General features: G+C 37.6%; 3 protein-coding genes across 13 annotated transcripts in view; all 3 read left to right on the top strand.

The window, feature by feature from the left end:
* The window catches only part of kcnip2 (Kv channel interacting protein 2), a 26,772-nt gene extending 13,724 nt beyond the window's left edge, over positions 1–13,048 (top strand). For 2 of the 6 annotated variants that reach the window (XM_073937601.1, XM_073937600.1), the window contains 4 exons: positions 1,294–1,401; positions 4,126–4,230; positions 5,608–5,670; positions 7,821–9,169. In XM_073937601.1, coding sequence (XP_073793702.1) covers positions 1,294–1,401; positions 4,126–4,230; positions 5,608–5,670; positions 7,821–7,868 — 324 coding nt within the window. In that variant the 3' untranslated portion in view covers positions 7,869–9,169. Of the gene's footprint in view, positions 1–1,293; positions 1,402–4,125; positions 4,231–5,607; positions 5,671–7,820 lie in introns of all 6 variants that reach the window. The other 4 variants (XM_003201139.7, XM_073937598.1, XM_068216488.2 and 1 more) reach the window with 4 other exon arrangements.
* Positions 13,049–14,237: 1,189 nt separating this feature from the next.
* On the top strand, positions 14,238–34,172 carry arhgap19 (Rho GTPase activating protein 19). Of its 3 annotated transcripts, none has more exons than XR_011008304.2 (12): positions 14,238–14,306; positions 17,437–17,702; positions 22,319–22,399; positions 22,775–22,984; positions 25,868–26,094; positions 26,179–26,265; positions 28,296–28,361; positions 28,444–28,620; positions 30,693–30,791; positions 31,328–31,453; positions 32,478–33,010; positions 33,098–34,172. XR_011008304.2 is itself a non-coding variant. In XM_003201138.7 (11 exons), exons 1-10 carry the CDS (start codon positions 14,263–14,265, stop codon positions 31,433–31,435), a joined length of 1,365 nt encoding a protein of 454 aa, XP_003201186.1. In that variant the 5' UTR covers positions 14,238–14,262; the 3' UTR covers positions 31,436–31,453; positions 32,478–34,172. The 3 variants fall into 3 exon arrangements, 1 of the variants encoding a protein (XP_003201186.1); XR_011008305.2 differs by having other exon boundaries at positions 32,478–33,366; positions 33,581–34,172; XM_003201138.7 differs by having other exon boundaries at positions 32,478–34,172.
* A 13,655-nt stretch (positions 34,173–47,827) lies between these two features.
* slit1b (slit homolog 1b (Drosophila)) lies at positions 47,828–142,545 on the top strand. Of its 4 annotated transcripts, none has more exons than XM_009296502.5 (37): positions 47,828–48,138; positions 65,708–65,779; positions 66,071–66,142; positions 68,362–68,433; positions 78,680–78,751; positions 79,671–79,742; positions 79,897–79,968; positions 81,487–81,650; positions 82,291–82,435; positions 86,625–86,696; positions 88,040–88,111; positions 96,794–96,865; positions 97,017–97,160; positions 97,245–97,408; positions 99,761–99,784; positions 99,883–100,027; positions 101,649–101,723; positions 101,814–101,957; positions 104,393–104,536; positions 104,923–105,089; positions 107,344–107,482; positions 107,560–107,628; positions 108,802–108,873; positions 113,223–113,294; positions 113,394–113,465; positions 115,319–115,482; positions 118,285–118,409; positions 118,670–118,764; positions 119,306–119,445; positions 119,553–119,649; positions 124,778–124,915; positions 125,876–126,098; positions 130,983–131,113; positions 134,447–134,601; positions 136,494–136,800; positions 137,994–138,193; positions 141,851–142,545. In XM_009296502.5, the coding sequence occupies exons 1-37, from the start codon at positions 47,951–47,953 to the stop codon at positions 142,093–142,095; spliced, it is 4,596 nt and encodes a 1,531-aa protein (XP_009294777.1). In that variant the 5' UTR covers positions 47,828–47,950; the 3' UTR covers positions 142,096–142,545.
* The last annotated feature ends 1,634 nt before the right edge of the window (positions 142,546–144,179 follow it).

The following is a 144,179-nucleotide window of genomic DNA, read 5'->3' as shown; positions in this document are numbered from 1 at the left end:
ATTTGGGTTTATATTGGTACCTAAAATGTTTAAGAGGAACACTTTTGTACTTTTGAGGTACTAATATGTACCCTTGAGGTATTAGAAAGGACGCCTACCTTTTTTTTTCTGAGAGTGTATAAACATATGCTTCATAGGTTCAATTTCACTCTACTAAAGTGTATGTGACAAATAAAGGCCTGATTTGGTTTGGTTTGATTACTATAAAGCGTTTTTCGGGCAGCCGTTGCAATCGGATCCTATACCAAAGTTGGTTTTCAAGGGGTTTCACAGAACACACCAAAATGCTGAGGACCCGATAAATAACAAAATGGGAGGGTGGCGGGAGATGGGTCTGAAATACGGGAGATTAGCTTTGCGCTAAGGAGGGGTTTGGGAACAAATGAAGCACTTAACAAATCATATGGGAGTCGCTGGGATAATTAGGTAAAAATAAATGCAGATTATAAGACAATGAAAGTGTTTTTTGACCTTGCAAGCATATAGGCTTGTACACACTGGGACGACTTTCCTTTGCGTTTATCGTTAGTGTTTTATGAGACGTTTTTCTGGATTCAAACCCAATCAATTTTTAACTGGCGTCGAGCAAAAGAGTATGCAAAAATCACTCCTTGATGTTAAATGGCGCTAAACAACTTTAAGCTTCTGACAGCCCGCTTATAACACAGAAGAAGAGGATGAAGGGAAGTTCACACGCTTGTTGTTAAAGTTACTGGTGACTCGAACACGCATGGATGGTTCAAGCACCAGCTCCAGCTGTATCGATGAAGAATTGATTATTGTTCACAAGAGCAATAAGCAGCTTCACGTTCATATCACCTCTGGGCATCCTCTTCAATGTGCGCTCACATTGACAGTTTTGTGCTTGAGCGCCTCCTAGTGCTGTTTACTTTAGCAGCTCCGTGCACGTGAACAAAAGTGCCAATCTTATTGGCGGAGAAGGTTTTGACGTGGCGCATCAAAACAAAAAAAAGAGCATGAGGCGTTTCTTTAAAAATGACGTTTCTACACCTGCTGTTTTGCGCATTGTTGTGCATGATCACATTGGCGCCCTTTATTTAGTCACAAGGCGTTAGGCGGTCTTTGGAAAACACGAGCAAAAAGCTTCTCTGTGTGCACGGGCCTTTTCAGCCGGTTGTTGGAGACCCTTAAAACCAAAATAGGACCCTTTTGCATGTATAATGAAGGCTCTTTAATGTAGTTTCCTATATTTGAATTCAAAATCATAAGCGTCATTTAATGAATATGTTTACATCACAGACTCACCAGTCTCTCATTTCTGTTTGGCCTTAGGACTTTGTGGTGGGCCTGTCGATCATTTTGCGCGGCACAGTCACCGACAGACTATCCTGGGCCTTCAGTTTGTACGATCTCAATAAAGACGGCTGCATCACTAAAGAGGTAAAGGTGTTTACGCCAACACTAATGCTATTAGCTGCAGTGTAATGCCAATGCACCGAATGCGGTGAAAGTGTCCAAGGTCGCTCTGGCCGCCCTGGTGACAACGCTGTCTGCCTTCAGCTCCGGCAGCGAGAGCGTCAAAATTCGCTACATTGATCTCGTATTTAAAGGGGCCGTTGCAGCAAATCAGATCAGCTACATTCCTGCATAAAACATGCTGGCTAGCGTGAAAATGTTGCGCATTTAACAATGGAAGATTGAGCTGCATGTGGTGTGGCTTTGCTCCACTTAATTATCCACTGTGTCCATATGGCTGAAATATCCTGAAGCAGAAATACTGTTTTGTACTGTCGCGTGAGATTCCTTTTTTAAGATCTTAAAAAAGGAATCTCACGCGAATTTCTGCACATTCCTGTAAGAAAACATTGTAATTACTTGAAAATCTGGCGACCCCAATAATCAAGCCCTTGGGAAAAACTGTGGTCGGAACCAAAATTCACAGGTCTGTGTTCTCTGAACTGCTCTCAAGCGGTGGACTTCAGCTGCCTCCGAAACCGCCTACTACTTAGTAGGTACTGCATTTGAATTTAAACGTACTACTTGGCCGTTAGAAAAGTACGTTCTATACAGTGGCTGTTTCTCACTTCCAAGAACGTAGACAACGGACTTGCATTCTTGTGGAGACCGGTATTGCCAGGTGTCCATGGAACGAACTCAGGAGACCGCGAGGGCAGAGAACGTGTCCTTTGAGAAATGGGATGCTGTGTTCTTCCTGATGGTCACATGACCTTCACGTGTTTTAAATGGAAATTATTTAAATATTACAGCATTCATACAACGATTTGTTGTTTTCCCCCCTCTTCAAAATATATACTTTGCATAAAAACATTAGAAATAACGTATACTCTGCACAATATAAATAAACAAATTTTAATACGAATTTCAGCAAACAAACACCCTTAATGTGTTTATTCCTTTATTAAGATATTCATGTTAATGTTTACTTTCACCTTTTCATTTAGGGAAACTCCTGAGATAAATAAGTGATATCTCTGAACTTTAATAATAAATCTAAATAAAATGCTGCGCTTCCCACTTCCAGTCGCAATGACTTCTGGGACTTCCAGAGCGAGTTCGGTGCCTGTCGGAAGTCTGCATTGTGGCATCCTCGATATCAAGATCACATCCGGGAAGTTTCACGTGTCCTCCGTACTTGCGGTCTTGAGTATTGGAACTGAACTTAAGGCTGATTTATACTTCTGCGTCAAACGCCGGCGTATGCTACGGCGCTGACGCATAGCCCTTCGCTGTGGCCGTCGCAGTCACTGACGTGCACCTCTCAAAAAATGTAACTACGCATCGCAACAACGTGTATTGTAAGCTCTGTGATTGGTCGGCTTGGTAGCGCTGACGAGTCTGGGCGGGACCGAGAGCCGCGCGAATGATTGTTTACAAGTGTGGAGTCCCGTGAAGGAGCTCCGGATGGAAAGTTTTGTTTTGTGTTTACCTCATAGTTAAAGTTGTTGCACGTCCGCCGGTTCCTGCCTCAAAATGAGCAAGTTTGAGCCACTTGTACAACCAGGAAGTGTTCATGTAAAGCAAAAAAGCAGCGAAGAAACTCGACACAGAGGAACATTTACACCTCACTGTCAACTAGCGTTTCACAAGTGTTAATGCAGACCAACAGAGACAGCGCGCAGAAGTATAAATGCACAGCTACGCGCGTTGCATGCGCCGTGAGTTACGCCGGTCACCTGACGCAGAAGTATAAACCAGGCTTTAGGCAGCTGATGATGACGTTGCACGAAAACACGAGGACGGAAGACCGCTGAAGAACGCATATTGAGAAACAGCCAGTATGAATGTGAAAAGCATGAATGGAATTCGCACGTACTACATCCGCCATTTTGTCATGGTCATGTTACCTACTTGTGTCAGTTGCGTCGCATTCATGAATTTGCTCGCGGGGCATCAAGGGATAGCGCAGCATGCATGGGATGCGCACTCCAGAATCTCGCCGGAAGTAGTAAGTCATGCGGGTACTTCTCGCATACTGATTTTCGAATTCTATGAATTCGGACATACTACTTGTCTCGCATACTGATTTTAGTGTACTATATAGTATGGAAGTATGCAGTTTAGGACGCAGCCTCCTTTCTGACTGCATTGAAAATGCATGACTTTCGGCTACTTTGACGCTCTCGCCGCTTTCGGTGTTAACATACGGTAAGAAATATTTGTAAAGTAGCCGTTTTCCACATTTTGTAATTCATATTTTTTTAATTTCCTTGTTTATTTCTGCTTTTAAATTGCATCATGGGAGCATGATCTTTCCTCCAGCTACTTTTAAGCTTGAAAAGTTCAAAATAGTGACCTTTATAAACATTGGTAATAGTGTGCTGTGCTATATTGTCTGGGTTGGTGTTGTATATTACACTACAATAAACTGCAGCACCTTATTCTGCAGACTTATGTCTCTACATATTATTTATTATATATTATATTACTTATAAAACATCAAAAATAGTCACTTTAAATGATAGAGTTGAATTTTCAACTTAAAAAGTGGACAGAGCAGAGATCAACATCTCATATTGCAATTCACAATCATAAATAAACACTTGTGAATCACAAGATACGGAAACTGTTCATTAACAGATATTGTTTACAGTGTGTGTCTGCGCCATTGCGGATGTGCTCATGCTGTTATTCTGTCTGTTTTAGGAGATGAATGATATTATGAAATCCATTTATGATATGATGGGGAAGAATACGTGTCCGTGCATAAACGACAGCGCGCCCAGAGAACACGTGGAGAGCTTCTTTCAGGTATTTTGCGAATCATTTCTTTAACGCAAGAGAGTTGAAGCTGGAAATGCTGAGAGATGATCAGACAAAATGTTTTAGATTTTTATACATTTTTAATTGCAATTGATTATTGATTATTTCTATTATGATTGTTTTGTTTGTTATATTTATTCCAAAATAATATAATCACAAATTTTTGTTTGGATTAATTTACTTTATTCCAAAAAATTAAATTGGTGTACATATTAATAGTAGTAGCAGTAATAATACTAATCATCATTATTATTACTATCATCACTATTATTATTATTATTATCACCATTATTATTATTATTATTATCATCAAAATTTATTATTATTATTATTATTATTATTATTATCACCATTATTAGTATTAATATTAATACAATTACTATCATCATTATTATTATTGTTATTATTATTATTATTATTAATATTATTATTGTTATTATTATTGGTATTCTTCTTCTTCTTCTTATTATTATTATTAATATTATTGTTATTATTATAGTTATTGTTATTATTATTATTATTATTATTGTTGTTGTTGTTATTAATATTATTGTTATTATTATTATTCATTTTGTTATTATTATTGGTATTAATATTGATATCGAGCCTCGGCTCATTCAGTTGGTGTTTCTGTGGGAAGTTTGCATGTTCTCCCTGCGTATGGGTTTTCACCGGGTGCTCCGGTTTTCCCCACAGACCAAAGACATGCGGTACAGATGAATTGGGTAGGCTAAATTGTCCGTTTTGTATGAGTGTGTATGGATGTTTCCCAGAGATGGGTTGCAGCTGGAAGGGCATCCGCTGCGTAAAACATGTGCTGGATAAGTAAGTTGGTGGTTCATTTCGCTGTGGCGACACCAGATTAATAAAACTAAGCCGAAAAGAAAATGAATGAATGAATTATTATTATTATTATTATTATTATTATTATTATTATGAGTGTTAATGTAACTACAAAAGGTATATATTTAATTTTATTAATAATTGTATTATTATTATTATTATTTTTAGTAGCTATTAATATTATTAATATTTTAAATGCTTGACATTATGCAATAGGGATTAATTCTTATTTTAATGTTAACTGTATAATAATACTAATACTAATTAAAATAAATAATTATATTAAATAATGTTAAATAATCACATTTCTAGAAAATGTATTCACGAATGAGAGCTAATATATAACTACAAATTGTATATTCTCTTAATTTATATATTTTTAAAATCTTTATTATTATTTTAATCATATTAAAATATATTATTATGATTATGATAATGGTTATTATAAACGCTCACCACACATCTTTGTTGGTGAATTTCAAGGGAATGATTTATGGATTGTTGTGTTTTTCCTGTTTGCAGAAAATGGATCGCAACAATGACGGCGTGATCACGATGGAGGAGTTTCTGGAGTCCTGTCAAAAGGTACAAGCACGACAGCAAAAGCTAATTATGACTCCTACATATTTTATGCTTATTAAATAAAAATGCTGTGACCTCTTTTTAGACTGTAACCTGAGACTTTATTATAGGATGATAACGATGCTTAAGGCATAACTTACATTTAAAAGAAAAACTACTAATTTGAAATGAGCTGAAACAACACTTTGGGCTGTATTTGAATGATCTAGACGCAAAGTCTAAAGCGTATGATGCAAACACATTAAGGGCGTATCTGTCTCTTTTGCTATTTTAAGGACGGAAAAATATGCTCTGTGCCCCGGTGCATGGTCTAACAGGGCTGTGCTTATTCTCTTAATGAGTGTTACGACTTTCAAGTTTGGCTCTAGGGGTTAAAAGAGGTAACATTTGATATGATTAAATTTTGTGGTGAGTTGGTGGCAAAATAGCAAAACGACGACCAAAATACTGAAAAAATAAGTGAATTCACTTACAAAAGTGAGAAGTTAAACAGCAAAAATATATACAGGATCTCACAAATAAATAAATCAAAGTATATTATGGATGGAGGGGCGAAGCAGTGGCGTAGTAGCTAGTGCTGTCGCCTCACAGCAAGAAGGTTGCTGGGGCATTGGTTCGAGCCTCGGCTCAGTTGGCGTTTTTGTGTGGAGTTTGCATGTTCTCTCTGCCTTCGCGCGGGTTTCCTCCGGGTGCTCCGGTTTCCCCCACAGTCCAAAGACATGCGGTACAGGTGAATTGGGTAGGCTAAATTGTCCATAGTGTATGAGTGTGTGTGTGAATGTGTGTGTGGGTGTTTCCCAGAGATAGGTTGCGGCTGGAAGGGCATCCGCTGCGTAAAAACTTGCTGGATAAGTTGGCGGTTCATTCCGCTGTGGCGACCCCGGATTAATAAAGGGATTAAGCCGACAAGAAAATGAATGAATGAATATTATGGATGGAGGAAACAAGAATTAAGTGGCGGCAAATTAATGAAAGCAACATATCAAAACCCCTAAATCTAGCTGAATTTTTCCCTTGAAACTATCTAATAGAAAATAAACAATCAAAACAACTTCAGCGCTTTCACGCTAAAACTAAAACTGCTCTTCTAACCAAAAAGACAGAGAAAACTTACAGAGGGTGGCGCTCATTTCCAAACTAGTGTGTTCAGACAGTGGAGTTATCTGCGCGATGCGAGGTGTGTGTCACGTGATATTTAAACTCCTTGATTCCCAGGGGAGTTCTGACATCAGAGATCAGGGGATCCTCACAGACAAAACAGCAACAGCGACTAACAGCAAGAACAAAAACACAATCAAAACTCTAAATTCACATCAACATCATAGAGCAGGGGTGGCCGACCCTGTTCCTGGAAAGCCACCTTCCTGCAGATTTCAATTGCTATGCATATCAAACACACCTGAACCAATTAATTACGACCTGAACACCACGCGATAATCTCCCGGTAATCGCGTGTCTCCCTCACGGTCCTCAAATACGTTGCGCACTCGTGCAGATTTCAATTGCTACCCATATCAAACACACCTGAACCAATTAATTACGACCTGAACACCACGTGATAATCTCCCGGTAATCGCGTGTCTCCCTCACGGTCCTCAAATACGTTGCGCACCCTTCTCACCCCTCCCCACCGCATCCCTCCATGTTCTTCAGACATGTTGCGCGCACCCTGTCAAACACCACCAAACCACCACCCCCCGACAGCTAAACCGTGAAACTCTGACCAGTGTGAGGAGAGTTTACTCACACATGACTTTGCAGAAACTTTGCAGTGTGAAAGCGAACCGCACCAAGAACAAAGAGCAACACTGTAACAATTTTAATCCCTGTTTCGGAGCAAATGAATCGATTCACAGGTGTGAAAGCACCCATATCCAGGCCTGTACTGTATCGACGTCAATGCGATCCAACAAAAGATCCGAACCCAACTCGATTCATTTATTCAACTCTGAGTCAAATATTTCGCTACAGAATCAATAGTTTTAAACACGCTGCACTTTTAGATTTAAACCTCATCTAGCTGGATGTTTTCATCCGCTGTGTTACACACTGCATGGAAGCTTATTTTCAAAAACCCATAATAGGGGCTCTTTAAGTGAATAAATGAGAGCTGCTGTTTAATATCTTTTGTGTTTTATTAATTTTGTGCGCAGGACGAGGCCATCATGGAGTCCATGCAAATGCTGGATCATGTCATCTAGCTCTACATAATGATCTTTCTGCAACACAAATGGATGGGCAGCTTCGGTTTTTGATGACTTTGTCTGTCTTATGCCTACAAAACAAACTAATAATCAAAGTCAGTGAACTCCTGAACTGCGGAAATGTGAGCATGCCACGTCATTTTATATTCAACAGGGTGAAGGTATGTCTGGATGACCATGGATGGTTAATGCAACGATGAGATATTTTCAGACATTTCTAGGGTTTATGATCATACACTCACTAAAAACAAGCAAAACATTGAATCACCTTAAAAACCTTGTTACGCCTGAATGAAGTAAGTTATTTCAACTTAATTAATGACTGAAAACAGTGGCAAATTAAGTTGATTGAATGTTTTTTTCGTTGCAAAAACAGAATTTACTTTTGGTAAATCTAAATATAGCTTTGCATCTAAAATAATGAAAGGGATTGTTCACCCAAATGAAGATATTCTGAAGAATGTTGGAAAAAAACAAAAATATTATGGGAAGCAATGGGTGTTTTTTTCTCCAACATTCAACAAAATATCTTCCTTTGTGTTCAACAGAAGAAAGAAACTCAAGCCGGTTCGAAACAAGTAGAGGATGAGTGAATGATGACAGAATTTTCATTTTTGGGTGAACTGTCTCTTCAAATGTTGATTATTAAACTGCAGAAAGGTGATTTAAATATGAAGTCTGCATGAACGGAGTGTCTGGAATTAAGTTTAGTTTTACTACACACAGATTTATTGCCTATTTTAGAGTCACTTCATCTGATTTTACCGTTTTATTCTGATAAACTATCATCATATCAGGAAAATAAGGCAAAGCAGTAAGGAGTGCTGTCGCCTCACAGCAAGAAGGTGGCTGGTTCAAGCCTCGGCTGGGTCAGTTGATGTTTCTGTGTAGAGTTTGCATGTTCTCCCTGCATTCCTGTGGGTTTTCTCCGAGTGCTCCGTTTTCCCCCACAGTCCAAAGACATGCGGTACAGATGAATTGGGTTGGCTAAATTGTCTGTATTGTATGAGTGTGTGTGGATGTTTCCCAGAGATGGGTTGCGGCTCAAAGGGCATCCACTGCTTAAAACATATACTGGATAAGCTGGCGGTTCATTCTGCTGTGGCGACCCCGGATTAATAAAGGGACTAACCTGAAAAAAAAAATAAAAAGAAGAAATATCAGTAAAACACAGAAACCTAAGTGTCTTCACGAATACCTGTCAAAATAAAAGTCTGGTTTGATTACTTACTATTTTACTACTCAATACTATTGTACAGCAGAGAGGGCTGATCAATGATTAAACGTATAATTGACCCAGTTGTTTTTCCATGTATTAGTTTCAACAGAAATTCAACTGAATTGCTGAAAACATCATTTGTTTATTTAACTAGATTCATAAATAATAATTTTTTGTAATGAATAAATAATAAATAAATAATTGTGAGTAATAATCTTTAAAAAATATATTGAATAAGTTTCATGTTTTTAAGTAATTAGAGATGATGAATGATTGCTTAAATTTATTTTAACCAATAAACATTTAAAGATAAAAAAAATGCAATTTGGAAAATTAGTAAAACAGAATTTGGAAAATATTTATTTCATAGGGCCTTACATAAATGGGAACCTTTCAGTTTTTGTCAGTGAATTTTAAATATATTATATTATGTTATGTTATATTATGTTATGTTAAACAAAGAGCATAGAATCACCAAGAGGCGACACTCTAGTGCGATTTGTGAAACAGCCACTAGATGGCGCGGCGGCCATTTTGGAATGAAAATTCCAATCCTCTTGTTAAGTGTGACATCACGTGAAGCGGCTTCCGGGTCCAAGCGCTCTATTCAACTGTATAGGAAGACTCATGAAATGGTAATAATAAACGTTTACAAAGCGATTTAATACTTTCGAAAATCACGTTCGCAATATTTATATCCATGCCTAACATCCAATGGCCAGAAAGTGATTCATATTTTTTTTAGAAATTGGTAAAATTTTGGTATTTGTTATGCAGCAAGCCCAGAGATTGTTGTGTACACTATGACTTTATATAAAATTCACTTTAATGTGTGATATGAATAAAAAGTGATCATAAACGAATAATTTCTCCACTCAAATGAGTGGCGGCTTGGACCCGGAAACAGTATACACACGTCACAAACACGTCAACACTTAACAAGCAGATAGAACAACAGCATATTATAAGTATGTAAAATAAACTATTAAAAGTGCTGATGATTGTGATAGTAAGTGTTGTATTGGCGTTTTTCAGGTTGCATTTCAGCTTTAATGCGCTTATAAAATAAATAAATAAATAAAAAACAAAGCAGCTGCTTGCCATCGCCACAGCAAAAAGATCCAATGGACAGCCGACCGCTTTCACTCCAAAATGGCGGAATCCGGGGCTGTTGCTGGGCGCCGCTGTTGCAATGGAACGTTCTATTGAGTGTCGCCTCTAGATCATTCTAAGCTCTTTGTGTTAAATGTGAAACGAAAGTTGCTTTTATTTTGGTATGAAATGTTTCTCCAACTGAAATGGAATATTGAGCAGGGGGGGGCTGGGCTTTCTTTTTGGGCTCCTCCTTTGTTTTTTTACTCACAACAAACTGTCGGAGGGGCGTGACTAAGGATACTTCGCTTAGTCAGACGTATAATCACATCGATGAAGGACTGCCATTCCAGAGCGTAAGAAAATGAACAGATTTAATGAAAGATTGACAAAACTGTTTTTTCACTGTGCCCAGCAGACACACAACATCATTAATATTAGGTTAGATTTAGGTCGCCAGCATGACAATGTCATTTTGACGTCCAATTACAATGTAAAATGATGATAGTGATATTTGATTGTTTTTAGGTTGCGCTGGAAAGTGACTAAAATCGAACGTTAAGCCAACATCTTGAACCAACGTCATATTGACATCAAATACTGACATTTATTCGTCAGGTATAGCAGCCAAAATTCAACTTCTGATAGATGTCATAGTGGTAACGTCCACACAACATCAAGCTGTAACATTATTAGACATTGATATTTAGTTGATTTTAGGTTACGTTGGAAAGTGACCACAATCTAACATCGAGCCAACATCTTAAACCAACGTCATACTGACGTCAAGTACTGACATTTATTCGTCAGGTATGGCAACCAAAATCCAACATCTGATAAACGTTATAAAGGTAACGTCCACACAACGTCAAGCTGTAACATCATTAGACGTTGATATTTGGTTGATTTTAGGTTGTGTTAAAAGTGACCAAAATCCAACATCAAGCTAACATCTTAAACCAACATCATTTTGACATAAAATACTGACATTTATTCGTCAGGTATGGCAACCACATACATCTGATAAGCGTCATAGTGGTAACATCCACACAACGTCAAGCTGTAACATCATTAGACGTTGATATTTGGTTGTTTTTAGGTTGTATTGGAAAGTGACTAGAATCGAACATTGAGCCAACATCTTAAACCAACGTCATATTGACGTCAAATACTGACATTTATTCATCAGGTATGACAACCAAAATATGTTTGATAAGTGTCATAGTGGTAACATCCATACAACGTTGAGCTGTAACATCATTAGACGTTGATATTTGGTTGTTTTTAGGTTGTGTTGGAAAGTGACCAAAATCCAACATCGAGCCAACATCTTAAACCAACGTCATATTGTCATCAAATACTGACATTTATTCATCAGGTTTGGCAACCAAAATCCAACATCTGATAAACGCTATAAAGGTAACGTCCACACAACGTCAAGCTGTAACATCATTAGACGTTGATATTTAGTTGATTTTAGGTTACGTTGGAAAGTGACCACAATCTAACATCGAGCCAACATCTTAAACCAACGTCATACTGACGTCAAGTACTGACATTTATTCGTCAGGTATGGCAACCAAAATCCAACGTCTGATAGACGTTATAGTGGTAACGTCCACAAAACGTCAATTTGTAACATCATTAGACGTTGATATTTGGTTGAATTTAGGTTGTGTTAAAAGTGACTTAAATCCAACATCAAGCTAACATCTTAAACCAACATCATTTTGACATCAAGTACTGATATTTTTTGTCAGGTATGGCAACCACATACGTCTGATAAGCGTCATAGTGGTAACGTCCACACAACGTCAAGCTGTAACATCATTAGACGTTGATATTAGGTTGATTTTAGGTTGTATTGGAAAGTGACTAGAATCGAACATTGAGCCAACATCTTAAACCAACGTCATATTGACGTCAAATACTGACATTTATTCATCAGGTATGACAACCAAAATATGTTTGATAAGTGTCATAGTGGTAACATCCACACAACGTTGAGCTGTAACATCATTAGACGTTGATATTTGGTTGTTTTTAGGTTGTGTTATAAAGTGACCAAAATCCAACATCAAGCCAACATCTTAAACCAACGTCATATTGTCATCAAATACTGACATTTATTCATCAGGTATGGCAACCAAAATCCAACATCTGATAAACGTTATAAAGGTAACGTCCACACAACGTCAAGCTGTAACATCATTAGACGTTGATATTTAGTTGGTTTTAGGTTGCATTGGAAAGTGACAAAAACGTAGCGTCTGTCTGATGTTGGACATTGGCCTGACGTTGGGTTCTGACGTCAAGCCGATTTTCATTACCGAACAAAATGCATTGTCCTATTACGTTGGGTTACAACACCAATCTGACTGACATCATGTTAGTGTCCTAATGGGTGAATTCATTTGCACTGATTAATTGTTCACCTTAAGAATATCAATGTGCACCAAGCTACATTGTACATTTTGACTTCATGAATACTTTAACCATCAAAAAGGATGTTAATATTTCCATTATGTTGTAATAATACATCGGTTAACATTAACGTACATTCATAAACATTTTACAAATAATATCACAACAGGAATGATTATAGTGGATTTGACACATTTCGAACTATGCAATAATTTTCGCATATTTCCATTTATGCATTAACAGTTATGTTTCACAATTGCACCTTTTTAAATACGTTTTATTTTATTTTTGTTCATGCAATCATCATTTGTAGCTACAGTTTTAAATGAATAATTCTTATTTCTCGTGAATTGTCTATACAGTATATGTTTACTTTTGGATCGAATGATGTTCAATGTTATGTTGATGTAATATTAACAAATAAATTATTGATTGCTATGCACGATGTTGTCGACTGTCCTTCTATCCTTTTGAGGAATGTAAACAATAACAATGGTCCTAATTTAGTTCCTGATTTACATTTTTAATTTTCACAGCTTCTGAGAATCCAAAAAAGTCCACATATTGATAAAGAATGTGACGATAGCTGTTTTAATGTGAAGATATGATTGAATGAATAACTTGTTACAGTTATGAAATAGTATGACAAAAAGCAGGAAAAGTTCATGGGCCAATGGTCAATAATCTATAAATATAGAATGAAATCCCAATTACAATGGTGAAGTCTAGAAGGGATTCAGCTATGGGTACGTACGTACAATATAATAGCATCATTTTTGTGACACTGTACAACAATAATTACTGTTTTTATATTACTATGAGGGTGGGGGTAGGGGTGAACGTTAATAAAAGGCAATTTAATGGGTTATTTAATAAATAATATGAAAAATACTCTGTATAATTACTGTTTTAAATCATCGTGAGGGTTGGAATAGGGGTAGACGTTAATAAATACAATTTAATGGGTTATTTAATAAATAATATGAATAATACTCTTTATAATTACTTTTTTTTTACATTACTGTGAGGGTTGGGTTAGGGGTAGACGTTAATAAATACAAATAAATGGGTTATTTATTAAATAATATGAATAATACTGTTTAATTTCTGTTTTTACATTACTGTGAGGGTTGGGGTAGGGGTAGACGTTAATAAAATGCAATTTAAAGGGGTATTTAATAAATAATATGAATAATTAACTGCATAAATGCTGTTTTTATATTACTGTGATGGTTGGAGTAAATACATTTTCTTGTATTTAGTAAAATACAATTAATGGACAACTTAAGACAACAAGAAGATACTCACTTCACTGACGTTTCAATTTTACTGCATTATTGATCATTTTAATATTTATTTTGATTGCTTTATCAAATTCTAATTTGTCGGGCGAGCATTAACATTTTGGAATTATATAAAACGTAAACATAAACGTACTTGATGTTACTACTGCAGCAGCCGTGCAAAGCAGCAGTAAATAAATGCACGGCTGATCCCAGAACTGCATCCTCTTGCGCTGAAACATTTGAATAGACCAATCAGCGCTCGGGAATCTTCCCTGGCTCCGAGACTCCGCCCATTTTTATCTCTTTGTCCAATCATGATTAAGCAGCGGTTAACGCCTCGGCAGCGGTGGATTCAAACGGAAGATGAAAGATGGCCACGGAGAAAGACACCGATGTAAATAAACGAGACAGAAGGTAACGAAGATTTATTTGCTAAATCCATAGATTAACATATATAGTCTAAAACATAGTTAAACATATCTATTTTGATTATATAGGAATAAATGAACGAACTGTAGCCGAAGTGCTTCGTTGAATGGCGCTGTGGTGTTTAGTACAGAGTGTTCCCCGCATATTTTAACATTAAACACAATAAAATAACCGGTTTCTGTCCAATAACGATTGTTTTACGGTAGTTTTGTTTTGTTTTAAAGTCGTAACTTTGAATGTACATGTACACAAAGCAGCTTAACTTTACCGTAGTGACACTATGGTAACGTTATTTCTACTTTGAAATAGAGAGTAAATATTGTAAATTCTGTGGTTAAATGAATGTGACCCATAAAACACTGTTTATTATTATATATCATAACCTATAAATGTATAACCTATACATCTATAGGTTATGATAATTAATAATAAACAGTGTTTCATCAATGTTTGTTTAAGTGCCATCAGAACAATGAGTTGATCGTAAATCTCATTATAGAGGTAAAGTTGGTTTACATTCATTCAGTGACAACTTGTGACACACTCCTATTGTTTACCATGGTATATTTGGTCTGAAATCACATGCAAGTATGACTCTAAAACAACATTGGCACTATTTTTTTGACTGCAAAATGTACTTTTAATAGTCATTGGCTGCTAATATGATTTCACTATTTAATATTTGCAAAGTTTATTTTTTAAAGCTATATTATTGAGGAGAAAGTCTGAATTTGTGCATATAAACAAACTACTTAATATTTATACTTCCATCGTGGAGATTTTGTTGACTTTTTTAACGTTACCTCATTATTTTTGTTTTGTACTTGATCAGAAACAATAATTACAATAACAAATAAAAATAAACAGAATACAATAATAAACTGCATGTTTAGCTTACTGTTTTGTTTTTAAAAGATTTAAAATCATGAATGCTGATTTATTATTCATTTATATTTTAAAGAAAGATTTAGGTATCATATCCTTTTATTTTTGCCTAACCAATTTATAATACACACACACACACACAATTTTTATTTTAGTATTTTATTTTTTGTTGTTGTTTATTTACCCTGTTTTATATTTTTATTAGTTATTGTCATTTTTATTGTCTTTAATATAGTTTCTGCACATTTGGATTCTGTTTGACTTTTTAGATTGAACTAAATAAAATAAAAAAAATGTTTTTAAAATTGATTTATAATTTCTAACCTTGAAAAGTGTTGTTTAGTTTACAGATGTTATAAATATTATTCATAAATATCATTAGAATTAGTTTTTATAGTTGCTTCAAAGCACAATTTAGAACCTGAAGTAATTTTGACTATTTTTAGTTCAATTGCTTTGTGTTTTAAAAGACTTCTTGACTTGCATGTCCTGGCATTTTCAAATGTCTGTAATTTGCATGATATTCCTACAATAATTCCTCATTAAAATATCAAATGTTTTTTTTTTTTTTTTTGCACCTGAATGCTTTAAACTCTCTTGAAACGCCTTTAAAACACATGCCAATGATAAACTTTTATTCTGTTATGGTTATACTTTACATTGTCTCCACAAATCCCATGTATTCTCAACTGTTGTGCTGATCAACTCAACATTGCATATCCTGTGATGTGACTATTGCTGACACGCGCGTTGCAATATCGATGCTGAAGCAATATATTGTGCAGCCCTAATGTAATTCCTGAAATGAAATAAAGTAAAAACATTATATATGCTTTATTAGTCAAAATGTGAAGTGGATCTGAAACCTTTCATCACAGTTGCCCCAAAACTATTGAACAACCACCATTTTTTGTCTTTGGACAATTTTGATGGTATTTTATTCAGATACACTCCATAGTAAAAGACTTGATCATCACAGATGATTTAAATTAATGAAATCTTTCCAAATAAAGCTATTTACATCATCTGGTAAGGTTATATTCATACTACAATATATATAACACAATAATATATATCACAGCAAATATCCAAATTTCGGATTTGCGGTTTCGTCTAGCCATATTGATGGAATGGAATATCAAAGAATGTTAAAAGGTCATTTTCTGACATGACAGGTTAGGAAATAAAAATAAAACTTGGCCAAAATGACAAAACAAGTAATAATCAATAAGTCGTACAAAAGCTACGCTAAAATTTATAGCAAATTTTACACTGAAATGAAAACGGTTAAAAAAAAAACTATAACTTTTCATTTAATTTTTCACATTTGTATTTTATATATATATATATATATATATATATATATATATATATATATATATATATATATATATATATATATATTTATTTATATATATATATATATATATATATATATATATATATATTTATTTATTTATTTATTTATTTAATTCATTTTAAATATTTTTTTATTATTATTTACTTTTTAATATTAGTGGAATAGTGGAACAAATAAAGAATTAAATTATATTGTGAATTTGTATAATCCATATTTTCTATAATAATAATAATAATAATATTTAGAATTGTATGAAATTTGCATTCTTTTAATTTTAATACCTAGATGTTTTTATTTTTTGCGTATTCCCCAATAATATCAAAATTAATATTCATTTTGAAATGAATAATGCTAAGCACAGAATTATGTCTAAATAAAATTTTTACAATTTATTTATTTAAATATGTGAGAGATTTAATCTAATAATTGCTTTTTTATGCCAATATGTGAACAGCCAGCCCATCTCACAAGGAAACATGGATGTTTTACTGTTTGTCAGTTTAGTGGCTAATTATAATTATTTCATATCCTACCAGTTTAGTTGTACAGAAATGTACGATTTTTAAAAGAAGGTGTGGCATCAAACCCTACTCTTAAATCCAACCGTGTTTGGAGGATGAGCAAATTTTTCTAAATTCCACAAATGAGATCATACAAATTAAAACAAATGAGCTACTAAATCAAAAAGTTACGAATTGGCGTGAGGTTGGAACAGCCTTCAATCGTATTGTGAGCATACATTATACACTTCTTGCTGCAGTTTTTTAAACGGGCACCGGTGTCGCTAATAACTAGCTTTCTGAATTCCTAATATAAACAAAATGCCTGTAAATTGTCTGTAACTGAGTATTAATGTTGTTTTTTTTGTAGGGGCACTGTGTGTAATGTTGTGATCAATCAAGAGTCCGAAACAGGCAGTAGTGGCGAGGGTCGGCCGCCCATTATCTTCAACCCCGATTTTTTTGTGGAGAAGATGCGTCATGAGCGTCCCGAAGCCTTCACCGAGCTGGTGCTGAGTAACATCACCCGGCTCATCGACCTCCCAGGGGCCGAATTCTCACAGCTACTAGGCGACGAGGAACCCAAGACTCCCAACGCTGGCTTTTTCCGCTCCTTCAACTTCCTGAAACGTAAAGGTGAGAAGAATTTTGAAGATGGTTTTTAATAGCTATGTTTCCATCCACGCGTGTTTACATTAAGTGTGGGTGATTAATAGAAATAAAATGGCAAATTAAGCAAAGCTATGATTGTCATGCACATCTTGTCTGAGAAGAACGGTTCAGTGATCAGCTGTAAGTCTCCTCCGAAGGCTAGAGGGTGCTCTCAGGGAAACTCCAAATACATTATAAGAAACCTAGGAAATCCACATAGGCTGCGTCCAAAATTGCAGACTTCCATACTATATAGTACACTAAAAACAATATGCGTGCAGAGTAGAATGTCTGAATTCATAGAATTCGAAAATCAGTATGCTATAAGCACCTGGATGACTTACTACTTCCAGTGAGATTCTGAAGTGTGCATCCATGATGCCCCGAGAATGAATTGATAAATGGAAGCGATCTGCAGAGGGAGAGATCTGCAGAGTGGATGGCAACATCAACAGCCTGAGGTATCAAGACGTTTGTGCTGCCCATTACATTACAAACTACAGGAGAGGGCAAATTCTCCAGCAGGATAGCGCTCCTGCTCATACTTCAGCCTCCACATCAAAGCTACTGAAAGCAAAGAAGGTCAAGGTGCTCCAGGATTGGCCAGCCCAGTCACCAGACATGAACATTATTGAGGATGTCTGGGGTAAGATGAAGGAGGAGGCATTGAAGATGAATCTAAAGGATCTTGATGAACTCTGGGAGTCCTGCAGGAACGCTTTCTTTGCCATTCCAGATGACTTTATTAATCAGTGATTTGAGTCATGTCAGAGATGTATGGATGCAGTCATCTAAGCTCATGATGGAGTCAGACACAATATTCAGTCTGTTTCCACTGCAGCATGACTTTATCTATACTGGACATTATTTCTGTTCAGTGACAAGACTTTAGTCTAAACAAAGTCAGACCTTACTGTTCTAATGAAATCATTCAAAACCAAGACATGATCATATTTTATTGGGTTCAATTAAGCGTAATCTAGAGGCCTTTGCCTTTCATATAAACAACGTCTAATTGATCATAAAATAACCAGCTTTGGATAGAAAACCTAAATATCGACTGTCATCCTTTTTGGTTGTCTTTTTTTCTGCTAAGCTCTACATATTTACAACCGCCCTGCTGTCTGTGTGCCTCTGAGCCTATTATAAAGGCAGCGGTGATCATTCTGCAGGGAGATTTCAGACTCTATTGACAGAAACTATTGAATAAGCTTCATCGTGAGAATTACATCATCTGTTTTTGGGAAGGTCTGGGAAGTTACTGATTGCTGTTCAAGTTAGTTTTTCGCCGTGGGCTCCTGCAATTGACTGCTCCGCTCTAGATTTATTGCGGTTAATAGTAATGGGCCAAGTAAAAGGCAAGGGTGCGCTGGTTACTTAATGTGGCCGACAGTGTTTGGTTTCCAATTCGAATGAAGACACAATCTAAATTAGAGTTAATTCAAGTTGAAAATACATTTTTCATTGAATTCTTAATGTCCCTTCTGATATGCTGATGATTCAGTAATGTATTTAATTATATCATAAATTTAGTTTTTAAAAATGCTAAGTTGGGCAACGCCGTGGCGCAGTAGGTAGTGCTGTCGCCTCACAGCAAGAAGGTCGCTGGGTTGCTGGTTCGAACCTCTGCTCAGTTGGCGTTTTTGTGTGGAGTTTGCATGTTCTCCCTGCCTTCGCGTGGGTTTCCTCCGGGTGCTCCGGTTTCCCCCACAGTCCAAAGACATGCGGTACAGGTGAATTGGGTAGGCTAGAGTGTGTGTGTGAGTGTGAGTGAGTGAGTGATTCCCAGACATGGGTTGCGGCTGTAAGGGCATCATAAAAACGTGCTGGATAAGTTGGTGATTCATTCTGCTGTGGAAACCCGGGATTAATAAAGAGACTAAGCCAACAACAAAATTAATGAATGAAAATGCTAAGTTGGTATTTAATATTATTTATGAATCAGAATATAGTTCTGTATTTATGCATGTATGTATGTATGTATATATATATATATATATATATATATATATATATATATATATATATATGTATGTATGTATGTATGTATGTGTGTGTGTTTATGCATTTAATGCATTTTAATAAATGTATATTACATTTTTAATTCATTATTCTTTTTTTAATAAAAGGTGTACTTAAAGTTCTTTTTCATTCGTTCGTTCATTCATCCATTCATCCATTTATTTTCTTTTCGGCTTAGGGGGTACTTACATTATGCTATCCAAACCGTGCCCAGGCCCGTTTCCCGGATCGTTTGATAAGTGTGAGTGCTCTGAATCAGGCTCAGGCACGGTTCATTTTTCCGTCCCTGGCCCAGTTGGAAGACGTGTGTCAGAGGGCGGTTCACTTGGGCTTTGGCGCGTACGCTTGTGTGTGAGTGTAAAACGCACCTGAGCCCAAAACTGAAGACGAGACGTGACTTAGGGGGATTGTTTGATATGGATTTATTAATCATTCTTACTGTTCAATGAACACAAACTGTTGTACTTTATAAATGAGGCAAACACCGCACTGCACGACAGCTGCACCTTCAGCAAAACCTCCTAATCCCTGCAGCATGAGAAATTTATGATTGTTTGTGAGCGTCAAAAGTGGCGGATCTGTTCGGCGAAATATTTGACTGCGTGTCACTGTATCTGAAAACACTAAAACGATAAAACCATATCAAGAAATCTCCACTATGCTAAGTGAGAGCGCTTAGACTGAACAGCGCATCATCAATAATGTAAGCGTGCCCAGGCCTAAATGCGAGTGCGGGCCGTCAGGGGAAACGGAAGGGCGGACAAGCGTGCTTCGGCTTCTTTCAAGGCAACTGTACATATGTGTTAGTATGCCCTTAGTCCATTATTATTCTGGGGTTGGCCACAGCGGAATGAACCGCCAACTTTTCCAGCATATGTTTTACACAGCGGATGCCCTTCCAACTGCAACTCATCACTGGGAAACATCCATAGACACTCATTCACACACATGCACTGTCCTATTGAATTTATCCAGTTCACCTACAGCTCATCTGTATTTGGACTTTTGGGGGAAACCTGAACACCCGGAGGAAACGCACGCCAACATGGGGAGAACATGCAAACTCCACACAGAAATGCCAACTAACCTAGTTGAGGCTAGAACCAGTGATCTTGTTACTGTGTGGCAATCGTGCTACCCACTGCGCCACCATGATGCCTGTTCTTTTTCATTTTAAGCAAAAACAACAATACATACAGCGGGGATAATAGGTATTGAACACGTCATGTTTTTTCCTGTGAATAATATTTCTAAAGGAGCTGTTGACATGGAATTGAAGCAGATTTTGGAAAAAAAACAAACAAACAAATCTGAAAAATTAGCTACGTGTAATAACTATGGAACGATACAAGGAGAAAGTACTGAACTACTGAAATGTATTTAATTAAAGGTACTTTGCTGGGGTGTGTTTTGGATCATTGTCTTGCTGAAATGTCCACCCTGGTTTCATCTTCATCCTCCTGCTAATGAAGATGTTGGACTGAAGCAGCTGATATTCATTTACACTCAGGAAGGGCAGCGGGTTGCTGAAGAACTACTGAGATATTCGGTTGCTGTCTGGGCTTTCACTGCTCAACCACACCTCCCTTTCTTCATGTGTTCAATACTTTTTACCGGCATCATTTCTTTTTATTACACATATTTTCATTTGTAAATTAATTAGATTTGTTTTCTTTGCATATATGGATTTTTTGGTTGCTATCAACATCTGGGGAAAATTTCAAGTCAACAGCACCTTTGGAAATATGTTTTCTGAGAAAGAACATGGCCAATACTTATTTTCTTTGCTGTATATTGAAGTTTGGGTCCCACTTTATATTAAGTGACCTTAACTAATATGTACTTACATAGGATTTAATAGTTTGTTACAATGTACTTATTGTGTAAATACATGTATTCTTATGGTTGATTGAATACATGTATGTAATAACTTTTGTAATTACATTTGTAAATTCACTGTTGACCATCCCTTACACCTCAACACACCTTTACACCTACCCAAACCACCAAACCTGTCCATAACCCAACCTCTATCTCAAGTCAAAAGCACCACAAGTGTTCTGAAATACATTTTAAACACAGTAAGTACATTGTATTAATTTTTTTTATGTAAGTGCATTGTAGTTAGGGACACTTAATATAAAGTGGGACTGAAGTTTTTTTTTTTCATTGCACATTTATTTACTTGTTTGTCCTACTCTGCTGAGCTTCTCTAATTGTGCTTAAGACAAAACTTGTTTAAACTACTTAAAAAAATGTTTCTATTCTAGTAAGTTCAAGGTGTTTTTCTTCACACCAATTGTGATGAGTTTTTGCACCTGAATAGAAACATTCTGATGTCAAATTTGGTGTGTATTTAGCCAAAATAAAAACAGAGGATTTTATACAGCAAATATTGCCTTCCAGTTTCCTGTTCATGGTTAAAATGTAGAACAATAGTATATGTGCACATTTAAAACAAATCTATCCCTATTAAATGATTCTTTGGCAAGCAGAATAAAACATAAGCATTTAATGTATTAGAGAAAAGATGCATTCTTTTGGAAGAGGCGGTGACTGTTTGTCGTATTTATTTTCAGACAAAGGTGTTGTGTTCGGCATGCCCCTCACAGAAGAAGGAATAGCCCAGATATATCAGCTCATCGCTTACCTCAGCAAAAGTAAGTGCATGATATTAATAAAGTTGATGGCTTTATTATACAGTTCACCCAAAAAATGTACATTCTGTCCTCATTTACTCCTCCATTTGTTCAAAACTCCTTTGAGTTTTCTTATGTTGAACACAAAAGATGTAAAAAAAAATTGTGGGTTGCTGTTTCCCCTACCTTATGAGTTGTTGAACTCTTCCAAATATCTTCTTCTGTGTTTAATAGAAGAAAGAAAATTCAAACAGGTTAAAAATTAGTCAAGAATAAGTAAATGAATGGGTGAACTATTGCTTAAAATACACTAAAACATTGGAAGATTGACAAGTATTTGAATCTTTATGGTAAGGACACTGTTAAGAGGTGCTTGAACAGGTTGTTTTCCTGTAGATCTCCATGTGCAGGGTCTGTTTCGAGTTCCTGGGAACAGTCTGAGGCAGCAGACGCTGAGGGAGCAGCTCAACAGTGGAGCCGATATTGATTTCGCCGCTGGTGACTTTCATCCCAATGACGTGGCCACGCTCCTCAAGAGTTTCTTGGGAGAATTGCCGGAGCCCCTGCTGACCCACCGCCACCTGCACGCCCACCTGAAGATCACAGGTTCATCATCCACACTTCATGCTGTGCCTTCTACATCATTAGCTGCATTTCTGTTCCTCTTGCATTAGATAAAACTTACAGTGATCTCTGCTGAGACCATGTTCACATGTACATGGGTGTTAAAAAAAAGAAAGATAATCTCCATCAGGCCCGTATTGGCTAATCGGGAGAACCGGGAAAGTTCCCGGTGGGCCGGTCCGTTTTTTGGCCGCGAGGGCCAGTGTCCCTAGCTGCTTGCACTCTCAGCAGTTGCACTTTTTTAATTTATTTGTTTATTTGACCATAACCTCACTCTTTTTAATCATTATTTTGCCGCAGCTCCGCTCTTTTTATTTATTTTCTCGCAGCCCCGTGAGCTAAATGCAGCCCGCAGGTTAATGATGATCATCATTAACCTGCGGGCTGCACCCCATTCCACCCCAAACAGCGGCACCTTAGTGAATATTAATGAATATTACACCTGCTTAATGAAAATCAGATGATTTACTACATTAATAAATCTAACTTTTAATCTTAACATAACTTGATCAGAAATCTAAAATGGGGAAAAAAGAGCAGGGTAAAAACGGAGTAGACATCAATAGGAGCAGATAACATTCAGTGTTTAACAGTGCCATCGTGGTCTAGTGGTTAGCACGTTACGCATTGACGCAGCCGACCCGAGTTCGAACCTCACCAGAGTAAAATATGTTTTTTTTTCAGTGTTAAGACATAAAATACTGTTTGGGTTACTTATGTAGGAATACATTTTTTTTTTGTGTGACGACTGTTACAAAGGATTGGATATCTATATAGAATTAATGTTCTCATATTTATGAAAAACATTTGAAATTCTAAAGCAGCTGTGTCCTTGAAAAAGACATGTTAGTGTCATTTGAAACTGAATTGGAAATGACGTAATTTTAATATTGTCAGTCGTCGACTGAGGTTGACCGGTCTAAGGCTTGAAACTCCAGAGCTAAAAAGGAGTCCTACTCCGGCCCTGATCTCCATCCACATGAAAATGCAGAAATTCATTGTGATGCATTCACTGGGGGGTAATATGGTATACAGTGGGGTCTTCAAATAGCAAAGGGATCAGTTTTGATACCATTATACTGAAAACAATGCACTTATATAAGAGACAAGGATCAAATAGAATTTATTTAATACCTAAAAATGGGTAGCCGTGGTTGTCATCAAAGAATAACGCGGAGGAGAAGGATAGAGCTAGGGAAAGATGGCGAGTCATGCACCAAGTGACCTGGTCTTGAAAAAAGAACACAACTTCTGCAGTTTGGCAGTGTTTCGGGTTTTGGCCGAATGAGAAGGGAGAGGCGGCAAATACGGCAACTTGCAAATTGTGCAACAAAAAGGTGACCGCGAGAGATGGAAATGCCTCAAACCTAAGGTAGGGCTGCTCTATTTTGGAAAAAATCATAATCACGATTATTTGGGTCATAATTGTAATCACGATTATTCAAAACGATTATCAGTTGAAGTCAAAATTATTAGCGCTCCTGAAAATTTTGTTTTTTTAAATAACTATTTCCCAAATTATGTTAAACAGAGCAAGGAATTTTAACAGTATTTCCTCTAATATTTTTTTTCTTCTGGACAAAGTCTAATTTGTTTTATTTTAGCTAGAATAAAAGCAGGTTTAAATATTTTGAAACCCATTTAAAGGTCAATATTATTAGCCCCCTTAAGCAGTATATTTTTAGATAGTCTTCAGAAGAAACTACTGTTATACAATGACTTATCTAATTACTCTAATTAAGCCTTTAAATTGCACTTTAATCTGAATGCTTGTATTTTGAAAAACATCTAGTAAAATGTTATGTACTGTCATCATAGCAAATCACAAACCAGTAGTTAGACATAATATATCAAAATTAGTATGTTCAGAAATAAGTTTTTTAAAAAAACTTCTTTCCATTAAACAGAAATTGGAGGAAAAGGGTTGCTAATGTTCTGGAGGGCTAATAATTCTGACTTCAACTGTGTGTATATATACAGTTATTTTCCACCCTGCAAAGGAAAGAGAAACAATTACAATAGAATAAAAGTATAAAACAAACTGTGATTTAAGCATCTTCACCCTAAGAAAAACACTTAAGCTACAAAAATCCTTCAGTCAAGAGCAGTAAGGAATTTTCTCGTCGTTTGATTAATGATAAAACAGGCGGCAGCATTTCGCACTGTCGCTTTAATGGTTTCTCTTTCACGTGTCTTTTGATTCTCAACTCGTTTGTTTATTACGCAAATGAGGGTTAATATGAATAATCACTAATCACCGCGTTTTGACACCTATTTGACCATTAAAGCACTCTTGTTAAGATTACTTTAGATGTCCGAGCTCCTCTGCTCGTCTCAGTGTGCGAATGAGACCGGTCTTTCGCGCTTTTGATATATGATGCAATAATCGTTTATCTCGATTAATGGTTTTTCATAATCGTTAGAAGCCATAATCGAAATCGGATTTTCGATTAATTGCACGGCCCTAACCTAAGGTTGCATATTCGAAACCACCATCCACTAACTGCTGCAAGAATCACTGCGTTCACACAAAAGTTAAAAATGAAACAATGTTTACACCCTGACACAGTTTTTAATCTGAAGTAAAAACTGCATTTTTCTAAGGAAATGTTATATCGTAAGAAATAATGTTACTCGACAACAATATCGCCTATTTTTTCCAGCTTTAATGTGGACCTTTTTGAATTCTCTGAAGCTATGGAAATTACAAATGTAAAACCGGAAATATGTTAGGACCATTGTTGTTGTTGTTTACATCCCTCAAAAAAGTGTAAAAATCCCTTTTTTACACAAAGTGTAACCCCCAATAATACCCACCTCAATCTGGAATAATCTCGGAAACGGGTCTTTATTAACTCTCCACAGAACTGACCACGTTTGACGATGAAGGCAACAAGACGAGTTTTCCGGATAAGGAGCGTCAGATCGAGGCTCTGCAGCTCCTCCTCCTGCTTCTTCCCACCGCCAACCGAACACTCCTCAAGCTGCTGCTGGACCTGCTCTACCACACCGCCAAACAGCAGGACAAAAACAAGATGTCTGCTCACAACCTGGCGCTCATGTTCGGCCCACACGTCATCTGGCCCAAGAATGTACGCCGCCGGCTTTCTTTTGAAGTCATTCATGCTCAAGCATGTTTTTTTTTTTTTCATGTTGTTCTCTGTGTCTTTCTTCAGATGAATGCCAGTGACCTTCAGGAGAACCTGAAGAAGCTCAACAGCGGGATGGCGTTTCTCATCAAACACTCACAGAAGATCTTTAGGGTAACCTTTTCTCACTGCAGCCTATTTATGTGCATATAATGATGAGATGGAAAGCAATTGAAATTTTACAGAAAGCTACAGTTTTTATTTCTATATGTGTTTATTTATTTGTAAATTTATAAGCGCCTTGTCACCCTGCAAAGCAAACTCATTTCGCCCACTTATAAGATCTTTTCTTTTTGGTCATGACTAGGGCCAGACGGAATCTGCGGACGTTTTTTGCTATTTCTGCGAATAATTTAGGTAAAAATCTGCGCATTTCTGCGGAATTATTTTTGGAGTATCATAACTAAAAACTTAATATATGAAATAAAAATAATATCTTTTTAAATGTACTATAATATTTAAAACGCAATTAGATTCACTTTATTTGGTAAATAAAGCAAGTTTGTCATATAATATCTCTATTAAAAGACAGAAAATATTAATGTACAAACTGCATTGTACATAAATCAGATGAACACAATAGTCATTAATATTCCTGAAATTAATAAAAAAACTGAATAAATATAGATTTACACACATTTACTCAAGTGAATAAACAGAATTAATCTTTCCACAGTTAAAAATCTGTGGAAAATCTGCGAAATTCTGCGCGCGCAGATTCTGGGTGGGCCTAGTCATGACCTACTTCATGACCATAGGTGAGAGCAGGAACGTAGATTGATAGATAAATAAAGAGCTTTGCCTTTCGGCTCAGCTCCTTCCTTTCCACAACAGACCGGCACGTCAATCACATTACTGCTGCCACTGCAATGATCCATCTGAAGCCTGGTTTATACTTCTGCGTCAAGTGACCGGCGTAACCCACGGCGCATGCAACGCGCGTAGCTGTGCATTTATACTTCTGCGCGCTGTCTCTGTTGGTCTGCATTACACTTCCGAAACGCTAGTTGGCAGTGAGGTGTAAATGTTCCTCTGTGTCGAGTTTCTTCGCTGCTGTTTTTCTTTTCCTGAACACTTCCCGGATGTACAAGTGGCTCAAACTCGCTAATTTTGAGGCAGGAACCGGCGGACGTGCAACAACTTTAACTATGAGGTAAACACAAAACAAAACTTTCCATCCGGAGCTCCTTCACGGGACTCCACACTTGTAAACAATCACTCCATTGGGCTCACGCCATTTGCACGGCTCTTGGTCCCGCCCAGACTCGTCAGCGCTACCAAGCCGAACAATCACAGAGCTTGCGCTATGCGTCGTTGCGACGTGTAGTTACATTTTTTGAGCATATACGAAGAAGTATAAACCTTAAGGTGGCGGTTCATGAAGGATTTTAAAATTATTGTTGTTATTGTTATTATTATTATTATTATTGTTGTTGTTTTAATTTCAGCCTTGGATTAAAAAATGTTATGTATTTTTATTTTGTTTGATTTTGAACTTAATATTAATTAGATTGTTTTTTTTTTGCCATTTAAAAAAATATATAGATTTTCTTTCATTTTAATTTAACTTTTAAACTTTTTAAGGTTTAGTGCCAGTAGTTATTCAACATAAATGTATTTGTTACTTGTGCAAAGACCATCGTTGTTTTGCTTAATCGTCTTTGTGATGTCTTGATAATGGTTCAGCCCTAATTTTATGTAAATAGTTATTTGTTTGCCTTTACTTTTATTCAATTTTTTTTGCTTTAGTTATTTTATTACTTTGACATAAACTCATTGATTTAAATAAAAAGAAACATGATTTATTTTATGCAATTTTTGTAATTTGTATAATTTTAATTTATTATAATTCTATTAAATTATATAATATTCTATTAAAATTTGTCTTTTCAATATTTATTTAGTTATTTTTTTTATTAATTGAAACAAATTAAATAAAAATTAGCTACCCAGGATAAAATTTCTATTGATAGTTGATCTATATTTAATAATATAATATTTAAATGAGTTTATAGGATTTAACTTTTTTTGTGTCAGCTAACCGTAGCAGCACTGCAGTTATTCATTTATTTATTGTTCAAAGTAAATCTTTACCTCTGTAAATATCAAAGTCAAATCTTTTTTATTGTTGTCTTGTTATAAAGGCTCCAGCGTATCTGAGAGAACATGCCAGACTCCAGTTCGCAAACACCAAAATCCTTCAATCCAAGGTTTGTGCTGTTTCCGTTGGTTCTGCATTCAGCTTATACTCCTATATCAGCACACGTCAATGCTCTGCTGTTGCTGTTGTAGGATGATCTGGAGCTGTTGTCGGTCAGCGGCTCTCCGTTCATCAGCGCATGTAAGAGGAGCGGAGAGAGAGTTCGCTTAGACTCAGATAATCACACAGAAGAGGCGCTGAAAGAGCTTTACAGGCACGTCACTGACAACATGCCCAACTCCGCCAAGAAGAAGAAGCTCATCAGACAGGTCTGCTTATTTCTTTTATTCTGTTTCTTTTATTCCAAACAAAGTGCATCTAATTGGATTTGCAATTTAAACGTTAACAAAAGGTATTACTTTTTTTCACGTATTAAGGTTTTAGTTCTGATACTCCCAAAATTAATTTCGCCAATTTTTACCAAAATTCCATCAGAGATGAGACCTTTTATCCACGTTTACATTTTAAATAAGTGGCAAGAGGAGTGGGATGCATTGAAAAATAACAAATGACATGAAATCCAACCTGAAATCTCACACAGAATTTTAAGACTTGATTTGATATATATATATATATATATATTATGATCAGATATTTTGTTGAAATATTTTTGTTTTTGATTATTAAATCTATTTGCCTCAGTAATGTTGGTAAATTAAAATAAAGTGGTTAAATAACAAAAAATTCCAAAATTCCTAAAACTGTTAAAAAATATTCAGTAGTTGATATCGAATGATGCACCCTAGTTTTAGGGTGCTTTCACACCTACACAATTGTCTCGGAACGTGTCTCGTTTGCCCAGTTAGCGCGGTTCGATTGGCATATGTGAACAGGGCAATCGCGCTCTGTTCCGCGCCAAAGTAATCGCTCCGAGACCGCTTGAATAAGGTGGTCTCGGCTCGATTGAAACGAACCCTGGAGCGGTTCGATTGCAATGAGAAAGCGATCCGATCCGAGCGCGGTTATATCACAGTGTTTATGGATATGTAATAGGCTTACGGCTATATGAAGAGAGAATTATGAGTAGGGCGGGAAGTTTCGCGAGTCTCCGGATGCCCGCAAACGAGTGATGATCTCCCGGTAATCTCGCGTCTCTCTCCCAGTCCTCAAATAGGCATCGTCGCGCACCCTTCTCACCCCTCCCCACCGTGTCTCTCCTCAGACACGTCACGCGCTCGCACCCTGTCAATCACCACCAAACCAACACCTCTCCTGACAGCTGAGCGGGACGCTGCAAAATAAACCCTGACACTCTGACCAATGTGAGGAGAGTTTACTCGCACGTGACTTGTTTTAGCTCTTTTGGTCCGATTAGAAACTTTGCAGTGTGAAAGCGAACCGCTCCAAGAGCAAAGAGCAACAATAGCCCCTTTCACACATACAGACCTTTCCGGAAAATTACCGGCAATTTTCCGGAAAGGTTGTATGTGTGAACAGGTCCTTTTTGAAAATACCGGTAAATTCGTTCTGGCTATTTTCCGGAAAGAGAAGTTGTAACATTACCGGCAATTTGCCGGAATGCTGCGCTGTGTGAACGCAGAAGGAATATTTCCGGAATAAGCGCGTGCACGTCTAGAACGTGCTGACGTGAGCCGTCTGCTTTAGCCAATCACAACAGTCAGACGCATTTACGTCCGCGCGGTTTGTGAGAATAAAAGCCTTTGAATATTTTTCCAGACGCATTTAGCTGCTAGAAGTTAGTCAGATCACGTTTATATGTTCTTCTTAATGCCAACTGTGCAAATAATCATCGATAAGATGCTTATGATAAGCCGTTGTTTGTTTACCTTCAAGCTTTGCGTGTGCCCATGAAACAGCCTGTGAGCGCCAGCACACACACATATTATGATCTCGACATGCGAAAGTGATCCTGCGAAAGTTGTTCACAATATTGATCATCAAAAGAGTTTGTAATTTAGTCAAATGTTTACAAATACAAGCGCAGCCGTTTCAAGCCATTTGTGGTGAATGATGTCAGAATTTACCGGTATTTTGGAATGGATGTGTGAATGCTCTTTTCCGGAAAATTTCCGTAACGTCCTCGCCTGTGTGAACAGTGCTTTTTTGAATATACCGGTAAAGTCGTTCCGTAAATTTTCCGGATATTTACCGGTATCACTGTGTGAAAGGGGCTATTGTCACAATTTTAATCTCTGATTCGGAACAACTGAATCCATTCACAGGTGTGAAAGCACCCTTAATGTACCTACATATTACTTAATATTTTCAGCAGCTGCTCATCCAATTAGTGTACATTTCCCCTGTAGTTATGCATTTTGAAGTGTCTTTAATTCTGTTGGAGTTGACTTGTAATCCTGCTGTTTGTGTTCCTGATTTCCAGCTTGGCAAGCCGTCCACCCCTGGGACGCCTGTCAATGAGAACCTGACGCCTAGCAGTAAGAAGCACGGCCGCTCTCGCTCCTTCGGTGGTCTCATCAAGGTCAGAGCACTTTCTCTTTCTCTCTCTCTCTCTTAATTAATCAACAGATGAGCTTCACAAATCAGTTATTAAACGTGACCATGGTGTGTCTTCCCAATGAGCCGACCCATCCTGTAGGCCAGTCGCATCAATCTTTGATTTTCACTGTAATCAGGGTGTCCTGGATTGGCAGTTTTATTCAATACATGCATAACGTTTTAGTTTAACCCTTATGCACTGTAGGTAATGTTTTCATCCACCCTGGTGATTTTTGAGTCTTAATTTGGCCACAAATCTCTCACCTAGCAGAATGATTTTTGGTGAATAATCTCATTTTGACACACATTTTGAGAAAATGCTGAAAATCGATACACTCTGGGCAAATATTCTGTTAAACATCACTTGGGAAATATCTGAAAAAGAGCTGAAATATTAGGGGGAGGCTCATAATTTTCTCTATGTGAAAAGCGTCAGATGATGTTGCGTGTAAATGTAATAATGATTTAATGTTTGGTTATAAGTCAGTAATCGGGTGACTGGTGTGTTTTTACTGTCAGAGGAAGGTTTTGGGAGGTCAGCCGGCAGACAGGAGAGGGCGACACGTGTCTCCTCAGAGCGCTGCAGGTTTGGGGAAAGAAAACATCAGCTCTGAAATGGCCAACTGAACTCCACACTGCCATCAGGTGAGCAGGGGCTGCACAACAGCCAACCACACACTTCATTTCTTCATTTTTTTGTCAGCTTTATTATTTGGTTTAGGTGTGTTGTGTTTTTTTTATTATGTATTTATGGTTATTACCATCATTATTGTTTTATATTTATTTTTTCTGCTACTTCGTTGTGGTTTTTGTTCTGCTTTTTTTTTTGGTTTTGTTGTGTTGTTTTTTTAATTAAGCTTTTTTATGAATTTGTATCATTGTTTTTGTTATTATTTTTTTATTATTATATTTTTACAAATTGTGTATGATATGCTTAGAGTTTGTTGTGATATTTGGTTTTGATGTTTTAGTTTAATTTATTTGTTTGGTTTTGAATTCTACTCTTGTTATGTGTTATGTTTTTTACGTTCTTGTGCGTGTTTTATGGTTTTTGTTTTGTTGTGTGTGTGTGTGTGTGTGTGTCATAGACTGTAAAATATAGATGTGTGTGTATAACCAAAAACCATTTAGTTTGTCTGATTTTGATTTCCATGTTTCGTTTGATTTTATTGTGTTCTGTTCTTTGATGTTTTGTTGTCATTTATGTTTTGTTTGATTTGTTTTATTTTTTTATTTGTTTTTTTTTTTTAGCAATTTTAGGCTGGGGGGTTAGACCTTTTTGATTTAACTACCTTTTGTGTTTTATATTATGTTTTTTTGTGCTTGATTTAGGTTTTGTAAATTTGTTTTGTTTTTTCGTGTGTGTGTGTGTTATTTTTTGTAGTTTGTTTTTAATGATCAATTTTGTGTGTGGGGTTTGGTTTTGTTGCGTTTCATTTGATTTAGATGTGCTTGTTTGCTTTTGTTTTAAACTGATTGATTTGACAATATTTTGTTGCTTTTTGTTTTATTTGTTCGTTTTGGTTTGGTTTATTTTATGTGTTTGTTTTCATCTATTCAAAAGTGTATTTATTTATTTGTTTAACTCTTAAATCACGAACAAATGTTTATTATTTAAACACAATTACAAACTCACTGACAAACACTTCAAAATCTGCTTCTTTTCCAGTCTCTCTGTCAATATTGTGAATTCTGCCCGGATACAGCAGCCCACCGCAGACAACCGGAGGAGACAGGATGCATCGTTTTAATATTTAACTTATTTCCCTAAATTCTGCATAGTTTTAATGTACTAAGGGTTGAAGCTAATTTTCATTTAATATGTGAATATTTCTTTTTTTTTTATTGACTGTATAGTTTTAAACTGTTACATCAGGTGCTCATGGGTGGTAAACCACTAGTCAGCTACACTGGGCTTTAAAACTAACCCATGAAAACACGACCGCAGTGTGTAAATGTGTAAATATATATATATATATTTGTGTGTGTGAGTGTGTGTGCTGATATCTGGGCCATGTGTTAACTCCAATTAAGCCACTTTATGCTTTAGTACAATTTAAAGCTGTGTTTCTCAACCACGTTCCCTGAGGACCACCAGCACTGCATGCTTTGGCTGTCTCCTTTGTCAGGTCTTCCAGTCTCTGCTAACAGGCTAATGGTCTCTTTGGGTAAGGAAACATAAAAAAATCTACAGAGCTGATGGTCCTCCAGGAATGTGGTTGAGAAACACTGCTTTAAAGAAAGCATTTGTACAATTTAAAGCAGTGTTTCTAAACCACGTTCCTGGAGGACCACCAGCACTGCATGCATCGGCTGTCTCCTTTGTCTGAAACGCCCATTACAGGTCTTTCAGTCTCTGCTAATGAGCTGATGATCTCTTTGGTTGAGCAAACAGGTGAAATCAGCAGAGCTGGGGATCTTCCAGAAACATGGTTGAGAAGCACAGATTTAAAGAAAGCATTTGTACAGTTTAAAGCAGTGTTTCTCAACCACGTTCCTGGAGGACCACCAGCACTGCATGCATTAGCTGTCTCTTGTGTCTGAAACACCCGTTACAGGTCTTTCAGTCTCAGCTAATGAGCTGATGATCTCTTTGGTTGAGCAAACATGTAAAATCAGCAGAATTGGGGATCTTCCAGAAACATGGTTGAGAAGCACCGATTTAAAGAAAGCATTTGTACAGTTTAAAGCAGTGTTTCTCAACCACGTTCCTGGAGGACCACCAGCACTGCATGCATTAGCTGTCTCTTGTGTGTGAAACACCCGTTACAGGTCTTTCAGTCTCTGCTAATGAGCTGATGAACTGAATCAGGTGTGTTTGATTAAGGAGACATGGAAAACGTGCAGTGCTGATTGCGTGGTTGGGAAATACTGCTTCAAAGAAAGCATTTACTCCGGAAAGTGTGTGTGTTACTGTTATTTACAGCAGGTGAATTTAGAAAGGCCGTTTGTTTACATTTATATAGATATTGTCTTAATAACACTGTGAACTTGAGGAATACGGCATTTGGGATTAAAACGGGACGTTGATTTTTATACTTATTATCTTTTTGGTCAAGTTTTTCTTGCAAATAGTCCACAAGTTCAGGAATTTTCCAGTATTTTGTGTGAAAATGCATGATAGTGAATGATCATTTTTGATTCATTCATATCTCGCATGTTGAAAAGGGCTTAAATCCGCCATGTGTGTTTGTCGAACGCTGTTACGTTTTATTTCCAGGGTTTGGGATGTGTGTCGAGGGCCTCTGTGAAGTTTTTTGAAGGTCTCGTGTATGTTACAGGTGTGCCGGAGGGGAATTATGGGAAGGATTTTGGTGTGTTTGTGGATAAATGAGTGGGCATTAAAGCATTTGGAACACGGAAAGATCAAATGTTTGATTATTTTTGTCAACAAAACGTTGGGATTTTTAGTTTTTATTCTCATTTAATTTCATTTTCTGCATTTTTTTATTAATAATTTTATGATGAATTGGTTTTAATTGTCATTTTGTGGTGAATATGGCTGACTTTAGCTCATGTTGTAAGGCTGAAATGTGGGAAATGACTGGAAATGTGTGTTTACAGCAGCAGATGAACGCAGCAGGAGCCTGTTTGTGTATGGCAGAAGCTAGTTTCATTGGTGGGACACATCTGACTGTGATACAACGCTCTTCTGCTGATGGGAGAAGAGCTGAGGGTCTTACTTTTAGATATGGGGGCTGTTATATTGGTGCTGTGTGATTGTAAATATTGAGAGAGGAGAGATTGGAGTGTGTGTGAGTGACTAATGTGTATAAGTGTATAGCGTGTGTGATAGTGTTTAGTGATTGTGTGTGTGTGTTAGAGAGAGAGAGAGTGAGAGTGTGTGTGTGTGTGTGTGTATGTGTGTTTGTCTATGATTTAGTGTTTGGTTGAAATTGTGTGTATGACTTTTGTGTGTGTACGTGTGAGCATATTGTGTTTGTGTGTTTTGTGTGTGTGTGTGTGCGCACGCACGCCGTGTGTGCATGTGTGAGAGAGCATGTATTGTGAGTGCGTTTGTATGTGTGAGCATATACAGTAAGTGTGAGCATGTGTATATATATATTGTGTGTGTAAGTGTGAGAATGTATAACGTGTGTGTGAGCATATACAGCGTTTGTGTTTGCAAGTGTGAAAATATAGTTTGTATAGTTAGTTTGTGTCTGTTAGAAAGTGTGAATAGTGTGTGTGTGTGTGTGTGTGTGTGAGAGAGAGAGAGAGAGAGAATGTAGTGTGTATGTGAGACTGTATATAGTGTGTGTGTGTGTGTGTGTGTGTGTGTGTGTGTGAGAGAGAGAGAATGTAGTGTGTATGTGAGAATGTATATAGTGTGTGTGTGTGTGTGTGTGTGTGTGTGTGTGTGTGTGTGTGTGTGTGTGTGTGTGTGTGTGTGTGAGAGAGAGAGAGAATGTAGTGTGTATGTGAGAATGTATATAGTGTTATAGTGTGTGTGTGTGTGTGTGTGTGTGTGTGTGAGAGAGAGAGAGAGAGAGAGAGAGAGAAAGAATGTAGTGTGTATGTGAGAATGTATATAGTGTGTGTGTGTGTGTGTGTGAGAGATAGAGAGAGCATATACAGTGTTTGTGTGTAGTGTGTGTGAGAATCTACTGTATATTGTATATGTGAGAATGTATAATGTGTGTGTGTGTGAGTGAGAGAGAATGTATTGTGTGTGTGCGTGTGTGCAAATGGTATTGTATAGAATTAGTGAATTACTTTAGCATCTATTAGAAACTCTGATTTCGGCATTTATTTGTACGTGTTTCAGTTTATACAGGTCCCTCAACCTTGTTTTAAAAGTTACAACCTGTAGGGCTTGTAAAATTCATTTTCACTTGATCTGTGAAGCGTCTGTACGTGTGTGTGTGTGTGTGTGTGTGTGTGTGTGTGTGTGTGTGTGTGTGTGTGTGTGTGTGTGTGTGTGTGAGTGTGAGTGTGATCTGCTGTAATACTACAGGCACTTCTTTAAATGTCATTTTGTATTAAAAACTTTTACCAGCACAATTGTCTCTCATTAATTCATCTGTAGCGTAAAGTGTATAGTGTGTGTATGTGGGACAATGTATAGTGTGTGAGAAAGTATAGTGTGTTTTCTGATGGATATTTTTGTCTAAATCCATTTCATTCGCCTCTAAATTACTTCAGTCAACTTAAGTGTAGTAAATGACCTTGTAAACCATTATTAATAATGAATGAAGGAAAAACATTGGGTTACAAGCAACATAAAGCTCTATTTGTACAAGTAAAAACAACTGAAACCGGAAGTCTGGCGCATTAAAGGTAAACATATGTATATGCCGTGTTATTTTGATATTTGTAGTGTAATATTTCACTCGTGTGTCCACTAGAGGTCACTGCAACACATGTAATAATACTCAGACTTGACCAGAACTAACTTTGTTTGAATATTTCGCTGCTGACTGGAGTTTGATTTGGCGCGTTTTTTTCAGTATCTCAAAAAAAAAAAAAAAACAGACAAAAAAAACTGTTTAACGGTGATTTGTCAGCTTCATGAACGCTAAGTTAACCAATTCGTCTGCAAACATTGGGAAGTTTTCAGTTTGTGGTGAAATATTAAAACTCATTATTTCGATATTAATTTTTATTCTCAGTTTTATTTTAAATTTTGCCGTTTTGTATAAACGTCAGCTGTTATTTGTGAAGGACCATTTCCGGCTCTTGCTCGACCCGTTTGTTTAAACGTAAGCTTCAAAAGTTTACTAGTAATTCACTATATGTTAATTTGTAATTGAATACATACATGGTTTGTTTTTATTTTCGACAAACTGCAAAACTTTACATGATGATAAAGCTAGTAAAATATTTTCCTCTGGTTTTTATTCAAATTTTGCTGTAAAATTACTTCATTTATAATCGTGTATAGCAATAATAATTTTGTGTTATTACGTAAAGTAAACATAACTTTCTGATAGCAAATAGGGTTGGGCGATATGGGCAAAAAATCCCCGGTATTTTTAGGAGGAAAGACGGTATGCAATATATATCCGATATTTTCCCCATAATTGACAGTTAAAGCCTTTATTAAAACTTTATTAAACATTTTTTTTTTAGCTGAATATAATTCAAACACAGGGGTCTCTGTTTACTAATAAACAGCTGCACAAAAAAATAACATCTGCACAATTTTTTTAAGAAATAAAGTACAGTACAGGTTTTTCTCCTGCTTAAAACTGTTGCACAACATTTCAAATAATAAAAAAAAACACTTTGATAAATAAATGCTGCTTAACACTATAGACAGCACTACTCTGCTGTTGTGCATAACAAAGTAAACAGAACCATGTAGGAAACAGCTACATTGTCAGAGCAAAAAAGCAACACACTTAAATAGTAACGCAACAAAAAGTATTGTAGGATAGAAAAGAACTACATTGAATGTAAATATGAAACGCACTGTATTTTATGTCACAATTACAGTGTTATAAGTAATCCTGTATACCACAGTTGTTTGATTTATAAACAACAATTAAATCAGCTGTATGTTTTTGAGTTACACATTTACATGTACAAACTGTGCACAATTATGAAACAGTGCACATATCCAAGATATCTACAGATAAGTCTTTTACTCTATCTAAAAAATCCCACACTTTTTCTTTTATTTTGACTAAACTTGTTTTTGCTAAATTTTAAATACGGAGATGTAAACGAATGGACTGCAGATATGAGAAGTAACGAAAGTGTTTCAGCGTACTGTGGAGAAATGCTGGTTAAGTGTTACCCCGTATGTCTTACATCACCCAACCAACCCGCTCTGAGTTGTTATCGAGCCAGCGACCTGCCGCATGGGAGTCGGCTGCTCTACCAAGGAGGCTAAAGACCATGACCTCTAGTATGTGTCGCTAGAGCACCTTTAGAGGTCAGAGGAGTGAGGTTTACCTGCACAGCACCTACTAGCTGGCCTCCGTTACACTCACCCCCCTAAACCTCACTCCCATCCGGGTCGCGGCACCAATGTAAACCCACTGGTCCTACGTCACCCAACCCGCTCTGAGCTGGTATCGAACCAGCGACCTTCTGCATGGGAGTTGGTTGCTCTACCAAGGAGGCTAAAGACCATGACCTCTAGTATGTGTCGCTAGAGCACCTTTAGAGGTCAGAGGAGAGAGGTTTACCTGCACAGCACCTACTAGCTGGCCTCCATTACACTCACCCCCCTAAACCTCACTCCCATCCGGGTCGCGGCACCAATGTAAACCCACTGGTCCCACGTCACCCAACCTGCTCCGAGCTGGTATCGAACCAGTGACCTTCTGCATGGGAGTCGGCTGCTCTACCAAGGAGGCTAAAGACCATGACCTCTAGTATGTGTCGCTAGAGCACCTTTAGAGGTCAGAGGAGTGAGGTTTACCTGCACAGCACCTACTGGCTGGCCTCCATTACATAAGCATATAAATGTAAACAGTCATTATAACAGAGCAGAACGCAAAGCTAAATGTGTTATAACGTAAATGTAAAGAAAAGACCATCATGTAATAAATACTGAACTTATAATCAGTGAATATGAGGTGGTTTCACTTTCGAAATACAGTATAAATTCCTCCCATTTTGGCGTTTTTAATTCTTTTGTCAGGTGTTTCTCAATTTGACAAGGCTACTATGTTCGTTCTTGCTGTCAATTGTGTGCACGCAAGAGGGAGTCAGATCTGTCCGGGGAGTCAGATGGATTTCTCACCACACCTGCACTGCATGTTCCTCCATGTCGCGTCAGTGATGGGTCGTTCTTGAACGATTCGTTAATTTTGAACAAATCTTTTGTATGACTCATGGAGTGAATTATTCATTTGTGCAAGTGGAGCTTGTGTGCTACCTACCTTGGAATGGTCTGTTTCGCGCAGAATTTGCACTTGTGGCCTCAAACCATAAAGATAAAAATGATATAGCATAATTAAGCATTCGCTTTGGGGAATTATATCGATATATCCCCAGAACTCGATAAAGCGCAGTCCTAATAGCAAAAACGTAACTTTACTTGAGACATGACTTTTAGAACAGCATATTCAGTGCCGTGAAAAGCTGGTGTAATGTCTCGGTTGTGTTTTTAAAAATGTCGATTCCTTTGTTTTCATTCTCTTGCTTGTCCACAAAGTGAGTGACGTGTTTTTGTAAACCAATAGCGTTCATCTGCGCATCTAGCTCTGCCTTTTGGTACTCTTTTGTCGTGCTACGTACCTTTTGTAAAGGGTACCCAAAGAGGGGTATGGTTTGCTTTTGCCAGTGGAAGCAGGCATAACAGCCGAACTGTACCGTACCCCTCAATGGAAACGGGCCAATTTACTCACTTGAGAGGAGCTTTCCTTGATGAGTCTGGGGCTGTTTCCCACAGTATCCCCCTGTCGAGTCTGCACCATGCCATCTCCTTATTTGCCCTGCATGGCTGTAGGCCACCCCAGTGATTCCCACCCTTTCTGGCAACCAGAAATAGATGCGTTTCAGTTTTGTTTGTTGTTCACCCACTGCATAGTTTTAGGCCATTTCAGGTTAACACAACATAACCCACAGATCACCTAAGAGGAGGAATCAATCATGTCATGGAGTTTTCCTAGTTCGTGTTAAAAGTCTTGACTCTGCCACAGGTGTCATTTCTGTGTTTGATTGGTGGATCTGACTGGTGTTTCCTGAAGAGTACCATGTTCTGCAAGCAGTCATTCTAGAGCAGTTCCTCTCTCTCACCTCATTGACCTTCTGACTGCAGTATTGATCGACTTCCTTGTTTTGGCCCTTCATGTGGGAGATTTTATACCTTTCTGCACCTAATCTCTAAAATCGGTCTGAATCGCTACCCGTGGGCACAATTGTTCTGTCCATCTTCCCCTGTTTTTCTGGGTGTTTTTTTTGTAAAGAAAGCTGATTCTTTGCATCCCTGCATTGATTATCAAGGCCTAAACAACATCACTATTAAAGTCTGCATGAATTGTACAATGTTTATTTTGATAGCTCAAACTTTTGTTCTTCAGGTGAATAATTAATCAGTGCAAGTTAATCCACTGATTTATTTATTTTTTGATTGGGTAAACTCCCACATATCAACATTTCTCTGGCCCAGCTCTGGCCCACACAATCAGGTTTTGCTTGGCCCACATGCCACAGTGAATTACGGTACATGACTGGACCAAATCGGGCTTCGACACAAGGGCCAAACACGGACCATATCTGAGCCAAGTCTCAGCCAAGTTAATAACTCATACACTGGGCCTGAACTGGGCGGTATAGGTTGGTGTGTCATGATTGCAATGAAATTGATAAACCCATGAAGCGTTGCGCTTTGGGCACTCTATGGGCGTTCTTTTTTCTCAAAGTGACCTGATTGGTAGAATTTTTTTCTTTACTCAAAAATTATTTTAATGTATTTTAAATGTGGGTCAAGACCAGGGCCGGAGCAAGCTGAACTACCGTTCTAGGCAAAGGACGATCATGCCGCCCTCAACCCGAAAGTGAAAATGGAAATGACCGGTTATCAAATTGAAGAAACATAACTGAGGACGCAGGTGTTGAGGGAGGTGTCGCGGTTGCCGCCCTCTCTATTCTGCTGCCCTTGGCGTGGATATAACTAAGGCGGCGGGGGGTGAGGGAGGTGTCGCCGACATAACTGAGGATGCGCGTGTTGAGGGAGGTGTCGCGGTTGCCACTCTCTCTATTCTGCCCCCCTAGGCGGTCGTCTAGGTTGCCTTTATGGCCTCACCGGCCCTGGTCAAGACCAGCCAAACTAACATGTCCCACATATAATTTTTTAAAATCTGGTCCAAATACAAAGTTTTACATCTGGCCCAAATCTTGTGTGCCGCCTTAAAGAGGGTGCCACCTCAGCCAAACCCTGGCCATGTTTGGCCCACATGCTGTATACCAGTGCCGGATGAATGCCTGCTGTGCCAGCTGTATGCCAAATCTGGGCCAGAATTCTTTGCTACTAGTTTTTTGATCAAATGCTTACCATGATTGGAGTGGTGGTCCTTCTGTTGACCTCAACAATTAACCGTGCACCTTTTACTGTTAGTTTGATATGAGGAAACGATCATGGGAATGTTGCACTAAAAGAAAGCCTCGCCCCCTACTCAATATTTTCAGTTGGAAGTACATCAACATAGGTCTCAGAAACTTCTGGTTGATGTGGACTTTAAGAACCAGCACACCATGCCACTGATGTTGTCAGCTTTTGAAATCTTGCAGTGAGCAAAGATCTTTAGTAAACTAGGTCTGCACAAGCGTATGGTGCAAATCAGAAAGGGAGTTAAATGAAAGACAGCATTTGACAGCCACTTAGGTCACTTTCACTATCAGGATTTACCGTTTGGGCTGTTTAACGCCCCTGCTCTTTACCAGGCTCCCATTAACGAGATCATGAGAGACATGCTCAAATGATTCCACTTCTTTTACCTGGATGACATCCTGTTTTCTCGTACTTTCTCCAGGTACACATTTAACGTGTGCACCATGTACTTCTGTGTCTATTGGAGAATCGTCTTATGACAAAATGAGAAGTGCCTTTAGTGCCAAGTCTGTAACTTTAGTGAGTTTGATTTTGTTGGCAAAAGGATATAGAAGTGTGCACCCTGCCAAGGTACAGACTTACTCAACACACGGCTTTAGTCAGATTTAGTCAGATTGCCACACCTCTGGCTTTAATTTTGCAGCTGTGGAATTAGATTTTTATTGACCACAGACTTTCTTCCCTATTGTCGGTTGGTTTGGGGTAAGCGCCCAATAAGTTCTCTCGATACCAAGATCAGGATTTGGAAGGATCCCCATCTCATCTTGTACAAACTTCCATGTCATTGATGCCCCCCTCAGGATATTGTAGATGCTTATATTCTACCTCAGGGGTGGCCAACCCTGTTCCTGGAGAGCCACCTTCCTGCAGATTTCAGTTGCAACCCATATCAAACACACCTGCCTATCACATGGTGTTCAGGTCCTAATTAATTGGTTCAGGTGTGTTTAATCAGGGTTGCAACTGAAATCTGCAGGAAGGTGGCTCTCCAGGAACAGGGTCGGCCACCCCTGATATACCTCTATGATCTTCCTTCTTGGTCGAGAAGTTTAATTTCTTGCTGATTCATCACTTTTATCATGTTGCTCATCACCTGTTCTACATTTGCACATGGTCTTCTACTTTTCTAATTTAAGTTTCCACCTCCACTTTATTTTGATTAACACTGGTAAGCTCAGTGATAATCTAATTTAGTTGTTTTGTGTTTTTGCAAAAGTCCCGTATGTCCTCCAGAATTTTGCCGCATCATTCAAGTAAGAAATAATGTTAGCATTAGCTTTGCCATTTTGTGCTTGCATGAGAGAACTTTTGTTTTGTTCATTTATAGTTTCCCCAGAAGTGTATTTCTTTTTTTGGTTTTTGTCTCTTCGACCAAAACAAGTCAGCAAAAAATAATGTATTTGATGTTTCAAAGGGGCATATAAGCCGTTTTCTCCGTGGAGCCACCGTTTAAGCTGCCGGTCAGAGAGATGACATCACCCAAACCTCCAGCACTCACCTCTGTTCAAGTCTCGTTTTGTTTAGTCTGAGTCTGCTCAAGCCATTTTTGTTCGACTGAAGAATTTATTTTCTTCTGCCTCTATTCTGATCTCACTAGACCCTACGACACAGTTTATTGTGGAATAAGGTTCGGCCTTGCACATTCTTGTCTGGCCTTTCGTTTGGCCTTCAGCAAGTGGCCCAAGTGGCAACCATTGATTTATTGTCTGGTATAGGCACAGAAATCTCAGATATGTCCTTTCTGCTATAAAATTAAATTCTAGAAAGGCACGTTAGGCTTTTTTCTTCAGTTGCTTTGAGTTTGCTATTTCTTACAGGCCCATTGTTCAGTCGATTTGTCCTTCTATGTCAGATTATCAGAGAAGAGTATAGATGGAGTGGGTGGGACTTGAGCTCCAAGTGGGGTGTACAAACCTCCCGGAGTTTTCCTTTATTAAATGTCTTGAAGTCCAACCTATCATGTTTTATCAATGTCTACACCTACCCTAACCCTAAACCCTACCTCAAAGTAACCTCATGTGTTTTATGAATGACATCAACCCTAAATCCTACTTGTAGTCCCTCCCACTTGGAGGTCTTGGGAGCAATAGCTACTTGGAATTTCTTACCTTCCATTTAAAGTGTAGGTAGCAAATTTGATTATTATTTGATTAAATAATTTACCTGTCAGATATTATTACCAGTGTAACATTTGATGTGGAGTGGCGAGGTTTGAGGCTGTAATATAACCCTAATTTAATCCCAATCCCTAACCCCAACCTCTGAATCATTCGAATACAGTGTTGGCGTATCATCTGATAATTGTAAGTAATAAGTCCAAAAGGCAGCTGACTGTGTAAAGCCACATAAAACAACACAGAAGTACGATGAATATGGCGAGATCAGAGGCTAATCTGCCGGAGTCAGCTAAAGGTGACGTGACGGCGACTAGCGAGACCTAGCTGTCCCTCAAGTGGCCACGTCCTTAATTATGCAAACTTCATATAGCCTAATATAAAGGAAACGGATGAGTTATAAAAAAATTCACCCCTATCACAGTTGTTGAAGGGTAATATTAGCTGTATGAACCAAAATCGTTCTTTGTACCAGGCTGTAAACATCTTTTTTTCTGCTGTAAAGTTCTAACAGTGGGCTCAATTGAAATTTGCTCTATCATGGAGCCAGAACTAGCGTAATTTCCATGAATTGCTGTTTCAGTTACTTCCGTATTGGCTTTCCGAGGGAGAGCGGGAGGTTGCTGCTTGGTTAACCGACAAGGAGACACACCTGAGCTGTGTTTCTGCAGAATTCCCTCATGGAAAGAACAGCCATTGTAGCTGCCGTCAGAAGCAATTCTTATATATTACACTCTGTAAACTTTACATTAAAAAGGTCAATAATAGTTAAAATGTTCAAATTAATCATTGGAATAAATAAGTAATGTATATTTGTTGTTCATGCATGTGAATTCATTTAAAGTTATTTAACTAAAACTATAAGGGGGAGGGGGGAACCTTTTCTTGTTATGTTAAGCTTGGGAATTATTTCATTGTTGCAATCAAGATATTCTACTATGCACTACAAGTGGTACAGTCACAAGGTGCTGTGCTAAAACACGTTTTTAAGGATTAAGAAGTGCAAAGAAGTTTGTTTGAGAGAAACTGCAACCCTTCAAGTTTATTTGTCTTGAGTTAGAGAGGCCAATGAGGTGTGTGTCGTATGGTGTTAACGTACGTGAACATGTATGAGTATGTGTCCGTATGTTAATGTATAATTAGCCAATTAAGTGTATTTCTTTACATGTTGAATGTGCACTTTAGCTTTTGGTTGTATGCAGGGGCGGACTGGGACTAAAAATCAGCCCTGGCACTATAGCCACACCAGCCCACAAAGAGCTCTAAAATCAGATGCTGCCAAATGCAAAAAATTAACTGAAATAATCTCGACTGGTTTTAATTCGGCTGCTGCATCAGAGGACAGTAGCGCGGTAGAGGAGGTAAGAAGAAAACAGAAAATAGACTTCTAAGTCATTATACTAAGATATACTAAGAAATTTGAATACCATTCTGACAGTTTTTGACAGTACCCTATACTGTTTAACAGTTGTAAGCTTAGCGTAGAACTCCCGTGCATTTTAAAATGTCATTATCAGCAGATAACTTGGGATTTAGCGTATACAGACTGCTGTACCCTACTGTACTAGCAATATAGTCTAACATGCAAAAGAACCTATAGCTACCTGTATAGTAGTACTATAGGTATTTAAATACATAGCTAGTCTTTAAACATTAAATACATGCATAGGTTACAGTATGTATTTAAACCTTAGGTAGAGGTGCAGAGAATGACAATGTGTTGTTTTTGTTCCAGTCACATACATTAAATGTTTAAATATCTATTAAATATGGTACTGCTTATATTATTTCACCATCTGTACACCGATATAAGTAGGGAATGTGCGCGTATGTGGGTGGGGCTGTGTCTGTGTGGTAATGTGGGCTGGTGTGGCTACAGTGCCAGGGCTGAATTTTTGTCCCAGTCCGCCCCTGAAAAGTAACATACATGTATAATAAAAAAAACAAAAAACAAAACAGTACACACAGATAATAGTAGTAGTAGCAAAACAAAAAAGATATTCACTAGTGGGTCGCGACTCAGCTTGTTATAGCCTCCCCCCAAAATACAACACTGTGTATGGAAACAGGGCCGGAGTGGGACTCCTTTTCAGCCCTGGAGTTTCAAGCCTCAGACCGGCCCACCTCAGTTCACGACTGACTTTATTAAAATAAGGTCATTTCCAAATCAGTTTCTAATGACACTATCACGTATTTTTTTGAGAAAACAGCTGCTTTAGAACTTCAAATGTTCAACAACCCTAACAGTATTATATGTCTTAACAATAAAAATGAAAAAAAATAAATAAAATACTCAGACGAGGATCAAACCCAGGTCCGCAATGTCATAGCCTAACGCGCTAACCACTGGACCACAACAACTGTGCGTTATAAGTGGCTCGTCTTAGTTATATCATCGTTAACCAGGCTGTGAGAAAATAGATAAAAAGAGCAGAGCTTTGATAAAATAATTAATAAGAAGACTGTGGTCAAGTAAAAAAAATAATTAATGTAAAAAGTGTGACTGCTGAGAGCAACAGATTCTGGAGCTAGGGACAACGGCCCTCGCGGCCAAAAAACGCACCGGCCCACCGGGAATTCTCCCGGTCCTCCCGATTAGCCAATCCGGGCCTGTATGGAAAGCATCGTCAATGCACCGTGATGCACTGAGATATCGAATTGAACCGAACTGATGGCGTGATAATCGTAACCGAACCGAACCGTGAGACCAGTATAGGTTCACATCTCTAAAGGAAACCCACATCAACATGGGGAGAGCATGCAAACTCCACACAGAAATAACAACTGACCCAGCCGGAACTCGAACCAGCGACCTTCTTGCTGTGAAGTGATCGTGCTACTCACTGCGCCATCGTGAAGCCCTTTTCAGATGAACAAATAATTGTAAAAAAATAATATATATAATGAAATATAATATATAAAAATTTAATATATATAATATATAGTATTTTATTACATAATAGAGCATATTAAAGTATGAATTACTCGTGCAGTTTGTTGTTATTAAATATCTATTATTGTCCACAGTACTACTATAGTCATATAAATGAACAATAACTGTTCTCTGAGAACACACACGCATGCACGCACGCACGCACACACACACACACACACTTACTCAACTATTAATACTGTGCAGTGTGAGTGATGGTGTTTGTTCCTCCATCAGACCTCAGGCAGCAGAGACTGTAATTACCCAGACAAGAGCACACGAGCCTGGGCATCAGCATCACTCTGCCAGCAGGAGACCACCATATGTGTGTGTGTGTGTGTGTGTGTGTGTGTGTGTGTGCGTATTTGTGTGTATGCATGTTTGTGTCTCTCTGTGTGTGTCTATGTGCATATTTCTCTCTCTACTCGTTCTATATCTTGGTGGGTATTTGTGTGTGTGTGTGTGTGTGTGTGTGTGTGTGTGTTTTTCTTTCTGTGAGTGTGTGTGTGAGTGAGTGAGTTGTGTGTATTTGTCTCTGTGTGTTTGTGAGTGTGTGTGTGTGTGTGTGTGTGTGTGTGCGCGTTTACTCTTCCAGGAGTGTGTGTGTTGTGTTTGTGTGCATGTGTGTGTGAGTGAGTTGTAAGTGTGTTTGTGTCTCTGTGTGTTTTTCTCTTCCTGTGTGTGTGTGTGTGTGTAAGTGAGTTGTTAGTGTGTATTTGTTTCCGTTGTTTGTATATGTGAGTGTGTGTCTGTGTGTGTTTCTCTTTCTGTGAATGTGTGTGAGTTGTGTGCATTTGTCCCTGTGTATTTGTGAGTGTGTGTGTGTGTGTTTTTTACTCTTCCTCTGAGTGTGTGTGTTGTGTCTGTGTGCATGTGTGTGTGAGTAAGTTGTAAGTGTCTTTGTGTCTCTGTGTGTTTTTCTCTTCCTGTGTGTGTGTGTGTGTGTGTGAGTGAGTTGTTAGTGTGTATTTGTTTCTGTGTGTGTATATGTGAGTGTGTGTCTGTGTGTGTTTCTCTTTCTGTGAATGTGTGTGGTGTGTGTGAGTTGTGTGCATTTGTCTCTGTGTATGTGTGTGTGTGTGTGTGTGTGTGTGTGTGAGAGTGAGTGATTTGAAAGTGTGTGTTTGTTCCTCTTTCTGTGAGTGTTTATGGTGTTTCTGTATGCATGTGTGTGTGTGTGTGTGTGTGTGTGTGAGTGAGTTGTGTGTATTTGTTTCTGTGTGTGTGTGTGTGTGTGTGTGTGTGTGTGTGTGTGTATGTGTGAGTGAGTTGCGTGTATTTGTTTCTGTATGTCTGTGTGTGTGTGTGTGTATGTGTGAGTGAGTTGTGTGTATTTGTTTCTGTGTGTCTGTGTGTGTGTGTGTGTGTGTGTGTGTGTGTATGTGTGAGTGAGTTGTGTGTATTTGTTTCTGTATGTCTGTGTGTGTGTGTGTGTGTGTGAGTGAGTTGTGTGTATTTGTTTCTGTGTGTGTGTGTATGTGTGAGTGAGTTGTGTGTATTTCTTTCTGTGTGTCTGTGTGTGTGTGTGTGTGTCTGTGTGTGTGTGTGTGTGTGTGTGTGAGTGATTTGAAAGTGTGTGTTTGTTCCTCTTTCTGTGAGTGTTTGTGGTTTGTCTGTATGCATGTGTGTGTGTGTGTGTGTGTGTGTGTGAGTTGTGTGTATTTGTCTCTGTGTGTGTATACAGTAGATGAGTGTGTATGTGTATCTGCATGTGTGTTCTCTGTGTGTGTGCTTTTCTTTCTCTGTGTGTGTGTCCCCTCTCTCTGTGTGTGCGTGTGTGCGTGTGTGTGTGTGTGTGTGTGTGTGTGTGCTGAGGGGAGGAGTCAGATCAGTGATGTTCAGATGTAGTGATGGATGATTTTCCCTCTCTGTGAATGAGAGAGAGAGAGAGCACACGTGTGGGAGATCCAGCCTCCCTCTCTCTCTCTCTCTCTCTCCTACACACATACACACAGCTTTACCCTGGAGAAGGGGAACCACGGCACAAAGAGCACACAAACACACACACACAGGACAGAGATCTCCTGCGTCCTCTCCTGTCCTGCAGTTTATGTGTGTCCCGCAGTGTCCGCTGTGGGCTTTTGGAGATGCCGGACACCGAGCGCTCGCGTCCCAGCTCTGGACTGTGGATTTGGGCTCTGCTGCTGTCTCTGTTCCTCTCGGGACGCTCTGGAGCCTGTCCTCCTCACTGCTCCTGCACCGGATCCACTGTGGACTGCCATGGACTTGCCTTTAAAAGCGTCCCGCGAAACATCCCCAAAACCACGGAGCGCCTGTGAGTACCGCAAGGAGCGTTTGTGTCCTTATACGTCACTCCATGTGCGTGTGTTTGTGAATGGAGAAGGCTGCGTGTTTTGGCTTTAAAGGGATAGTTCACTCAGAAATGTAAATGTAAAGCGCAAAAGAAGATATTTCAAAGAATGTTGGAAACCGTGTTTCGGGTTTAAAGGGATAGTTCACCCAAAAATGTTCATTCGGTCATTTTTTATTCACCGTTTCAGACCTTTAAGAGTTTTTTTCCTCTGTTGAAGGTGAAAGAAGATATTTCAAAGAATGTTGGAAACCGGTAACCATTGGCTTCCATTGTTTTTGTATTTTTGCTTTACTATGGAAGTCAATGGTTACAGGTTTTTGGCTTACGACAAAAGAAAATATTTTGAAGAATTTTGGAAACTGTTAACAATTTCCATCGTGTTTGTATTTTTGTTTTACTCTGGAAGTCAATGGTTACAGGTTTTCTGCTTGCTTTTAAAAATATCTTCTTTTGCGTTCGAAGGCTGCATTATTTTGGGATTAAAGGGATATGTCACTTATTAATTCTGTCATTATTTACTCACGGTTTACTAGCTTTAGGCTTTTATGAGTTTTTTTTCTGTTGAAGGCAAAAGAAGATATTTTGAAGAATGTTGGAAACCTGTAACCATTGACTTCCATTGTATTTGTATTTTTGCTTCACTCTGAAAGTCAATGGTTGCATGTTTTTGGCTTAGAACAAAAAAAGATATTTCAAAGAATGTTGAAAACCGGTAACTATTGATTTTCATTGTATTTGTATTTTTGTTTTACTGTGGAAGTCAATGGTTACAGTTTTTCTGCTTGCTTTTAAAAATATCTTATTTTGCGTTTGAAGGCTGTGTTTTGGGTTTAAAGGGATAGTTCACTCATAAGTTCTGTCATTATTTCCTAACTGTTTATTTGCTTTAGACTTTTATGATTATTTTTCTGTTGAAGGCAGAAGAAGATACTTTGAAGAATGTTAAAAAACCTGTAACCATTGACTTCCATTGTATTTGTATTTTTATTTTACTATGGAAGTCAATGGTTACAGGTTTTGCTTCAAAATATCTTCTATTGCATTTGAAGGCTGTGTGTTTTGGCTTTAAAGGCATAGGTCACTCATAAATTCTGTCATTATTCACTCACGGTTTACTCTTTTCAGACCTTTATGAGTTTCTTTCATCTGTTGAAGGCAAGAAAAGATATTTCAAAGAATGTTGGAAACCGGTAACCATTGACTTACATAGTATTTGTTTTCACTACTATGGAAGCCAATAGTTACAAGTTTTTTGGCTTTCTTCAAAATATCTTCTATTGTGTTTTTAAGACTGTGTTTTGGCTTTAAAGGGATGGTTCACTCATAAATTCTGTCATTATTTATTAAAATAAAAAAATTCAAAGGGGGCTAATAATTCTGACTTCAACTGTATTTTAATGTTGTGTATTATTTAGCTTTAAAAGCTTGTGCTTTAGGTGTTTGAGAGTCTAAAATACACAAAAGTTGTGTCCAACAAGTTAAGGAAGTAGGAAATACTATTGAAAACATGTAAAAACATTTAAGCGCTATTATAAAATTAACTGAAAAGGGATGTATATGTACAATAAATCAGTATCTTATTGACTGTCAGCCAGTGGGAAAGTTATTTTAGTGATATTGATTTAATAATTGTTGTATTTAGATCATGTTGCAGCCATGTTTCAGTTAGTTGTTTTAATAACACTGTTAAACATTAGCTTTAATGAAATAAAATCAATAGCCATGATTAGTACTGTAGCTTGTAGTTTTGCGAAGCCCAAGTTCCCTTGTTTATTTCATTTTTCAATTCATTCATTCATCTTGCTTCGATGTAATCCTTTTTTTTCCATCATGGGTGCCACAGCGGAATGAACCGCCAGCTTATCCAGCATTTGCTTTACACAGTGGATGCCCTTCAATTTATTGTTTTAAATATATAATAAATTGCGTCATGGTGGCGCAGTGGGTAACACGATCGCCTCACAGCAAGAAGCTTGCTGGTTCGAGTCCCTTGATGGATAGATGGAACAAATGATGGATGGATGGAACAAATGACGGATGCATTGATGGAAGGATAGATGGATGGATAAAACAATGGATGGATGGAAGAAATGATGGATGGATATTTAGAACAATGATGTATGGAAGAAATGATGGATGGATGGATAAATAGACGGTTGAATGAATGAATGAAACAATTGACGGATGGATGGATGGAAGGATAAATAGATGGTTGGATGGATGGAACAAACAACGGATGGATGGATGGGTGGATGGATGGATAGAATGATGGATGGATGGAACAAATGACGGGTTGATGGATAAATAGATGGTTGGATTGAACAAATGATGGATGGATGGATGGATGGATGGAACAAATGATAGAAAGATGGATGGATGGAGCATATGATGGATGAATGGATAGAACAAATATATGGATGAAATAAATGACAGATAGATGGATTAATGGATAGAATAAATGGATGGAACAAATAACAAACAGATGGATGGATGGAACAAATGAGATGGTTAGATGGATGGAACATTTGATTGATTAATGGATGGATGATAGAATGATAAATGGATTGATTAATGGATGCTAGAATGGATATTTGATGGATAGATAGAACAAATAAATGGATGAAACAAATGACGAATAGATGCATTGATGGATAGAAAGAAAAATTATTTATGGAGAGATAGATAGAAAGAAGTATATTTTCGGTTTTCTTCTTACCTCCTCTACCGCGCTACTGTCCTCCAATGCAGCGGCCGAATTTAAACTTTTCGAGAATATTTCAGTTAACTCTATGCATTTGGCAGCATCTGATTTTACAGCCTTTTTTTGCTTTCTCTGAGGTTTTCAGCACCTTTCCCTTTTTCACGGTCGATCTCTGACAATTAGCTTGTGTTGCACTTACACTGTTTGCTTGACATTCTAGCCAGATTTTGATTATGTACACGTAACCTCTGATTGGGTCGGCCCCTCTCGAAACCAGCCGGCCATCACGATTGGGCCAAATGCTGAACGTTTACTATTATTATTATTATTATTAGCATCATCATCATAATATTTACATCTTGCACGGGATAAAAGCTGCCTGCATGTAAAAACAATACATATAAAAAATAATAACAAATAAAAAAAAAACTGACCGGCCCACATTTAAAAAAAATGGTGCACAAAAGTTGCCAGGATAGCCAGATGGATGAATGGTTGGATGATAGATAAAATGATAGATGGATTGATTAATGGATGGAAGGATGGATGGATGGATGGATAGATAGAACAAATGAATGGATGAAATCAATGGCGAATGGATGGATTGATTTATAGAAAGATAGATAGATGAATGGATGGATACAACAAATGGATGGAACAACTGACGGACAGATGGATGGATGAAACAAATGTCAGATGGTTGGATGGATGGAACATATAATGGATGGATGGATAGAATGATAGATGGAGTGATTAATGAATGGATGGAAGGATGGATGAATTGATGGATGGATGATAGATAGCACAAATGGATGGATGAAACAAATGAATAGATGGATTGATGAATAGAAAAATAGATAGATGAATGGATGGATAGAACAAACGGATGGAACGAATGACGAACAGACTGATGGATGGAACAAATGATGGATGAATGGATGGATTGTAGATAGAATGATAAATGGATTGATTAATGGATGGATGGATAGATAGAAATAAATTAATGGATGAAACAAATGACAAATGGATGGTTTGATGGATAGAAAGATAGATGGATGAATGGATGGATACAACAAATGGATGAAACAAATGACGGATGGATGGATTGATGGATAGAAAGATAGATGGATGAATGGATGGATACAACAAATGGATGAAACAAATGACGGATGGATAGATGGAACGCATGATGTTTGGATGGATGGATAGATAGTAGAATGATAGATGGATTGATTGATGAATGGAAGGATGGATGGATGGATAGATAGAACAAATGAATGGATGAAATCAATGGCGAATGGATGGATTAATTTATAGAAAGATAGATAGATGAATGGATGGATACAACAAATGGATGGAACAACTGACGGACAGATGGATGGATGAAACAAATGTCAGATGGTTGGATGGATGGAACATATAATGGATGGATGGATAGAATGATAGATGGAGTGATTAATGAATGGATGGAAGGATGGATGAATTGATGGATGGATGATAGATAGCACAAATGGATGGATGAAACAAATGAATAGATGGATTGATGAATAGAAAAATAGATAGATGAATGGATGGATAGAACAAACGGATGGAACGAATGACGAACAGACTGATGGATGGAACAAATGATGGATGAATGGATGGATTGTAGATAGAATGATAAATGGATTGATTAATGGATAGAAGAATGGATGGATAGATAGAACAAATGAATGGATGAAACAAATGACGAATGGATGGATTGATGGATAGAAAGATAGATGGATGAATGGATGGATACAACAAATGGATGAAACAAATGACGGATGGATGGATTGATGGATAGAAAGATAGATGGATGAATGGATGGATACAACAAATGGATGAAACAAATGACGGATGGATAGATGGAACGCATGATGTTTGGATGGATGGATAGATAGTAGAATGATAGATGGATTGATTGATGAATGGATGGATCCATAGAACAAATGGAAGGATGGAAGAATAGAACAAACGAAACAAATGATGGATGGATGGATAGACGGATGGAACAAATGACAGATGGTTGGATGGATTGATGGATGGATAGAATGGTAGATGGATGGATTGATCAATGAATGGATGGAAGAATGGATTGATGGATGGATGATAGATAGAACAAATGGATGGATGAAACAAATGAATAGATGGATTGATGAATAGAAAAATAGATAGATGAATGGATGGATAGAACAAACAGATGGAACGAATGACGAACAGACTGATGGATGGAACAAATGATGGATGAATGGATGGATTATAGATAGAATGATAAATGGATTGATTAATGGATGGAAGGATGGATGGATGGATAGATAGAATAAATGAATGGATGAAACAAATGACGAATGGATGGATTGATGGATAGAAAGATAGATAGATGAATGGATGGATACAACAAATGGATAAAACAAATGAAATGGATGGAATGCATGATGAATGGATGGATAGATAGAATGATAGATGGATTGATTAATTGATGAATGGATGGATGCATAGAACAAATGGAAGGATAAAAAAAATAGAACAAATGGATGGATGAAACAAATGATGGACGGATGGATAGACGGATGGAACAAATGACAGATGGTTGGATGAATAAATGGATGGAAAGAATGGTAGATGGATGGATGGATAGAGCAAATGGATAGATGGAAGGATAGAACATTGATGGATGACACAAATAACGGGTGGTGGATGGATGGATTGAATAATAGGTGGTTGGTTGGATAGGTAGAACAAATTTATGGATGGAACAAATGACCGATAGATGGAAGGATGGATGTATGAAAGAAATAGATGGATTGATGGATGGATGGATAGAACAAATGGATCGATGGAAGAATAGAACACATGGTTGGATGAGACAAATAATAGGTGGATGGATGGATTGAATGATAGGTGGATGGTTGGATAGGTAGAACAAATGGATGGATGGAAAAATGATGGATGGATGGATGGATGGATCAAATGGATGGATAAAACAATAACAGATGGATTGATAAATATATGGATGGATGGAACAAATGATGGATGGATGGATTGATGGATGGATAGATGGATACATATATGGATGGATGGATAAATATATGGATGGATAGCACAAATGAAGGATGGATGGATGGGTAAATATATGGATGGGTAAATGTATGGATGGATGGATGGGTAAATATATGGATGGATAGTACAAATGATGCATGGATGGATGGATAAATAAATGGATGGATAGCACAAATGATGGATGAATGAATGGATGGATAAATATATGGATGGATGGAACAAATGATGGATGGATATATGGATAAATATATGGAAGGATAGCACAAATGATGGATGGGTGGATGGATAAATATATGAATGGATGAAACAAATGATGAATGGATGGATGGATGGATAAATATATGGATGGATGAAACAAATAATGGATGGATGGATGGATGGATGGATGGATGGATAAATATATGGATGGATGAAACAAATAATGGATGGATGGATGGATAAATATATGGATAGATGAAACAAATGACAAGTGGAAAGATAGAAACAGACAGAACAAATGGCTTTTGGATGGATAGATAGACAACAGACAGACAGACAGACAGACAGACAGACAGACAGATCCTGCACAGTAGTGGTGTTGTTGTTTGTAGCGCCTCCAGCATGGTTGTGTTGATACTCGTGTGTGTGTGTGTGTGTGTGTGTGTGTGTCAGAGGTTTACAGGATCTGCTATCAGAGCGTTCAGTGTGTGTCCATCAGACTCCAGAGATCAGTCAGATGTAACTGATACTGCAGGACATTATGTTCATTGATTTACAGGATGTAATTCCGGTTATGGCTTCCTCACGTCAGCTTGCTTTCAGAGGCGCATCTTATGTTTACTCTCTAAGATTGTTTGTCATGTCGCAGTGCCTCATATCGCTGATCGTACACTTGAAGGAACGATCCACTCAAAGATTTAATGAAAGTTCTGTCACGTCAGTTCAGACCTGCATGACTTGCTTTTAGTCTGCACAAATATTTGACCAATCTCTGAGCGGTTCCCACAGATACAATTGAGGGGGGTCCAAAAGCCTTCTCACTCCAGAAAGTTGGTTGAAAAGTCCTAACTACTTGCACTGTCTATGATGAATAAATATTTGTAAATATAGATATGTTTCACTCATCAGAACATGAGTCACTTGGCATGTATGAATAAGCTATATCACTTGAAACATCCGCGAATAAAGCAGCGTTTCCATCCAATTAGTTAAAAAAAATTAAAAATTAAAAATCCAAAAAAAAAAATTACACCTATTACACTATTACACCTATATAAACCTATTACACTGGCACCAAATATAAAATAGAGAAACAGAATTTGCTGTGGTAGACGAAGTCACTGTGGTAACGGTAATAATAATAATAATATAAACATCACAATAATAATAATATAATTTAATATAATAATATAATAATAATTATAATTTAATAATAATAATAAAAACGTAGCAATAGTAATAATACTACTACTACTACTAATAATAATAATACTAATATAATAATAATAATAATAATTAAAAAAAATATAATAATATAATAATAATAATAGTAATAATAATAATAAAAATAATATAATAATAATATAAAAACATAACAATAGTAATAATAATAATATTATTAATAATAATAATAATTTAATAATAACAATATAAAAACATAATAATAATAATAATCATAATAAATAATAATAATAATAATAATAATAATAATTATATAATAATAATAATCATAATAACAACAATAATGCTAATAATATAATAATACTGAACCACTGTGATGACAGACTTTGGCTGAGGGATTTTAGAAAGCCCAAACCAACATTTCAGAAGTTTTACAATGTGGTCGCTCTGCTGATTTGTCAATTAGTTCTGTACCATTGGGCCAATTTTTATCACGTGACTTTTTTGATGCGAATGCTGGAGTTTATTTGTTTCCAATATAGTTTATGCTTATTTTTTCTTATCAGATCAAATGTTTGTCCTACTCAATTTTCAAAATTTGCCAATTCAGCTAAAAATTTTTAAATGCGATATTTCAAAATGCGCATAAAAATAGGTTAATGGAAATATAGCTATTAATCTCAAACTCGGTTCCCTGAGATGAAGTCAGATTATTGTTGTCATATCTGACGAACAAATGTCAGTATTTAACATTAATATGACGTTGGTTTAAGATGTTGGCTCAACGTTGGATTTTGGTCACTTTTTCCAACACAACCTAAAAACAACCAAATATCAACATCTAATGACAACCCAAGCTCATTATGGAAACGTAGCCCCGCGGACGTTTCTGGAGACCGCGATTAGTTTTTTTCGAGCGACCGCTGCGGGGCGGTGTGGCGCCGCTCCACCCCTCCTCTTTGCGATCGCCGGCCGACGGCTCGCCTCCAAGAGGAGGGCTTTCCCGATGCAACCAGTTTGTCCGCTTAGCTCACAGCGTTGCGTTGGCGGAGGCCCCGGAGGAGGAGGAGCCGGCCGCGGGGAAGATGACCGGGATCGAGTCCGGGGAACAGTGGTTCCGGAAATCAGGTAAAACAAAAAACAGAATCCGAAAAATAAGGGCGAGAACGCGGCGGGATCCGAAAACGTGGTCGAAATCGAAGACGAGGGCTTTTGCTTTTTTTTTTTTTTCTGGACGGCTTTTGTGAACCGTCGCTCGGGTTTAGGGAAGGAGGAGGAGGAGGGCGGCCGAGTCGGCCGATCCGGCGGCTTTTCGTGCAGAACGGCGCGGGCGCGAACGGCATGGGCGCGAACGGCGCACGCTCACGAGAGGCGCCCGAGACGCGAAAAAGCGCGCACAGCGGCCTCTAGCGATCCGCGAAAACAAAAACCGCTCGAATACGTACCTCCCGGGACGTAAATCGCGGTCCGCAGAAATATCCGCGGGGCTACATTTTCCACAATGAGCCCGGGTTGTCTAATGATGTTACAGCTTGCCGTTGTGTAAATGTGACCACTATGACGTCTATCAGACGTTGCATTTTGGTTGCCAAACCTGACGAATAAATGTCAGTATTTGATGTCAAAATGACGTTAGTTTAAATTGTTGGCTCAACATTGGAGTTTGGTCACTTTCCAACACAACATAAAATCAACCAAATATCAACCTCTAATGATGTTTTGACATACTGTACTATAGATATTATAACAGAAAGCATGGTCCGCTTTCGGTTCCTTGCTTCGATGTGTCAAAGCAGCCAATGTTTGTAGGTACTGCCAGTCATTGTTCAAGATTTACATACGTTATTCTGTCAAGTATCACAAGCAATGAATCAAAATTCAACTGATTTCCTGAAATAAACTTTGCACTTGGTGATAATTGAACTCTCTGAACTCTCCATTCTCACTTTCTCTTTATTTTTTTACTTTGGAGAAGAGAGATTAGAGCAAAGTATCACGGTTTGAACTGACTCTGAAATGCTTTTCGTAATGGATTAAATAATACACATCGGACTCAGTGTGCAAGTTTTGTTTACGTGACGAATATTTTGCATATGAATACGAAAAAAAAAAACATTTGCGAACATTTCGGACTTCCATGTGTCTTATTGCATTGTGAAAACTAAGTCACTAAGCGGACAGCCAAAGTTCATCAAAGTTTTCCAGGCAAAATGATAATCTAAAGATCCCAAGATGCCACCTTTTTAACTAAGCAGCTTTCTTTTGAACCTCTTGAGAAACATTTTCACCCTCACACCAAATTTCCAATTGCATTGATTCCTATTGTAAACACTGGATTTCACCTATTAATACTCACCAAACAATAGTAAACGCTATACCGACCCTCAAGGCGTAGACACTTGCTTCAATGGAAATAATGTTTCAGGACCAGCAATCGATTGGAAAAAGCGTGAGCTGAAATAAACAATGAAAAGGCATTTAGATGGGGTTCAACCCTGTTGAGCAATTAGCAGTGAAAGCAATATTGATAACAACCAGCGGCTCTGTAGTGAGGAGCACAATCCCTAGGCGATCCGCAGCAAAGAGAGTCATTTATCAAGGAGACTGCACCGGCCAAATAATATCCCCCTCCGTCCCATGAGCCTTGCCCCTGCAGCGGGAGAGAATGGAGCGTTATTTGAGTTGACTGGGGGGAGGCGGAGGGTCGGGACGGAGGGCAAAAGGCTGCCGAGGACTGCAACGCTACTCAAACGGCTCCGCATGATATCGCTGGCCAATAATAGAGTTCAGAACAGACGGGCTATTTGTGCACAGCCTGTTTTTGGCTTTGCAGCGAAATTAATTGGTGGTGAACGTAAACTGATTGATTGGACCATCGTGTTGTATATCTAGGTCATATTTCGGATGTTCTGTGAAAGGGAGCCGTGTAAACCTAGCTGTTCCTCAGAGATCGAATCAGGAGCGATTGGTAGGGGGCAAATATTGAAGGTCTAGGAATAGAGTTGCTGGTAACAGGGTTGACAATTTAGCTTTGGATCTAGATGTTAGCTTCAATGAAAATGAACTAAATGCAATATTAAACGTTAAATAAATGATTCTGGTTAATCTAGAATCAAAAGGGATTGGTGAGGGGCAAATAGTGAAGATCCATTAGGACTTGTTTCAGAATGAGGAATAGGGTTGCAGGTTACAAAAGATGTATCTAGATTTGGAACCGGATGTTGGTTTGTAGAAAAATATATCAAATAAATCGATTAAGTGTTTAATCAAACTAGAATTAGAGATTTAGTAGTGATTGGTGGGGGGCAAGTATTAAAGGTCCATTGGTACCCCCTGGACAGATAAGACAGTCGAAAAAAATGTGCTTAAAGGGGCTAGTAATTTTGACCTTAAAAAGGTGTTTAAAAAATTAATAACTGTTTTTATTACAGCCGAAATAAAACAAAAAAGACTTTCTCCAGAAGTAAAAACATTATCAGACATGCTGTGTAAATTTCATTGCTCTAGTAAACATCATTTGGGAAATATTTAAAAAAGAATAAAGTATTCAAAAAGGGGTTAATAATTCTGATTATATATATATATATATATATATATATATATATATATATATATATATATATATATATATATATATATATATATATATATATATATTCATTTATTGCTGTCAATCGATTACATTTTTCTAAAATCAAATAATCACACTTTTTTTGCAATTAATCATAATTAATCACATTTGAAGGACTGAAACTTGCAATTTTGGCTATTCAAATGTAAAATTAATGTAAACGCAAGACAACAACTATTTAAATTAAAAATAAAATTGTTTATTCGAATTTTTGTTTAACTTGTAACACATATTTCTTCATGTAAACAACAAACCCACAATAAACCATCAAGTTCCTGGCTTGACAGCCATATTTATTACAGAAATAAAAACACAGGCATGTCAGTGTCATCTGAATTTCAAAACAACCAATGCCAATAAAGAAAAAAAAAAAGATTTCCTTGTTGGATTCTAAGTGGACTGCAAAAAAAAAAAAAAAAGCTAAAATACAGGCATTGCAGATTTGGAAAATGGAAAATAATAATAATAATAATAATAATAATAATAATAATATTAATAAAGTATTGAATAAAAACAATTGTACTCATTGTAAAGTTGTATTGCTGTAAGTTGAGAACATTAATTTTAAAGCATAAACAATTTTGCTTAGTCCTCCTTTACATTCAGCCAGTTGCTAAAACCATCCAGTCTGTTGACATTATCGGGGGACAATGTGGACCTTTTCTTTTGAACGATGTGAGCTGAGAGTGAGAACAGACTCTTCAGGATCACTTAATCAGCATATGGATTTCTGTGTCTAAATTTGTTTCCACTGGTGCTGTGACAAAGACATAAAAAGCATCAAGGGGTATATCAAGGCACGCACAGGTAGTTGAGTCACACCAAAGAATAATTCTTACATTGACTTTGGTCACACCATCTCTAAACATTTAAACAACTTTAAGGGATAGAGACGACGACGTTTAGGCATTTTTTGTTGTTGCTAGGAGGCGTGCACGCATGCATGCACTCACACACACACACACACACACACACACACACACACACACACACACACACACACACACACACACACGTTTAAGGGGAAAACACATCAAACGTAATGAAACATTTGAGAGTGCATGCTGAAAGGCAGAGGAATGGGCTATCTTTGACAGTTCGTGACATTATCTGGCACTTTCTAACTACATTTACATGGACATCAATACATGTAATTTTAATATGATTACGATAATTCTCTTGTTAAGAGCCTACCGACGATTTTTAATTACCTTAAAGGATCACGCGAGTCCAGAAATGCACAGGTTCGCCATGCGGTATCAAATTCCTTTAAAACAAAACTCGAAATATTTAAAATGAAACATACGAAATTAGAATAAACTGGAAGAAACGCTGGATAGCCTGGTGATGCGACATTAATTGTTTTATACTGAAAATTTCCTTCAAAAAGTGCTTCCTTGGTCTTATCCATATTTCTTTGCATGTTGAACCCACGTCGGCAACATCAGGAAAAAAACTGCAACTGCGTTAATTTAATGGGTCAAATTTTTTTTACGCGTTACATATTTCAAATAAATCACACTATTTTTGACAGCACTAATATATATAATATTTCCCAAATTATTTTGAACAGAGCAAGGAAATTTTCACAGTATGTTTGATAATATTTTTTCTTCTGGAGAAAGTCTTATTTGTTTTAATTTGGCTAGAATGAAAGCAAATATTAATTTTTTAAACACCATTTTAGAGACAAAACTATTAGCCCCTTTAAGCAATACTTTTTCTTGATAGTCTGCAGAACAAACCATCATTATACAATAACTTGCCAAATTTCCCTAACCTGCCTAGTTAACCTAATTAACCTAGTTAAGCCTTTAAATGTCACTTTAAGCTATATTGAAGTGTCTTGTTAAATATTTAGTCAAATATTATTTACTGTCATCATGACAAAGATAAAATAAATCAGTAATTAGAGATGAGTTATTAAAACTATTATGTCTTGAAATGTGGTAAAAAATATCTCTTTAAATTGGGGAAAAAATTAAACAGGGGGCTAATAATTCAACTGTATATATACATGCATACACATATATATTTTGCCATTATTGATTTATAATCTTGTCTGGAACCAAATTTAAATTTCTTCAAAAATAATAAGTTTATTTATTTTTGGTTATTCATTGGACTGTAACATGAGTAACAGTTGGCCTGTTTAATACTTGCCCCCTACCAATCACTACACAATCTCTGATTCTAGTGTGATTGAACATGTAATCAATTTATTTGATATATTTTAGAAACCAACATCCGGTTCCAAATCTAGATACATCTACTTGACTACACATACAGCGTCATCCCTGTAACCTGCAACCCAATTCCTCATTCTGAAACAAGTACCAATGGATCTTCACTATTTGCCCCTCACCAATCACTTCTGATTCTAGATGAACCAGAATCATTTATTTAACATTTAATATTGCATTTGGTCCATTTTTGTAGAAGCTAACATCTAGATCCAAAGCTAAATTGTCAACCCTGTTTCCAGCAACTCTACTCCGTCTTACTTTTTAATTTTTCTACCAAAACGATACATTTTTGACAGCTTTTTTTGCTCTCTTATATTTTCTTTCTGCTTATTACAGTCAATGTTTATAGTATGCAGTGTGATCAGGGTTTTAAGGGAAGGGTTAATAAATATAAAATAATTCAATCTCTGTATAAATGATGGCATTTGTACTTGGCATAAAACAAAGAGGGGAAAAATACATTCAAAGTTTGCCTGCATTCTCCACCAAGTATTCCATCTGACCGTATTATTTAACAATAGTCCAAATCACACATTATTAAATTTGGCATTCAGTGTTCATTAGATCTTCATCACACTCAGAACAAATGTTGCTCGGGTCATCAAAGTCAATACACAGTTGTTATCATTGAAAACACTTCCAACTGATTTGACATTGAAGACCCAACGTTTGCCTTTTGCCCTGGTGGAAACGAGTTGTAAATCATTAAAGCTGTTCAACCTTTGCACATGTAAAAGTGCTAATAATATCAAAATGGTTCACATGCATATTTCAAATGAGTGTCCCTGAGAAAATAAGTCGAGAAAACCACCCCAAAGGTTACTAGTTAATTAAATATGAAAAAGTTAATGATTAAATAAATGCAATTATTCATTCTCTCAAGATTACCAACTCTTCAAAATAAAGCCTTGTACATGCATGGATTATATGTAGGCTGTGTATTGCCACATGAATCTGTGACGCGCTATTAGCTGCTTATTTCCATCTCTCAAAGAAACCGTAGGAGATGAAGAGATCAAGCTGCTTTTGTGTCCAATTTTCCATGGTAATGGTCCCAGTGTCGTCGCAGATGCTGGACTAATTAAAGGATTAAAAGAGGCACCTCATCCACCACCCTGATTGGTCACACCTGGGCTCTTTTCCACAGTAGTGCCATTGCAGCCCATGTCCCAGGCGACACTAGTCTACATGTGTGCGTGAATGTGTATTTCCACTACAAATTTACACGCGCTAATAATGAAGAGAGCATCCTTTAGATGCACAATTATTTATTAATAATATTTTTCTACCCCTACCCCTTACAACCAAGGGTGATGTAACGAAGAGTCTGATACAGAGGGATTTATTTGCAGTATGTTTATTAAACAGAGTTTAGTAAAGAGCACACAGATGTTACTAGTGTGCGAACTCACATCAAACACAGTTGTATTAAGTCAATAGGCTGGCGGCAGGCAAACACAGGGTGATAAAGCAGGCATGGGTCAGAGGCAGGCGGCTAGGATCACGGTCGGTATTCAGGCTGGGTTAAAGACAGGCGGCAGGCAAGGCAAGGCAAGGCAAATATACAGTCAAGGTTAGCATCGGGGAAAGCAGGCAAGGAGTAGAAACGCTCAGTAGTGTTTGCAGGGGCAGAACAAGACTTCGCAATGATGTGTGTGTGTGTGAGCTGCTTATACGTGAGTGTGTGGTGATCAAGGGAATGTGCTGCAGGTGTGTGTCAAGCAGTGTCTGAGCATGACGTAATGTCAGTAGTCCGGTGATGATGGCCTCTGCTGGCCAGTGAGGGGAATGACTGGGACCGAGTCTGTGAAGGGGAAGGGCTTTAAAATTTACCCCCAAGAATTGGGACAGCACTTCAGCACGTGCACACGTTATCACAATCTCCTGCTTCATATGAGATCACAGATCGCGACTGCTGTAGTTATTCCAGTTGCGCTATTCTTTGGTATTGATCTTCAGGAAATCACTGAAGGCATATATCATGTTATTATAACGATCTAATGTGGCAATAAGTTCGTAACTATACTGTGCATTTACACTGTGGCCATATTCATCAATGTAAACACATCAAAAACAGCATTAACATTATTGCAGACACTGAACCACTTAAACTCTGCGGACCCGGTACCGGGTCCGTGACGTCATCGACTTTCGCTTTCAGATTTAAAGGGCTAGCGTTGCACCAGACCCCCGTAAGTGGTTTCGTTTAAAAGTGTAGAATCTATATTTTATGCACATATGCATCACTTTGGTTTTTATTCCACTGTATAAAAGTTATGTACACTTAAATACACAGTATTTTGGATACCCGAGATAGGTATTTTACATTGGTTCATATTCATATTTTTTTATATGACACATGTACAAGTTATAGCTCAAATGAAAGCTCTTGCCGGTGCTCATACAGTTCTAGCATTCTTTTTACTGAATTATATTCAAATGCCAAACAGTTGTTGAATGAATTGTGGTGTTTTCATGGCGCAGAAATGTAAACAATACATTCATGATCAATAAGCAGCCCCAGATAGCACAGACAGCTGTCATTTCCTACCTTATGCTGTGCCCATCAGGGCTATTCTCCTCTGTTTTTGAGGTGATGTGCATAAGTAATCCTTTTATATGTGATGTGGTCCAAACACAGTGAATTATGTTTGATCAAACAAAAGAATAGTGAAATATGAAAACAAGGATCAGTCTCTGTGGCTTGTACAGCACCTCTCATCAGTTGGAATACAATAACTTTTGCATAGATTATGGTGGAGACATTTTTCTTTTTTCCTATGATTAGACTAAAAGCTAAACCACACAGACCCTAAAATATACACTCTCAAACTTGAGTTTATTAAAAAAATACAAAAATTGCCTCTTTTTTTAGGTGTTTATTATAACACAGACGACATATACAGTTATTTTAAACACTTTCAATAGTGTTTTATGAAAATTCAAAGGGTTTTCCTTAAAATGATACCAAATTTTTGCATTTACACCTCTGCATGTGGATTTGGGAAGCTTTTAAATTTGGGTAGGCAAAATCCAGGCGGAAATCCCTAAATAGCAGCAGAGTTTAAGTGGTTAAAGCTCATCCCCAGCCACTAAACATTACTGACAGGGTATTCGAGTGTCATCGAGTGTTAGAATGTTGTGGGACTGCTGTCTAGAGTTATGATTAGGGATTATAGATAATTATTAAGCAGTTTTTATTTTAGCTGGGACACCCCTACCCCTACGCACAAAACGAGGGGTAGGGGTAAGGGGTAGAATTGGGATTGGGTCTATAGTGTTCATGGATTTGATTTCCAATTCTTAGGTTTTCTATATATACGGCCTGTGCATTGGTGCCAAAAAGTGTATAGGCAGACTAAATTAATCTCATGCTGTTCAGGGACAGACTATTAAGATATTAGTGAGCTTTCTTTGACGTCTTTACCTTGTCTTGTTGCTGATACTTCCCCCATAGCAAAAGTTTGCATGTTCTCCCTGCCTTCGCGTGGGTTTCCTCCGGGTGCTCCGGTTTCCCCCACAGTCCAAAGACATGCGGTACAGGTGAAGTGGGTAGGCTAAATTGACCGTAGTGTATGGGTGTGGGTGTGAATGTGAGTGTGGATGTTTCCCAGAGATGGGTTGTGGCTGGAAGGGCATCCACTGCGTAAAAACTTGCTGGATAAGTTGGTGGTTCATTCCGCTGTGGCGACCCCGGATTAAGAAAGGGACTAAGCCGACAAGAAAATGAATGAATGAATGAAAAAAATGTTGAATACTTCAGTATACTTCCACTTAGGTATGGTGCTTAAAGATCACTTCAACTTCTACTCAAGTCACTTTTTTGATAGAGCACTTGTACTTTTACTTAAGTCTGGGTCTCTAGTACTTCATACATCTCTGGACATTTTAAGGTCAATATTATTAGCCCCTTTAAGCAATATTAGTTTTGGATTGTCTCCAGAACAAACCACTGTTATACAATGGCTTGCCTAATTAACCTACCTTTACCCTAATTAACCTAGTTAAACCTTTAAATGTCACTTTAAGCTGTATACTAGAATCTTGAAGAATATCTAGTCTAATATTATGTGCTGTCATTATGGGAAAGATAAAATAAATCAGTTATTAGAGTTATTAAAACTATTATGTTCAGAAATGTGTTGAAAAAGAATATTTTAAACAGAAATTGTAGGAAAAATAAACAGGGGGGGGCGAATAATTCCAATAATATCTGAATGCAGCCTTTATGATGCAAGCTGAGATTGCATCACTCGGCGATGCAGCGTCAGACACAATGCACTCAATGGAGTGAGTGACATCACTGTGATGGGTGGGGCTAGAGGTGGGGTTAGGTGAGCAGATTGGATGCAGCTCAGATTGCACTGCACTAAGTCTGCATCCAGACCCGTCTCAATAATTCTGACTTCTACTGCATATATCAGAGATATATTATAGAGATGTCGCGATTAATGTCTTGCTTATGATTGATCTTTCTTATTATTTTTGAAGGGACTTGAATGCAAACAACCTCACGCACATTGGCAAGGATGACTTCGCTGGCCTGAAGCACCTCCGAATTTTGTATGTATTTCTATTTTTAATCTTAATACTCCTCAGTATTGTTTTATTTTATGCTGTATAGACGTTCAGAAATTTAATAGAACCCATAAAGAAAGCCAGGAGGCAGACTAAAGGCAGCCAAGAGCACATTTAACATTCAAACAATGAGCAAGTAAATAGATGTTTTTTTTTATATATATATATATTTGTACAGTGGGTGAATCTGTGAATCTGTTTGTAATCTCTGTTCTGAATATTGCTTTATTTATAGTAATAGTAGAATAGTTTAAATTATTGTATCAATCTACACAGGCACCTCATGGACAACCAGATCGTCTCCATTGACAGGGGAGCCTTCAGTGATCTGAAGGAGCTGGACAGACTGTGAGTTCTTTATTTTTTCTTCATTCCTCAAGCTTTACCATGATCATTTTAGCATTTCACCCGCAGGTTCTGTTTAAGTTGTCTAATATTAGGACTCCCAGAGCCCCTAATGCAATATTAATGATGGTCATTTTTAAAATTAACTCCCGTTTTACATTTAACAGGATTTTAATTTGCTCCTCTAAGTGATAATTAAAACATAAAATCCAGTGCTGAGGTATTACTGAAAATTAAACTCATACCTTTTAAAAATATGACTTGAATCCAGTCTGTTGAGGCTATATAATTCAGTTCCCATCATGCATTTCAACTTAAACTTCAAACATAAAGAGAGTGAAATAATGTCTAAACTAAGCGAGTTTGGGGTCATATATTCAACATTTTAACTTTGAATAAACATTAAAGGGATAGTTGATCTAAAAATGAAGATTCTGTCATCATTTCCTCACACTTGTGTCAAACCTGTTTGTGTTTCTTTCTTTTGTGGAACACAATATGAGATATTTTGAAGAATGTTGGAAACTGGTAACCATTGACTTCCATAGTATTTGTTCTTCCGACTATGGATGTCAATGGTTACAGGTTTCCAAAATTCTTCAAAATATCTTCTTAAAAAAAAAAAAAAAAAAAACTCAAAAGTTTCCAACAAGTTACACTGTAAAGAAATTACTGTAAACTTTACAGCAACTTACTGGCCATTTTGGCAACAAAAAGTCTTGCTTGCAACCAAAAATGCCGGTAAGTAACTGTAAGTTTTACAGTAAATTGTACCTATTAATTTACAATGTGGTTGTAAATTTACAGTTTTGTTGGCAACCAAAATGGTCAGTAAATTACTGTAAATCTTACAGTAAATTGTAATTATTAGATTACAGTGCGCTTCTAAATTTACAGTCTTACTGACAACCAAAATGGACAGTAAATTACTGTAAATTGTACAATAAATTGTACGTATTATTTTACAGTGAGCTTGTAAATTTACAGTCTTACTGGCAACCAAAAAGGACAGTAAATTACTGTAAATTGTACAGTCAATTATAATTACTAACTTACATTGCGTTTTTAAATTTACAGACTTATTGGCAACCAAAATGGACAGTAAAATACTGTAAATTGTACAGTCAATTATAATTACTAACTTACATTGCGCTTGTAAATTTACAGACTTACTGGCAACCAAAATGGACAGTAAAATACTGTAAATTGTACAGTAAATTGTACCTATTAATTTACAATGTGCTTGTAAATTTGCAGTTTTCTTGGCAACCAAAATGGTCAGTAAATTACTGTAAATCTTACAGTAAATTGTAATTATTAGATTACAGTGCGCGTCTAAATTTACAGTCTTACTGACAACCAAAATGGACAGTAAATTACTGTAAATTGTACCATAAATTGTACCTATTAATTTACAATGTGCTTGTAAATTTACAGTTTTGTTGGCAACCAAAATGGACAGTAAAATACTGTAAATTGTACAGTAAATTGTATCTATTATTTTACAATGAGCTTGTAAATTTACAGTCTTACTGGCAACCAAAATGGTCAGTAAATTACTGTAAATTGAACAGTAAATTATATTAATTTACAGTATGCTTGTAAATTTACAGTCTTACTAGAAACCAAAATGAACAGTAAATTACTGTAAATTGTACAGTAAATTGTACCTATTATTTTACAGTGAGCTTGTAAATTTACAGTCTTACTGGCAAATAAAACGGCCAGCAAGTTGCTGTAAATTGTACAGTAAATTGTACTTATTCATTTAGTAAATTCATGGTCTTACAGGCAACCAAAATAGCCAGTAAATTGTAATCATTAACTTTGTAAATTTACAGTTTTGCTGGCAACCATAATGGACAGTTGCTGTAAATATTACAGTAAATTGTAATTATCAATTTATAGTGCGTCTAAATAGTCTTACTGTCAACCAAAATGACCAGTAAGTTACTTTAAATACACACCAAACTCTGTAGTACTCTGTAGCTAAATAGTAAGTAAATTTTCATTTTCAAGTGAACCATCCCTTTAAGCCATTTTAATATTTCCCAATAACAGGTACCAGAGTTGCTAAATAAATTGAGCACTAGTTTGCGCGACTAAATATACACTAGCACAAATTCATCTCCATAATGGCGTCAATATGTTTTCTCGGTTTGGAAGTAATCTTCAAATTGGTTTTCCTGAATTGTGAGCCGTATGTCCCGGTTTTTCCTCAGGCGTCTCAACAGAAACCGTCTCCAGCAACTCCCAGAGCTCCTGTTCCTGAAAAACCCTGCTCTGTCCAGACTGTGAGTGACTGTTTCATTACATGCATTTATCAGGAAATACTTGCTATGATAGAAACACCCAATCAAACAAAAGACAAAGACAAAAAACAAAAAAACAAAAAACAGCACAACAATATTAGCATCCAGCTAATTTGCCAAACTTCTATAAATGAATTCACAAAAAAAAAGCACATTTTGCAGGGAATAACCCCTTATTAAAAGCTTAGGTTAGTTATAGCTATAATTAGGAGCAGTTGCTCTGATTTACACAATGTAGGTATGTGCTCTCTCTTTAAAATGCTGTGTTTATTAGCAGCTTTTAGCCTATCTAGCATGCTAATGTAAGGTAATTTAGAAAAAAAAAAACGTATGACTGAAATAGTTTACTTTAAATTGACATACTACTGTGTAAGTGTACGTCTATAATGATTTCAGATTCTTTAACTGCAGTATCTACATGCGGTTTCATAATTAAGTCAAATTTTTTTTAAAATAGGAACGTAAATATGACAAAAACATTAGCAATAACACTTAAGCTAGTCTCTACCCTGATAGCACACATACATTTTTGTTTGATTTGTGTATTTACACCTGAAAGACTTTTTTTAGAGCGCCTTTTCTTTCAATAGATCTTCAATACGTCTATTTGACGTCTCCTGATGAATGTTAAATAGATTAATAGAATACCTTTTCTTCAGTTCTCAAGATAAAATGTTCTTAAATACATACAGACTATATACTTTAAAGATTACTTGATGTAACTTGTGCTTTTATTCAAAACTCCTTCATTCATTCATTTTCTTTTCGGCTTAATCCCTTTATTAATCTGGAATCGATACAGCGGAGTGATCCGCCATTTATTCAGAACTCTGTCATTAAAGTTTTCGATTCAGAGAAATAATAAAAGGTTTATCTTGGAGATGCAAAATATACCCCCAATTTTAGAATCACCCATATCGCTTACTGGTTTGGCATCATGCATAGTTGGCAAAGGAATTATCATGTTTTATTTTGTGTTATGCTATTTCTCTGCATGTGCTATAATTAGCTTAGCATCAGCGCGTAGGTTTATTAGCAGTGGTTAGGAAGAAATAGTATTTTGAAAAAAGAGAAACAGAGGGTAAAAAGTCTGTTCTAATGAATTATTTTGTGTAAAATGTGCTTATTATTCTGGGTTTATAAGCATATCGCTTTTTATCATGCTAATTTTCAGACTGGACTAGCATAATCCTAAAATAGACAGCTTATTGCTACCAACTGCATTCATTTATATGCATCTTTATAAGTAAATATTGTCAATACTCCTTTTGTGTGTTGAATGTTAAGTGTAGAATTTTTACCAGAGTACTGTATTTCTCAAATAGTTCAGGCAATTGTTCTTTCTTATCTAGATTACTGTCCAATGGTATGGTCGAGTGCATCAAGTAAAGACTTAGATAAATTACAGTTAGTCCAGAATAGAGCAGCACGACTCATTTTACACTGCAATAGAAGAGTTAATATTATGAAAATGCATAAAACTTTAGGTTGGTTATTGGTGAAGGATAGGGTAATTGTTTCTCTGCTGTGTTTTATAAGAAATATTTCTGTGTCAAAAGTTCCAAGTGTATTGTACTGTCAACTTTTATATAGTAATGTTAGTCATCATTTTAACACCAGGGCATGCATTAAAAGGAATTTTTTTGCTTCCCATTTCAAAAACTAATGCAAAGCAACATACTGTAATGTATAGAGGGATGAAAATATGGAATGAATTGCCATCAGACATTACATGTTTTTTAACAAGTAAAATGAGGTTTAAAAAAAAATTTAAAAAATATTTAATAGAACAATATTAAGTGGATTGTTGATTTGGATGTTATGTATGAATTCTGTATATTAATGTTTTTATTGGTCTTTGTTGTTACGTATTAATGTAATTTTGTGTTATGTTCGATGGACCCCAGGAAGAATAGTTACTACCTTGGTAGTGTCTAATGGGGATCCTGATAAATAAATAAATAAATATCAATGAATTTTCACTTTGAACCACCAAAAAAAATAAATATATATATATATTTTTGGAAGGATTTCATCATTTGTGATTGATTGGGAGGATTTTGTAAGGAATCATGCATAAAATATAAGACTGTAGAGTAAAGAAACTAATAATAATATAAACAAATCATCACTGGGAGTGCTGGAATTATTGGGTTTTTTGGGAGATTAGCAGTATTTATGCACAAATTAAATAAAAAAAATTACTTTTTTTTTTTTACTAATTTATTTATGTCAAGTTAATCAACAATTTATTTACACTTGCATAACAGTATGAAAATGCTCAAGAGTAAACAGTCGGCAGCAAATTCTTTCTCATAAACTCATTTTCCCCCTGTTCACTGTTTCTTCTTAGTCTTTGAGCTCTGACGAATGAGTTTCACCTTCGCTAACATTTAATGTCTCTCAGCAAACAGACCTACAGACACAAAACGAGCAGTTTAAGATAGACGACGGGTTACAAAACCTCCTGTTGGGTTAGTTTGACTTCCCTTTTTGAAGCTTCAAAATAAAAGTCAGACAGAAGAAAGTCATATACACCAAGGATGTTTTGAGGGAGAGTAAATGATGGGGTAATTTAAATTTGGGGAACTATTCCTTTAACATTAACATATTAAAAAGAAACAACAGATCTAGCCAGATTTATTATTTATTTAAAACCAGATCAGCCATAAGTAGCCAAGTCAGCCAAGTAGAGCTTAACTCAGGAGTGTTTGAATTGAAGCTGAATTGATTCTCTGATGTAAAAAAAACATTTAATATCCCTCAGCAAACAGTCCGACAGACACAAAAAGAGCAGTGTAAGAAAGACGACAGGTTACAGAGGCGAAACCAGCATGCTCTATCTCAGATCCCACGTTTTTTTTCCTCAACTCAGGGTCTCTTTTCTTCAAGTTGTCTTTGAAGGGTTTTCAAATAAAGGGTCTGGAGTGTAATATTTGCAGGGTTTGAGCGCTGTGTTTGCTTCACCTCTGGATGTTGGCCCGCTTTAAAACTGAACTTCTTTGGCAAACATTTGTGATTAAAGACAGTTTCCAGGATACCCCGAGCTCATTTCTACAGAGGTCAGGAGGTTTCGTTGGTTTTCTTTTTGCTGGATACAATTGCGAAGCTCAAAAAATGATACAAAACTGTCTGTCTTACATGTAAATAGTAATAGTAAATAGCACTGCAAAATAAATTCATTTCTTACGTAAAGTTTTATGTCTTGTTTCTAGTCAGGGATGATTTTAGGATTTTCATTTTCAGGGGTTTTTTCATTTTCAGGGGTTCAGCTCCTTATGAAGTAAAAAAAAAAAAAAAAAAAATTATATATATAAATATATATATATATATATATATATATATAAAAAAAAAAAAAATATATATATATATATATATATATATATATATATATATATATATATATATATATATATATATATATATATATATATATATATATATACCCGGTTTATTTTTTTCCCCTATTTCTGTTTAACGGAGAGAAGTTTTTTTAACACATTTCTAAACATAATAGTTTGAATAACTCATTTCTAATAACTGATTTATGTTATCTTCGCCATGAAGACTGTAAATAATATTTGACTTGATATTTTTCTAGACACTGAGCATTTTCTTCGAAGTTTGACGTAATCTAAACCGAAACAATTAGAGGGCAGGGCATAATGTAGCTCCTCCCCCTTTAAAAAAACAGCCAATGGGGTTTTGTTTTATTACAGCTCTGCCAGTGAGAGTGTTTGAGTTCAAGTGCATCAAATGAAAAGCAAATAAGAAGCGTCCTTAAGGGGGCGGGGATTGTCAGACACTAGAGAGCATTGATTGGTCAGAAGATTTGAATAATAATATTAATAATAATAATAATAAATAATAAATAATAATAATAATAAAAAAATAATATTAATAAAAACAGTAATAATAATAATAATAATAATAATAATAATAATAATAATAATTGTTGACGTGGATAAAACAGTCAATCCATTTGGGCGGAAGCGATGAACTACAAACTTTACATGTTTATATCCGTTTTACATCTTCTAAACATGAATTTTGTCAGTGTTTTCGTGTGGACTAGCTTATAGATATCTTAAAAATGCACAATACAGATGCTAACATCTAAAAACTTCATTTTAATTTCATGAGACCTTTAAACATGACTTATATATTTCAATTTTCCCTGAATGAATGGTTTTAATGGTTAAACTTTAAGTAGAGTCCATGTAAAAATACATTGAGCAGCTGTTAAGACAACGCGGTATAATCAGGTAAAATATGCAGTTTAGTGGGTTTTTGCCTAGCAATTCACACTACACAATTCTTGACTCTAGAAGACTGGGGAATAATTAGTAATTTCTGTAATCGCTATTGTTTCATAACACACACACACTTGCTCACACCTACACACTTAGCTAAGTTCACACCTGGTTAGCGCAAATGAAACATCTCTGCTACGCAAAGCGACAGAGTTGAAGACAGAAATCTACATACAAATTGGAAATCAATCATAATTAGCGATCACCCCGGCTATTTCCGCTCTTAATTAACTGCGGTAATTAATTGTGCGTGGAGAACGCCAGCATGGCGCCAATTAGCATTTAAAAGCTAACGTCTAACAAACCTTTGAGTATCTCTGACTATTACCTGTTTTAATGAACTACGTCTTGCTCGGTTTAATTGCACGGCACAAAATTCAGGCACGAAGAAAATAAACGTGTCTGCCATGACCCACATTATCATAAAGCAATATTCCTGAGGTCTACAATCCCGGGTGTCTCTCTGAGGGGAAAAAAAAAAAGATATTATGAATTTCATTTATAAGCGCAGACGTGTTTCCCTGAAGGCATGTGTGTGTGTGTGGGCTGATGGGGGTTTTCGCAGGCAGATTGACTGAACGCGTCGCGTCCATATGGCAACTCGCTAATGAGGAAACATGTGAAACGGCATGAACAAACACGCAAATAACAAGCAAACACAGCTGTCCGTAACTATTTGTTCGCACCCATTATAAGCCTCTTTCTGCACTCCCACACATTCCTGCGTTGTTGGCTTGTTGACCCAACGCTGCCCTGAATGGATGACTTTACCTACTGTATACTGATTCAGCGTGTTGGCGTGGGTTTCCTCCGGCTGCTCCGGTTTCCCCCACAATCCAAAGACATGCGCTATGAGTAAATTGGGTGAGCAAAATTGGACTTAGTGTATGTGTGTGTGTGTGAATAGGAGAGTGTATTGGTGTTTCCGAGTACTGGGTTGCGACTGGATAGGCATCTGCTGTGTAAAACATATCTCGGAATAGTTGGTGGTTCATTCCACTGTGGCGGTCTCTGATAAATAAGCCAAAGAAAAATGAATGAATGAATGAAGGATCACTGATTCAGTGTTTAAAACTACACTGTTAACAACTATTAGTTGAATCTACAGTAACTTACCGTCAACAGTTCGCCAGTAACTTACTGTAAATCAATTACAGCAAAAATACTGTATTCACATTCACAGCGCCATTAACCTAGCTGCATATGTATTTACAGTATTGTACACTTTTACTATAAAATATACCACCATTTTCACAATGAGACTTTAAAATACAGTAACATACCGCATAGCTGTCCTACAGTAAAATACAGATGTAAATGCGAATATGTAAATGTTATTTTTAATGCACCATTTGTCTTACTGCATGTGTATGTACAGAATTGTATATGTTTACTGTAGAATATACAGCCATTTTAGCAATGCAGCTTTACGGTAACATTTGCTACAACTGTCCTACAGTAAAATACAGATGCTATTCGGAAAACGTTATTGTTACATCACCATTTAACTTGCTGCATACAGTATGTATTTACAGAAGTGTAAATCTTTACTGTAAAATTTTCACAATGCAACCTTAAAATACGGTAACATACCGCATAACTTACAGTAAGACAAGATGTAAATGTGAAAATAAAAATGTTACTGTAAAAAAATCTTGCTGTATATGTGTATATGCTTGGCCCGCGGGCCAAAGTTGGCAGATGATAACCTTTGATTTGGCACGCCAACCAATCAGAGAAGAGAAGGACAAATGATGGGGAAGGTTAGGGTGAGTCCCTGAAACAGAGATGGTCATTTGTAGTATTACATAACTTTTAATTTGTTTGTTTAATTGCTGAGCTACAAAAAAAACCCAAAAAGCTTGTTATAAATGAGAGTACATTATAAAATGTAATATATAAATATTGATATGATTAAATTATTTGTCATATATTTCTTGATATAATTAAATTAGGAAATTACCATGGCAACTTCATGTAATGCAATTTGGTATATTTAGCTTTGGCCCACCACCCTCAGTCCTGTTTGTGTTTTTGCCCTTCCCAAGAAGAAGTTTGGGCACCCCTGATTTACTGTATAATATGTTTTTACTGTAAAATATACAGTAATTTTCACAGTGCAGCTTTAAAATACAGTAACAGACCACATAACTGTGGCTTAACTCTTGAATAGTAAATGTTTGAGCTGAAGCTGAATCGAATCTCTGAATCTCTTCTTTTTTCTCTTCAGTTTCCTCTGTCGACCCCTAACCAGCGTTCAGACAGTGAAATCTGCTTGCTCTTTGAAGCAGAAATTATTCATTATATTTACATGAGTGACAAACGAGGTCAGTGAACCCTAGAATGCAAATGTAACCCATAAACCCCTATACAGAGTCTATATCTGGGTCAAAATGACTAAATTAGGTAAAAAAATGGTCAAGAATCACCACCAATTAGGTGCATTTGTTCAAATAAGGCATGCGGGACGTTAGTCTGATAAATGATAGCTGCTGCTGCTAGTTCAGACAAAAACATTATTAGTCTGTCTATCTATCTATCTATCTATCTATCTATCTATCTATCTATCTATCTATCTATCTATCTATCTATCTATCCATCCATCCATCCATCCATCCATCCATCCATCCATCCATCCATCCATCCATCCATCCATCCATCCATCCATCCATCCATCCATCCATCCATCTATCTATCTATACATCATTCTATCTATCTATCTATCTATCTATCTATCTATCTATCTATCTATCTATCTATCTATCTATCTATCTATCTCTATCTATCTATCTATCTATCTATCTATCTATCTATCTATCTATCTATCTATCTATCTATCTGTCTATCACCTACCTACCTACCTACCTACCTACCTGTGTGTCTGTCTGTCTGTCTGTCTTTCTGTCCGTCCGCCCGCCCATCCATCCATCCATCCATCCATCCATCCATCCATCCATCCATCCATCCATCCATCCATCTATCACCTACCTACCTACCTACCTGTGTGTCTGTGTGTCTGTCTGTCTGTCTGTCTTTCTGTCCGTCCGCCCGCCCATCCATCCATCCATCCATCAATCCATCCATCACCTACCTACCTACCTAACTGTCTGTCTGTCTGTCTGTCTGTCTGTCTGTCTGTCTGTCTGTCTGTCTTTCTGTCCGTCCGTCCACCCGCCCATCCATCCATCCATCCATCCATCCATCCATCCATCCATCCATCCATCCATCCATCCATCCATCCATCCATCTATCACCTACCTACCTACCTACCTACCTACCTACCTATCTATCTATCTATCTATCTATCTATCTATCTATCTATCTATCTATCTATCTATCTATCTATCTATCTATCTATCTATCTATCTATCTATCAATTTTAGCCGTTGTAGCTAACTGTGGCTTTGTAAATAAGCCACAGTTAGCTACAACGGCTAAAATTGATTGTATTGTGTATTTTATTGTGGTGTTGATCAGTGAGCACCCACCGAGTTAAATATATCAAATAAACAAAAATAAAATAATAAATCCAGTAAAATTCTGAGATTTTGAGTGCATATTCTCTTAATGCAGTTTCTCAGTACTGTGTGTCTGTATTATTGGCTTTTACAGGAAATAGCGGCAGAGCAAGCTAATGTCATGCCGTTAGCTTTTAGCGTTTCACTGCATTGTACTCTTTAAACTAAGAAAATGAGCTTTAATTTGCAGAGCTCTTTGTGCGTCCAGGAAACACTTTGATCAGATGTTGACTGGAGCTTGAACCGATTGCGGGAACTTAACTACAGTTTGCAATTTCAGTAAAAAAACACATGCATTAGGAAAAGGTCAGCGCTGGCTTTCACATGTGGAGGGGGAAACACAGATGTAATGACATTTAGGAATCCAGATGTTCTTTTGTTAACTGGCTGTTTTGCTTGACGAGATATGAAACATTTGACTGCCGTTTCGAGGCTCGGTTTATTTCTCAACACATCAGAAATTTGCTTTTATTTTTGTGTGTAAAAGTCATCACAGATCCACTGTTACTCAGGAATGTCCTAAACTGTGCTCAGATTCAACAAAATGTATCTTATACAGTATGAGCTGTTAATGAAAAGTGAAGAGACATAATGGTTTTTGAAAAAAAGCTAGAAAAAAGCGTTACATATGGAGTACCAGTAGAGAAAAGCTTCCCTCCTGAATCCAATTAGAAATGTCTGAGTTCTCATTTATCTAAAGTGTGGATTGATTGGTTGGTTGGTTAACTGATTGACCGACTAACTGGCTGATTGATTGGTTGCCTGATTAATTGGTTGGTGCTTGGTTGGTTGGTTGGTTGGTAGATTGATTGGTTCATCTGTTGACTGAATGACTGACCAACTGGCTGATTGATTGGTTACCTGATTTATTGATTAATAAATTGGTTGGTTGGTTGATTGGTTAATTGATTGATTGATTGATTGATTGGTGCTTGGTTGGCTAGTTAATTGGTTGGTTGATTGATTGATTGATTGGCTGATTGGTTGGTTGATTGGTTGATAGGTTGACTGATTGACTGATTAACTGGCTGATTCATTTTTTGCCTGATTGATTGCTTAATTAATTGATTGGTTGATTGAATAATTGATTAGCTGACTAGTTGGTTGGTTAATTGGTTGATTGGTTAATTGGTTGACTGGCTTGTTAGTTAATTAGTTGATTGGTTGGTTAATTAATTGATTGATTAGTTGATTTGTTGATTAGTCGTTCGGTTAATTGGTTGATTGGTTAATTGTTTGACTGGCTTGTTGATTGATTGATTGATTGATTGATTGATTGATTGATTGATTGATTGATTGATTGATTGATTGATTGATTGATTGATTGATTGATTGATATTGATTGATGCTCGGTTGGTTGTTTGGTTGGTTGACTAATTAACTGACTGGCTGATTGATTGTTTCCCTTATTTATTGATTAATAAATTGATTAGCAAGTTGGTTGGTTGATGGGTTGACTAGTTGGATAGTTGATTGGTTGACTGGTTGGTTGGATGGTTGATTGATTGGTGCTTGGTTAGTTGGTAGATTAGTTGGTTGGTTGATTGATGGACTGATTAACTGGATGATTGATTGGTTGCCTAATTGATTGATTGATTTATTTAATCCAATCCAATCTAATCTAATCTAATATGACTGATTGATCAAATATCTGCAAAGAGCACATCTCTGTCACTAACATCTGAGACATAAATGTGAACACAATTGTCTTTTTTACCTTTAAGATTTTTTTAACATTGTTAATTTTTATTTTCATTAATAAATATAAATTAAATACATACATACATAATAATATCTATTAAAAACAAATTAATTGATTGATTGGTTGTTTAATATTTAATTATATAAGCTCAGATTATAAGTATAACAGGACCACCTCAAATAAAACAGGTAAGGGCTAACAATGTTGTTAATAATAGAGTTAATAAATGCGGTTTCTTTCAATATACTGTAATAGTGCAAATGCTAGGTTCAAAATAATCAACATAAATGATAAAAAGGGTCAATCTGGCCTGTATATTTGAGTGTAATACATGCGTAAGACATTCCAGGGGAAATAACTATAACTAAAACTGATCTCATGCCAACCTTTAAGTAAATGAGAGATTTTATTGCTAATCTAATTAATTTAAATAATTACTTAAGAAAAATCTTTACTGCAAAGTTTTGAATATTGTACAGAATCAAGGCATCAAAAAAGACAAAAATAATTGTTTAGTTCTATACTCTTTCTGGGTGTTTACTTGTATTTATCTGAAGTAATTATTTGAGACATAATTAAGATTCGTCCACTAGTCTATAAGACATTGGGATGTTTGATTGGGAATGATGTTTTACATTTTGATGGGTTGTGCATGGATTGAACTCTCTTAATAAACCTATAAACTCTTTAATCAGGGATTTGAGTGAAAATAACATCCAGATGATCCCAAGAAGAGCATTCAGAGGAGCTACAGACATCAAAAACCTGTGAGTTACACTTTCATTTCATTAAACATTTAATTTTTCATTTTAAATTGACCAATTGGATTGAAATGGGTTTAAAATGGGTGAATTGGATTAAAAAATAAGCGAATGTGGCCTTGTAAAATTGTATATTATAACATGGCTCAGTGGGTAGCACGATCGCCTCACAGCAAGGTCACTGATTTGAGCCTCAGCTGGGTCAGTTGACATTTCTAATTTCAAGTTCTAATATTCAAATTAGGCCTAATTTTAATAGATATATGCCAATTATATGCATTAAAAGCACAAAAAAAAACGTTTTTATTTTAAATGAATTTTGACAGTAAAAGTGGGAATCTCTTTTTATCAGCCTATAATAATCAGAAAATATACAGCTAGAAAATAAATCTATTTTTTTGTAGAATAAAATGTAGATAATCAGCCAAATTGTGTATTGTTAAATTGCAAATCCTTTAGTAAAACCCTTCAGAATACAGATATGAATAAATATGTGCAGTTTGGTGCTGGAATGGGGATTTATATAAATCTAATTTAGATCAAATGTGCTCTAAAATACACACACAAATTAATCAAATGTGACAAGAGGAAGACCTTCGTGGTTAGCACTGTCACTTCACAGCAAGAAGGTCGCTGGTTCACGGCTGGGTGAGTTTGCATGTTCTCCCTGTGTTGGCGTGGGTTTCCTTCGGGTGCTCCGGTTTTAAGTGTGATCCAACGAACTAACAAAGGCGCTAAAGGGCAATTTATAAACTAAATTGGCCATAGAGTATGAGTGTGTGTGAATTTGAGAGTGTATGGGTGTTTCTCAATACTGGGTTGCAGCTGGAAAGGCATCCACTGCGTAAAACATGTCGTAATAGTTGGAAATGATTGAATGAATCAATGAATGAATGAATGATCCAAGCATTGTGTCCGATCTCAGACAGCTGGATAAAAACCACATCAGCTGCATTGAAGACGGAGCGTTTCGAGCCATGAGGGTCCTGGAGGTCCTGTATGTACTCACTGTTTCTGTGTTCATGCATGTAAATTAGTAATTTATTAAAATATGCATTATTTATTGCTCGTACAGTACACTTGCAGTGTATATGGATTTTATTGGCCTATATACAACATGATTTTTTTTTTCTGCTGGTTCTTCTCCACAGCACTCTGAACAACAACAACATCAGTGCAATCCCCATTTCCAGTTTTAACCACATGCCCAAATTACGAACATTGTAAGTCCTGATCCATTTTTTGTTACATTTCTTCTAGTGATGCGCTGATCTTCATTTTCATGATGATTCTGATTGCTGATTTTTTTTTAGTAACAAATGGACAGATTTATTTTGTTCGTTTTTAATACTACTACTATTACTACTACTACTACTACTACTAATAATAATAATAATGATAATGATAATAATAATAATAGTAATAATAATAATAATAAGATAATAATAATAATAATAATAATAATAATAATAATGAAAATAATAAGATAATAATAAGATAATAATAATAATAATAATAATAATAAGATAATAATATTAATATTAATAATAATAATAATGATAATAATAATATTAATTATAATAATAATAATGATAATAATAAGATAATAATAATAAGATAATAATAATAATAATAATAATGATGATGATAATAATAATAATTATGATAATGATGATAATAATACTTTTAATAATAATAATAATAATGATAATGATAATAATGATAATAATAATATTAAGATAATAATAATAATAATAATAGTGATAATAATAATGATAAAATAATAATAATAAAATAATGATAATAATAATTTTAATAATGATAATGATAATGGTAATAATAATAATAATAATAATAATAATAATAAAATTTATAATAATAATAATAATTATTATAATAATAATAATGATAATGATATTATTAATAATAATAACAATTATAATAATAATTATAATAATAATAATAATGATAATGATGATGATAATAATAATAATATAAAAATAAAAAATAAAAATTAGTCAGTTAGTTTGTGAAATACGCACGGTAAATGGGAGAAAAAAAACTCTGCATTTCTGTGTAACTTAGATGCACTTGGTTGGTAGCGCCATAAAGCCGTGTGTGTGTGTATAGACTATCCCGTCACAAAATATGGCAAAAATCATACACAACCAGGCCCGGATTGGCTAATCGGGATGACTGGGAGAATTCCCGGTGCGCCAGTCCTTTTTCCTGGCTGCGAGGGCCAGAGTCCCTAACTGCTTGCACTCTCAGCAGTCACACTTTTTTCATTTATTTATTTATTTGACAATAGCCTCACTCTTTTTATTCATTATTTTGCCGCAGCTCTGCACTATTTATTTTAAATTAAATTAAATTAAATTAAATTAAATTAAATTAAATTAAATTAAATTAAAATAAATTAAATTAAATTAAATTAAATTAAATTAAATTAAATTAAATTAAATTAAATTAAATTAAATTAAATTAAATTAAATTAAATTTAATTGAAGTGAATTGAGTTGAGTTAAGTTGAATTGAATTTTAGTGTTTCGTGACCCTTTAAGTGTAAGTGAAATGTTAAGTACAGTGAGGATTTTCATTGTGCTACAAGTCCTTGAATTTGCTGTTCATAAAAACGTGGGAGCCCTGTTTATTGTAAAGTTTTGTTTGTTTCATTGAGGATTGCATCAGAATCCTGGAGTGTTTGTGGAGTTTTCATGTGTGTGTGTGTGTGTTGTCAGCCGTCTGCACTGGAACTCTCTGCGCTGTGACTGTCACCTGTCGTGGCTCTCTCAGTGGCTCCGGCAGAGGCCAGCGCTCGGTCTTTACACCCAGTGCAGTTCTCCAGCGCACCTGCACGGACTTAACCTGGCAGAGCTGCAGAAGAAGGACTTCACCTGCGCTGGTACACCTGCGCACTTTTCACTTTTTATTTGTACATTTACTTTACTTTTCCTAATTAAAAAAATACTTTTAAAATGGAAAACGGTTCATTTAAAACATTTGTCCTTGTGCTTAAGCTAGAATGATATACAACCGACATACAATTGAATTATTAGCCCTCCTGAATTATTTTTCCCTCTATATACCCCCCCCCCCCAATATATAAGTAATATAAGATGTTTGTTATGATCACTAGCAGTGTAACCCTTGTAGGTTGCTAGAGAGCAGTCCCTGTCATTCAACTGAACTACAAATCCCATCATACACTGCACTCACACATCAGTTCCAGATCACCTGTTTATTACACACACACAGCTGAAGCTCGTGAAGACTCTGATTATTAATACAGCACACACAGAGACATCTGCAGTGATCTTCACAAAGCATTTCCCTGTTGTTCCTAGCCATGTTTTTGACCTTGGTTTGTCTGTTCACTGTTTATGTTGCTTTGCTGCCTGCCTCGACCTCTTTGCCTGTGACTTCCATTTCTCTTTTGGATTACCTTCATGTTACCACTTGCACCTGTTTTGACCTTTGCCTGCCTGACTCTGGCATTTGAATCCAACCACACCTCATTACAATGTTGTATTTTCCTCCCTGAGGTGCTCTGGACTCCAGTCCTCAGCCGTGTGGTCTTGCGTCCGGCTCTTGTCCGCCCATGTGCTCCTGCACCAACAATATTGTGGACTGTCGAGGAAAAGGTCTGACGGCAATTCCAGCAAACATGCCCGAGAGTATGACTGAGATGTGAGTGTTTGTATATATTCATATTAGTGTATAACTATATATATGTTTATATATACAGTTAAAGTCAGAATTATTAGCTCCCTTCAAAATTTGTTCTCCTTTTTAAAATATTTTCCAAATGATGTTTAACAGAGCAAGGAAATTTTCACAGATTGTCTGATAATATTTTTTCTTATGGAAAAAGTCTTGTTTGTTTTATTTCGGCTAGAATAAAAGCAGTTATTAATTTTTTAACACCATTTTAAAGACAAAATTTAAGATATATTTTTTCTCAATAATCTACAGAAAAAAATATTATTATATAATAACTTGCCTAATTTTTTGTTAATTTAACTCTAATTAACCTATTTTAACTATATAACCTAGTTAAAGGTGCAGTAGGTAATTCTCTTTAGAAACATTTATTGCTGTGATAGTAAGGATTAAAGTAAATGTAATTATTGGGGATGTAACAGTTCACAAAAATCACGGTTCAGTTTGATGCGACACAGTGGTGTCACGCTTTAGTATGTTTTCGATACGGCAAAAAAAGAAAAAAAGACAGAGGATTTCTCTGATTTTAATTTACCGGCCCTATTATTAGTTAACAATAAAACCAACCCAGGCTCATTGTGGAAACGTAGCCCCGCAGTTGTTTCTGGAGACTGCGAAATACGTCCCGGGAGGTACGTATTTGTGCAGTATTTGTTTTCGCGAATCCGCGAGAGGCCGCTGTGCCTCGCTTTTTTGCGTCGTTCCCGCCCGCGATGTTCTCACGCGAAAAGCCGCCGGAGGCCGCTGTCGAGCGACCGTCTGTCCGGCTGACCCAGCCGCCCTCCTCCTCCTTCCCTAAACCCAAGTGACAATTTATAAAAGCCGTCTAGAAAAGAAAAGCAAAAGCCCTCTTCCGATTTTGACAGAGTTTGCGGATTTGCCGCATTCGCGCCCAGTTATGAACTCGTTCGCTTTAAATTTTTTGGATTGTGTTTTTCATCTTACCTGATTTCTGGAACCGCTCTTCCCCGGACCCGAACGTCGCCGTGGTTGGCTCCTCCTCCGGGCCTCCGCTCCGCCGATGTAACACCATGAGCTAAGCGGGCAAACTGGTTGCATCGGCAAAGCCCTCCACACAGAGGTGAGTGAGCCGTTGCAGCCGGCAAGCGCGAAGAAGAGGAGCGGCGTCACACCGCCCCGCAGTGTTCGCTCGAAAAAACCAAATGCGGCCATATGTACCTCCGGCCACGTAAATCACGGTCTCTAGAAACGTCAGTGTGGCTAGGTTTTCAAAATGAGCTTGGGTTGAATAATACTGCTGTGTTCTCACGGGTGGTGTCTGATATTGCACAGATGATATTGACATATAGGTTATTATTTGCATACGTCATCTTGATAGCAGTAACAGTCTTTTCATGAGCTGCAATATTAGTTTCATCTAAGTGAATGCATCCTCTTTAGCGATGGTGAACGCGGTATCAATCACACCATTGATAGCATCATGACGATTAAATGAAGGATTAAATATTGTTAGAACATCTCCTGCTTAAAATGTGTAGATTCAGTGACAAACACTGTTACCTGAAAACTCCATCCCACCAGCTTTACAGTGAATGGCTTTAGTCATTTTCACAGGGGGCTTTAAACACTGGAAGTCTTTTAACCACTCTTGGAAAAGCGTAAATGCTGGATTGACATTCATTACATGATCATTAATCAGATGTGCCATTATTTGTAACTTTAGGTGGTTTCTAAAACTAAATTTGTCAGTGTTGTTTTTATTCTCTTGTATCCAGACCTTTAAGTTTTCACGGCTGTAGCTCCCTGTCATTGGAACTGAGTGATTGACAGCTGATATTAACCAATCTATTCGCGTTCTGTTCTAGCGCAGTGGGCCAATAAGAAGAGCTTGAAGATGGGGGAAGCATTGCGGGCTTTGTTTACTGCAAGTTGACATGTCAAATGTTTTAACCCATTCCTGATGCACTGCGTTTGGCATTTTTAGGTTAATATGTGAATGCCTCCTAATTCCGTGCACGTGGTGAACATTTTGCTGTGAAAACTGGTCGCACAATATCAATTTTATGCACTCCCCAAATATATTTTGACATCGCATAGATAATATTTCGGGCGCATATGCAACCAAAACAGTCGCAATTTCGAGCCCTGTCTCATATTTACAGCTATAAATGTACCCAAACCAAAGTGTTTCCAAATGCCAGATCCACTGTTGGTTATAGGAGGATTACATTAACGTTATCGAGAGCTAAGGCAGCCTGTGCCTGACTGGAGTAGTGTTTGAAGGTGGGCGGGGAAGCTTGTCACGTCATTTGAGATGCCTTGTTGAACGTTGTTGCAATGAAAACATTATATTTTGTATACTTATTCTCTTTTATCTTCTTAGATATTAGTCTGAATCGTTCGGTTTGTTATGTGCACCGAACCAAAAGTCTCGTACCGAACGGTTCAATACGAATACGTGTATCGTTACACCCTTAGTATTTATATGTATTTTTATTTTCTTGGTAGAGAATAGGACTAAAAAATGTTCATCCAATTAAAAATTTCTGGCTAAAAATTACAATAGGTAGTCAAAACTGTCCGTCAACAAATGTAGATTTGTACAAACCTGAATCAGTGTTGGAGTTGCTTTTGCATGCTGTAGGGATGAAACCATGTTTGCAGTGTTTATTTTAACACACAAAGCGTTATTTTACGAATAGGCTACATGTGTTTTTCAGCCACTGAAAACGTCAGAAGATGTGACCATTTTCATAATTTACTGTTTACAACATCGATAGGGTGATTTAATCAAAATGTAGTCAGTTAAACAGACCTAAGCATTCATTTAGTTGTTCATGCGTAAAACGAGATGAAAAGCTTCCTCTGCAAGTGACGTCATTTACAAGCACCACCTGTGGCCACTTGCATGAAAGTCCTTCTGTAATTTACCTTAATGGTGTCCCTGAGATGGAAAAATCTCTGAGGTAACGGATTTCATCAAGATCGTTGCAACAAACTTCTTATGTGTTTTGGTGTTTCGAGCAGTGGCGTAGCGGACGGGCCCGCAGGGCACGCACCGCGGGGGGGCCCCGCATGATTAGGGGGCCCCACGTCGTCGTGATTTTCAATAATTTAAAATCCACCGGCGAACGCAATAATCAAACTCTTGGGAACAACTGTGGTTGGAACCAAAGTTCACACGTCTGTGTTCTCTGAACACCTCTCAAGCGGTGGACTACTTCATTCTGATTGCTTGCCGACAATGTTGCCAACTTAGCGAATTTGTCACTAAATTTAGCAACTTTTCAGACCCCCTTAGCGACAAATCTAGCGACTTTTTTTGTGTGTTATTGGAGATTTTTTTTAGACTGTCATTTGTCCATACTGTACCGTCCCTACTCTTCTCAACGAGCTGCGTGTGATGCCGCCGGCCCCTCCCCCGCCTCACAGCACTGACAGGCGGTCCAGTCAGTCCTCATACAGCAGCCTCTCCCACCTGCAGCCCGAGAGCAGATCACCCCTCTGCGTACCGACGACAAATAATTTAGCACAGGCAGTGTGAAGGTATTTCCCTTGTACAGTCAAACCGATCTACTTCTACTTTATTTGAACAATTTAATTGGACCGTTTATTCTTTTCTTGTTCACAATCACAGATATTAGTGACAGTTTCTGAACTTGTCTGAGTTTATTACATATGAGAGATTACTGCACATTCACTACACATCTATAATAACATACTGTATTCAAACAGCAATACATTTAGTTAAATAAACATGCTTATATAAAGTGTAGTGCAATTATAAATACCCCTTTATTAACCATAGGCTGTTAAACAGAAACGGTAGAACGTGATGACGCCAGTCATATGCAAATTGACGTATGACATATCTCCCCCCCCCCCCCCCTTTATCAGGGGGCCCGTCAGCGATCCCTGCAGGGGGGCCTCTGCATTTTGCGCTACGCCACTGGTTTCGAGACACTTTAAGCTGAATGCTAGTGTCTTGCAAAATAGTCAAATATTATCCAATTTCACAGGAGGGCGAAAAACTCTGACTTCAACTGTACATAAGTATTGTAAATAAATCGATTGAGTGCTGGGCTCAAAAATCTGCAGACATCTGTGTTTTTAACCATGTGCCTCTAGTAATAAAGCAATAATATAGACTCTACTAGCAGCTCTGCTAAACTACAAATGTTTCTCTGTTTTCCAGACGACTGGAGCAGAACGGCATCAAATCTGTACCTCCGGGAGCGTTTTCCTCTTACAAGAGACTGCGGAGAATGTGAGTGAGGATAGCAAAACACAATCACCAAATAGCACCACACATAACTGTAGGTTTAAAGGGACAGTTCACCCAAAACTGAATATGTATAGCTCATTTTATAACAATCAGGGCACTCAAGAAGTCTTTTTACCTCATTAGAGCATTAAAGAAGAGGATCACACCTTATTCTAATGTACAATTAACCATTAAAATAAACTTTTAGCTAAATAAACCGCTATTTTGCTGCTTATTTATACACTCAAAGATAATTATGTTACTGCTTGTTCAAACTTCTTATTTAAAATGAGCTGAAACAACACAATTCTTGAGGTTTTTTTTTTTTTTTTGTAAAGGTAACACTTTAAAGTCAGGTGTGTGTGAAGCGAAAGTTGCTGATACTTTTATTATGGTGGCTTGAGAAAGTCAACATACTTTTATACTGCATAAACTTATAATTCTTACGTCTTCTTCCTCTTAGACTATTTTAAGAACGCATCTCCTCCTAGACCGTTCACACTACAACCATCAAACCAAACCTCTAGACTATACTGAATTAAGTTACTATATCGTTTCCAACTGATCTGACTTACAGTTTCCTCAAAACTAAGCCGGAAAGTTCAGAAAAGTCTCATTGACTTAACATTGGACCAAATTTTGTGGCCTCATAACTTTGAGCCAGACTGTCATACAGACTTAAAGTTGGGCTTATTTCTCTCAGACTATCAATCTGCCAATCACTGATGACCTTTAAACTTACTAGCCACACCCTAGCAACCACTTACAGCACCCTAGCAACTGTCCCATACACTTCCATTGTAAAAAAACTGCCGTTGACTTTACATTGAATACCAATCCATACTAACAATACACTGATCCACACTAGGAACATGCTAATGACATACAAACATACTTATCTTACTAGCAGCATGCTAATTCATACTAGAAACATACTAATTCAAACTAAATTCAAGCTAAGAGCATGCTAGTTTATACTAGAAACATGCTAGCAACATGCTAATTCATGCTAGAACCATACTAATGACATGCTAGTTGGGTGTTAGGGTGTCAGCAAAATAATTAAAATCAAGTGTGCTAGCAAAATAAACATGGTAAACTTTGATTTCACAAGGACTTTAATGTTCTAATTAAAAACTATGTCTTCATCTACGTCGCCTACGTCTCCAGTGGCCTGTAAATTAACTGAACATTTAAATGTTTGGGTGAACTATATCTTTAAGCAGTAGCTGGCGATCATTTATTCAGAATCTACTCTATTTGTTATGAACCAGATGTTTGTTTTCTCTTCTAATAAGGATCATTGTGTTTTTCATTTGTTCATAATTGTGTGTTTTTCTCCTCAGCGATTTGAGTAATAACCAGATATCAGAAATAGCTCCTGATGCCTTTCACGGTCTGCGCTCTCTCAACTCACTGTAAGTGTGCCGTTATCGTTTATTCACATTGCTTAAGGAGGCTAAAAGTGGCGGATCTGTTCGGCGAAATATCTAACCCGCATCTCTTAGGACTGTTTGGCGAAATATTTGACGGCATATCAAACGACTGAAACGATTTAACTAGAGAAATCTCCACCGTGCTGCTGAGTGAGAGCGCTTCTCACTGAACAGCGCAGCAGCGATGACGTAAGCGTGCCGAAGCCCATTTGTGGTGTGAGCGCGGGCCGTCGGGGGAGACGGGAGGGGGCACAAGCGTGCTTTGGCCCGGTTCGAGGCAACTGTACCTAGTGTGAGTACGGCCTTAAAGGGAATGGGAGATGAGACTCGGATTGGTTTATTCTCAAAACACACCTATAACTCATTAAAAAAATAAGCTCAACCCTGTTAGACCATGCTCAGCCACTCTGCTTCTCAGCTTTGGAATTCACTTCCTACTGATCTCCATAACTTAGACTCTCTTTTACAATTTAAATCCAAACTCAAAACACATCTGTTCAGAACAGCTTATTCTCTTTAACCTGACCGCATCTTTAAAGTTTGTATTGTATTCTATTGGCTTTTATTGTGTTTTTATTTGAACTGATTGTTCTAGCTGTCCTGTACCTTGCGTGTCATGAAAGGTGCCTTTAAATAAAATACATTATTATTATTATTATTACTATTATTACTATTATTATTACTATTATTACTATTATTATTACTATTATTATTATTACTATTATTATTATTATTATTACTATTATTATTATTATTACTATTATTATTATTATTATTACTATTATTATTATTATTATTATTACTATTATTATTATTATTATTGTTATTATTATTATAATTATTATTATTATTATTATTATTGTTATTATTATTATTATTATTATTAAATAATAAGAAAAAATATTATAGGAAATACTGTGAAAAATTCCTGAATCTGTTCAACATCATTTGAGAAATATTTGAGAAAAAAGATATTCACAGGAGGCCTGTGACATTTAGATTTCAATTGTAGATATTGTGTTGTGTGTCAGAAAGCCGCACATGGACATTGTGAGGAAATGACCCATGAAAAAAAACCTCAAGCCAATGTGTGTGTCTTCATGAAATGTGGTAAAAGTCATAAAGCGCACAGACATTAGCAATGAAATGATCCTGCCGCAGAGATGTGGACATTACTGATGATGTTTCATAAACTACACTGACCTGCAGCCGTTTGCAGCACAGCGGGAGCAGGAAACACTGATTGTCCTGCAGCGGGACGCTTAATGTGCTACATTTGTTACACAGTGTCTCATAAAACTGCAGTCATCTAAACAAATATATACATTTTTGTTTAGGCAAGACATTGCAGGTCAGTGGGGGGGGGGGGGGGGGTGGGGGGGGGCGGGGGGGGAAGAGTCAATTATTTATTGAATATACACATTTTTTGACAGTGAATATATGAATAAATGAGTGAAGATATACATTTTAAAATTACAGGTTTTCTAAAATGTTGCTTGAATATGCAAATGAGGCATTATTTATTGAATATAACATTTTTGACAATGTATATATGAATACGTGAGTGAATATATACATTTTAAAATGACAGGTTTTCTAAAATGTTGCTTGAATATGCAAATGAGGCATTCTTTAATCAATATATACATTTAAATACAATTAATTTATGAATGAATAGGTAAATTTGGAAATTCGTGAATATGTCAAATGTTCTTCTTTTTTTCCAAAATGTTCCTTAAATATGCAAATGAGGCATTATTTAATGAATATATGCATTTATTGTCAATAATTATATAAATTTTTCGATTCCACATTTTCCCTTTTTTCTAAAATGTTGCTTACATGTGTAAATGAGGCATTTTTAATTATTAATATATGCATTTATATTTAATGAATAAATGTATACTTGAATGAATAAATACATTTTAAAATCACAGGTTTTCTAAATTGTTTCCTAAATATGCAAATAAAGGCATTATTTAATGAGCATATACATTTATATACATTGAATATATGAATGAATATTTAAATGTTTTAATTCCACATTGTTTCTTATTTTTTATAAATGTTCCTCGAATATGCAAATGAGCCATTCTTTAATGAATATATACATATATGAACAATTAATTTATAAATGAATATGTAAATTTGTGAATATGTCAAATGTTCTTCTTTTTTTCTAAAATGTTCCTTAAATTTGGAAATGTGGCCAACACATTTTCTAAAATGTTGTTTACATATGCAAATGAGGCATTCTTTAATGGATATGTGAATTTATATATAATGAATATATGAATATTTGAATGAGTATATACATTTTAAAATGACAGGTTTTCTAAATCGTTTCCTAAATATGCAAATGAGGCATTATTTAATGAGCAAATACATTTATATACATTGAATATATGAATGAATATTTAAATGTTTTAAATCCACATTGTTTCTTATTTTTTATAAATGTTCCTCGAATATGCAAATGAGCCATTTTTAATGAATATATACATTTATGTACAATTAATTCATAAATGAATATGTAAATTTGTGAATAAGACAAATGTTCTACTTTTTTTCTAAAATGTTCCTTAAATATGGAAATGTGGCCAACACATTTTCTAAAATGTTGCTTACATATGCAAATGAGGCATTGTTTAATCCATATATGCATTTATTGACAATGAATATACAAATGAATATATACATTTTTAAACTCCACACACTCCACATATATATTTACTCCATATATATATGTATGTATATATATATATATATATATATATATATATATATATATATATATATATATATATATATATATATATATGCAACTGAGGCATTTTTTAATGAATATATGCATATACTTGAATGAATATATACATTCTAAAATGACAGGTTTAAAAAAAATTTCTGAATATGCAAATGAGGCATTATTTAATGAACATGTACATTTATATACATTAAATATTTGAATGAATATATAAATGTTTTAAGTCCACATTGTTTCTTATTTTGTATAAATATGCTTGAATGTGCAAATTATGCATTCCTTTATGAGTATATACATTTTAAATGTATCTTTTTTATTCTTGTTTTCTAAAATGTTGCTTAATTATGCAAACGTCATAATTTAACGAATATGTAAGTTTATGTACAATAAATATATGAATACATAAGTGAATATATACATTTTAAGATGACAGGTTTTCTAAAATGTTGCTTAAATATGCAAATTAGGCCTTCTTTAATAAATATATACGTTTATGTACAATGGATTTATGAGTGAATATATGCATTTTAAACTTCCACCTTTTTGGATTAGTAGTTTTCCAAAAGCGTTGCCTAAATATGCAAACGAGGCATTCTTTAATGATTATATACAATGGATTGATAACAAAGAATTTCTGAATGAATATGTACATTTTTAAAGTCAACATTTTTTAAATGTTGCTTAAATATGCAAATGAGGCATTATTCAATAAATATATGCATTTATTGACAATAAATATTTGAATGAATATATACATTTTTTTAATTCCACACTTTCCCCTCTTTTTTCTAAAATGTGGCTCACATATGCAAATGAGGCATTAATCTTGAAGAGATGCATTTATGTACAATAAAAATATGAATACATGAATTAATGTATACTTTTTAAAATGACCGGTTTTCTAAAATGTTACTTGAATATGCAAATGAGGCATTCTCTAACGAATATATACATTTATGTACAATGAATACATAAATATAAACTAACATTTAAATATAGTTTTTTTCTAAAATGTTGCTTAAATATGCAAATAAGGCTTTCTTCAATTAATATAGTCTAATTTGCATACATTTCTAGCACAAAAAAATTGAAATCTTGTTTTAGATTGTGTAGAAGTTTTGTGAAATAGATTTTTTTAACCAACATATTTCGCCGAACAGATCAACCACTTTTGGCGCTCATAAACAATCATAAAGCCCTCGTGCTGCAGGAATGAGGTTTGCTGAAGGTGCAGCTGTCGTGCAGTGAGGGGTTTACGTCTTTAATAAACTACGGCAGTTTGCGTTCACTGAACAGTAAGAATGATTAATAAATCCATATGAAACAACCCCTTAAAAGTCACGTCTCGCTTTCAGTTTCGGGCTTTGGCGCATTTTGCATTCACACTACAAGCGTACCACGCCAAAGCCCAAGTGAACCGCGCTCTGGCACACCTCTTACACCTCCAACCGGGCCAGGGCCGGCCTTGTGAACCGTGCTTGAGCCCAATTCAGTGCACTCACACTTCTCAAACGATCCGGGAAACGGGCCTGGGCAAGGTACGGATGGCATAGTGTGAGTAGGCCCTAGCTCTGCCTTTTAGTACCCTTTCTCATGTTTGGTACCCTTTTGAAAGGGTGCCGAAAAAGTGGTACGGTACGGTATGGTACACCTTTTGACAGTGGAAGCGTTCATAAAAGCGTACCGACAATATAAACACTCAGGGCTCTATTTTGACGGTCCATGCGCAGAGCGCAAAACGCAGGGCGCAAACGCTTTCAGGGCGTGTCAGGACGCGTTTTTGCTAATTTAAGGACGAGAAATCTGCCTTGCGCCAAGGCGCATGTTCTAAAAGGGTTGAGTTTATTTTCTTAATGAGTTATAGGTGTGTTTTCAGAATAAACCAATTAGAGTCTCATCTCCCATTCCCTTTAAGAGCCAGCTGCGTCGCGCCAAGAGCGCATTCGCTATTTACAGGACGCAAAGTAAGTCTAAGTGGAAAAACTGAGCATTTCACAAGCAAACAGTTAACAGTTTTTTAACAGAAAACTGTTAAACAGAGCATCAACTGCGTGAGAATGAGAGATAATGGATCTACTTTCACTTTCGCTCTTGGATAGGGAAACCTTTACGCACAGACATCAATTAGTCTATAAATAAATACTTTTTTTTAGCGCAAATATTCGTTTCAAAACTATTTCTAAATTCAGTTCTAATTTCCAGCAAACGAATAAATGAACAATATTAACAAAGTGTGCTCAAAAACCTGAGTTATATCCTAATACACCTGCCATGCCCCATATGGTCTAAAACCTGACAGGTGGGCAAATCTAAGCTTGTTTTTAATAAAACAAATATAAATATGGATATAATAAATAATACTGCTAATAATAATAACATTTAACAAAAGCAAATTGTTATGAATGAACTGAAAAAGCCTCCCGAGATGAAGAAGACATGAAAGCAGTGGTTTTTCATATTTATGTAGGCTAGAAAATAATATGTTTTGTAATATTTTAATCCTTTATATCCTATATCTATTCTTATTATATACTATATCCTTAATATTTAAATTTTTTTCATATGTAAAGATATTTGCCTATTGCTCTCTTGTGTGTATTAAGCAGTGTGTAAGCGAGGCGCAACTCTGCGCCGGAGTTTAGACCGGGTTTGTTTTGGTCTAATAAAAAATCAATTATAGATTCTCAAAATAGCAACGCACCAGCGGTCCGACTCAGAACGCCTTCCTTTTTAGACCAGAACGCCTATGGGCGCACAAATGAGCGCTAATGCATTTGCTATTTAAACAGCGTAGCGCAACGCCTCAAAACGTCTCTTGCGCCAAGCTGAAACTACCAAAAGACTACTGCGTCACGCCTTGCGCCACACTGCGCCGGGTGTATGATAGGGCCCTCAAAGTGTATTTTTTAGGTTTTCTTATACATTTGAGCTAAGAATCTCTTTATGGACAGCCAATAGTACCAAATATACAGATGGTATATTGTAATAATAAAAAAAACAATAAATATGCTACATTAGGTTTGTGTATGAGTTTCAAATTAAATGTATACTCACAAACACTAATAGCTGTTATTATTAAATGAACTGGTTCAGTTCTTCTTACATTATTGTTTTGAAAATGACCCATTTATTATAAATCTGTAATAAACAAAATGGATGAAACAACAGGCTTCACGCGGCGCGCATTTTGCAGCACTTATGTATGAAATCATTTAATCTGCATATGATTTGCTGCATATCCCTGGCATGTTCCTGCGAGGCAGTTTATTCCTTTTTGCTACTGAATTATGCATCATGTAGCAGGAAGAGCTTTGTAAACATCTGTTATGTGGAGATCCCAGCAGGCGTCTGATGTGGAAGTGTGCGCTTTGTGTAAATATGCCTCCGGCGCTAGTCGTCGTTAGCATAAATGCCGATATGATATGAGTGAGCGTGTGGACACACGTGATTCAGCTCAGCGGGACAGAGCTTTTGTCCCAGATGTCCTCGACTTTTATTAAGGATGAATGCTTTGTTTTGATAATATAGAGTTAAATATACACTCACCGGCCACTTTAATAGGTACACCTGTCCAACTGCACGTCAACGCAAATGTTTGATCAGCCATGGCAGTAACTTAATGCATTCAGGCATGCACACATGATCAAGACAATCTGCTGCAGTTGAAAGCGAGCATCAGAATGGGGAAGAAAGGGGATTTAAGTGACTTTGAATGTGGCATGGTTGTTGGCTGAGCTGAGTATTTCAGAAACTGCTGATCTACTGGGATTTTCACGCACAACCATCTTAAGGGTTTACAGAGAATGGTCCGACAAAGAGGAAATATCCAGTGAGTGGCAGTTCTGTGGGCGCAAATACCTTGTTGATGCCAGAGGTCAGAGGAGAATGGCCAGACTGGTTCCAGCTGATAGAAAGGTAACAGGAACTCAAATAAGCACTCGCTACAATCGAGGTCTGCAGAAGAGCATCTCTGAACACACAACATGTCCAACCCTGAGGTGGATGGGCTACAGCAGCAGAAGACCACACCGGGTGCCGCTCCTGTTAGCTAAGAACAGAAAACTGAGGCTACGATTCACACAGGCTCCAAACCTGGACAGTAGAAGATGAGCCAACCAAAAGCACAGAGCACCAAGGCACAGATTTCCACTGGTCTAATGTCCATTCCTTGTGTTTTTTTTTTAACCCAAACGAGTCTTTTCTGCTTGTTGGCACACATGTGAAGTGAAAGGTATTTCAGGTGACTACCCCTTGAAGCTCTTTAAGAGAATGTCAAGAGTGTGCAAAGCAGAAATCAAAGCAAATGGTGGCTACTTTGAAGAAGCTAGAATATGACATAATTTCAGTTATTTCACACTTTTTTTGTCACGTATATAATTCCACATGTTAATTGATAGTTTTGATGCCTTTAGTGTGAATCTACAATTTTCATTGTCAAAATAAAGAAAAGTCTTTGAATAAGGAGTGTCCAAACTTCTTTTGGTCTGTACTGTATATATATATATATATATATATATATATATATATATATATATATATATATATATATATATATATATATATATATGACTGTTCAATGAAACATACAGACTGTGGAATGTATTTTTAACAGAAATATTCTGTAAACTGAATTTATGAAATTTATGAATGTAAAAAGTTAAAAACAGTAGATTACTGGCAACCACAGCTGCTGTTTTTTTCCCATAAATTTAACAGATATTTTACACTATAAGAGTTTGCTAATTAACACTCTCTAAGTGTTGATAATGTTCAAAAGTGTTATTTTAACACTTATTTTTAACCACTATTTATAATGGTCCCATATATACTTTAAGTGTTAATTTGTTAATTTTATCTAAAAAATTTTCTTTTTTTTTGTGATTTCCTACATTCTTTGGGTTAAAAAAAGTCTACAATTTAGAGTTTTTACATTTTGTTTTTATTTTTAATTTAGCATGTCCACTGTAGTGGACCACAGGACCATTTTAGTTCAAAACGGCCACCCTTCAGACAACAAAACTGTACAGGATATGGCTGTAAAGGGATAATAATCCAATATTAATGTAACAAAAACTAAACAAAAGCCAATTTTCCTTTTGTTTTATAATTCCTAAAACAATTTAGTCTGAAAGAGAGCCGAACTCAAAAAAACTCAACAAAAACAAAAAAAAAGATGATGTTAATCCAAAACAAATTTACCATAGAAGCGATTTAAAACTGATTTTCATTCTCTAATTCTCTCTAAATCAGAGTCTCCCTCAACTATCTTATAAAGAATCCTACAACATGCAGTCATTAATTACATCAAGATGGTCCTGGTGTCCACTATAGTGGACATTTCAAAAATGATGATGTTTTGAAACACAAACAAGTTAACAGCTTTCAAAGCTAAATGTATTGTTCTTGACACTTTAATAAACAAATATATATGTAATAATAACAGTAAAAAAAAACATTTAAAAAGCTCAATTTTACATGCCTCACTCCTTCCAATAAACTGCGCTTTTTTGTATGTCGGCCATTTTGGATACAGTGTAAGAAGTGTTTCCTAGCATGCCAGCCAATCAAATGACAAATCACTAGAAAGCCCAGGATGTCCTCTGAACAGTACAACAGGACTTGACAGAGTAGCTCAAAAAATTCAAAGAAAATTGATGAAAACGTAATGTCAACTACAAAGGACACAAGTCAATGGGTGGGGTCTTAGGAGGATATATATATATATAGTTAAACTTAATGGGCTCTGTGTGGAAGTGTTGCGTTTTGAGGCATTAGCATTAAAAAAATGATCTACTGTAAAAGCTTGTGTCTGAAGGGTCAATTTTGAACAAGGCCTGGAGACTTGGTATGAATTAAAACAATTTATCAGCGCCAATATACATCTGTGTTTCCCTTCACAGGGTTCTTTATGGAAATAAGATTACAGATCTGCCGCGGGGTGTTTTTGACGGACTGAGTGCATTAGAGTTACTGTAAGTACTGATGTAGATCACCTCCGATGCTAATGTCAATGCTAAATTACCACCCACACATGAAAAATGTCACCGCGGCATTGCTTAATGGTCTGTGCGTCATCCAGACAGTCATTGGAATGTCTGAAGTGTCTGTGTTTTTCTTTTTCAGACTACTAAACGCCAATAAAATCCACTGTGTCCGTGTCAACGTCTTCCAGGACCTGGAGAACTTATCTCTATTGTCCCTCTATGACAATAAGATCCAGACTCTTGCGAAAGGCACATTCGCGCCGCTGAAATCCATCCAGACTCTGTAAGAGATTTTATATAATGCACACTGATAAGGGCACTAACTGGGAAATTGAGACTTTTCATTGTTGGCTTTTTTCGTTTCTAGTCATTTGGCCCAGAATCCGTTCGTCTGTGATTGTGGTTTGAAGTGGCTGGCAGATTTTCTGAGGTCAAACCCGATTGAGACCAGCGGCGCGCGGTGCTCCAGTCCTCGACGGCTCGCTAACAAGCGCATCAGTCAGATCAAGAGCAAGAAGTTCCGCTGTTCGGGTAATTAAGTACACAAACACACTTGCATTTGAATAAATAATTTGCATTTATCTACACATTAGGGATAATAAACGGGACCAACAATCTCACAGAAATGTGTAACTTTTTTTTGTATTTGTATTTATTTGTACAATCTCATTTGTATATTGTAGTATGTTGCTCTCATATGGTAAGGGGTGGGGTTTGGGGACACGCCTCCTTTTAAAATCTAAATTTATTATTCATACAGTTTCATCAAGACTCTACAGTAAAATAACACAGTAAAATAGTATAAATTTAGTTAGGGTTAGGGCTAGGGTTAGGCCACTTTTCTGACAATACTACATTTTTTCTTGTTTCCTCAAGAGATTGGGCTGGATTGTATGGGGCCTGATCAGTCAGAAAAATAATATATTTATAAAATAAAACTCACACACAGTTCACATTTCAAAATTTGTATTCTTATATTCAAAACACAACTCATAAATACGCAAATGCAATTCGTAAATTCAAAACAAAATTCATAAATGCACTAAAAACAATTCATAAATACACAAATCCAATTCATAACTTCAAAACACGATTTGTCAATACGCAAATCCAATTTGAAAATTCAAAACACAATTTAAAAATATGCAAAACATAATTCGAAAATTCCAAACACAATTTATGAATATGCAAAACACAATTTGTAAATTCAAAACACAATTTATAAATATGCAAAACACAATTTGTAAATTCAAAACACAATTTATAAATATGCAAAACACAATTTGTAAATTCAAAACAAAGTTTAAAAATATGCAAAACATAATTCGAAAATTCCAAACACAATTTATAAATATGCAAAACATAATTTGAAAATTCAAAACACAATTTATTATTATGCAAAACACAATTTGAAAATTCCAAACACAATTTAAAAATATGCAAAACATAATTTGAAAATTCCAAACACAATTTAAAAATATGCAAAACATAATTTGAAAATTCAAAACACAATTTAAAAATATGCAAAACATAATTTGAAAATTCCAAACACAATTTAAAAATATGCAAAACATAATTTGAAAATTCCAAACACAATTTAAAAATATGCAAAACATAATTTGAAAATTCAAAACACAATTTAAAAATATGCAAAACATAATTCGAAAATTCCAAACACAATTTATAAATATGCAAAACACAATTTGAAAATTCCAAACACAATTTATAAATATGCAAAACACAATTTGTAAATTCAAAACACAATTTATGAATATGGAAAACACAATTTGTAAATTCCAAACAAAATTTTAAAATATGCAAAACATAATTCGAAAATTCAAAACACAATTTATAAATTCGAAACAATTTATAAATACACAAATCCAATTCATAACTTCTAAACACTATTCATAAATGCGCAAATACAATTCATAAATTCAAAACTTGATTCATAACGAAATAGAGGTCACCATTGACCAGCTAAAAGTCCATGCACAGGCTTTTTTTTGTCACTGAACAATTATTCAGTAACTCCCACATAGACAATCAGTCATTTCATTCCTGAATGAATCAGTGTAAAAAGATGATTCAGTGACTGCCTCGTAGACAATCAGTCATTTCACTCCTGAATGAATCAGTGTAAAAGATGATTCAGTGACTCCCTCATAGAAAATCAGTAATTTCATTCCTGAATGAATCAGTGTAAAAGATGATTAAATGACTCCCTCATAAACAATCAGTCATATCATTCCAAAATGAATCGGTGTAAAAAGATGATTCAGTGACTCCCTCATAGACATCAGTCATTTCATTCCGGATTGAATCAGTGCTGTCAGTTAAGTAATTGATTCAGTTGTTTGTTCATTTGGCCAGTCATTTACTGTATTACACTCTTGAATGAACCAGTATTTTTGAACAAATTAAATAGATGATTCAGTGACTCACTCATATAAACAATCACTCATTTAAATCTTGAATGAATCAGTATTTTTGTATAAGTTAAGTAGATGATTCTCTGACTCATCGATAACCACTCATTTGATTCTTGAATGACTCAACTGAATCAAAACAGTCACTTATTTTTTTCATCCTGAATAAACTATTGTTGTTGAACAAATTGTTGAGAATATGAGGTGATGAATCACTTATTAGCGCAGTTACTTATTAGACAGCAGAAAGAGTAAATGGACATTTAGATTGATCAACCATCAGATTCAAGGCAACCATTGTACAAATGTCAGTATAATAGAAAACACCTTTGTGTTTGTTCTCTATAAGTCCAGCCATAGCTCTCAGATCTACATCTTTGCTGGCTCTATATATATCTACACTTTCATAGCAGCTGTATTTTCTTCTGATTTCTTACATGCGTTGCCATAGCAGCCAAGGAGCAGTATTACATCCCAGGTAAGTTAATTCAGGCTGTTAAGTATCTCCAAGAACTTGGACTAGAAGTGTTATATAATTTATGCTGTGCTGTGAATGATGCTGGTTTTCTGTCTCAGGCTCAGAGGACACACGAATGAATAAGGACTGCAACAGCAAGCCTGTTTGTCCACCCAAATGCCGCTGTGAAGCTACCGTGGTGGACTGCTCCAATTTGCGGCTGACCAAGTTCCCCGAGCACCTTCCGCTTTCTACAACTGAACTGTAAGAGGATATTCACACTAATAAAACCAGTGCTGGGTGTAATTAGTTACAAAGTACTTAGTTACTGTAGTTAGATTACTTTACCACTGGAAAAATTTACTTAAGGCATTGCTTAGGTAATTTAATTACAGTTAGTTATAAAGATATAATATAATTTATATATATAATATAATTAAAAATATAATATAATTTAGTGCTGAAAATACACATTTTGTTAGAAATATTTGAGATGATTTGCCACACAAATCATGCATTTTTTAAAGCTATAGCACCATTTACTTGTAAACCTTGGGCTGCATGATTAATCGTATTATTATCACGATAACGATATTTTACAGGATAAAGATTAAGCCAGGCGAAGCAGTGGCAGAGTAGGTAGTGTTATAAAAATGTAAATTATATAACAAGTATCCGATTCTTAGTGTGCTTTCACACTTACACTTTTGTTTCGGAACGTATCTCGTTTGCCCAGTTTGCGCGGTTCGTTTGGCATATGTGAACAGGGCAATCGCGCTCTGTTCCGCGCCAAAGTAATCGCTCCGAGACCACCTGAGTGAGGTGGTCTCGGCTCTATTGAAACGAACCCTGGAGCGGTTCGATTGCAGTGAGAAAGCGATCCAATCCGAGCGAGGTTATATCAAAGTGTTTTATGGATATGTAATAGGCATACGGCCTTATGAAGTGAGAATTATGAGTAGGGCGGGAAGTTTCGCGAGTCTCCGGATGCCCGCAAACTAGTGATGATCTCCCAGTAATCTCGCGTCTCCCTCCCGGTCCTCAAATAGGCATCCCTTCTTACTCCTCCCCACCGCATCTCTCCTCAGACACGTCACGTCGTGCGCACCTTGTCAATCACCACCAAACCACCACCTCTCCTGACAGCTGAGCGGGACGCTGCAAAATAAACCCTGACACTCTGACCAATGTGTGGAAAGTTTACTCGCACGTGACTTGTTTCAGCTCTTTTGGTCCGATTAGAAAATTTGCAGTGTGAAAGCGAACTACTCCAAGAGGAAAGAGCAACAATGTAACATTTGTAATCTCTGTTTCGGAACAACTGAATCGATTCACAGGTGTGAAAGCACCCTTAGTATCTAATCTTCGCCCAGTTTTATTACAAGTCTTGTTTTTTAATATTGGTGGCTGTGAAGTTTAATAACAATTAGTTTGGACGTAGTTTGTGCAAATAGCTGTGTTTACATCCACCTATTTTTATGCGCATTTTATAAAATTTCGTAAAAAAAAATACCAAGATGCATGGGTGCCACTGTGGGGCAGGGGGTGGGTGGTGGTGGTCAGAGAATTAGGATGATGGTAAGGGCCCAGGTAGTTTTTGATAATAGTAACTCTCAGGGCCCTATCAATCTCTCCCTGCTCTTCAATTACGTCCGTAACCCCCTCCCCCAGTCTTCATTTTCGTACATGACACACCAACCACCGCCACAATTTGGAATCCCCAAACTCCGATTTGACATTTTTAATGTTTTACTTTTAACATTTTATGTTTTTGACTACCTCATTAGAGCTTCTCTGCCTCTTTAGGGGTTTAATTTGAAGAATTTAAACTAAAATGTACATTGTGTGTTTTTACCGATATTACATTGTTAGCTCTTTGTTTCAGACGTCTCAATAACAACGACCTGTCTATCCTGGAGGCAACAGGACTCTTCCGGCCCCTCACACATCTCAAGAAAATGTGAGATTTGCATTTATATACTATGTAACACAAATAAATAAGTCTTAATGCATATATGACGTTGTGTTTGTGTCTGCATTTCTCTCGCAGAAATCTTAGCAACAATAAGATCACTGAGATTGAGGACGGAGCTTTCGACGGAGCGTCTTCTGTGGTTGAGCTTCACCTGACTGCAAACCTCCTGGTGTCTGTGAGAGGAGGAATGTTTCGGGGAATGGACGGATTACGCATGCTGCAAGTGTCTCCTTTCTGCCACAATATTGTTTTTCATTGTCATTTCATTTCCATATTAGCAGATGATTCATTGACCCATTGATTGGTTTGCTGACTGATTGGTTAGTTATGGGTTTGGTTGGTTAATTGTTGGGGTTGTTGGTTAGTTCAATGTTAGTTCACAGATTGGTTAGTTGGATGAATGGATGGATGGATTTATGCATTGCTTGCTTGCTTGCTTGATTGATCCATTGATTGGTTTGTTAACTAATTAGATAGTTAACTCTTTAGTTGGTTAATTGTTGCAGTTGTTTGGTTCAACGACTGGTTGGTTGGTTGGTTGATTTGATGCATGAATGGATGGATGGATTGGTCAATTACTGGAGGATTGATTGATTGATTGATTGATTGATTGATTTGATGGATTGGTTGGTTTGCTGCTTGCTGCATGGATGGATAGATGTTGGATGGATGGATGGATGGATGGATTGATTGATTGATCCGTTGATTGATTTGCTGACTGATTGATTAGTTAACTGTTTGGTTGGTTATTGGTTAGAGTTTTTGGATAGTTTAACGTTGGGTAGGTTGCTTGGTTGATTGGATGGATGGATAGATGGATTTGCTGACTAATTAGTTAGTTAACTGTTTGGTTGGTTAATTGTTGAAGTTGGTTAGTTTAACGTTTGGTTAGTTGGTTGGTTGGTTAGTTGTTTGGTTGATTGGGTGTTGCTTTGATGTGATGGGTGGATGGATGGATGGATGCATTGATTGACTGATTGATTGGTTAGCTGACTGATTAGTTAGTTAACTGTTTGATTGGTAAATTATTGGAGTTGTTGGATAGTTCAACATCTGGTAGGTTGATTGATTGGTTAGTTTGTTGGTTGCTTTGATTTGATTGATTTGATGCATGGATGGATGGATGGATGGATGGATGAATGAATGAATAAATGAACGAACGAACAAATGAATGAATGAATGAATGAATGAATCAATCAATCAATCAATCAATCAATCAATCAATCAATCAATCAATCAATCAATCAATCAATCAATCAATCAATCAATCAATCAATCAATCAATCAATCAATCAATCAATCAATCGGTTGGTTGGTTGGTTGCTTGATGGATGGATGGATGCACGAATGGATGGATTGGCTGGTTGGATTGATTGATTGATTGATTGATTGATTGATTGATTGATTGATTGATTGATTGATTGATTGATTGACCCATTGATTGGTTTGCAGACTGATTGGTTAGTTAAGTGTTTGATTGGTTAATTGTTGGAGTTGTTGGATAGTTCAACATCGGGTAGGTTGGTTGGTTAGTTGGTTGGTTGGATGGATAGAAGGATGGATTGCTTGCTTTATTAATTGATTGATTCATTGAATGATCCATTGATTAGTTTGCTGACTAATTAGTTAGTCAACTTTTTGGTTGGTTAGTTGTTGAAGTTGGTTAGTTCAACGTCTGGTTGGTTGGTTGTTGTTTTGATTAATTTTATGGATGGATGGATGGATAGATGGATTGGTCGCTTGCTGGATGGATGGATGGATGGATGTATTGATTGATTGATTGACCCCTTAAATTGGTTTGATGACTGATTGGTTATTTAACAGTTTGGTTGAATAATTGTTAAAGTTGTTGGATAGTTCACCATAGGGTTGGTTGGTTTCTGTGTAACCCAAAGTATGTTAATGCTTTTTTTCCTGACCTATGTTACACCACTGTTTATATTTAACATGGTTGATTGGTTGGTTGAGTAGTAGGTTTATCAATGGGTTGATTTATTCATTGGTTGACCGACAGCAGCCCAGAATGTTAATATATTTCTATTTAGGCTGTCCATTTTACTTCAGAATAAGTTAAGGATGAAGCATATCCAGAAGGTTGTTATCACAGAATAAAACTGGTCTGGTTTATCAGCAGCCTGAATCAAAGCAGAGCACTGTTGTATAAAACTGAAGAGCTTTATTCTGTGAAAACAACCTCCTGAATGTACTTTATCCCGATTATTAGATGGCTACTTGTCACAAAACATAGAATTAGATACAAAAAATTGTTCTGAGTTGTAATAGCTTATTAACTCTTTGATTAAAGGAAAAGCGAACAGAAATGAAGGTGGCTGAATGGAGTGTACACGAACCTGCGCATTATTCAATCACAAGATGGCACTAAACTGTCAAAAACAGTGGCGAGAAGGACAATTAAATATACAGTATATGGATGTAAACATATTCACGAAAAAGTACTGATGACTGGTTGTACCCTAATAAGCCTGTGTTATTATTTTCAGCGGTTGTTATCGTGGAATAACATACCTTATAAGGTTGCGATTGACCAATCAGAATCAAGTATGCCAGACAGCCATATAACAATTGAAGTTATCACTTGTTTTCATTCTTTCTCTTTTAGTCTCGGCCCTGAAGTCTTTTTCTCTCATTGTTAGGATGCTCAGGAACAATCACATCCGTTGTGTCCACAACAGCAGCTTCTCAGGCCTGCAGAACGTGCGTCTGCTGTCACTCTACGATAACCAGCTCACCACCATCATGCCCGGAGCCTTCGACTCGCTGCCAAACCTCTCCACCCTGTAAATATCTGCTCACACTTTTATTAAAAGTATTGACCTTGTTCTTCACCTATCAGCGGGCACCGCCATTTTGGCTCAAGCATTCTCATCGTATTCACTTCTATTGATTATTAGATGTTAAAAACAGCTTGCTATGCTGCTTGATGTTGCAAACTGATCTTGTCTAATAAAATTATGTTACTTTTCATGTGTAATCATGAACACACTTGTTTGTAGAGCAAATAGTTTGATTGTTTTTTGCTGTTTATTATTCATTGTCATTTCTCCCATAGGCAATTGAATCTGAAGTACTAAAACAATCACAAAGGACAAGTTTTTACTTCTACATTGCAGAATAAAGTCAAAATTTCATGAAAATTGTGCAACTCTGTTGAATGTGTTTTCAGAAACCTGCTGGCGAACCCGTTTAGCTGTGACTGTCGTCTGTCCTGGCTGGGAGAATGGCTCAGGTCTCGGCAGATCGTGACAGGAAACCCTCGCTGTCAGAATCCAGCTTTTCTTCGAGAAATCCCACTGCAGGATGTAGCCAAGCCGGACTTCATCTGTGACAAAGGTGCACTACATGGGTTCCAGTTTTAGTCTCCAGACTTGAAAAGCAGAAACATACGAAGAGTTCAGATGCAAAAACCTGAGTGCTGTCTGAAATTAAAAAAAAAAAATTGGTGTGGATAATTTATATATATATATATATATATATATATATATATATATATATATATATATATATATATATTAGGAATGCCACGGTTCTCAATATAATATTAAACCATACGGTACGACCTCCACGGTTCAATACGTGCTTGTGAATTGCGGTTTTCTCAGTTTTGCGTTTAAATAATTTATGTGCGTTTTATATCTCCCCGAATTGACTGTTTGTGCCTGTAAGTCCATGAGCTGAGATGAGGAAACTCCTCCCAGCGAGTAAATATCCAATCACTATGCTCTAAAGTTAGGGGGTGCTTGACCATCATTCCACACTTTAAAGGGTCACGAAACACCAAAACACATTTTTTGAGCTGTTGACAGTCGTATATGTGTCCCACACTGCTAAAAACACTATTAGGACACCTGTATTTCACTAAAAAGTGTAAATTGGTTGTTTTTGCGTTATTTCAAGCAAATTCGTACTTCCGGTTTGAAACGAATTTTTGAAGCTGCGTCACGGTCATGACATAATAGCGTGTATTCCAGCGTGCAGACTGGACGTCTGAGCCAGAGTGTGTCTTATTACGTCTTACAGTGTGATGCATGAATGCATGAGTAAGGCTTGGTTCAAACCAATCAGCGCGCTCTATTGTGCAACTTCATTAATATTCATTACTGTCAGAGTGTTTAGACGACAGAGACACCACGTTGTGTTGGCAAAACAAGCGTGAACTGTTGCTTTTATAGTTTGCTGCCGTTAAGTTTCGTTTTCTTTTTCTCTCTGTGAGAGCGCAGCTGGCGTCACGTGTGGATTAACAGTGTACGCGACGCTCGACAACAATAACTTACGTGTCTAAGGAGGATCATTGTTTACCTGAGAGCTGTTCTCATCTGCAAACGCTGAGATCCAGATTCGCTTGTAGTCTTCTCTTAATAAAGACGCGGCTCTAGTTGCTGGTGATTGTCCTGTCTCTACAGATTTGGTAAGTGAGCGACCAGTGCTCTTTGTTTATTCAGTTTGTTCGTATCGAACTAAGTTAACTATTGCACCGAGATAAAACACGCGGCTTTATGACGCTACCTGCCGAGTGCATCTAAGTTTACGGGAAATGCAGAGTTTTTTTTCTCTCATTCGCCGTGCGGTATTAAACATTGCATGAAAAATACACACTTAGAGCAGTTCCTCGAATCAAATATCTCGTTTGTCGCGAGGGGCATGAATGAATTCCCTAAATGAAAGAGCCAAACTGCAGTTAAAGTCCACCATTTAATAATTTGGCAAATAATTTGACTACAGATGTCCATGTAGGTATTTTGTAGGTATGTAGGTGTGTATTTTGACTCTGAAACTCGCGCGTACCCAAATAGACACTCCCACACCCTCCCACTTTACTTCCTCCGACACTCCCCCCTAAACAGAGCTGGACACGCCCACTTTGCTGACTTTTTCCAAAGTAGAGGTGTGAAAACACCCTGCTGAAACGAGGGGGTTTCATGGCCCTTTAACATTGCGAGCGGTAGTTAACAGTACAAGGAAGCGCCGGCGTCTTTCAAATCTGCGGTGTGAGGACATTTCGGTTTTGTATAATGACAAATAAAAGAAAAAAACGGTGAACAAAAAATAACTGTGTGCAAGCATTGTTTTACACGTATAACCATGACTGCACATCTGCAGCGCCATCACCCAGCAATATCACTGTCTGAAGGCAGGATAGAAGAGAAGGCAATAAAGTCCTCCAAATAGCAACTATCCCTCGCTGAATCTTTCCAGCAAACATACCCAACTGGTTCCGAGAGACATTTAAAATAACAATGGCAGTGTTATTTTAACGATCATAACGATGGTTTGTTCTGTAGACTATAAAAAAAGAAAAGAAAGCTCAAAAGTGCTAATAATTTTGACCTTAAAATGGTGTTTAAAAAACTAAAAACTGCTTTTTTTCTGGCCATAAAAAATAAATAAATAAATAAGACTTTCTCCAGAAGAAAAAATATTATCAGACATACTGTGAAAATGTTCTTGCTCTGTTTAACATAGTTTGAAAAAAAATTTAAAAAGTAAAAAAAATCAAAGGGGGGCTAATAATACATAATAATAATAATAATAATAATAATAATAATAATAAATACAAACAAACATAAAGATTGTTGTTGTGTTTCAGATGTGCTGGAGCAGGATGTAAGCTGCATCCCGAAGCCGCAGTGTCCCGAGCAGTGCACATGTGTGGATTCAGTGGTGCGCTGTAGTAATAAACACCTGTCCGCTCTCCCCCGCGGCGTCCCACTCAACGTCACCGAGCTGTGAGTGTTAACAGGACTCTTGGTGTCTTATCTGCCCTGCATTCAGGATGTTTATAAATCGTCTCTTTATCTTGCAGATATCTGGATGGAAACGTGTTTGTGTCGATTCCTCAAGAGCTCTCGGCCTTCAGACAACTGCAGCTGCTGTGAGTGTCGAACACTGTGCGCTCATTCACCAGTAAAGTGGTGGTCCACTACGATATCATGTTTTAAACTTTAGTTGATGTGTAATGTAGCTGTGTGAACATGAGGCAAGGCAAGGCTATTTATATAGCACACTTCATACACAGTGGCAATTCAAAGTGCTTTACATAAACAGGAATAAACGAGATAATAAAAAGTATAAAAAAAAATAAATAAAACAGATTAAAAAATGTGATAAAATAGTTATAAAACATTAATTAAAAATAAAATATAATAAATATAATAAAAAATATATATAATAAAACTAAAATGATAAAAAAAAGTCTATTTTAGTTCCTAAAAATAGAAACGCACCAACAATGCGCCTTAACACACCTCCTTTATAGACCAGCACACTCATGAGTCCACAAAGCAGCGCAAATGGATTGCCTATTTAAATAAGGTGGTGCAAAACATGAAAAATAGGGTTGCGTTGGTCTGAAAATCACGCCAAACACATCTTTCAACCTATTGCACCAGATGTATGATAGTACCCACAGCGACTAAAGCATGGCCCTGCTGAAAAATCCAGCTTAAACCAGCCTAGGCTGGTTGGCTGGTTGACCAGTCTGGTTTTAGAGGGGTTTTGGCCATATCCATGCTGGTTTCCAGCCATTTCCAGCCTGTTTTTTGGCTGGAAAATGACCAGCTAAATCCAGCTAAAACCAGCTTGACCAGACTGGTTTAAGCTGGATATAGCTGGTTTTGGCTGGACTCCCAGCTTGGCTAGGCTGGTCAAGCTGGTTTTAGCTGGTCATCTCCCAGCCTGATCAGCTAAGACCAGGCTGGAAAGGGCTGGAAACCAGCCTGGAAGTGGCCAAAACCCCTCTAAAACCAGCCTGGTCGACCAGCTAAAACCAGCCAACCAGCCTAGGCTGGTTTAAGCTGGATTTTTCAGCAGTGGGGTCACCAAACTTGTTCCTGGAGGGCCAGTGCCCTGCAGACTTTAGCTCCAACTCTAATCAAACACACCTGAACAAGCTAATCGAGGTCTTACTAAGTATACTTGAAACATCCAGACAGGTGTGTTGAGGCAAGTTAGAGCTAAACCCAGCAGGGACACCAGCCCTCCAGTGTGTGTTATTATTCATCGATGTCTGACTTATTGGAACTGGTTTATTTGTGCTTCATTCCAGCGACTTGAGCAACAACAAAATCAGCTCCTTGACCAACACGTCTTTCACCAACATGAGCCAGCTGACCACACTGTAAGCCCACAAACACACACACACACACACACACACACACACACCAACACACTCACGAGTACTGTACATAAATCCACTCACAAACGCAAACACATTTATACACAAACACACGTACACAAGCACAACACATTTATACACAAACACACATACACAAGCACACAAAAACAAGCACAACACATTTATACACAAACACACATACACAAGCGCACAAAAGCAAGCACAACACATTTATACACAAACACACATACACAAGCACACAAAAACAAGCACAACACATTTATACACAAACACACATACACAAGCGCACAAAAGCAAGCACAACACATTTATACACAAACACACATACACAAGCACACAAAAACAAGCACAACACATTTATACACAAACACACATACACAAGCGCACAAAAGCAAGCACAACACATTTATACACAAACACACATACACAAGCACACAAAAACAAGCACAACACATTTATACACAAACACACATACACAAGCACACAAAAACAAGCACAACACATTTATACACAAACACACATACACAAGCGCACAAAAACAAGCACAACACATTTATACACAAACACACATACACACACATACACAAGCACACAAAAACAAGCACAACACATTTATACACAAACACACATACACAGGCACACAAAAACAAGCACAACACATTTATACACAAACACACATACACAAGCACACAAAACAAGCACAACACATTTATACACAAACACACATACACAAGCACAACACATTTATACACAAACACACATACACAAGCACACAAAACAAGCACAACACATTTATACACAAACACACATACACAAGCGCACAAAAACAAGCACACACATACACAAGCACACAAAACAAGCACAACACATTTATACACAAACACACATACACAAGCGCACAAAAACAAGCACAACACATCTATACACAAACACACATACACAAGCACACAAAAACAAGCACAACACATTTATACACAAACACACATACACAAGCACACAAAAACAAGCACAACACATTTATACACAAACACACATACACAGGCACACAAAAACAAGCACAACACATTTATACACAAACACACATACACAAGCACACAAAACAAGCACAACACATTTATACACAAACACACATACACAAGCACAACACATTTATACACAAACACACATACACAAGCACACAAAACAAGCACAACACATTTATACACAAACACACATACACAAGCGCACAAAAACAAGCACACACATACACAAGCACACAAAACAAGCACAACACATTTATACACAAACACACATACACAAGCGCACAAAAACAAGCACAACACATCTATACACAAACACACATACACAAGCACACAAAAACAAGCACAACACATTTATACACAAACACACATACACAAGCACACAAAAACAAGCACAACACATTTATACACAAACACACATACACAAGCACAACACATTTATACACAAACACACATACACAAGCACACAAAAACAAGCACAACACATTTATACACAAACACACATACACAAGCGCACAAAAACAAGCACAACACATTTATACACAAACACACATACACAAGCGCACAAAAACAAGCACAACACATTTATACACAAACACACATACACAAGCACACAAAACAAGCACAACACATTTATACACACACACACACACACACACACACACACACACACACACACACACACACACACACACACACACACACACACACACACACAAACACACACACACACACACACACAAGCGCACAAAAACAAGCACAACACATCTATACACAAACACACATACACAAGCACACAAAAACAAGCACAACACATTTATACACAAACACACATACACAAGCACACAAAAACAAGCACAACACATTTATACACAAACACAAATACACAAGCACACAAAACAAGCACAACACATTTATACACAAACACACATACACAAGCACAACACATTTATACACAAACACACATACACAAGCACACAAAAACAAGCACAACACATTTATACACAAACACACATACACAAGCACACAAAAACAAGCACAACACATTTATACACAAACACACATACACAAGCGCACAAACACAAGCACAACACATTTATACACAAACACACATACACAAGCACACAAAACAAGCACAACACATTTATACACAAACACACATACACAAGCACACAAAACAAGCACAACACATTTATACACAAACACACATACACAAGCACACAAAAACAAGCACAACACATTTATACACAAACACACATACACAAGCACACAAAAACAAGCACAACACATTTATACACAAACACACATACACAAGCGCACAAAAACAAGCACAACACATTTATACACAAACACACATACACAAGCACACAAAACAAGCACAACACATTTATACACAAACACACATACACAAGCACAACACATTTATACACAAACACACATACACAAGCACACAAAAACAAGCACAACACATTTATACACAAACACACACACACAAGCACACAAAAACAAGCACAACACATTTATACACAAACACACATACACAAGCGCACAAAAACAAGCACAACACATTTATACACAAACACACATACACAAGCGCACAAAAACAAGCACAACACATTTATACACAAACACACATACACAAGCGCACAAAAACAAGCACAACACATTTATACACAAACACACATACACAAGCACACAAAAACAAGCACAGCACATTTATACACAAACACACATACACAAGCACACAAAAACAAGCACAACACATTTATACACAAACACACATACACAAGCGCACAAAAACAAGCACAACACATTTATACACAAACACACATACACAAGCACACAAAACAAGCACAACACATTTATACACAAACACACATACACAAGCACACAAAACAAGCACAACACATTTATACACAAACACACATACACAAGCACAACACATTTATACACAAACACACATACACAAGCACACAAAAACAAGTACAACACACATACACAAACACACATACACAAGCACACAAAAACAAGTACAACACACATACACAAACACACATACACAAGCACACAAAAACAAGCACAACACATTTATACACAAACACACATACACAAGCGCACAAAAACAAGCACAACACATTTATACACAAACACACATACACAAGCACACAAAAACAAGCACAACACATTTATACACAAACACACATACACAAGCACACAAAAACAAGCACAATACATTTATACACAAACACACATACACAAGCACAACACATTTATACACAAACACACATACACAAGCACAACACATTTATACACAAACACACATACACAAGCGCACAAAAACAAGCACAACACATTTATACACAAACACACATACACAAGCACACAAAACAAGCACAACACATTTATACACAAACACACATACACAAGCGCACAAAAACAAGCACAACACATTTATACACAAACAAACATACACAAGCACAACACATTTATACACAAACACACATACACAAGCGCACAAAAACAAGCACAACACATTTATACACAAACACACATACACAAGCACACAAAAACAAGCACATCACATTTATACACAAACACACATACACAAGCACAACACATTTATACACAAACACACATACACAAGCACACAAAAACAAGCACAACACATTTATACACAAACACACATACACAAGCACACAAAAACAAGCACAACACATTTATACACAAACACACATACACAAGCACAACACATTTATACACAAACACACATTTACTAGCACAATACACATATATGGGTGCACGCACACACACATGCACACAGACACACATGCAAACACACTCACAACAAGCAAAGCATGTTTGCACAACACACATTTATACATAAACACATGCATACACACACATGTACACATTTACATTCACACACAAACACATCAACACACTCACACATGCTCACAAAAGCATATATGCACTGATATACTCACACACACATTAATCGGTGTTGTGTGTTTGTTTATTTGTGTGTGTGTGTGTTGTGTTAGAGAATCTTAAGCTATAATATAACATACACACCCACCCACACACACAGACACCCACACACACACACACACACACCCACCGACCCACACATACACCCACCCACCCACTCACCCTCACACAAACACACACACACACACACACACACACACACACACACACACACACACACACACACACACACACACACACACACACACACACACACACACACACACACACACACACATGCATTGTCATTTGAGGTGTGTTTCTGCTAATGTTTGTGTGTTCCAGAATCCTGAGCTATAACGCTCTGCGCTGTATTCCTCCTCTGGTGTTTGGTGGTCTCTCGTCTCTCCGCCTGCTGTGAGTCCTGCTGTTTTCAGATCTTCATGAGTGTGTTTGTGTGTGTTTCTCTGCTCGTCATCTCCGCTCTTCAGCTCACTCTTTCTCCGTGTCCTGCAGATCTCTACACGGGAACAACATCTCTGAGCTACACCAGCAGATCTTCAGAGACGCCGCGTCACTTTCACACCTGTGAGTCTCACCTGTGCTCTTATATTCTCACACACTCACACGCAGAAATCACACTTCTGTCAGACACACAGCGCTTATAGCTGCAGTTCAGGAAGTCAAGTCATTTTTAGAAGTATTAGTATTCGGCTTTTTGAAGTGTGGGGAGATTTGTTTTGGCCGCTAATGAACACACCTGACCACTTTTATTAAAGCAAGAAAAATATCTGTGCTGTCAAAAAATGGATCACGATTAATCACAAGCAAAATCACAGTTTGTATTCACATTATATATATATATATATATATATATTAAAAGTGGGCATAGATATTTTTTTTTAATCCAAATTAATCTCACTGTAATCTTGGAATGAATCTAGATTAAAATGGCTTATTTGAATTCTGCTGAAGGCATTTAGAATATGTGTGCTGCCCAAGTCTTTGAGAACGGGTTTCTCAAACCAGGTGGCGCATTAGACCAGGGGCTCATCTCCTGTTTCCAAAATACATCACAAACTGCTCAGAGCACAGTAAAGTCATTTGACCAATCATAGGACAGTAGTCATCTAACCAATCATAGCACAGTAGAGTCATTTGACCAATCAGATCACAGTAGAGTCATCTGACTAATCAGAGCACAGTAGAGTAATTTGACCAATCAGAGCACAGTAGAGTCATTTGACCAATCAGATCACAGTAGAGTCATCTGACTAATCGGAGCACAGTAGAGTAATTTGACCAATCAGAGCACAGTAGAGTCATTTGACCAATCAGATCACAGTAGAGTCATCTGACTAATCAGAGCACAGTAGAGTAATTTGACCAATCAGAGCACAGTAGAGTCATTTGACCAATCAGATCACAGTAGAGTCATCTGACTAATCAGAGCACAGTAGAGTAATTTGACCAATCAGAGCACAGTAAAGTCATTTGACCAATCAGAGCACAGTAGAGTCATCTGACCAATCAGAGCACAGTAGAGTAATTTGACCAATCAGAGCACAATAGAGTCATTTGACCAATCAGAGCACAGTAGAGTAATTTGACCAATCAGAGCACAGTAGAGTCATCTGACTAATCAGAGCACAGTAGAGTAATTTGACCAATCAGAGCACAGTAGAGTCATCTGACTAATCAGAGCACAGTAGAGTAATTTGACCAATCAGAGCACAGTAGAGTCATTTGACCAATAAGAGCACAGTAGAGTCATCTAACTAATCAGAGCACAGTAAAGTCATTTGACCAACCAGAGCACAGTTTTCATCTGACTAATTAGAGAACAGTAGTTATCTGACTAATCAGAGCACAGTACAGTCATTTGATCAAGCAGAGCACGGTGAAGTCATCTGACAAATCAGAGCACAGTAAAGTTATTAGACCAATCAAAGCACACTAGAGTCATCTGACTAATCAGAGCACAGTAAAGTAATTTGACCAATTAGAACACAGTAGAGTCATCTGACTAATCAGCACAGTAAAGTAATTTGACCAATCAGAGCAGAGTCAAGTTATTTGACCAATCACAACACAATAGAATCATTTGACCAAATTAGAGCAGAGTAGCATAATTTTATCAATCAGAGCATAGTGTAATCATTTGACCAATCAGAACATAGCAGAGTGGAGTCATCTGACCAATTAGAGCAACAACGTAAAAGAGACACAATGATGCAAAAATGGATCACAGTGAATTAAAAGAAACATAAAAGTGTGAATAAATGGACAGAAATATAAGAAATGTCGTGTATTTTGATTTTATATTTGTCATATATGTTGATATTTCCATATCAGATTAGAATATGCATGTATTTATCCACTGCCTCATATGCTTTCTTGATCTGTATGCGTTTTCTGTGTGTTTCTGTATGTTGATGAAGGGCCATCGGTGCAAACCCGCTGTACTGTGACTGCCGGCTGCGCTGGCTCTCGGACTGGGTGAAGAGCGGGTACAAGGAGCCCGGCATCGCCCGCTGTGCTGGACCGCAGGGTATGGAGGGAAAACTACTGCTGACAACACCTGGAAACACCTTTCAATGCACAGGTGTGTGTGTGTGTGTATGTGTGTGTGTGTGTGTGTGTGTGTGTGTGTGTGTGTGTGTGTGTAGCAAAATATCTCTGGCCCAGCTCTGGCCCACACAATCAGCTTCTGCTTGGCCCATTTGCCGCAGTGAATTATGGTACATGTCTGGACCAAGTCTGGCTTCCAGACAAGGGCCAAACATGGACCAAATCTGGGCCAAGTCTTAGCCAAGTTAACTGGGCCTGAACTGGGCCAGATTTGTTGGTGTGTCACGACTGCAATGAATTTGATAAACCCATGAATTATTGAGCTTTAGGCGTGCTGTGGGCATGCTTTTTCTTGAAGTGACCTGATTGGTAGAATTTTTTTTTTTTTTTGAAAATAATAAAAATGTATTTTAAATGCGGGTCAAGGCAGGCCAAACTTACATGGCCCACATATCAATTATTAACATCTGGGACAAATGCTTCATTTTACATCTGGCCCAAGTATTATGTGCCGCCTTAAAGACAGTGCCACCTCTGCCAAATCAGGCCCATGTTTGGCCCACATGCTGTATGCCAGTGACAGATGAATGCCTGCTGTGCCAGATTTATGCCAAATCTGGGCCAGAATTCCTTGCTGCCTGGGATGTTATTAATCAGTGGAGCGTAGAGCCCTCTAACCAATTAGAGACAGCAGAGTCAACTGACCAATCAGAGACAGTAGAAACAATTGACCAATCAGAGAACATCTGGGCCATTCAACCAATTACAGCGGACTGGGTTATTTAACCAGTCACATCAGAGGAGAGTAATTTGACCAATCATAACACAGTAGAGCCATTTAACCAATCAGAGCACAGTAGAGTCATTTAACCAATCAGAGCACAGTAGAGTCATTTGACTAATCAGAGCACAGTAGTCAATTGACCAATCAGAGCACAGTGGAGTCATTTGACTAATCAGAGCACAGTAGTCAATTGACCAATCGGAGCACAACAGAATTATTTGACCAATCAGAGCATAGCAGAGTCATTAGACCAAGTGTGCCGCAAGCCTACGTTTGAGTGAAGGTTTCGGCCGTTAGATCGCCCCCTGGGGGCTGGCTGCAGTACAAGTCATAAAGCCCGCCTCCTCCGTGTTAATGAAGGAGACTTGAGCCCAAATAAAAAAAAATATTACACTTGCAATAAAATGTCCCGAAAGATAGTTCTAGTCGATTAAGGCACTGGTTATTGTGCTGAAATAGGTGCAGATCTTCATTTTTGTAAACAGTTTGTTTTTAGCAGTAATTTAATGCTGGGCGTGTCATCGTGATTGACAGCGGTGATTGACAGTTTCTCAAAGCGCGGCGTCTGAGCTTCGGCAGGAGACTGAAGTAGACTGAAGTGTTATTATTCGATTTCTGTGTTATTTTACTATGACAAAATGAGTTCAGCAGTAAACTATAGTTTCTGACATACATGATCCTGGTGGAACTCTGTTTATTCGCTAAGTTCAGGGCTTTTTTCGGGCTTTATTAGTTTGCTGATACACGCCTAGCCACCCAGATAGCAAAACACAGTTCCGGCTAGATTCTCGCCTGCCGGAGACTTATCTCTTAGAGCTCAGACTGACTAATGTTACCTCTGCTGGACCTACTCCGGATGCCTGGACTCACTACCCAATTCCAGCCCGAGTCAATCGAGCCAGATGCGGCGGCCGAGCGAGCAGGCGCTGCCGCATGCGAGCCGGAATCAGCCCGCGACGCCGCGACTAAGTTATGCGATGCGGCCTGGAGCTGGCGCGATTGAATATATAAAACCCTCATATTTGTTAACGTTATTACATCCATTTGTGTTGATATGACAGCAAACGCATGCTGAGAAGTTCGGGGGGCGTAGTTGATTTTACATAAAGCGTTTGGTTGGAAGCTCGACTCTGCTCATTTTCGCGGCTCCTCCTCTGGCTCCATCAGACAAACCTTCTGCGCATGTCAAGGCTCCAATTTCAGCAGTCTTTTGCGACAGTTTGTGCCCGTCAAGCAGGCGTTTTGCCCTCAAGGCGTTCAATGGGAAAAAGGGCTGTCGCGTCGTCCATATTTTTTACAGTCATTGCATTAGACCAATCAGAGCACAGTAGAGTTATTTGACTATTTGGAGCACAGCAGAGTAATTTGACCAATCAGAGCACAGCAGTCATTTAACCAGTCAGAGCACAGTAAAGTCAATTGATCAATCAGAACACAGTAAAATCATTTGACCAATCAGAGCACAGTAGTTATTTGACCAATCAGAGCACGACATTCATTTGACCAATCTGAACACAGTAGCTAATTGACCAATCAGAGCTCAGCAGAATCATTTGAACAATCAGAGCACAGCAGAGTCATCTGACCAATCAGAGCACAGTAGAGTCATTTGATTAATCGGCACCCAGTAGAGTCATTCGACTAATCAGAACACAGTAGAGTCATTTGACCAATCAGAGCTCAGCAGTCATTTAACTAATCAGAGCACAGTTGAGTCATTTGACTAATCAGAGCAGTGCAGAGTTTACTAACCAATCAGAGCACAGTAGAGACAATTCACAAATCTGAGTGGAGTTGTTCGACCAATCAGAGCAAAGTTGAGTCGTTTAACCAATCAGACTGAAAGGCGGGGGGGAGAGCAGATCAGCAAACTAACCGCATCAGGCACAGTGAGGCTGAAGCTAATGCTGCAGTGGAGATCTGGAGGAAATTCATGAGTTTTTGACCCTGCATGCATGTAAAGCTCCTGTAGGAGACGGACAAACCAACACTAGTGATGTCAAACAGCACAATGATAAGATCAAGTCAGAGAGTCAGTGTGTTCTCCCACAGGTCCAGTGGATGCGTCTGTGTCTGGGAAGTGCAGCCCGTGCTCGTCAAACCCCTGCCAGAACCAGGGCCGCTGCCACAACGACCCCCTTCACCAGTACAAGTGCAGCTGTCCACAGGGATACAAGGTGTGTTCACTACTGAGGGCACTTGAGAAGAGTACTGGAGAATATCTAACACACTCCAAAGCAAAGTACACTTTATTTCCTTTGATTTATTCCATGACAAACTTGGAAATTTGGAATTTATTATTAGAATAATAATTTATAATTTATTATTTTTAAAAAGCTAGAGATGTTTCACACTGTTAAACACACTGAGTAACATGCAGCGAGGGCCATGTGTGTGTGTGTGTGTGTGTGTGTGTGTGTGTGTTGTTGATGTTCAGGGCAGGAACTGTGAGCTCTCCATCAGCGCCTGTGAAGCAAACCCATGTGTGAATGGAGGAACCTGCAGACCTGAAGAGTCCAGAAGAGGATTCAGGTAAGACACACACGCACACACACACAAACAACATACACAAACACATATGTACATACCCACACACACAGACAAACAAACATTTACACACTCAAGCACACAAAAGCAAACACAAAAACAAACATGTGTCTACACAAAAAACAAGCAAAAACAAACACTCACACAGACACACACACACACACCACACACACACACACACACACACACACACACACACACACACACACACACACACACACACACACACAAAGACAAATATTCATAAAAACCAAAAAACAAATACACCAACACATATGTACACACACACAGACAAACGTGCACACACAAAACCAAACTCACACACAAACACTTACACACACACACAAAAACAAACACACACATACACAAACTAGAGCGCACACACACACACAAAACACAACACACAATCACACATGTCTAGTGTGTAACTTTCATGCTGTGTGTGTGTATGTCTGTTTGTTGTGTATGTTTTTTTTCTTTCTGTGTGTTCATGCATGTGTGTGTTTGTGAATGTGTGTGTCTGCAGGTGTGTGTGTCCTCTGGGTTTCGAGGGTCTCTTCTGTGAGCTGGACGTGGACGACTGTGTGGACCACCAGTGTGTAAACGGCACCATCTGTGTGGACGGAGTGGGAAACTACAGCTGTGTGTGTGCGCAGCCCTTCTCCGGTACACACACACACACACACACGATTACACTGCTGTTTATCTGTAACATTAGTGGCTGTTGTGTGTGTTTGTGTGTCTGTGTGTAATATGATTGGTGTGTGTTACAGGACAGAAGTGTGAAGAGTATGAGGAAGATCTCTGCTATCCTGGACAGAATCCCTGTCAGCGGGGCTCCACCTGTATACCCACCGTCAGCGGACCCAAGTAAACACACTGCTCTCATTCAGCTTACAGTCATATTCATTCATTCATTTTCTCTTCGGCTTAATCCCTTATTTATCGGTGGTCACCACAGCGGAATGAACCGCCAACTATTCCAGCATATGTTTTACACAGCGGATGCCCTTCCAGCTGCAAACCTGCACTGGGAAACACTCATTTACACACACACACACACACACACACACACACACACACTACAGCCAATATAGTTAATCAATTCACCTATAGTGCATGTGATTGGACTGTGGGGGAAACCGAAGCACCCGGAGGAAACCCACGCCAACACAGGGAGAACATGCAAACTCCACACCGAAATGCCAACTGATCCAAGCAGGGGCACCAGCGACCTTCTTGCAGTGAGGTGATTGTGCTACCTACTGTGCCACCGTGACACCCTCGTTCATTTATTTATATTTATTTTTATTTATTTGATTATTTATTAGTTATTACACATTACAAAAATATGAAATGCTATTAATGTGTGCAGTATAATAAAAAATTTTCAAGCATTTTTTTTTTTTATTTAATTTAATTTATATTATTGTTTTATTCACATTTATTCAATATTTACATGGGATCAAAAAAGTTCGTTATTTGTTTATTAATATGCTGTTGGCGAATACAATTCAGTTTGATTAATTTAATTATTTTAGTTCATTTAGTAAATAGTAATTACACAGTACATGATATTAAATGCTAATAGTAAGCGCAGAACAATTGAATTTTTTAATTGTGTTTTTATTTTTATTTTTAATTTATATTGTTATTTAAGTAACATTAAACAGGATCAAATTTATCCTTTTAATCAAATGTTATTTATTTAATTTAAATTTTATTTAATTTAAATTTTATTTTACTCTCTTTATACATTTATTGCATGCTATTACCATCAGTTGTGCCCAAAACTGACTTTGAAGTGTGTTTTTATTTTTATATTTAATTTATATTATTATTTAAGTTATCTTTTATTATTACACAGAATGGAAATAATTTAATTTAATTAAATTTAATTTAATTTATTTTAATTTAATTTAATTTTATTTTATTTTATTAATTTTATTTTACTTTCTTTATACATTTATTGCATGCTATCACATCAGTTGTGCCCAAAACTAACTTTGAAGTGTGTTTTTATTTTTATATTTAATTTATATTATTATTTATATTATCCTTTAATATTACACAGAATCAAAATAATTTTTAAATTTAGTTTAATTTAATTTAATTGTTTTTTAAATTTTGTTTTATTGAATATATTTGTTTATTAATAAAAATAAGAAATAATTTCTTTATATATTTGGATTTTTAAATGCCACTTTAAGCCCATTTTGCCTTCAAGTTAACTTCAAATGTGTAATAAAGACAAAATGCATATATCATATTTTTAAAAGTTACTTCTTTCATGCTCACCAAGGCTACATTTGTTTTTCTTTCCATTTGAATATAGTTTAAAAGATGTCTGATCCCGTAATTCATAGAAAGTTAGAAGGATCAAAAGTTCACTGTAAATAGAAATGTTGCGCACAGATGTCTCCGCTGTCACTTCTGATCAATGAACAGTGACCTCGCTCAACACAAATACTCATTTCTTTCCTAAAAATCAGAGTGACCCCAAACTTTTGAGTGGCAGGAGAGCCGTGTTTATCAACACTTCACAGGGAAGAAGAGGTGTGTGTGTGTGTGTGTGTGTGTGTGTGTGTGTGTGTGTGTGTGTGTGTGTGTGTGTGTGTGTGTGTGTGTGTGTGTGTGTGTGTGTGTGTGTGTGTGTGTGTGTGTGTGTGTGTGTGTGTGTGTGTGTGTGTGTGTGAAAAGCCTTGTTCTTTCAGCTGATGAATGTATTGAGCTGAATTACTGCACAGGAATGTCATTTCTATTCACTCACTCACATACAAACACACACACACACACACACACACACACACACACACGTTTTTTTCTATTCACACACGTTTATCTGCTGCTGCTGTCAGAAGACTGAAAAGCTGATTTTAAGGTCATTCACTTAATGAAACAAATGACACGTGTGACCGGTGTGTCTGTGTGTCTGTCTGTCTGCGTGTGTCTGTCTGATATTTTTCATCTTAAAGTTGGCATGAAGCGATGTGTCTGTGCACTTTATAATTTTGTAAAACCCCTCATAATTTTTAATCAAAAACCATAACCTTCCCACACCCACAGTCACACTGAATGCCATTTAGTTGGGGCTATCAGCTCTTTGGGGCAGAGCTATCAGTACTTTAGGGCGGGGCTATCAGTCCTTTAGGTCAGGGCTATCACCTCTTTAGGGCGTGGCTATCAGTCCTTTAGGGCAGGGCTATCATCTCTTTAGGGCGTGGCTATCAGTCCTTTAGGGCAGGGCTATCATCTCTTTAGGGCGTGGCTATCAGTCCTTTAGGGCAGGGCTATCATCTCTTTAGGGCGTGGCTATCAGTCCTTTAGGTCAGGGCTATCATCTCTTTAGGGCGTGGCTATCAGTCCTTTAGGGCAGGGCTATCATCTCTTTAGGGCGTGGCTATCAATCCTTTAGGGCAGGGCTATCATATCTTCAGAGAGGGGTGATTAACGTTTTAGGGAGGGACTATCAGTTCTTTATGTCTGGGGACATTCAATTCTTTATGTCGGTGCTATCAGCTCTTTAGGGAGGAACTATCAGTCATTTAGGTCGGTACTATCAGTTCTTTAGGTCGAGGCTACTACGTCTTTAAGTCGGGACTGTCAGTTCTTTAGGTGGGACTATCAGTTCTTTAGATTGGGAATGTCAGTTCTTTAGGTCGGGGCTACCAGTTCTTTAGGTCGGGACTACCTGTTCTTTAGGGAGGGACTATCCGTTCTTTAGGCTAGGACTACTAGTTCCTTAGGTCGGGACTATTTGTTTTTTAGGGCAGGACTATCAGTTCTTTAAGGAATGACTATGTGTTCTTTAGGCCAGGACTACCAGTTCTTATTGCCAAGTTCAGACTGCATGATTTCAAAGTCGTGTCACAGATGTTTTCACACTGCATGACTATCTGGGCTAGTGTTGTGTCGCTGCTTTGTTTACACTGCAAGATGGATCGGCGACAGGGGCTTTCACATTTCATGACTTTACAATAGGATGAATCGCGACAACTTCGTCCAAACTACCTCTCACAGCCAAAAACATGTAAAAAAAAAAAAAACTTTTTTCAAAAATGTTTGTTATTAACTACATAACGAGAAAGAATCTTTTAATTGGGTAGAAAATTTACATATTTGCTAACCTGGGTTTGAAGGGAATTAGCAATTTCTCCTCAACTTTCTTTTTTACTTTTCTGTATGAAACGTCAAACAGACTCGGGTGCTCCTGCCAAACCTCCATTAGTTTTTTCTTCATTTCTTGGGTCCAAATAAAACGAAAAGGAGAGCTCATTTCACATGGCATGATTTGAATCGCTGACAGCTCCAGATATTTAGCACAAATATCTCACCGGCAATGGCGACTCACCGGCGATTCTCTCATATTGCGTCTTTGATAGTTCATACTGTGTGATTGTCACTCACATGCACGAGCACTGATTTGCCTATGATTCAGGCGTTTGTCGGCGATACTGGTCAAAATCGGGGCTAAAATCATGCAGTCTGAACTCGGCATTAGGTCAGGACTATTAGTTCTTTAGGGCAGGACTACCAGTTCTTTAGGGAGGGACTATCCGTTCTTTAGGTCGGGACTACCAGTTCCTTAGGACGGGACTACCAGTTCTTTAGGTCAGGACTACCAGTTCTGTAGGTCAGGACGATCAGTTCTTTAGGTCAGGACTACCAATTATTTAGCTTGAGACTACCAGTTCTTTATTGAGGGACTATCCGCTTTTTAGGTCGGGACTACCAGTTCCTTAGGACGAAACTACCAGTTCTTTAGGTCGGGACTACCAGTTTTATAGGTCAGGACTATCAGTTCTTTAGGTCAGGACTATCAGTTCTTTAGGTTGAGACTACCAGTTCCTTCTGGCGGGACTACCTGTTCTTTAGGTCGAGACTAAGAGTTCATTAGGGAGGGACTATTCGTTCTTTACGCCAGTACTACCAGTTCCTTAGGTCAAGACTATTAGTTCTTTAGGCCAGGACTATCAGTTCTTTTGGCCAGGACCACCAGTTCTTTAGGTCAGGAATACCAGTTCTTTAGGATGGGACTATCAGTTCTACCAGTTCTTTAGGCCGGGACTACCAGTTCTTTAGATCAGGACTACCTGCGCTTTAGGCCAGGATTACCAGTTCTTTACAGAGGGACTATCTCTGTTCTTTAGGCCAGGACTACCAGTTCTTTAGGTCAGGACTACCAGTTCTTTAGGCCAAGACTACCAGTTTTTTAGGTTGAGACTACCAGTTCTTTAGGTTGGGACTGTCAGTTTCTTTAGGTTAAGACTACCTGTTCTTTAGGTCAAGACTATCAGTTCTTTAGGTCGGGACTGTCAGTTTATTAGGGGGGGACTATCAGTTCTTTATGCCAGGACTACCGGTTCTTTAGATAAGGACTGTCAGTTCTTTAGGTCGAGACTGCCAGTTTTTTAGGTCAAGATTATCACTTCTTTATGTCAGGACTACCAGTTTTCTAGTTCGGGACTACCAATTCTTTAGGTTGAGACTATCTGTTTTTTAGGGAGGGACTGTCAGTTCTTTAGGCGAGGACTGTCAGCTCTTTAGGTCAGGACTACCAGTTCTTTAGGTTGGGACTACCAGTTTTTTAGGTCGGGACTACCAGTTCTTTATGGAGGGACTATCAGCTATTTAGGCTAGCCTTACTGTTACCAAAAATGACATAAACACACTTCTGATTGTTGTTTGCTTATATTGTGCCTCTAAATTTGATCAAACATCTTCTAAAATGCTTGATATGGATGCAGAAGAATAATGCAGAAAATCGAACCAGATCTGTATTTTGTCTTATGACACAGAGGCAGTGTGCAAAATAATGAATATTAATAATAAAACAAATATAATAAAACACTTTACAGAAGTTCAGACTTTGTGTGTAAGGATCTTTAGTGTAAGGGCACAGAATGTACAGTTGTTGCAGTATCTCGTCATTATCTATATGAACAGTCCCCATGAGGATTCTAAACCAGATGTGTGTGTATGTGCATGGTGTGTTCAGGTGCATCTGTCCGCCTGGTTTCGTGGGTGACGACTGCAGTGTGGACTATAACGAGTGTGAGGGCCATTACTGCCAGAATGGGGCCCGCTGTGTGGATCATGTGGCTGGATACACATGTGTGTGTCCAGCAGGCTACAGGTCAGTCACACACTGATCATCAACATCATTATCAGCTGCACGCAAACACAATCTATTTAATATGAGACACTCCTACAGACTTTATTAGGCTTTAAATACACTCGTGATGAAATATAGACTCAGATTAGGAGGTTAACAGAGGAGCAGGTAAGTCGACCAGACTGACTATTGAAGATATTGCTTTAGGATTCTGTTTACTGTGTGTGTATGTGTGTGTGTTTGTGTGTGTGTGTGTTTGTTTCTCTGTGTGCGGTGTTTGTGAGTTTTTTTTCAGTTTGTGTGTGTGTTACTGTGTGTGTCAGTGTGTGTTTCTTTCTGTGTGTTACTTTGTGTCGACATTGTGTGTATGCGTGTCACTTTGTGTGAGTGTTCATTTGTGTTTGTTTGTGTGTGTGTGTGTGTGTTTCATTGTGTGGTGTATGCGTGTGTTACTTTGTGTGAATGTATGATGTGTGTGAGCATGTTTGTGTGTGTGTATGTGTGTGTTTCTGTATGTGTTTTTTACCCCTTTGTGTGAGTGTTTTATATGCGTCTCTGACTGTGTGTGTGTGTGTTTGTTTGTTTGTTACTTTGTGTGAGTGTAGGATATGTGCGTGTTTATGTGTGTGTTTTTGTGTGTGTTTCTCTGTGTGAGTGTTTTTCTGTCTGATGTGTGTTTGTGTGTGCGTTACTTTCTCTGAGTGTGTGTGTACTTTATGTTTAAGTGTGTGTGTGTGCGTATGATTTATGTGTGTGAGCATGTGAGTCTCTGTGTGTATGTATGTGTGTGCATCTCTCTGTGTGCGTGTGTGAAAAGATGATATGTGTGTATGTTTCTCTCTCTCTCTCTTTGTATATGATGATGATCTGTATAATGAGGATGTGTGTCTGTGTGTGTGTGTGTGTGTGTGTGTGTGTGTGTGTGTGTGTGTGTTTCTATGTGTGTATATGACGATGACATGTGCATGTGTTGATCTGCAGTGGTCGCCTGTGTGAAGCGTCTGTGTCGGCCTGTGATCTGCTGCAGTGTGTGAACGGCGCCCCCTGTGAGGAGATTTCTGGCACTGCAGTCTGTCAGTGTCTGCCGGGCTTCAACGGCCTGCGCTGTGAGAAACTGCTGAGTGTCAACTTCATCGACAGAGACTCATATCTGCTGCTGCTGAGAGATGCTACACAATCTACACACAACAACATCACGCTACAGGTAGCCTTAACATCAACATACATACATACAAACATACATATATACATATATACATATATATATATATATATATATATATATATATATATATATATATATATATATATATATATATATATATATATATATATATATATATATATATAGTTGAAACCAGAAGTTTACATGCACTCTAAAAATAGGAAAATAACCTCTTTTTTTTTTTTAAATGTCTGATGGTAAATCATACTAAATGTTTACTATTTTAGGTCTTTTAGGATTACCTAAATGATTTAATGCCAGAATAATGAGAAAATTATTTTTTTTGAGTTTTTTTTTGTTAAAAAAATTTAACATACATTTCCTTGGTATTTTTTTTAGCTTTTAAACTGTATAACTTTGGTCAAATGTTTTGGGTATTCTTCCTCAAGCTTCTCACAATAGTTTGAAGGAATTTTGACCCATTCCTCCTGACAGAATTGGTGTAACTGAGTCAGATTTGTAGGCTGTCTTGCTCGCACAAGCTTTTTCAGCTCTGTCCACACATTTTCTATAGGATTGAGATCAGGGCTTTGTGATGGCCACTCCAAAACATTCCCGCTGTTGTCCTTACAGCACATTTTAACTAATTTGACAGTATGCTTAGGGTCGTGGTGTGTTTGGAAGACCCATTTGTGGCCAAGTTTTAATTTCCTGGCTGATGTCTTGAGATGTTGCTTCAGTATTTCTACACAATGCTCTTTCTTCATGATGTCATCTATGCTGTGAAGTGGACCAGTCCCTCCTGCAGCAAAACAGCCCCACAACATGATGCTGCCGCCCCCATACTTCACAGTTGCGATGGTTTTCCTAGGCTTGTAAGCTTTCCCCTTTGTCCTCCAAATGTAACACTGGTCATTATGGCCAAACAGTTCAATCTTAGGTCCATCAGACCAAATGACATGTCTCCAAACATTAGTCTTTTCCCAGTGTAATTTAGCAAATTGTGATCTGGCTTTTCTGTTGATTATGGCTTGTTGATTTTCCCATGTTGTCACACAAGGAAGCAGAGTGTTTGAGGTTTTCCTTAAATACTACTCTACAGTTGTGCCTCCAATTAACTCAAATGTTGTCAATTAGCCAATCAGAAACTTCCAAAACCTTAACACCATCATCTGAGCTTTTTCAGAGGCATAATCTTATTCTGTGTAAACTTGACTTTCAAGAAAAGTTAGTTTCTCAAAAATATCTCTCTCATTATTCTGCTTTTAAGCATATCAGAAACAAATTTGATAATCCTAACTTACCTAGAGAAAAAAGTTTAGTCACAATAACATCTGACTTTTTTTTTTTAAATGGTTATGGTTATTTTAATAGTTTTTTTTAACTTCTGGTTTTAACTGTATATATTTATTGGGACATGGAAAATGGAAATAATAGAAAAGTTGTGATTTTTAATTTTACTTTGACTTCCTTTCCTTTCATTCAGAAATGCAACACATTAAAAAGAGGTTGTGACAGGAGCAATTTAGGGATAGTAATCAGGTAAATTGGTTAAATAATGATGTGAAACAGGTGATGTCAACAGGTGATTGTCTTTATGATTTGATACAAAAGCAGCATTTAATATAGGTCTAGTCCTTTAGGAGCAAAGGTAGGCTGAGGACCACCAGTTTGCCAACAAATACATGAGAAAATGATTGAAATGTTTAAAAACATTGTTCCTCAAAGAAAGAGAGTAAGACATTTGGCTATTTCATCTTTAACAGTGCAGAACAATATTAAAAGATTCAAAAAATCTGGAGGAATTTCAGTGCCCAAAGGACAAGGGTGCAAGACTAAGCTGAACAACCATGATCTCTGATCCCTCAGGCGGCACTGCATCAAGAATCCTCATTCGTCTATGAGCCATATCACCACATGGGTTCGGGACTACTTTTAAAAAACATTGTCAAGTACCACAATCTGTAGTTACATCCACAAATGCCAGTGAAAACTGTACTGTGCCAAACGGAAGCCCTAAGTTAGCAAGCGTCGTCAACTTCTCTGGGCTCGAAGGCATCTGGGATGCACCATCACACAGTGGAAACATGTACTGTGGTCAGATAAATCAGTATTTCATGGATTTTGGGGAGAAATGGACGCTTGTGCTCTGGACCAAAGAAGAAAAGGATAATCCAGACTGTTACCAGCAACAAATCCAAAAGCCAGGGTGTGAGGTTGATGAACCAGGAAGGCTCGTAGTGGGTTCTCAAAGTATGGTGAGAAAACCTAAAAGATTTATGTCAAAAAGCAAACAAACAATATATGTACAAACACACTAATAATATACACAGACAGGTCACAAATTGCTTACAGCACCACAGTAGCTCGCTTGCTCGCCAGGTTAGCTGACCTCTAATTGGGGTTTGGGGCTGCCTTTTAAAGGCGAAGCCCCGCCCCTTTGTCATAAACCAATATACACTTTTTAAATGCAAGCATAAACATCTGTGCATGTTCATAAGTTTACTGTTAAAAGTACATTAGAACCCAAACAGTCATAATTAAAGTAAACTAAAATATACAAACATGAAGATATACAAAAATAAAGGTAAGTATAAACACATTTTCCCCTTTGTCATGGTATGGGGTTGTTTCAGAGCCCTTTGCAAAGTTCACCTGCTCTTCTATGATGCACCATTAATGCTGAAAAGCACACAGAGATTTTGCGGCACAATATGCTGCCTACTTTTCCAGAGACGCCCATGAATATTTCAACAAGACAATGCAAAACCACAGTCTGCACACATTACAAAGTCCTGCAGAGGAGGAAGAGAACACCTCAACACACCTGCCTGGATGATTCAAGTATACCTAGTAAGACTTTGATTAGCTTGTTCAGGTGTGTTTGATTAGGGTTGGAGCTAAAGGCTGTTTCTCAATTCCAAGAACGCAGAGAACGGAATTCTGTTCTTGTGGAGAGCGGTCTTGCCAGGTGTCCACGGAAGAACGAACTCAGGAGAACGCGAGGGCAGAGAACGCGTCCTTTGAGAATTGAGATGCTGCGTTCTTTCTGATGGTCACATGACCTTCACGTGTTTTAAATGGTAAATTATTTAAACATGACAGCCTTCATACAATGATTTATTGTTTTTCCCCTTTTCAAAATATATACTTTGCATAAAAACATTATAAATCTATGTTGCACAATATAAAAAAAATCGTATTTTAATAGGAATATCAGCAAACAATCACCCTTAATGTGTTTATTCCTTTATTAAGATGTCCATGGTAATGTTTACTTTCACCGTTTCATTTATGGAATCTCCTGAGGTAAATAATTCATATCTATGAACTTTAATAATAAATCTAGATAAAATGCAGCGCTTCCCACCTCCAGTCGCAATGACTTCTGGGACTTCCAGAGTGAGTTCGGTGCTAAAGTCTGCATCGGTGCGTCCTCGATATCAAGAACACATTCGGGAAGTTTCACGCGTCCTCCGTACTTGCGGTCTTGAGTATTGGAACTGAACTTAGGCAGCTGATGATGACGTTTCACGAGAACACGAGGACGCAAGACCGCTGAAGAACGCATATTGAGAAACAGCCAAAATCTGCAGGACACCGGCCCTCCCGGAACAAGTTTGGTGATCATTGTTCTAGAGGATCATGTGCTTATGATTGCTTGCAGCCGGCCCCGCATTATTCAGTTCACGATTCCTAAAGCACTATAAATACCCTAAGTTCCATATAACAACCATCTTCGTTTAGAAGAATCCCCCCTTCCACCCCTACTCCTCCTCCTTTCCTAGATGGGTGGCACGCTGGCCCAGTGGTTAGCACTGTTGCCTCACAGCAAGAACGTCACTGGTTCTAGTCCTTACCAAGCCAGCTGACGTTTCTGTGCAGAGTTTACACGTTCTCCCCATGCTCATGTGGGTTCCCACCGGGTTTCCCAGTTTCCTTCTACCATCCAAAAACATGCAACTTAAGTTATTGACTAATCCAAATCAGCACCATAGACATGCTCCTACTAAGTGAATATCTCTTCAGAGCAATCACCATCTGTTCATTAGCTACTACAGCAGGGGAGTTCTCCAGATCTACCCGAGCTTAAACTCTTAGGAAATGTGAGGAAGCCACGGGCACGAGGATCTCATGAGCTCAGGCCTCTCGCTCGGGACAGCATGCCAAACAAGCTTTATAAGCAATCATCAGCGAAGTGTGAACTCTTGAAGACTTGTTTGCAGGAAGAAAGGGGCAAAATGACACCTGAAATCACTTGCTGTCTTCAGTCCCTAAACGTCTTTTGAGTGTTGTGAAAAGGAACGGCAACATTACAAAGTGGTAAATGCTTCAGTGTTCACACTCTTTTTAAATGTGTTGCAAAATTGTAATAGGTGTTTATGAGGAACACATTAAATAATGTTTGTTGTATTGTCTGCAATGAACCACAAGTGAAAGTAAATTTAGAAATCACTACTTTTATTAGCGTTTTACAAACTGTCCCAACCTTTTCTGATTTGGGGTTGTAATATTAAAATACAATGCTGTATATATTATACATTTATCTCTCTCTCTGTCTAAAAATCCCTACGGCAGCACAGATGTGATCTGTTACTCGCATTACGCCTTCATGCATGTTTTTACGAGCTCTCTTTAATTTATAATCCTACGCCAGAGACAAAGACTGACACCGTCTGATGAAAACATCGAAGGAAAAGCAGCTGCATAATCAAATAATTTTGCCCAAACATCTGCTTGAGATTCACTTCCAGTGACCCCAGCACAGCTGCCAAAACTAATACATGCGAAAGTCATTTTAACAGCATATGTAAGAGTAATTGTCCCGATCGACTGTACTGTTGTTAGATTCTACTTCAGATTCTGTGAAGAAAAATAAAGTACAAAAAGCAGCAGCAGCAGCTCATACAACTTTTCTGTCAGGTCTCCACAGCCGAAGACAACGGGATTCTTCTCTACAATGGTGTTAATGAGCACATCGCTGTGGAGCTGCATGACGGCCATGTTAAAGTGACCTACGACGCTGGACGGCAACCCGGAAGCACCATTTACAGGTCTAATAAACATCCTCATTGCCTTTTAAGAAGTTCCTTTAGGACAGGGGTGTCCAAACTCGGTCCTGGAGGGCCAGTGTCCTGCAGATTTTAGCTCGAATGTGCCTCAACACACCTGCAAAGATGATTCTAGAAAGCCTAGTAAAGCTACGGTCACATTACGTCCCATTTACAGACATCCCAAGTCTCCCGGAAGTTGCGGGAGTATCCCTCAAATGCATAGACACTTCCGGATGCCCGCAAATGAATGATAATCTCCCGGAAATCGTGCGCTTTCTGCCCGGTCCTTAAATACGTTGCAAAGCTCCCCCTCTCTCCACCGCATCCCTCGTAGCTCTTCAGGTACGTCGTGCGCAACTCACCCCCAACGCTCTTGAGGTAACATTATGACCTACCGCTCTTTCTGCTCTTCGGGTACGTCTCGCGCGCACACGCCCCCCTACCCAGATACGTCGCTCACTCAACACAACCCCCCCCCCCCCCCACCTCTTCAAATACCCACTATCCTGCTTCCTCCTGCAAATCGACTCTGTATCCCCCGGAAATTAATTTTCCCAACTTGGGATGTCTGCATTCACACAGGGCGTCAGCGTCAAGCTTCCTATTCACTTTGAATGGGTGATGTCAGGTGTTGCCGAACTGCATTGTGGATCCGTCGGCGCCGCTTCAGAGGCGTTGCTCACTGCAGAAGTTGGGACTAGCTCAACCTTTTAAGTGCCGGCGGATGCGTCAGCCAATCAGATCGCTGAATGCAAATACACCAGATAGACAGTGGCCTATTGCTGACTAAATTTCATTGGCTGACGCTGATATGACGATTGCGTTAGCCCCAACTTCAGACACGCCTTCAGACAAGCGTTGCCGCTGAAGCCCCGTATGAATAGGGCGTAATGCTGTGTTCACACCAGACGCGGAACGCGTGGATAAATCGCGCTATTCGCACGTAAATAGCCGCGTGAACATTTGAGTTTACTCGCTTCATACGCGCATCAAACCCTGCTTCATTTGCGTGTCAAATTCACATCAGAACAAACGCGGATTCGCGTGATGAGCAGGGCTTCTGTCTGCCCGAAGACTCTAGCTTCATAGCTAAATGGCTAACATGGATTTTATGAAGAAAATAACAGTGTTTATGTGCTTGATGAAGACAGAAAAACAGCGTCGATACGTTTAGGGTCGTGTCTGAGTCCACTACATTCTTTCAGAGGTGCATCCAGCTCATAAACTCCTCCAGAAACTTAACCTGGATGACGGAGGCTTTCAGCGGTGCTTCTGACTGAGCCAAGCCCAGTTTGATGAACTGAACACCGACAACAGAGTCTACATCACAATCACGCCCCCACAAGAGCAAGCTTCTGATTGGTTAACGCGGCGCGAATGTACGCTGAAGTTCAGATTTTCGAAATTGAGACATTTGCGCGAAACGCTTGTTAAGCGCGTCAAACGCGAAAAACGCTCAATTCGCTCCGCGCAATTAGTGTCATTCGCGCCGCGCCATTCTCGCATATCGCGCCGCAGGATGTCTATTCGCGCGTTTGCATTGACTTAACATGTAAATCACTCGCGCTTGATGCGAGTTCCGCGTCTTGTGTAAACGCAGCATTAGAGTTTGAGCATGCAATATTCTGTCGTGTGGAGCTGTGAAAAGGGTATTTAGCAAGCTTATTAGGCATTTAAAAAAGCAAACGATGGCTCTATGTTTTAAATTTCTGTTATGTTTTGATCCTTGATTGGTCTCACGCAGTCAAGTGATGCGATTTGACGCATGACCCCGCATTTCCGGTCTGACGCATTCGTGTGCGTATAAATGGAAGTCTATGGGGAGTAAAGTCAAGTGTGACCGCAGCTTAAGAGCTTGATTAGCTAGCCAAGGTGTGTCTGATTGGGGTTGGAACTAAAATTTGCAGGACACCGGCCCTCCAGGAATGAGTTTAGACTTGGCTGCTCTAGGATGTTGTGATCAAAATTTAATACAAAGACTGCAAATTTCAGAGGCATTTAAAATGCTTGGAAATTCATGCAAGTGAAGTATCTTGATGTGAAAACGACTTCAAAAAAACAAGTCAAAAATTTACATCTGTTGATATCAACACATTAATGCCATTTTGACCACTAAAACAACGACACAAAACATTTTATACTATACGTTTTACTGATCTGAAAGCTTTAATTGCAAATGTCGGGTCCCTACAATGCATGTAAACTACCTCGATGTGAAAACAACCAAGGTTATAATAGTTTTGGACCAACCGAGGTTATAATAGTTTTCATAAGTTTTAGTTTCTATTTAGTTTTGACTTTTTGTTTTCAAATTCAGTTTGTTTTAACTAGTTTTTAGAGGCAGATTTACTAGTTTTTATTAGTTTCAGTATTAGTTTTAGTTTTTTTCTAAATGGGGATATTTGTTGAGTGCAAGATTCAAAATCATCAGAATAAATATTGTATAATAAAAACTCAGCCATACATATTCTGAAACCTGTATCCTGAGGACACTATCAAACACTATCTATACTCGTCAAAAAACACGTCAAAATGCGAATGGATTTGATGTTGAAACCTTGACGTCTATATGATATCCGCACATTAATGCCTTTTTGACCATCAAAACATCGACACAAAAGTTTAATAATTTATGTTTTATTCATCTGAAAGCTTTAATTTAAAGTTTTGTATTCCTACAATGCATCTAAACTACTTCTATGGCAAAACCACGTCAAAAGCACATCAAAAATCGATTACTCTGCTCTGATTGGTCAAATGACTTTACTCTGCTCTGATGACAATCGATTTTTGACGTGGTTTTTGATGCCAATGTTAGATGTAAATTTTTTTGTCATTTTGACATCTATGATTTTTCAACAAAATTCATGCAACGTTTGGGTTTTTGCAAAAACACTGTAGCAGATTAATTTCAAAACAACATCAAAAACACGTCAAAATGCAAATCAATTTGATGTCAAAAACCTTGACGTCTATTTGACGTCCATAAATTGATGCCTTTTTGACCACCAAAATAATGACAAAAAAATAATTTAATAGACGTATTATTCATCTGGAAGCTTCAATTTCAAATTTAATATCCCTACAATGCATGTAAACAACCTTGATGTCAAAAAGACATCAAATATACATCTAACATTGACGTCAAAATCAATTGATTTTTGATGCCAATGTTAGATGTCTTTTTGATGTCGTCTTGACATCAAGGTAATTTACATGCATTGTAGAGATCCAACATTTGTATAAGATCTTTAAATATGAAATCCTCCGAAATCCTGCAGAGACTATTTAATGTATGGCGTAAAGTGTGGACTCATTCGCCTGTTTCCACAGCTCTGAAATAGTGAACGATGGACAGTTTCACACTGTTGAATTGGTTACTTATGAACGGATGGTCAATCTTTCCATCGATGGAGGACTTCCCACAACTCTGGACAGTTCAGGACACATCCAGCCGCTCACCAGAGACGCCCCGCTATATGTAGGCGGTAAGAAGATGATCACAAATAAAACAAATTGACGAGGTCTTTTGACTCTTTCACTCTGTTTTACTGTCTGTTACGTTATCGCCATACTAAAGCAGCATACATGGGCTTTTTTGTATATGCTTGGATACTTGAAGGGTTGTTGGACCAAATGTCTATACTGATGATATAAAATGTATAATATTACATTTATGCCACCTCTAAGCTGCATTAATCAGTGTGTAAATGCATTCATGCCACCTTGAGCAGCGCTAAACAGTGTGTAAATGCATTCAGGCCACCTATGATCCGCATTAAACAGTGTGTAAATGCATTCATGCCACCTCTGAGCCGCATTAAACAGTGTGTAAATGCATTCATGCCACCTCTGAGCCGCATTAAACAGTCTGTAAATGCATTCATGCCACCTCTGAGCCGTATTAAACAGTGTGTAAATGCATTAATGCCACCCCTGAGCAGCATAAAACAGTGTAAATGCATTCATGCCACCTCTGAGCCGTATTAAACAGTCTGTGAATGCATTCATGCCACCTCTGAGCCGCATTAAACAGTGTGTAAATGCATTCATGCCACCTCTGAGCCGCATTAAACAGTGTGTAAATGCATTCATGCCACCTCTGAGCCGTATTAAACAGTCTGTGAATGCATTCATGCCACCTCTGAGCCGCATTAAACAGTGTGTAAATGCATTAATGCCACCCCTGAGCAGCATAAAACAGTGTAAATGCATTCATGCCACCTCTGAGCCGTATTAAACAGTCTGTGAATGCATTCATGCCACCTCTGAGCCGCATTAAACAGTCTGTAAATGCATTCATGCCATCTCTGAGCCGCATTAAACAGTGTGTAAATGCATTCATGCCACCTCTGAGCCGCATTAAACAGTGTGTAAATGCATTCATGCCACCCCTGATCCGCATTAAACAGTGTGTAAATGCATTCATGCCACTTCTGAGCCGTATTAAACAGTCTGTGAATGCATTCATGCCACCTCTGAGCCGCATTAAACAGTGTGTAAATGCATTAATGCCACCCCTGAGCAGCATAAAACAGTGTGTAAATGCATTCATGCCACCTCTGAGCCGCATTAAACAGCGTAACTGCATTCATGCCACCCCTGATCCGCATTAAACAGTGTGTAAATGTATTCATGCCAGCTCTGAGCCGCATTAAACAGTGTGTAAATGCATTAATGCCACCCCTGAGCAGCATAAAACAGTGTGTAAATGCATTCATGCCACCTCTGAGCCGCATTAAACAGTGTGTAAATGCATTCATGCCACCTCTGAGCCGCATTAAACAGTGTGTAAATGCATTAATGCCACCCCTGAGCAGCATAAAACAGTGTGTAAATGCATTCATGCCACCTCTGAGCCGCATTAAACAGTGTGTAAATGCATTCATGCCACCTCTGAGCCGTATTAAACAGTGTGTAAATGCATTCATGCCACCTCTGAGCCGCATTAAACAGTGTGTAAATGCATTAATGCCACCCCTGAGCAGCATAAAACAGTGTGTAAATGCATTCATGCCACCTCTGAGCCGCATTAAACAGTGTGTAAATGCATTCATGCCACCTCTGAGCCGCATTAAACAGTGTGTAAATGCATTCATGCCACCTCTGAGCCGCATTAAACAGTGTGTAAATGCATTAATGCCACCTCTGAGCTGTTGTAAACAGTGTGTAAATGCATTCATCCCACCTCTGAGCTGCATTAAACAGTGTGTAAATGCATTCATGCCACCTCTGAGCTGTTGTAAACAGTGTGTAAATGCATTCATCCCACCTCTGAGCTGCATTAAACAGTGTGTAAATGCATTCATGCCACCCCTGAGCTGAATTAAACAGTGTGTAAATGCAGTGTTTTTTCTAAATGTCTGTTCATCTTTATCAGGTATGCCCGAAAATGCCAAGTCGCTGTCATCTAACCACTGGCCCCCAGTGAACGGATCCAGTTTTCAAGGCTGCATCCGAAACCTGTACATCAACAATGAGCTGCAGGATTTCACACAGACTCAGATGAAGCCCGGTGTGGTGCCCGGCTGTCAGGCCTGCCAGGAGCTGCTCTGTGTGAACGGACTGTGCCAGCCGGACTCCGCCATCGGCCCAGTGTGCCACTGTCAGCCAGGATGGGGCGGAAAACACTGTGACCAGATCCTGCTCACTGCTGCCGCTGCCACAAACCCCTGCCAGAAACACAAGTGAGTGCCTGTCTGTTCACGACACCCATTTCAGATTAGACAAGGGAATAATGTGACATAATCATTTCATTGAAGGCACAATATAATATAAATATAGATATTTTAGATGTACTAATGTAGAAAGAAAAAAAAAAGTTGCTAAAACAAAAGGACATGGGAAGTATAATATTAACATAAAACTATTTTTTTATATATAAATGAGATGCTCAAAGAATAGGACATGGAAAATATTATAGTACTATATGAGAATTATTATAAAACACATATAAATGACTGAATTAAGTGCTAAAACAATGGGAGGGGTCTGGATGCAGACCTGGTGCAGTGCAATCTGAGCTGCATCCAATGCTTTTTAATGCGCTCACCTAACCCCACCCATCACAGTGACATCACTCACTCCATTTAGTGCATTGTATCTGACATTGCATCGCTAAGTGATACAATTTCAGCTTGCATCATAAAGGCTGCATCCAGATACTATTGAAAACAATAGGAAATAGAAACAATTATTATTATTAATATGAATATAAATATAAAACTAAAATAAATTGAATAAATTAGGAGCTAAAACTAGAAATTAGGGCTTGGAAAAATTATATTATTAGTATGAATATTAATAGAAAATGAATATAAATTTTAATTAAAAAGGTGCTAAAACAATAGGACATAGAAAAAAATATATATTATGAATATGAATATAAAACTGATATTAAGTCGAATAAATTTTTAAAACAGTAGGAGATGGGGAAATGTAATTATTAATATGAATATAAATATATAACTAAACTAAATAAAATAAATTAGGCGCTAAAAGAATAGAACAAAATATATATTACTAATATGAATATAATATAAAATGAGTATAAAATTAGGTGCTAAATAGTAGAACATTAAAAAAATATTTTATTAATATGAATATTCATAAAACTGAATTAAAAAATAATAAATGAGGTGTTAAAGAACTCATATATATATATATATATCTGATAATTCATATTTTATTTTAGGTTTTTTATTATGCATAAAAATTAAATTATAAACATGCTAATCATTTTGAATATTATATTAACATTAATATAATAAGATTAATATAATAATACTATTTTAACATTAACATTTAAATGCCTATGTGGTAATGACTATTTAAGTCACAATGCAAACGCCCCCTAATGCTCTTCATTGCCTCCTGTCAGGTGTGTTCATGGCGTGTGTGTAGCAGTGGACCTGCAGTCGTATCGCTGTGAGTGTGTGGAGGGTTTTCACGGGCAGCTCTGCAGTCAGCAGGATCCCTGTACAGCTCTCTCATGCCAACACGGCCTGTGCCAGATCTCTCCGACGGGACAGCCGCAGTGTGTGTGTGACAGCGGATACAGCGGACAGCTCTGTGACATCGGTAAACCACAGCCATCCACATCACACACCTCAAAAAAAGTAGTGGGAAAAAGTTGCTCCACCAAAAAATGTGAAATAGTAATAAATATGATTCATATAACAAATAGTGCAAATAGCGCGATATGCGCGAATGGCGCGGGGCGAATTGACCGTTTTGCGAGTTTGACGCGCTTAACGACCGCTTCGCGCAAATCTCTCGAGTTCGAAAATCTGAACTTCAGCGGACATTCGCTCTGCGTTAACCAATCAGAAGCTTGCTCTTGTGGGGGCATGATTGTGACGTAGACCCTGTTGATAGTGTGCCGGGGGAAATCCTCCAGGCGACACCGACAACAAGTCATCAAACTGGGCTCAGCTCAGTCAGAAGCACCGCTGAAAGTCTCCGTCATCCAGGTTCAGTTTCTGGAGGAGTTTATGAAGTTACGATGCACCTCTGAAAGCGTGTAGTGGACTCAGACAGGACCCTGAACGTATCGACGCTGTTTTTCAGTCTCCATAAAGCACATTAACACTGTTATTTTCTTCATAAAATCCATGTTAGCCATTTAGCTATGAGGCTAGAGTCACCGGGCAGACAGAAGCCCTGCCCATCACGCGAATCCGCGTCTGTTCTGAAGTGAATTTGACATGCGAATGAAGCGGATTTGACGCGCGAATGAAGCGGGTAAACTCAAATGTTCACGCAGCTATTTACGCGCGAATAGCGCGATTTATCCGCGTTCTGCGTCTGGTGTGAACACAGCATCATACTAAGGGCTCTGTTTTAATGATCTACGCACAAAGTCTAATGCTCACGGCAAAAAATCATTAAGGGGCGTAAGGGCGTACATAAGCTCTGGCGACGCAGTGGCACAGCAGGTAGTGCAGTCGCCTCACAGCAAGAAGGTCGGTGGTTTGAGCCTCGGCTGGGTCAGTTGGCGTGTGCTGGATAACATGTGCTGGATAAGTTGGCGGTTCATTCCGCTGTGGTGACCGCAAATTAATAAAGGGACTAAGCTGAAAAAATAATGAATGAATGAATAAATAGGCTCCGCTCCCCAGTACATGGTCCAACAGGGTTGTGCTTATTCTCTTCTCTTCTGGGTGTGTTTTGAGAATAAACCAATCAGAGTCTCATCTCTCATTGCTTTTAGGAGTCAGTTGTGTCGCACCATGGCGCATCTGCTATTTACATGTTGGTCTTTGTAAGTGTAAAAACTGAACGCTTCACTAGAGAGAAAACAGTTAAACGGAGCATCTGCAGCGCGAGGATAAAGAACGAGCCTCCTCCATACAGCATCTTTACTTTCTCTTTACTCTTTACTCCTTTACTTTGGTGGATAAGGAAATTGTGGAAACTCACTCCTACATATTTAATTTCGTTTGTTAAGCACAAAGATTTGTTTTAAAACTATTTCTAAATTCAGTTCTAATCTCCAGCAAAGGAATAAATAAACAATAAAAACGAAGTGTGGTCAAACAAAAAAGTTACATCCAAACACACGCATGTTCTTATGCCCCATATGGTGATGCAGACGTCTCCAAAACCCCACAGGTGGACAAATCTAAACTTACGTTTATTAAAACAAATATAAATATCCCAGTCAAATATTTCACCACTTTTGACGCTCATAAACAATCATAAAGTCCTCGTGCTGCAGGAATTAGGAGGTTTGCTGAAGGCGCAGCTGTCGTGCAGTGAGGGGTTTGTGTCATTAATAAAGTACAACAGTTTGCGTTCATTAAACAGTAAGAATGATTCATTAATCCTTATCAAACAGACCCTTAACAGTCACGTCTCGTCTTCAGTTTCGGGCTCAGGCGCCTCAAGCAAACAAACATCTTGTAAACCCTATAGCCCTAAAACACACATTCATGAACAAAGTTTATAATAACTGATCTAAATAAACTAAATCAGCAACTAAGTTTAAGGAAAATAAACGAATACCTTTTTACTGTTACTCAAGTAACTTTTAAGATTTTAAGACTTTTACTTGAGTAAAGAGGTCCTCAAGCACTTTTACTTGAGTATAGATTAAGGATACTCTTCCCACCTTTTGACTGTCGGTAAGCTAAAATCAGGGCTAAAATCATGTAATCATTTATGTCATCCTCTTGTTTTCAACCCAAGCTCATTCTGAAGTTCAACAAGCCTCGTCTCATTCATCAACGACCGAGGAGGCGCGAGTATTGTTTTATTTCTTCTTGCTAAATAAGACATGTAGATTGTGAATATTCAAACAAACCTTCGATTTCAACAACAATCAGTTCTAACATTACACACACAAAAAAGCCGTAATGAAGTTATTATAAGCGAGTAACATTTCAGCATTCTGTTCACGGACGGTAACAACATTATAATCATTATGTTAAATCTCTCGATAAAACATTTTTCCTGATTATTTACCTACGCCTTGTCTTTAGTCGAATGGACAATAATGTTTTTGAAGTTCAGCTTTTTCTATATCGATCGTGATCAGTTAGCTATGGATAGGCTTTTTCATCACACAATTCCAGCCGATCCACTTTTTACAAAACCCACCAACTGACTTTTCAAGAGTTCACACTTAGCTGATAATCAATAAAGCGTATTTGGCATGCTGTTCCGGGAGAGAGCCCTGAGCTCGTAATATCCTCGAGCCAGGGGCTCCCTCCCGTTAGAAGGGCGAGAGGGGAATTCGAGGTCAGGTAGGTCTCGAGAACTCTCCTGCTTGTCACCGTGAGAAGTGTAAACTCAGGTTGTATTGGGTGATAATTTGGTTTAGTCGATTGGCTATGGTTTATGTTTTTGGACGGTGGGAGGAAACCGGGGAACCCGGGGAAAACCCGCGCTAACACTGGGAGAACATGCAAACTCCACACAGAAACACCAACCGGCCCGATGGGTTGGACTGGCGGTGTTCTTGCTGTGAGGCAACAGTGCTAGCCACTGGGCCACCGTGTTGCCCGATCAGAAAAAGTGGGAGGATGTAGGGGTGGAAAGGGGGGAGCTTCAAGACGAAGATAACTGGAGTGAAAAACTCAGGTTATTTATAATGCTTCCGTAATCATCTAATAGGGCTGATTACGGAGCTAACAAGGAGCCAGCCGTGTTGATTATAAGCACGTGATCCTCTCGAAATTAGTTTATGAATAAACCACACTTAAATACAAAACACCTCTGTGCAGTCTGTGTCCATTAAAGGAGGAGCCGGGTTCGAGTCCGGGGAAGAGCGGTTCCAGAAATCAGGTAAGACAAAAAACAGAATCCAAAAAATAAAAGCGAACGAGTTCGTAACGGGGCGAGAATGCGGTGAAATCCGAAAACGCGGTCAAAATCAGACGAGGGCTTTTTTTTTTCTGGACGGCTTTTGTAAATAGTCGCTTGGGTTTAGGGAAGGATGAGGGTGGCAGTCGTTTAGTCACTCAGTAAGTCAGTTAGTCGGACAGACGGTCGCTTGACAGCGGCCTCCGGCGACTTTTTACGCGAGAATAGTGCAGGCGCAAATGGCGTGCGCTCGCGAGAGGCGTTCGAGACTTGAAATTAGCGGATTAGCGAAAACAAAATCTGCACAAATAAGTACCTCCCAGGACGTATTCCGCAGTCTCCAGAAATGTCCGCGGGGCTTTGTTTCCAGGATGAGCCTGGCTTGCTTGTTTTGCAAACTAAAATATGCTCACCCTATTTTTCTGTCTGCAGTGTCTCCGTGTCAAGGCGAGCCTGTGCGGGATTTTCATCGTGTTCAGCGAGGCGATGTTCAATGCCGCAGCACACTGCCGATGTCCTGGACGGAGTGTCGAGGCGGATGCAGAGCGGATTCGGGATTGTGTTGTGTCGGTTTGAGAGTACGCCGCAGACGCTACGGTTTCGAGTGCGACGACGGCACAACTTTCACACAGGAGGTCGAAAAGACAGTGGAGTGTGGCTGTGGAAAGTGCGTGTAGCGTGATTTTTGTATCCGTTTACCATGGAGAATAACATCTGTGAGGTAGTTTGAAGAATGGTTTAAAGACACGATGGTAACCCTTGCATGTGAATGATGAATTATGGGGACTCGCTGCTGTCGGATCATTTAATATAACAGTTGGAGCTTAGATGTAAGGATGCAGTTTAACAGGCGGCAGGATTTATAGTATTTAATAATATAATTGTAAATGATCGGGCTAACATTGCTTTTTGATTGTAATATACATGCGCCTTTTAATTTTCATATAGTATTTTTGTATGTTGAGCACCGACATTGGTGATGTACAATTTTTTACCTTGTAGTGTTTGTTTTAATTCACTCTATGACAGTAGGGTTTGTTTACCATCATTTACGGCAGTCTCATATGTGTTTTTTGTGTTTGCAAGTGTTTCTATTTATTTTATTAAAGGTTTTGCCTCTTTAAAAATGACCTGATAGAGTTTTATTTTAGGCGGGGTGACTAAATGTTCAATTTTTCAGAGCTTCTATATGGATAAAGTGATGAATATACACTCACCGGCCACTTTAATGGGTACACCTTAGTAGTATCAGGTTGGATCTTGGCTGGATCTGCCTTACTCCTTCGTGGCATCGACTAAACAAGGTGCTGGAAATATTCCTCAGAGACTTTGCTCCATATTTGCCATATTTGCTCCACATGAGAGCATCACGCAGTTGCTGCAGATTTGTCGGCTGCACATCCATGATGAGAATCTCCCGTTCCACCACATCCTAAAGGTGCTCTATTGGATTGATATCCAGTGACTGTGGAGGCCATTTGAGTACAGTGAACTCATTGTCATGTTCAAGAAATCAGTCTGAGATGATTCACGCTTTATGACATGGCGTGTTTTCATATTTGAAGTAGCCATCAAGGCAAGGCAAGGCAAGGCAAGTTTATTTATATAGCACATTTCATACACAATGGCAATTCAAAGTGCTTTACATAAACAAGAATAAAAGAAACAAGTAAAATAAAAATAAAAACAAATAATAAAAATGCGTAAAAACAAAACAAAACATAAAAACAGGTAAAATGTGATATAAAAGAATGAAGAAGAAGAGAAAAACATGATAGTGCAATCTGTCGGACGCAGCACAGTGCTCATTCAGTAAAGGCACAGCTAAACAGATGTGTTTTCAGTCTTGATTTGAATGTGCCTAATGTTGGAGCACATCTGATCATTTCTGGAAGCTGATTCCAGCAGCGAGGGGCATAGTGGCTGAAAGCCGATTCACCCTGCTTTGACTGAACTCTTGGAACATCTAGTTTATATGATCCTAATGATCTGAGTGATCTGTTGGGTTTGTATTCAGTGAGCATATCTGTAATGTATTTAGGTCCTAGGCCGTTTAGTGATTTATAGACCAGTAATAATACTTTAAAATCTATTCTGAATGTAACTGGCAGCCAGTGTAAAGACCTGAGGGCAGGTGTGATGTGCTCTGATTTCCTGGTTCTGGTCAGAATTCTGGCTGCAGCGTTCTGGATGAGCTGCAACTGTCTGACTGTCTTTTTAGGAAGACCAGTGAGGAGTCCATTACAGTAATCCACCCTGCTGCTGATAAAAGCATGAACAAGTTTTTCTAAATCTTCACTAGAAACAAAGCATCTGATTCTTGCTATGTTTTTGAGATGATAGTATGCTGATTTACTGACTGCTTTGACATGACTGTTGAAACTCAGATCTGACTCAAGAGTCACACCAAGATTCAGAAGATCAGAAGATGGAGACACTGTCGTCATAAAGGGATGGACATGGTCAGCCTGTTGGGCACCAACAACCATGCCACGTTTAAAGTGTATACCAGGGGTGGCCAACCCTGTTCGTGGAGAGCCACCTTCCTGCAGATTTCAGTTGCAACCCATATCCAACACACCTGCCTGTAATTATCACGTGGTGTTTAGGTCTAGGGCGAAGCAGTGGCGCAGTAGGCAGTGCTGTCGCCTCACAGCAAGAAGGTCACTGGGTCTAGCCTCGGCTCAGTTGGCATTTCTGTTTGGAGTTTGCATGCTCTCCCTTCGTTCGCGCGGGTTTCCTCCGGATGCTCCGGTTTCCC

The sequence above is a fragment of the Danio rerio genome, chromosome 22 (assembly GCF_049306965.1).
Source record: "Danio rerio strain Tuebingen ecotype United States chromosome 22, GRCz12tu, whole genome shotgun sequence".
NCBI classification, from domain to species: Eukaryota; Metazoa; Chordata; class Actinopteri; order Cypriniformes; family Danionidae; genus Danio; species Danio rerio.
The sequence above is the reverse complement of the archived record's forward strand: the minus strand, read 5'-3'. Positions and strand labels throughout refer to the sequence as shown.

Excerpts from the sequence above, each read along its gene's own strand:
- slit1b (XM_009296502.5), top strand. The coding sequence starts at position 47,951 with ATGCCGGACACCGAGCGCTCGCGTCCCAGCTCTGGACTGTGGATTTGG. Across the intron at positions 79,743-79,896 it reads ATGAGGGTCCTGGAGGTCCT|CACTCTGAACAACAACAACA; the intron begins GTATGTACTCAC and ends TCTTCTCCACAG. Across the intron at positions 108,874-113,222 it reads ATGAGCCAGCTGACCACACT|AATCCTGAGCTATAACGCTC; the intron begins GTAAGCCCACAA and ends TGTGTGTTCCAG.
- arhgap19 (XM_003201138.7), top strand. The coding sequence starts at position 14,263 with ATGGCCACGGAGAAAGACACCGATGTAAATAAACGAGACAGAAG. Across the intron at positions 22,400-22,774 it reads CATCGCTTACCTCAGCAAAA|ATCTCCATGTGCAGGGTCTG; the intron begins GTAAGTGCATGA and ends GTTTTCCTGTAG. Across the intron at positions 28,362-28,443 it reads CCAAAATCCTTCAATCCAAG|GATGATCTGGAGCTGTTGTC; the intron begins GTTTGTGCTGTT and ends TTGCTGTTGTAG.